Here is a 144,179-nt window from a genome sequence, read left to right on the forward strand (position 1 = left end):
AGTGGTACAGAGATAACAAAACGTTTTGGATAAACAGCTTCTATGTTTTTACAATAGCGACCTTTCGATATGGATTCCTATATCGCTTAGATTCTATATCGATACATCGGTATTGTGAAAATGTAGAAGTTGATCATCCTTAAAGTTTGTCATTTCAAATGTTACATGTCATGAAGCCAATCTATAGGAAGGATAAAATTGTAACGAAACTGAATTGTGGATGCAAGTAGAGTAGCTACTTCAAACAACTGAGAATGTAACTTTGACCCGCCATGCATAGTGAACATGTTCCTACCTGACTACATTATCTGAAGGTGACACGATACTTTACGTCATGCGGCAGTGGGCTATATACACATGCAATACATATACACGTACCTGTGGCGCAGTAGACCTGTCCTATATTTAACTATTTACAAGTCAAGGTGTGTGAAGGGTAAGTTGGATACTTTCTTCCGTGTTATAACTAATCTTTCTTTATTGATGTTTTATGCTTCTCATTTTGATAAAATTTGTTTGAATAACCTGCTTCCAAATTTATGTTTCATGTAAAGAATCAGGACTAAATGCCATCTTATCTGAAGAACACAAAGTGGTATATGTGTAAGATATATCAGTAATGTGGTGTAGTGTAGTGGTTATTGTAGTGTGTAGTGTAGTGTGGTGTAGTGGTATATGTGTAAGATATATCAGTAATGTGGTGTAGTGTAGTGGTTATTGTAGTGTGTAGTGTGGTGTGGTGTAGTGGTATATGTGTAAGATATATCAGTAATGTGGTGTAGTGTAGTGGTTATTGTAGTGTGTAGTGTAGTGTGGTGTAGTGGTATATGTGTAAGATATATCAGTAATGTGGTGTAGTGTAGTGGTTATTGTAGTGTGTAGTGTAGTGTGGTGTAGTGGTATATGTGTAAGATATATCAGTAATGTGATGTAGTGTAGTGGTTATTGTAGTGTGTAGTGTAGTGTGGTGTAGTGGTATATGTGTAAGATATATCAGTAATGTGATGTAGTGTAGTGGTTATTGTAGTGTGTAGTGTAGTCTGGTGTAGTGGTATATGTGTAAGATATATCAGTAATGTGGTGTAGTGTAGTGGTTATTGTAGTGTGTAGTGTAGTGTGGTGTAGTGGTATATGTGTTGGGTAGTGGTATATTTGTAGAGTAGTGAAGTGGCATACATGTAGTATAGTGATATATTTCTAGAGTAGTGAAGTGGCATACATGTAGTATAGTGATATTGTGTAGTGTAGTGTAGTGTAGTGTAGTGTAGTGTAGTGTAGTGTAGTGTAGTGTAGTGTAGTGTAGTGTAGTGTAGTGTAGTGTAGTGGTATATGTTTCTTGTAGAGACGTGTAGTTATATATGTGTAGTGTATTGGTATGTGTGTAGTTTTGCGGTATGTGTGTAGTGTGGTGAAGTGGTATGTTGTGTTTTGTAGTGATACTGATGAGAATATGTTGTGCTAGTGAGGACATGTGAGCTGATGAGAAGGTGAGAGCTGGTGAGAATGTGTGTGCTGGTGAGAAGTTGAGTGCTGGTGAGAATGTGTGTGTTGGTGAGAAGGTGAGTGCTGGTGTGCTGATACCTCTGCTGTCGTGAGACAGCGGGACTGTTCCCAGCAGTTTATTTTAATCGTCGCCACACATATTAGCAAACATCTGTATGCCATATAGCTTTAACAAATGACACTCTACGACAGGATGCAGTGTGAAAGTATTCATGTACGGAAAAAATCGCAGGAAAAACCTGTGAAAACTAAGAAACAATCTTCAAAACGACAATCTGCTGATGTCCGTGCTAATGTCTGTGATGCCTCCGTACATCATTGTAATCGGTTCCTTGTTTTGCCAGTCTCTGTCCCTACCCTTAGAGTGACTGTGTCAATACCCCTAGAGTGACTGTGTCCTTAGCTACACAATTTCAGTTACGTCAAGTGGAATCTACCACTCATTTTTCAGATACATACAGTTTCTGAGGTTTCGTCCAAGGTATACGTACCCATTCCACTATAGCAGATTTACTGGAACGCACACCCTAGATAGTATCGACAATGCTCTAGTGAAAGCTTTAAATAATTATACTCGACAGAAATATATCTAGTTTGACTTGCATTGTGAACTGTGACAGAACTGTACATGATGTATAGTTTGTCATTTTGGGTAGTAGTGGTCGGGGAATCTCGGGAAACTTAGAAGCCAATCACATTAAAGGCTTCAGTTCGTATTGGTGCTGTGAGTAAAGGTATTCTTATCACAGGGTTATTACTAAACAGCGGCGGGATAAACCGATCTCACTCACTCAACCACTTTGCATTTTACTGAAAGCCACCACATTTACGCTTACAATGAGTCACGTTCCGCACAAAGTGACACATGTATACGGGCGATTATGTTTCGTTACTCCAAACCATCAAAGTCAGGGGGAAAACACAACCACAGTGTACACATACACATTTTAGTCGTTCGGTTGTTGGTGGTGACAAACCTCCCTGTGCATGATATCAGCACAAGATATGATCTACACAGATAACAAATGTGAATGTTTATGTACATAGTATACAGTCTGTCTGTGAATATAGCTGCCCAATATTGTGGTATTCAAGAGCTGTGCCTCTGCATATCACGTGATGTGATACTACTTTATATTAATGTAACAATCAGCAGACACATATTAATCACACACAAAAAACAAACAAACCAAAAAGAAACCCAAACTGGACAGGCATGCATACCACCACACATCACAGGAACATACTCACATGTACACACTATACGCACGTACACAATGCTCACATACACACACCACACAACACACACAATCCTCACACTTACACACCACACGCACATACACACAATACTCACATGTACCCACCACACAACACATACACACATTATAGTCACATACACACAACACACGCACATACACACAATACTCACATGTACCCATCACACAACACATACACACACTATAGTCACATACACACAACACACGCACATACACACAATACTCACATGTACCCACCACACAACACATACACACACGATAGTCACGTACACACAACACACGCACATACACACAATACTCACATGTACCCATCACACAACACATACACACACTATAGTCACATACACACAACACACGCACATACACACAATAATCACATGTACTCACTACACAACACATACACACACTATAGTCACATACACACAACACATGCACATACACTCTCTCATACACAGACCATACTCGCACGATACTCACATATACACACGATACTCACATATACACACGATACTCACATATACACATCACAATACACTCGTACACACATCATACGCTATACAAGCATATTCTATTCTATAAAAAATCATCATTTCATGCAGTAACGCCAAATATCACCAAACATTATTATTTAATGTATGATTCTACGCGGAGTAGTAGAAAAGTAAAGCAAAAACCTCCAGTCTCTTCGTCTTATCGAGAAGCATGACTGAGTGAGTTATGTGACTTAATATTTAACGTCACATCGGCAATATCTCAGCCATATCGTGACGAGAACATTCAACATTGAAAAAGAGCATGTATACATTATAAAAACCTGTCAACGAAGGACAGTAAAACTAGAATATCACAATCTCAATTTAAACTAGCATGGAAAGTTAAAACTAATAGCACTATTTAGACAATACAAAATAAAAACAGACTATAGATCGCCAACAACAGAAGGAGATCACCACACTAGGAACTATGGGGACTTACAGTACCTTTGCTACCTACATGGACCCTAGTTGGATTTACACCATCCCTTCAGCTGCTGGCGATTGTACGAAAAGTTACCCAAAATAAAAATAACATGAATACTACGATTAAAATCCCTTGTGATGGAGAATTCAACACAGTCAAGCAGAATATGCTTGACCGTGACTCTCTCATCACAAGGAATACAAAACGGAGGATCCTCACCGCTTAACAGGTGCACATGAGTATACCTAGTATGGCCAATACGACATCGTCTTAAAATAACCTCTTCAAATCTGGACTGACAACCGAAGTAGGTGTAACCATTATACGGTTTTATTTCATGTAATTTATAATTTATACCTACTTGGGTGTCCCACTTCTTCTACATCAGATCACGGATGTAAGTTCTAATGCTAACTTTATAATCAGAGTATCGAATAAGAAGTGGTGTCACGGATTTGTTGAGTGCTGTCTTGGCAGCAGGATCGGCCATTGCGTTACCGGAAATGCTGGGTAATCAACAAAAGACGATGTCGAATTGGCCAGTGACAAGATTATTATACAATTCAACAATTTCAATTAAAAGTGGATGTTTACAAGAGATACTTTTAATAGTCTGAAGGCAAGAAAGAGAGTCGGAGTAGATTATATATTGTTTACGTTTAGGGATTCTTTGAATATATTTAAGAGCTGTTAATATGGCGTTAGCTTCAGCTGTAAAAATAGAACTGTTGTCTGGTAATCTAGAAGATATTGTGTAATCTGGAGCATGACTGATGTTAAGGACACTGATATATGACTTCGTGTAACGCGTGCCCGAAATAAACAACTGGTGGTTGACTTTAACCCTCATGACGCAAGCCCGTACTTTGGTCACACAAAGTCGACTATACTAGTGTCTGTGAAATATATGATTTTCACTCATACTATATTTGTTGCTGACAGAGTATCACATCAGTATGAATATGGTTGTTTAACAACACCTTACCGTTCATTACCAACAGAATAAAATAACAAAACAAATACTACGAATCCATTCTTGATAATGACATGTTTACATTAATTCATTAAATTGTCAGGTGTTCCTGAAATGACTAATGTTAAGTTTTTCTAAATGGCCTCTCAACTAAATGTAGAAACTGAAAAGGCTTCATTAGCTCAATGATACCTAAAAATACTTTACATGTATCATAACTGATAATTCAACGTGTAAAGATAATTGATAATTCATATATAGTGCAGTGAATCGATCAACACTTTTACTCATCTAAAAAGTGTACTGAATGACATAAACAGTACATGCTGTTGTAGTAACTCTGTTGGCACACTAGTTAGGTCAAAGTTTCCCATGAAGGAATACTCCAGTCTTGACAGTGACGTTTTCATGTCGGGAAGCAAACTGCAATTTTTGAACATATACATTTTCTGATAACGCCAGAAGATATACCACCTTACCGACGTGATGACTGTATATGATCTTACGAACAAGTTGGAACCCTTTTCATAGCAATATTTCTCTTGATTTGGAACACGTAGATGTGGGCTAGCTGGGTGGGTGCCTTTTTCAACATTTATGTCACTGTCAACAACAATCGAGGTAAATCTGTCTGAAGACAATCCAGCCAGAATCAGGCAAGGTCGAGGTAAACACATTATAAGCCAAGTCACCCAGCCTGATCTCTCAATCACGTTATGTTGAACGACAAACACTAGCGTGCATGAAACCTTTTCTGACTCGAGAACCAACACTGTGCACATGACACACGATACCTTTCCTGCATGTACAGGTTGCGCGTGGAAAGAAGTACATTTTGAACTTTTCCGTAAGTCATAGGTCTACTGAAATTAATCTACATTACTAAAATGATCATTTTGAGTCATTCTTGGTGTTACAAAATATGCATACTAGAACAGACGTATATCACATGACAATATATCTCCTATGACTGAATTATTTATCTACTCGTGAATTGTGAAAGGAAAGGCGCCCGACTACCGACTTATATAGGCCCAACTTGTGATAAGACTACATATAACAACAGGCTACATATGTGTAACGTCTTCACCGAAAGCGCATAATGCATAGATTTTCTTGCAACGTCTTTTTCTTGTTTGAGATAATGACATGTCAACTCATAATGACGAACTGTTTCTTCCAATTAAGAGCGGCGGTATTTCCTAGTTAGCTGGACATTTTTATAGTTTTATTGTAATTTTTATTTATTATTTGGTCCTCGTTACAAGATGAAGAAAGTGTTTAAGTGAGATTTATTCATAGAAAGATGTTTAATTCCATCAACTCAATTCTGCCACTATCAACTTCAATACTTGTTGATTTTATCATAATAAGTGCGATTTAAGATTCCGATTTCAGGTAAACTCCTCATTCTAAACTAACATACAATAAGTATTTATACATACAGACCCATGAAGGTCTGGGCTAGGCATTCAGCAACCCATGCTTGCCATACTTTTCGTAAGAGGCGACCAATGGGATCAGGTTCGCTGACATGGTTGGCACATGTTATCGGTTCCCTGTTGCGCACATCGATGCTCATGCTGTTGATCACTAGATTGGTCGAGAGTCGATTATTTACAGGCTGCTTGCGGCCTAAAACTAAACCCACTCATACACTTACAGACACATACATACACGCACACACACACACGCACGCACGCACGCACGCATACATACATACATAATACATGCATACATACATACATACATACATACATGCATACACACATACATACATACATACATGCATACATACATACATACATACATACATACATACATACATACATACATACATACATGTATACATACATACATATGGACGCACTTACATAGTCGACCCGCGTGTATGGGTTTCCATGCTTTCTGTAAACCAGTCATTCTGACGTAATATACAACATCCATGAACGTTTAATCTGTATCAAGACTGTATCTGTATGCGGACACGTCTTCCAGGTAAGTGGGAAAATAATTCCAAAGGTGATGTTAGTATTACGTGACATTTATTTAGAAGATCATTTTGGTACTATGTACAGCACGGGTTGACAAGTTGTAGTTCAAAGTGTATTATGTGTTTATATGTACAATATACTAGTACTTCATCTATATTGTGAAAAGTACATTTTAGGTAAAGCAAACCCGAAGTGAAGTAAAGCTGCAAAATTAGCAAACTGAAACAAACTTATATTTACATAAATCATAACATATTCAGAATCATCATACATTCTGAGATTGACCCATTGTGTTGTAACACAGAACGTCGTGTCAGTAAATCCACATGCAATTTCGACGTAACGTCCACCGACAACACTTTCGGGTTGAAATCAAGAGTAAACATGAACAAATGGGAAATCCAAATATTTGGAGTGTTGCTTCATATTCAAAACACTAAATAAAATAGTACACAAATATGTAAAAATCTTATTAATGAAAGCGTTATGTTACATATTAAAACAGTGTCGAAACACACAACGCAAACCTTTCAGATTGTTACGTTGAGTGTCAGCATGTTAAAGCGTCCGAACCTGTAGTACATGTTTACTGCACTAAGCGTCTTTGGCTTTCAAGTAATTACATGCAGTACAATATTTGAGGGGTGTATGGCGCACGAATGCCGACACAACGCGTAAGAGAATAACCACAGGGTGTCAATGTCGACAACAAACAATTTATCAGATACGGACAATGAACAGATATGAACAGCTTAGGTAATACGATGTTTTGATACAGAATCTTGTACCATTGTGAAGCAAGAATATGCCAGATTCTGTAACAAAAACGTCGCACCACCTGAATTAAGCAGTTAGCCTGACTAGTCTGAAGAAAGTCTGACTTTCTGACATCTAAAATGCCACTCACAGAAGTTAAACAATGTATCTATAAGAAGCATGTACAGTTAAGCAGTAAGGTTCAACACCATACAAACTAGATGCGTGAAAGTATAACCTATCGACCACAATGTAAGTCAGAACAAAGGATTGTCATGTACACACATATTCAGATATGTATCTCTGTTGTTAACGCCTATGACTCAGCAGGTTGTTAGCGGTCTCTAGCCCGTGTTTTATACCGTATTGTCCTCTTTAATTACAATATTTTAGCTGTCAATGCTAGTTTTATTTTCATATCTGTGATAACCTAGTATTTTTACTGTCCTTCGATGACACGTTTTTACGTTTTCCATTTATTGATTTTAAATCTGACATGAATTAAATTAAATTGTTCTCGTCACGATATGGCTGTAATATTGCCGATGTGACGATAAATTCTAACTCACTCACTCACTCACTATGACTCGACACACTGAATAATGTCAGTATGGCGTAGAAGAACATAACCTAGTAATTCATTTCACCTTTTAGCGGACTTCTCACCCAATGGTATTGCTTATTCAGACCCTCATAACCAGAAAAAAGACCTGCATCTCCCTGCCCACCACCACTCAACAGTCCCCCACCCCTTCCCCAAAGCCAGTGGGAACATTACTAAAAGTATAACGTGGCTTTCTGAAGATAAGATTCTACAACACGTTTTAATACTTAAATAGTTAAAGGTCTCTGTGGGGTTCCTGACAACATTTGCCTGTGAACCGGAGTTAGATATTTGCCAACTTCATCAGGTTTATTAACAACGACATCGTTCACTAAGTGCGAATATGACACGGAATGTCCACAGTGACTTCCTTGAGATGACTGATCACCGAGCTCCGTGTTTTCTGCTTCGTTGTGCAGGTCAGCCAAGGCGCGAACGGTAATGTTTGCATCTTCCATTTTGTCACTGTGTTGCGGATCCGAAACTGAAGAAGTGACGTTTTCTCGAATTTCACTGTATATATGAAGAGATTCATATAGAGGACAAGGTGTGTCTCTATCAGCCACTGTATCTGCCTTTCGGGTTTTGTTGTGTTGGATATGCCTGTTATAGACAAATTAACGTCACGTTATACAGACAATGGTTAAAAACAATAAACACACTGTGACAGTAAAAGATCTTAAAACTGCGTCAAGCTTGGGTTTAAATTGATGTTGTGTTTATTAGTTGAGCTGGAGATGGCATGAATTACTGTTTCAGGGCATGACCCTAAGTAATATACAGGGTGGGGGTACTGGCTCACAATCGATAGACCCTAAGAGAGACATACATAGTAAATTTTGACACACGAATTCTTATCGCCATATATGTTTCATTGAGAAACTTAAAGATCATCTTATAACTATCCACGGTTACCAAAATCTTTAAACCCCTTTAAAAATACATCGATAATAATGATGATAATAATTCACTTATATAGCGCCTAGTATCCATCTGACTAGTTGCTCACTGGAATCAGAAGCTGACTATCATTACCCCGGATAACCCAAGCTGCCTCTTAGGCACCGGGTACCCATTTTCTGCTGGGTGAACAGATTTGATTAAACTCACTTGCCTAAGGTGAGAACACATGTTTCCCATGTGCTTCGTTGTGGGACAAGACCGAAGTCCAAGAAACTCTCAAGAGTCAAACTGCCAAACACGGTCTCCCATCCAAGGACTTTCCGAGCCAGGCGGTGCTTAAAGGGGCAATTTCCGTGGACTGGTGTAAAATTTCGTTATTGTTTTTCTCCCGTGAATACCCGGACGATATCCCAGAATTCGTGACTGGTTTGTGACCTCTGCCGCGCAGTCCGTATGCGCACTTGATAGTTTAATCATAGACAGATCAACTGAGGTGACGTCATTTTTACTTCTTTACAAATGTATTATGAAAACAAATGAAACACTTTGAAGGTTAATCATCTGCCAGTGGTAGAAATGGTAAAAAACTATTAGGACGGAAAAATAACGAAGCCAATGTACGTCTCTGTATTTTGTCTCATAACTCTAACTAATTTATTGTCATATTTGTATGATTTTGAAAATTAATTAAAGAACACACGATCTGCTTATACTCATGGTAAATTTCTAACATAACAGCAACATTTATACATTGTATAGATTGCCAATGTGGATCCTATTTCACAGACATACGCCATCTAGTGTGTGCTTTCTGTCATATAGATTCTGCTGAATGCTACAACAAATAAATTAAAACAAAATGCAAATAATGAATGTAAAACAGACTAATTTTACAGCAACGATGTCAGGCTACTACCTTGTTCAGGATTGTATCCATCAATATCCACGTAAAATCCCAATATTCCATTCATCTGCAGCTGGTAAATAATCCTTCTTTGTTTCGGGTGTCTTATAACTGTCTCATTTGCGAAAAAAGTAACACATCGTTTCACGTCTTTCGTTGGTGAAAACCTGATAAACCTCTCATTGGTCACCCAAGATAGCACACCTGGCAACTAATCATATGATGTCCACTATTCTAAGTAATTTAGTTAACCAATAATGAGCAATCAATCAATCAACGCAAGGGTGGTTAATTCTTTGAAGGGAGGATGTTGTTTTTACACTCGCACTTTACGACAGGGTGTAGTCATCTACACACACTGCCTTTTGACAAATCCGCTAGAAGATTAAAGTAATTAATCAATCAGTGTGTTTTCGGTTAATCCTTTGATCGATGTTTGTTTTTGTAACTCAGCTGATAAACCTTCTTGCATCACCTACATGCACATATTACATAACATACTATACATTTGCCATTACAGACCTTAATTTATAAAGTTGATTATTTACTCCAGACAGGAGAAATGCCAAATGGGAAGCTTTGTTGAGTAACCGAAGTGGTGTTACTACTAATTATACCTGTTATAAATTCATTAATTGACCATCCAGAGAATGATGACAAATAACATGTGTAGGTTTACACCATCAAACGCGAGTTACAGCAAGGAAGATGTAATCTCTGTGTCGCACGCAGCCTGAAGACACTTCGGGGCCGAAACCGTTTTGAGGATACCAACGGAATTTCGTTACATAAGGAATACATACAGGCATGTATTGGGTAAATAGGTGTATTAAGGGGTTTTTTTTACGTAAGAAAATTTTCAGATTTCTCTACCAAAGGCAAAGCCATCGTTTTTTTGTTTACGAATTCAAATAAATATCATTTTTATTATCATAAATAATAAACCATTGCAGCTACCATAGCTACCACAATTTACGTATGATATTTCCTATCACAGCTGAACCAACACTCATAACTACCTAAATATATAGCTTTGCAATGTTTCGGACTGAAACAAATGGCTTGCTACGTGCCTGTAGACATCATATTTTCATGTAATATGATTAAATATAGAGGTTAAAAACAGAAATAGGATCAAATTGGATCAGTAACTATACCATCCAAGCATCCGAAAAAACCTACACTGCTGGGATATTTTGTTACGATCAGACAAGGAATACCATGGATATTTTTAAATAATGGCATATGATGGGCATCCGGCGTCCTGACTGTTTAGGTGAAGAAATTCTGCTAATATGGACAGGGGCCCAGTCCCTTTGTCCGTCACGGTAGAAGGAGAGGACGCTGACCAATTTGCAGTTTGGTTTCGTAATTAGACCGTTGGCGAGAAACATTATTCGCTCCGCATCAGTGCCTTTAAATTCAACTGATGGTGACCCAAACTCTACGCACAGGACCACTCGCCACCACATCAATTAAGTCATATGAACGGCTTCATAATATGAAATCATAGGTTGTTCAAGGGAATATGAAACACAACATGCAACGTATACATCTACAAAACAAATAAGGAAACTAACCTCTTCTTTCTCATTCTCCTTCGACAGTAGAACAGAGCTGCCAGCATGATACAAGCTGCAAACGTCAGCGCAGAAGCTAGGATTCCCCCCAGGAAGACATTAGTAGATCCTGTAGACGAATGTATTGCAGAATTAATGTCCCCATTCACTTGCATCTATATGTTCAAGGTAGAGTGTTACCTCTGTCAGTGATAAATAATATTTATTTTCATCCGATAACTCGCATTAGCTATCACAAACGTGGAAGAAATTGAGACACAGCTGAACTTTGCTGCCTTTTTTTGTAAATAAAAACAACAAAATAAAAGTTGTGCCACTCCCATCCCATTCCACACCAGCATTCGAAATAATCGCCGGCCAGGAGGTCCAGTTATTATTGCACGAGGTCGCACTTTCAAATACTGCAGGCCCTTGTGTGTTTTTAATAGTGGAATCCTCCCCTTGTTTTCCCCTATCATCCATGATCCATCATGTTGCTATAGTTTCACTTCCTGTTGTTTCAGCACTTTGCGCAGGTGTCAACACTAGTCTTTAACAAATAGATTTCGTTGACTGATTTTGTAGAAACAGTGTGAAACTGTGTATAGTGTAGTCTATTTTGGTTTTACTGGGTTCACTTTATCAAAATAGGCCTGCATATTCCATTGCAGACGTGTAGCTTTTAAAGGCTGCAGGTGACAGCAGGCCCTGATGGCCAACTAAGCAAATTAAAGTATTGCAAACACGTGTATAGTGCACCGATATTTTGTAAGAGAATGTCCTATCTAACATAAGTATACGCTCGTATGCACTACTGGCGTTTGATGACATTTTCTTTCAACTGTGTAGACATCTTCATTGCATCTAACAAAATTCCAAGTATACGCATTACCTTTTTCTAGATGTAATGTTGCTGAGTCTCATCTTATATAAACAGCAAATGCTCAATATACGTTTTGTTGAAGACCAATTAACAAGGGGTAACCTTAACCTCCAGTGTCATTTAATCATGTGTAAACGATATCCCCAATGCTGCTTAACGCTGATTATGCATGAGACAGGTCCTAAACCCTCGAGGCTCTGATGCTCTCAATGCCCAAATGTTGACTGAAATGACACTGAATCACATTTATGAACATTTTTATGTCTGATTATACTGCAAGTCTCTAAGCTATACCTGACATTGGAAACCACAACAGTATTTTGATCGCTTGAAACCACCTTACCTGTTTTGCACACGTTCTTTGTCAGACAGTCTGCTGAGGAACAGTCATTGGCACAGTCATGTTCACATCTGACCCCACCGAAACTGGCCTCGCATCCTTTGGTACACGCACCTGTCCACTGATGACACATGCCATCGAGGCATCTTGGACACGAGTGATTGCAGAACTCTCCGTACGACACATTTGTACACCCACTGATGCATGATCCATCCTTGGCGTTGCAGTGCTGACTGACACAGTTGGCAGGACATGGTACACAGTCTGCTCCATAATATCCAAGTGAACAACCCTCAACACAGGCTCCAGTAGCATCACATTTACCATACAGGCATCTGGGATTGCACTGGAGGGAACAGTTGAACCCATATCTTCCGTTTACACATCCGTGTGTACAGGCACCTGTCAATCTGTTACACTCTCCTATACAAGTGTTGCGCTCCTGTGGCGCTGAACAGTTGCTTGCACTGGTAATCGCATTAGGTTGACAATGAACACTGCACTCCTCATCACAAAATTTGCCATAAAATCCTGGTACACAACCATGTTGACATCCATTGTCACATTCACTGGACTCCAAACAATGGTCGCAAGTGTGTTCACATGTTGGTCCAGCATGAGGCGGATAACACTTCTCACAATGTCCTGTAATCCTGTTGCAGGATTTACATCTACTTGAACAATTCTTGCAATCTGAACCATAATAGGAACCAACGCACCCAGAAATACAAGTTGAATCTGTCTGACAATATCCGCCTTCACACACATGTGGACACTTTGTACATCCTACCCTTGGGTTATCACATTCGTCAGTGCATTTTCGGCCCTGATATCCTGGTATGCATCCCTCCGTGCACACCTGAAGACCTCGCTCGTTCAGTGTACACAGGCTCTTCTTGCAGCCTTTACTGCAGCGCGAACTGCACATAAGATCAAAATATCCATCCTCGCAACGAGTAAGACAATGTCCTATCACATGGTGACAGTCAGAGCAGTGTTGTTGCACTCTGCATGTTGCAGCTGTAATGTGAGCAGATTTCCTCGTATGTTACTGATTTATGTTCATATCTTTTAATGCATGTAACTACTGCAAAGGAGTCTGGTAACGTTTAACACATGCAGCATGTTAATGATGCGTGACATATTAAAGTGTTTGGGCTACATCATGCAAAGAAAACCAGCAGGAACATCAGACACACACTGCTTCTTCTTCACAAAGAAATGATCACCCTCACAATCAGAGGAATCATTTCAATGCCATTAAACTACGCCATTCAACAGGAAAGTAAAGGGAAACCCCAAATAAAGATAGGTAATTGGACTGGACATTCATCTTGTCTCTGGTGCTTGGTCAATGCCTTTCAATCAGAAGTTTTAACACATTTAGCAGGACCAATTATTTCAGTATTAAGCAGACACATCCGTGTATTGCAGGATTCGTATTTTCTATGCGAAAACATTTTTAATACACGACATGTTATAAATACGTTAGAAAGTATTTCAATGTTATAGAAACCTACCTCTTAATGTAACTGGGAAATTTGTAATGACAATTAAAAGCAACAGATCCATCTTTGCCTGAAAAGAGACAGTAACGTGTAAATATATGTTGAATATGCGACCATGGAGCATATAAACTCAGCTAATAGATTTGCTCCACAGCAGTATCATGCAGTTATGGCTCATATACTCACGAGTAAGGTTTTCCCCACAACGTCCCATGTACACCCTCCACAAGCAACTGTGGGTCGGCATATGGTCCAGTAATGATATGATTCACTTGGGTTTACAGTTCAGGTTTTGGTTACAGCTTCCTTCCTGAAACGAGAAATTTACAAATGCGTTTGACTACAATACCGACAAACAGGAAAGAGAGACATCACTGTCACTGCTAACGGCACGGTCAACTAGTCCTGAAACCAGTCTCAACTGTATCATAAGAAGCATGTTAATAATTGACAGACATAATGCTCTGCAGAGACTAATCAACGTTCTTTGAGATGTCCTGAATACCTTCCAATTTATGGCTCTAATTTATGGTGCTAATTAACGAATGTTCTTCTTGAATAAGATATTTACACCATCAATATTTGTATTAATAATCTGTATTAAAACACTTTTCACAATCTCTGTCTTTTCATGCCTTTAATTTTTTGTCTTTGCAGTCTGAAGAAAAGAGATGTGAAAAACAGAAAAATGACGAAACAATGTACTTAGAATATGTGTTTCTTACCGTTATTCTATGTGAGTACTTGTTTTAGTACTTCTTGTGAGTTTTCTTATGGACGAGGAAAGGGTTTTGTCGCTTCTTTTATACATTAACATAAATACAACATAACGGCTTAAATATCCAGATAAAATCGTGGTGTGGGGTGGGGTGAAATGGTGGAATTTGCTGTGGATAGAAATGTCACACCCAGTCAAGGAAGTTTTGATTTAAAAAAGCCATTAATTTTGATTATTACCGTTTGTTCTACTACAATATTTTGGGATGTGCAGGTTACTCTCATCTTCTTCATTTGCAGTATGGCTATAAAACTGCCCCCTCATCTGAAACTATATTGACATTATGTTGCAGGTGTGACTAGTGCTTCTCAGTGTACGTGGGGAAAGTTTGGTGATAACTGTGAACGAAACTGCTCCTGCAATTGTGCCCTTGTGAAAAACAATACGGCAAAACACTGCCGGAAATCAGACGGAGAGTGCTCCGAAGGATGTATTCCTGGATGGTACGGGACAGATTGCGCGAAAAAGTGCAGTGAAAACTGTCTCAATAAGATATGCAATCAACACAATGGACACTGCAGCCAAGGCTGTCCACAAAACTACAAAGGAATTTGGTGTAACATTTCCAAAGGTAAGACATATACCATTTTAAGACATGGTTAATACAGAGGTTCACTGGTATAATTAGCATGTCTATCACTGAGCACTGCGGCAAATTTCATCCTCTTGTATTTGAATGCTTAGCATACCTTCAGACACTTTTCGGAAATTTCTTGACTTCACCTTATGAAACCATTCTCTATATTAAGTATAAGAGACGTTATGTCAAATATCATATACTTGGGTGATGACAACATCTGAGAAAGTCATAAGAGATCTAGACCTATTTCTGAGACTGAGGTCACAACCAAATTGTGTTTGCAATTATTATTAAAATGCATTTTCTCAAGGCCACCGCATAGACAGAGGATGTTGAATCAAGTGAGGGCAATTAATAATGTTAATTAGTGTAGGCCAAAGATCACTTCTTTTGCAACGCTAACCCAAAAGTACGTACTTTAATACACGGGACTATATATCTTTGCCAGGTATATCATGAGCCAGGTATTCTCCAACATGGGGGCATTTGGTTGTGTTTTGTATTGCTATTGGCACATTACATTTACCTAATATTGGTGACCGCGCAGTGTCAATTTCGTTTGGACTTAGCTGGAGGCATGACCTAACTGTGGTGAGTTAGGAGATAAAGGCATTCTGTTTTCATTTTTGCGGTCCTTTAAATGTTTCATTTACCGGTCTTAAACCAACAGATAAAGGACCGCAAAAATGAAAACAGAATGGCTTTAACCCCATTCTAGCACGACTGACACGCGTTTGAAATCCGGACACTTTCGCGCGCAAGAGCGCCGAGTTGTGATGGGGCGTTTTTCCAGGAATCGATATAGAATCGTCCAACTCAAGAACAGGATGTGGAATGATTTATACAAAACATTTGCAAAGTACAAGAACTTTATTTTGGATGCTCAAACAAGTTGTTTGTGTCTCTTACATATGGATACAATGCTGCCAGTTACAAAGTGTAGAACTCCTAAACAATTATATACAATTATATGCAACCAAAAAATCACCTCACCCCTAGAGTACATTACTATAGACTCGCCCATGACCTACAAGTAGGATGACTGTAAAGTGTTGTCGCTTCAAACTTTCAAACTTACTCACGGAAGTAATTATCAATCACCACGCTGCTGTTGTCAATTTACAATAGACCAGACATGCCAGTTTTAATATTGGACACGTTTATAGTAGATGTGGACGGTGCAACTACTGACGCTGCAGGGGGGACCAAAGGCATCAGGTTAGGGATAGGCCGAGTGTTTTCATTGCCGGTGTGATGGATGGCTGAGTAAGGACGTTTCTGTGCTGCCGATGAATCGGTGTTGTAGGATGATAAACTTAGATGGTTTTTGTGACCTGTTATTTTGACATTTTCTCTAGCCTCAACACCTGCATGTGATAAGAGTGTTACAGTGGTGGACCGAACACAATGGTTTGTGTACTGCTTACTAAGATCACATTTAACAGAGATTTGTTTATAATAATAAATTTCATTTTCATTTTAATTCATACTGTCTTGTGCTTTGTTTTGGAGTGGCAACAGTATGCAGTACAGTCTTGTACGACTGTTTTGTAGAGCGGTGTCGGGTATTACCGAACAAGCGGCCGTCACTGAACAAAATTCCATCCCCGCATATATAGATATTGTGAGGTTCGTTTTGTGTATTTATTTGTGTTACGAGTGATGAAACACCGGGAGAATTACTAACTTAGCCGTGATGTGATGTTAGCAGTTATGTAATACCCGGCACCGCTCTATGTGGAATCTAGCGTTAATTCAGTGACACTCAATGTGTGCCGAAATTCTGTTGTTGAAGAAGTTCATTTGTACCGCTTGATTCCAGTAGGTCGTCACCGAACCATTCCGGCTTCAAATTTCTCTTCTCCGAATATCTCATAGAAGGTACCAAGGTGAAAATCACCTATGTCTAATTCAAACGACATGTTTGTTTACAAACAAAAAGGTCAGCGAGTGCTATGTATTCATACGCAGGTGAAGCGGTCGACGTGTAATTAGCGGTCCTTTGATTTAGGTTTAAGGACGGTCACGTGCAGCAGTCAACCAATCAGAATCGAGTATCTCAAAATGTCCTGCTAGAATATGTCTTGCTTTACAATTGCATTACTCTGAACTGATGTCGGCTAGGCTTGGGTGAATGATTGAACGTGAACTTACATTTATCGTAACACTACATGTACCACCTGCTTTCTAACCAGAAGACATATTCCACTAGACGCTCTGCTAGCTTCTTAATACGCATTTTAGTTATTGTCAAAATGGAGTTGGGTCATTCCATACAGGATGGTGGAGTCTCTCTTTATTCAGTGTACTTCATCTTTCTCGTGTATTTAAGTGCCCCAGATATCGTCGTGTTGTCGTAGTGTTGCTGTCATCAGCACAAACATTGGAGAATAAATAGTAAGTCCAGGTTTATGCATTTAACTGAATGTCCAATGAGCTGTAAGGATACCTGCATTGACTATATGTTTAAAGGAAACAATGTTTGATTCACATGAACTGTAATGGTAAGAAACAAATCAAAATACATGGTTTTAACATGCATGGTGTTGAACAATTCACCCCCAGATTTCAGGAATCCAGACACCTGCACCAGGGATTCAGCTCAACCTACCTTGGTCGTGGTCCTTGGAAGCTGTCTTGGTATTTCAGTGCTGGTGAATGCCATTCTTTCTGTGTGAGTATATCTGTCTTATTTCAAACACAATGGACGTCATAGCAATGCGTTTACCGACAATTACTGAAAAGGTTTTGACTCCTCGTTTGTATGCGTCCTTATTCATAGGAATATATATGCCACATGTCATCACCATTTGCCAAACAAGCTTCATAATTTCATACCTATACATGAACCAATCCCCAGACTACATCAAGTGGATTTCCACACCGTAACTGAAAGGCAGGGACCACATGGATAAAATACTTGCTCAGCAGCGGCATTGTTGAACTACGTCTTGTTCATCATCCAGTGCCTTCGCACACTCACAACCCTTTTACTATCTTGAGATGGGATAACCACCCACTCCTACAGTCATTAGATATTTATACTATGTTATACGAAGAAATTATAGGATATTAATATCTCATTTTCATTTTCAAGCAACTATTATTTGCTCAAGACGCTGTTATTTGTTTCCCTCAATCATCAGATGTCCAGCTCAGCGACACCTTGTATTATCAATCTCAACTCCCTAGGGTGTATCCAGCTCTTCCTGCCACTAGGCGCAGGGAGTTTTATTGTGGCTCTCTCATCCTAACGAGGTACCCAATTCACAGCTGGGTAGACTGGGACTACTTTGTCCAAGTTGACTGCACGTTGCTGTACGCGCAACTAGGTGCATGTACGTATTCATGTGACCACCATCTGGTCATATACCAACGGATTCGTGGGTTCTTTTAAGTGCACATGATTGTGTAATGCACAGTAGGGGTTGTGACAAAGAGTCTGCACACAAAGTTGACTCCAAGGTTTTTACACCGTATCACAGGTGGGCTCGATCCCGACACCTCAACCTTACTGGATCACAAGCCTGGCGCTTTAGCCGGCTCGCCCATATTATCACAATTTTCTTAACTGAAATATCTTACACGACCTGAGAAAATGCCATTGTTATGTTTTCAGGGGATTTTCCACGGAATCGTTCAAAAGAAGATTGAACACATGTAAGGAACTATGTCAACATCTGTGTCATAATGTCTAGCGTGGTCTTTTTTGAAAGCGTTACATTGCTGAAGTCCGGTTGACACAATAAACTACTAGTTGCAGACTTCTTTATACAGCAAGTGCAATATTAGTTTTGGTCACATCATAACACATCTATATTACTTAGGAAAATAGAATACTTTTACTGTGGTTTATACCAAGTTAGCACCTGTATTTTGAGACAAGGGCCATGCTTTGTATTTGTTTCTTGAAACTGACAAAGATGTAAGGTCAGGAACTAACTTTGCTGCAAATGCTAACGTTTGGAACAAGGTGGGAACATGAATGTAAGACTTCAGTTTCATCGGTCGAGTTAGTTCGCTGAGAAACCATTCACTTATAATGAATCTGGAGATGTGTATGAAGTTCGTGCCACACATGCCACAACATCATCTCTTTATGCTTAAAGAACTACCATGTATTGCAGGTAAAGGGAGACGGAACCCAAAAAAGAAATCGGAAGATCTGAATCAGGAACATGGTATACCTCTTCAGGTACGTGATACTTTACCAGAAGTGTGCTACGGGTATTCTTCAAAGCTAAAATGATTGAACATTTACGCTTACCAGTCTGTCCTTACCAGTAAGTTAAACATATTTACAGCTAGTTTGCCCTTTACACCGAAGGGAATCAGATTTGATGTAAACCTGAAAGGCAGAGGGCAGAGCATGAGCTACCAATGTTATGTTGAAGATCACGACTGAGCATCATTTATCATCCTTCACTCCAGCCACAGACACAGAAACTGCCAAGATTTTGAAATCATGTCCAGATACATCGTACTCTTCAGATCTCATGTCCAGTAGGGTTCTGAAACAGTTAGCTGATGAAGTTACTTCAGTGTTTACGAAGATTGTCAATATATTGGGAATGTTCCCGGATCTCCCAAGCAAGCACTAACCACCCCGGTGCCAAAGAAAGCAAGCTCGATCCTGATATGATCAAAACCTATCGGTTGCTGTCAAACCTACCATTTCTTTCTGATAAAACATGTTGTGTCATCTCTTCTTCAAGAGCATATGCACGTGAACAAGTGAAACCATGCAATCCACAAATGAATAACGTGTCAGGTTTACTGAGAGTGCAAAATGACCTCCTCATTTATGTCGATTATAAGAGAGGCACTGGTTTCTTAACTGATATATTTAGCTATATTTAAGAATAACTTCCTCGAGGAAAACGACGCATATCAGGTTCCGACAATGTTCCCCAGAATAGTATGGCTGCAGTGACTTGAGAGAGTGCACTGCCGATCTAAGTGACTGTGGGAGTTACCTTCCAATCTACTATATTATACGCAAAACTGCATATTATCAACCGTTGGTGATATCAGACGCTATATTGGAAGCACCAAAGACACTCATACATGCTCTTTGACACCTTGTGCAAATAATTGCAATTCATTGCTGTGGATCAAACAAACAGTGCCAGGACAAATTGCAGAATTCGGTGTCCGGATCGATAATAGGAATGAGCAATTATGAACATGTTACGCCAATCTTACGATATTTACACAGGCTTCCAGTTCAACTTATAACGAGGTATTAGCCTGAGAGAAAGCTGCGGTCCGCTTCCTATTTTTTCCCGAAACCCGAAAAGCATCGTATGCTGACGGGAGTTATGATGAAGCAGACCCAGTCATCTGGAATGACCTTCCAGATGACATAAAACAAACACTCAAGTCTATGACCTGAGTCTGTGACCAGCACCATTCTTACTTTGTATCGCTATTATTTGAATACCATGTACACCACTTTACAGTTTTGAATCTTACACTGCCATGACACCTCTACATCCCTTACATGTCATTACAGTGATTAACTATACATTAAATTACTAATGATTATTTTTCAGGATGTCGCTGGGACGTAACATTTGCTGTATCCTAACAGGTTAGTGTGACAACAAATACGTTAACGTTGCTATGACTGCTAAAGCCCAAGTGCTACTTTGTGTTATCGTTGTGACCCTGAAAGTGCAATATTGTAATTGATATTATTATTAAACTTATTGTGGTTACATTATGTCTGAAATACGTTCCATGTTACTACAAATCTTACCTTACTCAATCACTGAATGTAGTCATGGTATGAATTATTGTTGCGGTGCATTTCCATACGTTCCCGAATTATTTCTGGTGAACAGTTGACTCAATTTAACATATGTTAACACTTGGTGCCACTGGTAGAGCAGGATGCGCCTACCTTTGTTCCATAGTGATTAAGAAACACATGCTTTGTCTCTCACCGCTTGGTGACAATCACTTGTCTGGTCCAGACTCGATTTGTGTACCGACAACATCGTACAGCTGTAATACTACTGAAACAAAAATGCAAATTAAACTAATACAGTCAAAGGTAAGCAAGTCACAATTGTATAATCGACTCTGTTTTGGCTGAGATTTCTTATGAATGTGGAAAGGACATATCGTTTCTGTTTGTGTGATTATATATATTTCTATGTGCTATTTCAGTTGCAGTTCACATTGCTTCAATTCTAGCATCTCCGAATTGCAAAAACTGTCTGTTTGGAAAGTGTGATGAAGAGGGGATATGCACTGATGGGTGTGAACCAGGATTTACTGATATATACTGTCAACATCCATGCCAGGAGACCTGTGTAGGAGGCAGTTGTTTTGTGGACAACCAGACAGGAAAGACGATGTGTAAACATGGATGTGTTGATGGATTTTGTTACCCTGCATGTAAAATACCTTGTCCCGAAGGCTGTCTTCGTTGTGAGCGCAGCCTTTGTGAAAACTGTACACTTTGTGAAGGTCACTTGTATGGTCAGAGTTGTCAACACTCATGTTTTGACAAGTGTAATGGATATGCTTGTAGTATTGAAGGGAACTGCTCAATGGACAAATGTATGGATGGTCGATACGGCAAGTTCTGCAGTAAGTCATGCAAACCGAGGTATGAATCTTGCCATCAAGACACTGGGCAATGTATTAAATGTCGGCAAGGTTTATTCGGAGACGACTGTCAGAATCACTGTTCACACGAGTGTCTATCAATGGAAGAAGACATGATGTACAGGTGCAGGTCGGGGTGCACGCTGTGCCAGTTACCTCCCCATACTGATTGTAAGTATTTCTGTTTTTTCATACCTATTATTTATTTAAAACATATTCCCAGTCTCAATGTAAATACTCTTCATCCACCTTAGTTAATACGAAAGCTAAGTTCTTTAGTAAGATTTCAAAGACGGAATTTATACATACATCAACGAAACCGACGTGATTCTGGGTAAGGAACCCACGTTGACTGTTGCTTGGTAGAAAGCATGTTATCGCATCCCAAGTGCTCTTTCTCAGTCACCACCTGATTAATGCATATTGCACTTTCTCCGATACTTCACGAAATTTTGACACATGCCTTATTTGTACCATTTGATCACATCACGTTTTTCACTTTCTCGTGCTTGTAGTGTTATGTATGAATATGGCTGTAATTGCAATATATGAAATTCTTTTTCAGAAAAGTAATAATTACCCACATTATATTATGCGTATCCTTCTGCAGCTAAAACAAATATGGCATGTACAAGCAATGTTGTTGAGGCGAAAGTAAACGTAAACCTCGGACTAACCATCGGTGTGATTGCGATTGCCGTGACAAGCCTTTGTCTTAACATCAAGTAAGTTGAATGTATCGGAACAGATTTCATTTATGCTGTCATCTTCAGTGGTGTTTTTAGTACAATGTGATTTTGTCAATTTTATCACCCCAGAGAAGTCTACAAATTGCTCCATGGAAGCAATAATGTCATCTATAGGTTTAGATGATTTAAATAATTTTTGTCAAAAAATATCAGGTTTTTGTTTCTCTCCATGTTGCTAGTAACCTATTAAAGTCTTTTGGTCCTTTTCTTGTGTTAACAACCCACAGGGCATTGAAGTTAAGAGAAAATGTAATTCCTAAAACTTCGAATTCATTTATTTGCCATTCTATATTAAAGTCTTCACAAAGTTTGTCTTTGCTTCTTGCTGTTGCACCAGTGCAGAGTGCCTCGGTCTTTTCAATATTTACTCTTAACCCTGACATATTTGGAAAGGATTAATTGTATCATTAGCATGATATAGACCGCGATGTGGTTTTCTATAAAACAAACTCAGCACTCTGACTGATGTATATTCACATTAGTATAGCCCTATAGTGACGACAAAAAAAAACTAACGAAAGGCGTTGCAAATGCAGCCTGTCAACTGGTGAGTTATAATTCAAAGTTGAGTTGGACTTTACGTCACATCGGGATTATTTCAGCCATAAAGTGACGAGATCAATTTCGCATGTATTCCCGTTCTGTGTCCATTTCCAAAACTTTAGTTTGGTTTCAAAAGCATATATTTTGATTTCACTACCATCTGAAAACAGGAAAATGTCATAGCACCATATACAAACGCGAGCAATTTGTTATTCTCTTTACACTACAATTGATGATGCAGGGCAACTTCCTTGAGGTACGATAAGATGCCCGCTCACACGGGAAAACAGATCTTTCAGATTTCTCGGAACACAACGGGAATTCCTTGCAGTCGGAAAGTCCACACATTCAAACAAAATATGCTTGATGGTGAACACTTCATCGCACGAGACACACATAGGAGGTCCATCCCCGTCCATTTTCAACAGACAGTCATGAGTAAAACGGCTGTGGCCAATACGGCATCGTCGTAAAACCACTTAATCACGTCTTGACAGAAAACCTAAGTAGGTACATGTATAACAAGTTGTTGGCTTCAGTTCATGACGTGTATTTCTTCTTCTTTCCCTATGAATTTTCGGTTGTCCAAATGTGTTTTCAGGAGCTCATAATGAATATCATCAGTTTCGGCTGCCGTGTCGTGACCCTGCCTTTGGGCGGTACGTGATTCGTGGAGAGAAAACGTTTCGTTGTAATCCTTCCCATTATCAGAGTTTAAATGTTAAAATTGACAGATATCTTTTCTTGTTGGGTTTGGTATTTCTGGAACTGAGGGTTATCATTTGATGAGGAGGAGTGGTTTGCCAAAGTTTCAGCAAGTTTGTTTGCAATTTCAAATCTATTTGTTAAAAGAGAGTTACCATCTATGAGATGGCGAACAACAGATCCTTTGCCCTTAATCATTTGAATCATGTTCCACACCTTCGACATGGGTGTGCAGGAATTGATTTTGGCACAGTAGGATGGTGTCAGAAATATTTTCCCGCCTTCTTGCAGTTTGTATCAAATCATAGTTTGCATATGTGTGGGTTTGCAGAGGACGTAGCAATGGTCTCTGATGACATTTAGGGCGTCTGAAGATAGATCCATGGGATCTGGAACATTCCTGAAATTGTCAGCTTTAAGGTTTTAAGAACATAAGGTTTGGAATATTGGCCACTTGACCTTAGTAAAATTCCACCTTGTTGAAGGTGGTTCATCCGTGGGGTTGATAGGAGTAAGGATTGTTGGGAAGTGGTTGCTTCCACAAAGGTCATCATGGACTGACCATTCAAACCCGTTTAGAAGATTAGAATCTGAAAGTGATAGATCAACAGAGTAAGTTCCAGTGGCAAGATGGACATAAGTGTTTGAGCCATCGTTGAAGATGCATAAATCATTATTTGAGAAAAATCTTCAAGGACCTATCTTCTGCTGTTAGTGTCAGTACTCCCCCATAGGGTGTTATGACCGTTCATGTTGCCCATGATTGTGCAGTCCTTCGGGAGTTGATCGTACAAGTTTTGAAGATCTGAAAGGCGGACAGTTGAGGATGAGTGAACATAGTGTAAACCCCATATTCAGATGGATGGGGATAGTGATAGTTTGTAGTTATCCCTGTTTGTGTCAGGTGGAGATGGAGTTACTTCCATATCCAGAGTTCAAAAGGCGTTATGGCCCTCGACGGGTTTTGGCAGTTCCTCAGGTTGCCTTAGTTTCTGCAGTTTCTAGTCTTTCCTTCTTGGGCGCACAGTTTCGGGTTCAGGCTTTGAAGTTGGTTCTGCTGTTTGTGATTCAGAGGTTCACAGGTTTTGATTGTTGGCTCTGGGGCTAAATTGGCTGAGATGGACTGTGACCCATGTAAGATCGGTTTGGCACGGTATAGTTACAGTTGTGACAGGAGACAGCAGAAGAGTAGGACATGGTTGAAGGGGTTACAGTAAAACTGGCAACCTTCTTCTTAGCATAATAAAAGGAGATATTTTCTTTATGTTTGATCTTTAGAATCTCTGATTCACGTTGCCACTCTGGACTGACAACCGAACTCAGCATAACCAATATGAAGTTAGTTTTATTGCATGTAATTTATTTACATCCACTTGGGTGTTCCACTTCTTTGGCATCATATCACAAATGTACGTTCTAATGCTCGCTTTGTAATCAGTGTATGGAATAAGAAGTGGTGTCACGGATTTATTTAGTGTTGCCTTGGCAGCAAGATCAGCCATCGCATTCCTAGAAATGCCAATGTGGCTTGCAAACCAACAAAAGACAATGTCGTATTGACCAGTAGCAAGATCATTATATAATTCAATAATTTTAATTAAAAGTGGATGTTTACAAGAACTATTTTAATAGCCTGAAGACAAGAAAGAGAGTCTGAATATATTATATATTGTTCATGTTTAGGGTGTCTTTGAATATGTTTAAAAGATGTTGATATGGCGTTTGTTTCAGCTGTGAAAACAGAGCTGTGATCTGACAATCTAAAAGATATTGTTCTGGATCCAATGACAGTGGTACAAGCTACTGCGTCACTATCCTTTGACCCATCAGTAAATAGTGATTTGTATGCAGTATATTTACTTTTTAATAGATTATATTCTTGTTTATATTGTAAATCATTTGTTTCTAACTTCTTAAATTGCCAAGGTGGCGAAGAAAGAAGACGAGAAGGGGATATCTTTTCCAACTCAATGCCGGCAGCAATAAGGAATGGTTTAATTCTGTGTCAAAGAGGCGGAACAAGAGAAGGTTTCTTGTTATACAGATCTTCATACAGGGATTAATAATGCAGTTATATGGAGGATTTGACTCGTTGGAATATAGTTTTGGTATATACTGTAAAGATATTTTTTTTTTACGGCGTTGTTTAAGAGCTGGCTCATCAGCCTCGACATAGATGCTGTCGAGAGGCGAGGTTCGAAAGGCGCCAGGACAAAGTCGTAGCCTTTGGTGGTTAAAGAATCTAATAGTTTTAGGTTACGATGGAGCCGTAATCAAGGTTTAAACGGACCAATGGTCGATAAAGTTGAAGGAGGGTAGCTTGATCACCTCCCCACTTACAATTAGAAATGACTTTCAACAAATCAAGTATCTACAGGCATTTAGTTTTAAGGGATTTGATATGTGGTAGAAACGTTAAATGTGAGTCAAGACGTGAACCCAAGAACTTGGCCTCCTTTATAACTTTGATGGGAGTGCCATTTAGAAACTGTTCAGGGTCTTTATGCGGTTTATATCGTCTACATGTTTCGGCTACAATAATGTATACAATTAGTTTTCGATTTAGGAAATTTAGAACCGTTCTCAAGACACCACTTATTAATTTTGTTTAAACACCACTGCAGTTGCCTCTCAATAGTATGCATATTTCCTCGACGTCCTAATGTCATCAAAAATATTTCGAAGGTTTTCTAAACAGGATTCTGGTAAGTGCTTCAGAAGTTGATAATATATGTTATCAGCTCCTGTAGCAGTATCGTGGGCCTGGACAAGAGCTGTATGGAGCTCATGAGTCGATAATACCGTCGATATACGTCGATAATACGAGTCGTTATAATCTTCCCCAGTTATCTGGAGTGAAATTAATAGATTTCTTTTCTTACTGTTTTTTTATACGTTTGGAACTGAGGTACATGATTTGTGGAAGAGGAATGTTGTGCCAGTGTTTAGCCATGTTTATTAGCAATATGAGATATATTCGATAATAACTGGTCTCCGTCTTTGAGATGGTGAATGCTAGATCTAGAACCCTTACCTTTGGTTTTCTGGATCCTATTCCATACTCGGCGTACGTGAATTGATTTTAGATACATAGTTGACGTTTATGTTGTTTAAAAGTACGCCGTGATTTAGCGTTTAAGATTTCACATTGGTATGGACCATAGAATGGCGACGGAAATAATGTTCAGCCTTTTTCCGTGCCTTGCGAGCCTGTTTGCATTCAACATTAAACCATGGTTTACGTACGTGACGAATTACAGAGGACCTTGGGATACACTTATCAGCAATGTCGTTCTGTTCATCAGAAAAGAAAACATTTAATAGCATCAGGTACATGAGTTATTAATGAAAAGTTCAGGTTTAAATTTCTCAATGCAGAGAGTTTCATGTAAACTCCATTTGGCATTTTAATAATTCTATCTAGGTGGTGGAGGGACATCGGATGGGTTCACGGGTTTTGAGATTGTTGGGAAATGGTCATTTCCACAAAAGTCATTGTGGACTGACTATTCACACTCACTCAATATGTCAGAATCAGTAATTGACAAATCAAGAGCTGAATAAGTTCCTGTGTCAGGGAGTAAATATGTATTTGAGCAATCATTATGCATAAATCATTGTTTGTAATAAACTCCTCTAGTACTTTCCCCTTAGCGTTAAGAGTGGGTTGTGTCAATTAAAATTTACCATATAGGAATATATAGCGAACAGAGAGTAAAAGTAACATGCAAAGTAAGTCGTACTTCAACGGCATGAAAATTAGTTTTCAGTACAACAGGACTTTGGAGTACATTATGCCTCACCAAGACGGAAGATCCTCCCGTAGCCCTATCACCCGAGGGAGAAATAGAACGATATGCATTGAACTGTCGCAAACTGAAATTATCTGTCTGCTTAAGATGTGTCTTGCAGACAGAATGCTGATGGACTAATGTCCTGGACCAATAGTATTAAGTCGTTAAAGTTGGTCTTCAGTCGTCGACAATTCCACTGTATAATATTGTTTTGGGAAGCTGTCTTTTGTGAGGTATGATTGGGGATCTACCCCGTACCATTTTAGAGGGGGTTATGCGATGCGCCCGTAGCTGGGTGTTTTCAGCCACATCCATTCTTTCAAGAGATCCAAACTTATTAAACAGATGGATCGGATTATCTAACCCTTTGGAAATCCTATCACTTTGATGTCCTTTCGGAGAGAGAGTTCTTGGTTTGTTTTGTTTCACATTTCTTTGAGATATTTGAGGTTTTTGTACTTGAGACTTCTGTGTGAGAGATGATGACTGCCCTTGAGGAAGAGTCTGTATGTCAGAGAGTGAATCAGATGTTTGAGTTGATTGTTTACCTGAGGTGTTTCAGAGTTCAACCATGCCAAGTCTGTCTGGCAGTCAGCAGACAATGTTGTGACTTTGGGTTGTTTTTTTCAGGGGTTGTCTGAAGGACAGACGCATACGTTTCTGTGCCTTCCTCAGATCGAACTAGTTTTTTGTTTCTGGAAATTTGATTTATTTATATTCATCTGGTGTTTCAAGACATCACAGTCTTTTTGATGGGTGACTCCCTGAACAGTTGGTACACTTTTAACATCATTGTCACAGTTTTCCGTTGTATGGGTTTGCTCACCGCAGTGAGCACATGAGACAGGTCTTGTACACGTATTGACGCCATAACCATATCTGTGAAATACCTCAGTGGGTTTGGAATAAGGTATCAACTTTGATATTGCTGTAACCTGCTTTAATCGCAGTATCGGTTGGTTGTGTTTGTGAGTTCTTTCGTGTTGAGAAACGTTAAGGTACATAACGCATTGTTCTCTCATCTCAAACACTATGTCAGCTTCAGTCATATCAGCAAAGAAATGATCTCTGTCTCGAACGATTCCTTTGCTCGTACTGAGTGTATTATGAGCCGTAATTGAAACAGGAATGCCGACAAGGGAAGCTGTTGACATAAGGTTGGCAGCTTACTGTTTCCTGTTGCATTCTATCAGCAAAGAACCTGATCGCAATCGTCTGACGTTTTGGGTTTAGTATTCCAGTTTGTTGGTTATATGGTTCATCATCCGAGCTCCCCACCCACCCCGGAGTATCACTGGTACAATGTTCATTATTATCAGGATCTGTGTCAAGAGGACGTTTTTTTCTTGGTGATGGGGGTTTCGTAGTGTTTTAAGGTTCATCATCCGAGCTCCCCCCCACCACGGAGTATCACAAGGACAATGCTAAATACAAGTGGGTCTCCAGCGTGCAGCACCAAGGATACTCGGATGATATACTCCAGCAGAAACATTACAAAAATTTATAGTTCCACCAGATTGACCCATGAGCCTCCGCAAGACTAGGCAAAGGTAATAATCAAGAACTCAAATTGTGTTATATAAGCAAAGGGTGCCAAGACCAAATTTATACAATTCCAATTTAAATATTTTGTGCAGTTACAAAAAAGCTATGCACAGGGCTTGTCATGATCAGCCGATTGGTTGAACCAAGCCCATTCAACCACCCGTCTAGGTGAAGTCAGGGCCAAAGTGGTGTGTTGAGCAATTGGACCACGGTACCAGGCTCTCAACCACCAGGATCCCTTCCTCCACCGACACAGAGCTGCAACCCACGGTAAACAGGTCGGTGGACCAAATATCCCCCCCGGGGCACAACAGGGTTTTGAACGGCTTTTAGCATTACCCAGTACACACCACGAGGAGGTGGCCGTGATATTGACAAATTCTTGTATTTTTTAGCAGATTTAAGGAGTGTTGTCTCGGAGTACATTCTGTCAGGAGTGAGCCGGATCGGAGCTCTATGGCATTGGGCTCTCTCCGCAGATACCACTGGAGATTGCAAACGAGTTCATTTGCATGGGTTGCTTGTCACAAGCTTCAATGATCAGGAAGCGTGGCCAGTAGTCAGGCCGGGAGGGCGTACTCTCATTAGATGAGTAATTCTCGGAGCCTACGTGTCTTCGTTTTGAACCGGGGTGTTGGGAAGCCATGTCGTTTGGAATATGGTTCAGCACCCCCTCTCCCCACCCACCATGGAGTGTCAACAAGGACGATCGTATATTGCATCGGATCTCCGAGTTGCAAAGACCAGAGATAAGGGGGTGTTATACTCCGGCAATGTTGACACGAAAAGCTGTATCTGTCTACCAGATCAAGGTCATGATGGTTCGGTCCGTGACAATCAATTGGTGACGTACAGTAATCGGAGGTCATCATCATCACACTGGTCTATGAGCCATCGCCTTCTGTGCACGGGTCTGCACAGCTGATTTGGTTTGGCGGAATATGAGTTAACATTTTGAACATGCCACGAGTGCTATGTCATGCCAACTTTTGTATAAACATACCATGAACAGGGCTCGGCGTGACCAGCCGATTGCTAAAATCGGGCCTATTCTACCACCCGCCTAGGCAAAGTTAGGGTCGAAGTGATGTGTTGCATTATTGAACACTGTTCCGGTTCCGTCATCCTCAACCACCAGACTCTCTTCCTCTGCCGACACAGAGACGCAACCCAGGGCAAACAGGTTGCCCAGTTTGGTTGCCTCAGTGGGGTGCTGTAGACCTATTCGACCCCGAGGACACACAGGGGTGAAGAGTCAGTGGCGTTACCCAGTACCCACCACGAGAAGGTTGCTCTTCAGGGGTGCATAATTCAAAACGATAGGCCGTCGGATATACAGTTTGAAAACTGCTTTAAGAAAAGGTCCACTCCATTCCGGTGTGAGAGTAGTTAGCAAAACTGCTGTTGGAGAAAGCTCGTGCAAGTTCAACTCCATGTGTTAACAATAAATATATAGAAAAACAATGCTTTTTCAGATCAATATAACAAAGGTAAATGTCTTATTACACAATGACGTGTTGAAATGTAGTTATAAACACAATATGAAAAGGGTGCAGATAACATTTTAAGTTTGAAGTTACATAAAGTATATGAATCACACGATGACATGATATAATCTGTATCTGTTAAGTCGGATATTCATCGCCGTCTGTTCCTTTGGAACCATAATTGCGAAGAAGCTTGGAATGCCTTTATTTACATTCAAGAATGAGCATACTGTATGAGTATGAGTTCGTGGTCGACGGATTAACACTACAATCTGTGAAAATTCATACTGCAGTTGAATATTTTCTTCCAGAAAAATGGATTGGTCGTGGAAATGTGGACGATGCAATAGTCGTGAAAATACCAGGTATTGCGTATGCTTTGTTAATAACTGAAATTCTATTTTCATCTCCACTTGAGATCACAAATCCTTGTTTTGTAATAGTTTGAGCAGTTGGAATATTTGTCCGTCGTCTGGTATTCTGTTTACACATTATGTACAAACCGTGTACATTGTTTTGTATTGCTATGTATGTGAGATCTTACCATATTGTAGCAGTTGATTCAACATAGTATGCCGGGCTGTTTAAAGGTTTTGTGGGATATCGTCTCTTCAACACTGAAGTCCATCAGTGGGTCCACAACAATTTATTCATAGTGATTTAGATGTCGATAACACAACTTTAACTTTAACTCAGAGAATATACAACCACGTCTATATTCCCTGATAAAACCCATATGCCCCGCCAAAGTGCATACGATAGAAGCTATATGCTAAATCTGTAGACATGATTACCTACATGTAACTCAAACATGCTAATTATAGTTTCCAGAAATCCAGGTCTCAACTAAGGAAACGGTCCAAAGTACAATGCATTGCTACTGAGTCATTTTACTGCTCTGACAAAGATAAGACATTTCAACGATCATCTAAGAGAACTATATATCTGTGTTAAACAATGCACGTTTCTGAAGTTGGTTATACTTTGTATCCTAGGCCAGTGTGAGAAATAGTTTCCAAATTTTGCTAGTCACTCGGGCTTGCTATGTCTGAAAATTACTGGCCAACAATGTTTTTTTCAGAAAGCCATAATCTTACATTACTTAAAAGCGTAACTTAACAAGTCGGAGTGATGTATTTAAACAGTGACTACATGAAAATTCACTTCCAAGTAGGGCCAGTGACTGCGGTGGTTTACTGGCCCGGCTGGATTTTTACTAGCCACGAGCTAACAAGCCAGTGGCTATTTCTCACACTGCCCTTAGAATTGCATGTTCATGTCAGGTGAACTTAATTTTCATGTCAATTGTTTTTACAGTTCCTCCGACAAGAACAGATGTGATCATACAGGTACCATATTGCTTTTTTCGTTATATGACGGGTAGATTTCCTTTCTGATTGACCCACGTGGTCACATGACAACTTTGACGCTAAGATTAGAGCTATTCCAGCTGGGAACTCCGCGCTGTGTGCGTCACGCTAGATAAACAAGCCATAGGCGTCCCTGTGACTACGTTGGTTTCGAGTTACGTCCCATCTGTATATATGGCAGACGACACGACACCATGAAAGATGCTCAGAAAGACCGCAATAACATCGGATGAATTAGAAGCCTGAAGTAATCAACAAAATTTTTACTACATGATGTCCTTACCATCGTAACTGTAGCTTGAAACTATGTAATGACATATTCCTGGATTGAAATAGAAGTCAGCAGGAGTTTGTTCCACTCTAATGATATATTGTGACTTTTGGAACTGTGTAATCATGCACGTTTGCAGAAAGTATTTATCACAATCAGTTCCATTTCATAAACGAGCTCGGTACAATATGTACAAAGTTAACGTTCTGTCGATTTCTCATCTATTGTCTAATTAAACCTGCTCCGAATCAATCCTATCAGAAAGGTTGCGGGATATTAGCTAAACATAAAATGTGTGTGAGAGAGTTTGGTTTTGCGCCGCCTTTAGCAATATTCCAGCAAGATAGCGTCGGGGGACACCAGAAATGTAGGGAATCGAACTCGGGTCTTCGGCGTGACGGGGGAACGCTTTTACCACTAGACTACCCCCGACTATAATGTGTGTTTATTGTATGTTAGCATTTGTTCAACTTGTATTTGTACGGATCTAAACTAAATATTTATTTGTCAAATGAAAATTTTCATATATATTTTCAGTCTCGGGGGATTCTGTCCGCCTGGTCGCCAACAGGAAGTATACAATATTTTGCATCACGTCCTTTCAGTATCATGCGTGCACCTGCATTACAGTAGATACCAATATCACATACGTTTCCACGTAACCTTTGCTTGTCATGAGAGGATGCTTCGTTTTGGTATTTTGCTCAGAGATGTCGGTACTGGGAAAGATAGAACAGTGGAACTCCGGCTTGCCTTGCCAAGTCAATGTCCAGATTGTTGACGGGCCATTTGATAAAGCGTGGCCACAGCTTCCCCAAAAGCAGTCGACAAGGGTAGAACACTTTCCACTTTTCCACACCGACAGCCAGTAGTATCTATAACTACCACAACACGTTTAAACAGTGTTTGTGCTGAAATTTCTACCCCAGTAGCATTAAAGAAATGTTATAAATTAATACTTACCATCAACCAACAACATTTTTATTCTTCTTTAATAGTCTGGCCATGAGTGGTAAGTATTTCTGAAAACTTTTTACCGTTTGTGCTTAAATGCAACAGAAAGGAAAAAAAGACAAGCCGTGTACATGCTACATGTGTGACGAGGTCTGAGCTTGTGGTTAGTTCGGGCTTGGTAAATTTTGCATCTGTACCTTTGCAACAACCCTAACATGCTAAAATATGTTTTTTTATGTTCCTATTGATAAGTAACTAGAACTATTTACTCTTGACGCATTCAGAAAACATATTTTGTATGAACGACTTCAAGAGATTAACGTAAGTGATAGATGCGCGATCTGTGATCGTAATCTGATCACGTTTACATCGCTGATTCCCCAACGATATTGGAAATATCATGCTACCTATTAGGAGTATTGCCATGCTTTCATACACACTTACGCATATGCTTGTGAGCTATAAATGAAAAGGCGAAACAAAATGAATTCTTTTGATCATGTTTAATAGGTTCTATGATAGCACGTGTCCGTGTCTTTTCATTCTGTGACGTTTGCTTAACTAACGTGACAAGATTTGTTTCTTAATTACGTGTAAATTCCAATCGAATAAACCGTACTTAGCCGAAAAGAAACGCAAATTATACATAAAATGTGAATAAGCTGAGACCATCAGAAATGTGTTGATAATGTTATGAAATGGGATTAGGGAAAAGTTTGATAGCAAGTGCGTATTAGTTAATTAGTGAAGCACGTAGCCACCGGTGACATAAAGGATTGTCTAAGGCCCGGAAGACCGAGGGTGGCCTAGTTCGTCTGGCCAGATATAGGCACACATTCAGTACCACAAACAGGCTATGGAGAGTCCAAACCTACAACACTACAATCTGGAGGAAGTGACTGAGAGACAGATTTCCACTTCACAGGCAGGTACAGACAGGGCTGTCTGGTGGTGCTGGCTCTCAGAAAACCGCAACCTGACATTGTGTAGTAGTTATTTGTCGAAAGACCACTATCTATCGCTCTCTTATACACTTTACCGACGGTCACCGTTCCGCAATGCGTATTGAGACGACGTAACGGAGCATATTATTATTTTTATTATTGGATATTAATATAGTGCACATATCCACGCACTAGTGAATGTTCAGGCGCTGGTACTTTTTCCTCGATTACTGGATGTCAATCTCAAAAGCACATAGTATTTCAATCTCAACTCCGTGGGAAGTATACAACTCTTGCTGCCACTTGCAACCCCGACCTCTCATCCTAACGAGGTACCCATTTCAATCTGACATTCAATCACATTCAATCTCATAAGACCTAATATGATCACGAGATCCATTCAGCTGTGTCCTTCAGTTGATGTTGTGAGCTTTGTTGGTTGACTGCATTCTGGATCTCATTGCACCACACGGTTAAGGTTATCAACAGGAAGTACTGAGTACTACGATCATGTCACATTTTGATAAACGCCAGCTGTCCTACATTCATATGCATGGAAGCCACGATGGCCGAGTAGGTTAGGTGGCTGGTGGAGAACTCTTGGTGAAATCTGTTTTACTCGCACTCCCACGGCCAAAGGTAAATGTTCTTTGTCAGGAAGGTACTTAAAGTCCCTGAACCAGTCTATCACTAACCCGATTTTAATATATATGGAAGCTGCTGTGGCTTGAGTGATTCAGACGGTTGACTTTGTGTGCAGGTGATTAGGTGCCTGACTCCGAGAGGGTATGTTAAAATCCCGGATGGGACTCAAGCAAACAAGAATATTAGAATCCGTACTTTCCTGAAAAAGTGTAATCCCAAATATATCAATGCATTTCTCTTTACAGTTGTATGTTTTTTTCACAATTTTAAACTTCTGTACATTCCACGAAAAATCCCTATTCCACTTGACTTGCGTTTCTTTGAGGCTACTTTCTCTTGATTTCGGAGCAAAGATCGACGTAAGATGATATCTCACAATTAACTTATTTTACATACATCGTGTGACTGTATTTGCCACATGCTATGATAAGTCCAAACGGCAAGATCCAGAAACCGAACATTCCCAATAGCATCGTTTAGTCCTAGTTACTCAAAACGTATCATGCATTATCACGATATTATTTCTGAGGCATGGTTATGTTAATCTGTAAACATTCTAACAGGCCTTGTTAGGATTCTCGCCCCTATTGCTTCTGCTGTTTCTCCTCGCTTTCGTTATCTGGTGAATTTAGATGAAGTAAATTTTGTTTGCAAATCATTCGTAGTATTTATGAGAACTTAGTTCTTTTCTCCTATATATATACTACTAAAAATTTGATAAGGATCACTAGGTGACATGTGTGTAATTTACCACTACCATAACAAAAGACATAAATTTGACTCAGAAACATGCTTACTCAGGTTATGAATGAAAATTCATGAACGGCATGAACTTTTATCAATACGGAATGCTTGAAATCTGATAACAACACCAAAGGGCATTTCATTACACAATGTTAACAGCAAACCAGAAAGAATTACACAGTTTTGGGGGATAGTCCATCATTACACTTAGTCGATGAAGTGTCAGTACCTGGTATGGCCTCCCCTTGCATCATTGACGGCTTGACAACGTCGAGTCATGCTGTCAATAAGCACCCGGATGTTTCCAATGGGAAGGTTGTTCCACTCTTCCACGAGGGCGTTTCTGAGCTCTGCCAAAGTCGTGGGTTGTGCTCTACGGCGTGAAAGGGCAACCTGCAGCATGTTCCAGACATGCTCAATCGGGTTCAAGTCCGGCGAGCGCCCTGGCCAGTCCATGCGGACAATTGTCTCCTGCTGAAGGTACTGCTCCACCACCCTGGCGCGATGAGGACGGGCGTTATCATCCATCAGGATGAACTCAGGGCCAACAGCACCAGCGTAGGGTCTGACGTAAACATCGAGGATCTCATCCCGGTACAGCACCCCGAGTTTGAAATTTTAGAAAGAATCAGACCCCAATGCCTGAGTGAAAATCGTGCAATGGTAGCAAAAGCATAAACTGTGATGACAAACGCATTTCCCATGGCATGAAATGCACTTGCAAGTTTGTTGAAGACGTTTTTTATTTTACTTGAACACAATATTTTCAGTGATGCAGTTATTAATTTTTTAAAAAGAAAAATATCTATGATCCTTATCACATTTTGAGTATTATATAGTACCAGATGATAGTTTTGCATTTGTACTTTTAAATGAATAAATTGTTAAGAACATATGTGTCAAATACGGTTTTGCTCATTGTATTCACGTTCAGTATTATATAAATGTGATTAATGATCAGCTGAAAAAGCGGATAAAAACGATGGAATGATGCCATGACTTAAGTTTGTTCATGTTTCTGATGTGTCGTTCAGATGATCCTGCTCTGGACGATGCCTCAAAGATGACACTGTTACCTTTGCAGACTCAAGGTGAGTGAGTCAGTGGGAGTAAGTGAGTTAATATCTAAAGTCACATCGCCAATATTTCAGCCATCTAGTGACTAAAACAAGTTTTAAATTCACCATAAATACATGTAAATTATAAAACCTGTCAACGAAGGACAGTAAAACCAATTAGAATATCACAGCAATTTAGAAGTAAAACTAGCATTTGTCTCTAAAATTCAATTTCAAATGCTGAAAAGACTGTATAAAAAGGGCTTTAGATCGCCAACAACGATACTAAGGACCATCTGGACTTGCAGTACATTTGCTTCCTGCGTTGGCCATAGCTTGATTTGCACCATCCCTTCAGCAATAAAGACACATCTAGCCAAAAATTTAATAGACACATGTGCCACGATTAAAATCAATGGAAAGTTTTAATGCAACGGTGCCTTGACTATTTTGGGACTTACGTACCCCAGACTCGAGGTAGTATGAGCATATTCACATTGCTGGCAGTTAACTCTTAAACTTAAGGCATTGATACATCACTGCTAATCACGTTTTATGTAAAGAATGCTCACAGTGGCGAGTGAAACTTATAACCATGATTTGGAATTATTTATACTGTGATATAAAGACCTACCTTCAATTAATTCATTCAAGGTCTCAACAGTGGACAGATTCCGGATTATTACAGTGTATGTTTTTGACTTACATATCACAGTAAAGATCTTCATAAAGAGGATTTTCCTCGCTGCTTCATGCAGGTTTTAACTCGTTCGAGAATCAACACACCGGGATGATGTATTGCAAAGACAACTGTAGAAAAGATGGCTCAGTAAAATCAACAGAAAACTTTCAGTGTGAAAACGTTGAGAAAGATCCACGACAGAGTCTTAGAAATTTATAGTGGACAGAATGAAAACGTTTCAGGCTACGTTGCAAAATCCGTACACTGAACCACAAAAGAAATGTCGCTTTTCTAAGCCAAATGTGAGTCTATTGCAGTGTGAGAGTATGGTGAAGGCGTAGGGAACTTTTTTCCCGATGAGTGCATTGTTGAAAGGGGTGCAGTCGATCTGGACCAGACAGCTGGCACAGTGGTGTTCCAGTATCTTGGTTCAGGATGAGAACATGACATGACACCTGCTCGCTATATTGACAAAGTAATAAGACCCCACGCTGTACCATATTTTGGACGTACAGAAAACATGTCTTCCAACAAGACAACGCTCGTGCCCACACTGACATTGGGCTTTTTAACACAACATGACATACAAGCCCGACATTAGTCACACTCAGTCTTGATTTGAGATCAACAGTACACCTTTGTGAAGACGTTCAAAGAATCCTATGGTCGAAAAATGCAGCATATCACAGGGTATGGACCCAGGTGCCTATGACCTTCATCAACCGGCTAATTCGTCCCATGTATTGAAGATGCAACACTTTCATCGATGCCGATGGAGGCCACAGACAATAGTGACATTAGAACTACCGTTTTTGCTGATTTTGTTAGTGTGAACTCTAAATACGATTCTCAAAAATGTGTCAACCATAATTGTTAAGTTTTGATTGTTATTGGAATGAATTAAAGTGCGTTCTTTAAGAAACCGCTACCAGCCTGATATGTATTTTGTGGTTTAGTGTAGATAATGGAGCCATACCTAAGTTTTGAACGGATTAGTGATCAGTCTGTCTGAGGGAAGGTTGACTGTTGTCCACCACGCTTGGAACAAAAACAGTTTCCAGTAGATACAGTGCCTTTACTTTAATATGTGGTAAGAAAGTTTGAAGATGATCTAATATATAATGTTCCATATATTGACTGTTCAAGTTATCAGTGTTCTGACTGTCAGTTAAAATAGTAATAATAATGGTCACGCGCCACTCCATGATTAGTATCTTGGTAAATTCGTCAATTTCAGTCAATCAGAGAGCACGATTTCAGTAATTGGAATCCAGTAATACAATCATAATAACGAAACAATGGACCCCCCACAAATTTGAAAGAACAAATCATCTCACATTACTTAACGGCCAAGTTTATTTTTTTTAGCAATTTACGGAAATCATGAACAGACAAAATTGTGTGTTCATTTCTGCACCACTAATCGCTTGCAAGAACTACAAACCTGGAACTATTGCTACATTGTATTGCTAAAAAATATACCCCGCCTCCCCCCACCCTCCAAAATAAACCAATAAAAAGAAGAAAAGGAGACAAAAGGAAACAAAAACAACAGACGGCAGCGTGATTGTCTACTTAAAATCTCCTACGACATTATATCTCCTGCGTCGGGCGTATCTCTTACGCAGGAGTTAATAATATCTCTTACGTAACACTTTCTTTTTCCTACGTAGGACATCTCCTTAACATGTCCTACGTAGGAAAATAATATGTATAATGTTATGGTCAGCTTATACAATGGTATCCTATTTTCGATCAGTCTTTATCTTTCGGTATAATCATTATTCATTCTCGGTTGATTACAACATTTTCGTTTCTGTGTCAAAGGACTACTATCTATCAGTTGTTTCATTTGTGTTCACCGGGCTTACGTTCCGTGTTATTGGTCCGCGCCATTTTGAGTTATGACGTCATCACTATGTGTGTTCCTTCGAATATATTTTATGTTATGTGTAACCCAAACTCTTGAGCTGATTGTTTATCGTGTAACGTTTCATTTGTCCTGTCATTCTTGGTTGTTATACTCAATGATTCTCGATTGTAAGGTATATAATGATCTGTTGTTGTAAACATTGTAGACATCACAAGAGTGAGACGTGAGTTTACGATGACTCCATTATATCCAGTGTTTAGGTAATATATATAATATGTCACAATTTAATTCTGAACTCACAAAAGTCCAGAAACTCTCAGCACTGTGGCCACTCTCTCACAAGTGTTTAGGTAGTGTGTGTGTGTGTGTGTGTGTGTGTGTGTGTGTGTGTGTGTGTGTGTGTGTGTGTGTGTGTGTGTGTATTACAAGAAATTTGGTTTGATCATAAACGTTATTCCGTGTGTATATATAATCCTCGTGATATCCGCATTGTAAAGCCTAGAGCATACTCAACTGATGACATTGACTCCGACCCTGTTGTACAATACCAATTATTTTCGGCAAAGAGACCCCTTGGCTGGTCAGAATCGGATAGTCCATTCTTTCTTGCTGTGAATACCAACTACCAACAAGGTACACTTTGGTACCAGGTACTGTGGATGAAAATGTTAAAGTATATAGATTATATGCAATGTGAAATTATGGTGGTAACTTGATAACTAAAATAACTAAAATAAATAGCTGAAATAAATACTATTATAAATATCAACCATAAGCATGGTATCATGTATTGTGTAGCACTGTAAAATATCCATAGTATATTTAGAATTTGTCATTATTTACATGTCTGGAACATATCTGATTCTGATTAATAGCCGTAATAAAAAAAAAGAATTCAACCATTTTCAACAATAAACAAACTATTTTCTTGTGAATGGCTAGGATTATTTTCACTTTCAGGGCACCGGAATGTCAACTCAATAAACGGCACCCGTGGCGAGCCACCTCCTCGTGGTGGGTGCTGGGTGCTGGGTGCTGGGTAACGCCAAGAGCTCGCCAACACCCCCGTAGTGGACCCGGGGGCATATTTGGTCCACCAACCCGTTTGCCGTGGGTTGCGGCCCTGTGTCGGCGGAGGAGGGGATCCTGGTGGTTTAGGGCAATAGGGGCATGAGTAGTATAGGGAATGATAGTTCTGGCTCACTTTCACAAAAAGTCTCTACAACGCCTTATTTACTAAATAAGACGTTGGTGGGCCCCTTAGCTCTTGCTACTATTACCCCTACTACAAAAAAGTTGGCGGTAATTACTGTGCCTTGGTAGGAGGTAACACTGTGCCGTACGGTACGATCAATAATTCTTCTCTTACAAAACCCCTACCCGGCCCATCCCTCAAGTAGTACAAGTTAGGTTCGTCGGCTTTCATATCCACTTTATCTATGTTGTAAGTTTTGACTGACCATATAGGATCGGTGGCCCGCTTACGGCTATCGCCCTCGTGTTCCCCCGGCTGGTATAGATACCTCACTTTGGCGACCTATGTCACGTTTATATCGATGAAACAGTTTAACGTGAACCGCCTACGATCTCTTTGGTGTTCATAATAAAGGCTTGCTGGGCTTTTTGTATCCCCTGTTCTATGTACTTTTTTTTCTCGTCCTCGCTGATAGCAGACTTACGAGACTTGGATCGAATATCTTGTTTCATTCCGTTATATTTTTTGAGTTCAGAGAGGATTGAACGAAACTCCTCTTCTGAGATCTTACTATCAGAGAGTGCCGTGGAAATACGCTCACTCACTGTGTTCAGCTTTGCTTCGGCCAGAACCCTGATCTCGTCGTGTTTCAATGCCTTACGATTAAGTCTGCGTGATACTAACTTAAGCGCCAACCCTAACACCCCCGCTATCCCAGCTGTTATTTCAATACCTAGCACTATAGGTGCAGCCACGATTGTAGCTAACAACCCAACGCCTGCCGCCCCTAGTCCCATGCTGGTTGCCATAAGGGTAGTGTCAGCCCCGTCCACAATATTGAAAGCTCTATGGTACTTCTTACATAGTGCTTTCCGCGTGTCACGGTCTTGTTCTAGTTGGCGTTTCACATCACATAACTGCCTCAAGCGAAACCCATCTACGGTTTCCAACGTCTTCGCTACTTCCTCTACGACTGGGTACAGACCCATCCTATAATATATATTATGAAAGATATTTTAATTGGGTTTCAGTTAATAGTTCACGAATGAATTTGAAGCCTACAAGTTCTAGATTACCCAGGGTAATAGGTGAGAGGCTAATAGACTTTCCTGTTGTAATAAAAACCCCACTGAGGTTTATTAAGCGGTTTATAGGGCCCGTGGAGGTATCCTGTTGTATAACAATACGACAATATTGGTCTTGGTGTTCGTCAAACCAGTGTATTGACACCCCGGGTAAAAATTGGTGTACTCTTGAGGTGTTTTCATAAAAGAAGACTTCTATGATGAGTGTGTAGGGGGAGAATATTTTATCAAGATCCCACTGGGGGATAAACTTACTGTTAAATGTTAATTTATTTTTTATTCCAGAACTTAACCTATTTTTCCCTTTACGAAGACTTATCAAGGATGTTGCTTTATCCTCAAAAATGAAATCCCCGGGCCAGATACCGTTATTCCTAATATTAGAGATGGCCCCCCACTCGTCTTTTAATGTGATATAAGGTGAGGTGAGTGTTAAGTTGATCAGCCATTTGGGCTCTTTAAGATGTGATAACGACATCCGTCTGTACACGTTGTCTTTGAATTGCAGGATGTATAATTCATCTTCCTCACCAGGCTGATCGAAGCCCTCCGTATCTCCTAAGTCGTTAAGTGTAGTGTTGGGATGATGACTGGTCATTATTATACTATTACGATATAATTTCCAACTGGTTTTCTGATAATAATTCAGGGGTGAACTTCATACCCATGAAGTGTATGTTGTCAGGCAGGAAGATATTGATTAGTGATATCTTGTTTTCCACGATCACATTGACCCCCTGCAGACTGGTGTTGGAGCCGACACCCACCCGCACGTAAACGTTGCAAACTTGATACTGGTGTTGTTTCACCCACCCGAGTTTGATCCCCTTCACGATCTCGACATCATTCCCCGATGGTTCCCCTAGGTAGACTTTGATGACCAGTGTTGAGTTTGCCGGTAGATCCTCTAGTATAGTGACCACACCTTCGAATTCAGACACCAACTGCAATTTCACGTTTTGTATGGCTGGTTTACTCGATAGCATGTGGGCTGCTATAGTGTTGACTGGGCTGACGACTACGCTACGTCTCTGAGTTGGGACGTAAGCCACGAGCAGGGTTCCATTGTTCACGACTTTGTTTAGGTGGTTGTCTTTGTTATCCGTGAACACGTAAGGGGAGACGAGTTTAATATTGAGAAACCAGTCGTTATCGGGTAACAACACCCACTTGTCATCTTCGGTGAAGACGAGCATATATGGCTTGTTTCGGGCAACGGTAGTGCTCTCAACGTCGTCTAAGTCGAACAGTTTACCCCCGAACGATGGGTATATTATCCAATTATTATTACCGGTGTTGACAAGGGTGTACTTAGTGTTGACTGTTGCTCTTGTGGTATCTACTATATCACTTAAGGTTCCACCGGAGGGGATTTCAACGCGTTTGTAAATGTTGTTTTTCAGTTGCAAGGCATACGATTTACCATCTACTCCGGGAGCGTCGAAACCGTGCGTGTCTCCGAGGTCGGAGATCCCGATATTGACGCATTTTTTAACTCCGGGCCCTTGTGCGCTGGTCATTTTACATGAAGCGTTAAGCTGAGGTATCCTATATTTACAGGATTATGATTTATATCTAACACCGATATTGTCAGCTCAGGTATGTTGTTAATCTCTTATACTGCCTGGGTTAATCTCTTATACTGCCGTGGTGAAAACGACTCGGTTCTACCGTCGTTGTATTTCTCAGTTTTCACCGGCACTGCTCTCAGTATAGTGGAAGGGTGACCTCCTTGAATGTTGTACGTTGTGCTCACCTGACCGAGATGAATGTACAGCTCTCGGTATGGTACTAGGTCGGGTAACTTCGTGCCTGTGACGGTTGTTGTTGGTTTTATCTCGTCAGGAGATATACCGAGCATCCTTGCTAATGGTCGGCCGAGCCTCAAAGGGTTTCTTCCATTGTTGATTAACACCACTGTACCGTTTGAGTCGTTCATCTTGAGTTCGGCTCCCAGGGGTTTGAAGACCTCGTCGTTGAGAGAGCACACGCTGTAGTAGCCGTCAGTTATCTGGCTGCGAGTTCCACTGACGAACAGCTTATTGTTGCTGATATTGATGTTAGTCCATTGCGGTAGGTAGGTGATATCGCAGAGTGCGACTTCGAGTTGACCTGACGTGTTATCGATCGCGTGCGTCAGCTGAACGGCCTCACCGCTCGTTATTCCTGGAAGTGTTATGTACATATTATAATATATGAATTATATATTATAATATGGATTTAGCACACTTGAAAATCGTGGTGAATGCAGATGGTACGGGGTTTAAAACAACCTTTATTGATATCTTTGAAAAATATATCGTGTCCGTTAATAACGCGCAGGCGGTGGTAAACTGGAATCAAAACCCAATGCAGTTTTGGCAGAACCAACTCAACTTTGCTGTGTGGTGTGCGACGACAGGGTCGGGTGTGACACCAGACTACGGTATAGACAAACTGAGTAAGTCGGTTATTTTGTTTCATATTTATTATCAAACGAGACGAATATTGAAGGAAATAAGTGCTCCTCTTCCCCAAGATAAAGCGTGGAGTATGACGAATAACCCCTATGATAGACGCGCTTATGAACGTGTTTGTGGGGAGTTTGAGATTCCAACGAATAAAGACTTTCGCCTTCCTGGTGTGAACCATGGTCTCGGTATAGTTCTCGTGTACTTCTACAGGTCCGGAACATATTATGCCGGTTCTAAAGATGGTTCATACAACCCAAACCGTCATACATTTACAGGCCCCACAACAAATGAAAAGATCCATGTCAGCTGTATAAAGCAAACCAATCCTGATGCAGCCACAGCCTGGACTAAAATGATCTCAAAAACATCGAAAGAATTCACTCGTGCTGGTACAATACGCTTGAACGACTCGATTCGAACGTACGTGTGGGCGCTGTTGGGTGCGCAGTCGATGACGCGTTCCAACATCCTCGGTAAGGGAACTGCTTACGACGCTCAGAAACAGTTCGTTTCCAACGTTGATGATGCTATCAATTCTCCAGTTGATCTCCCGAGGGCCATCGACCGTTACCAAAACGTGTTAGAATACGCCAGATCGAAAGTCAATTACGTGTTCGGCGTGGGGTTGTACATGGCTCCGAGTGATATGCAACTGAGAATAAAAAAAGTGGTGGGTTATAACAACAAAATAGTCATAGCCACGGCGGACCAAAAGTTGGGTATCAACCCCGATATTAACACCCCCTATATCCCACACATCCCACCACGTGAAAAGGGTATAGTGGCGCCACCCCCGGAGTCTAAAGTTCATGTACCCCCCACACACCCCCATATGCATGTGGGGGTACCCCCCTATCAGCAGCATATTGATAATAAAACGGCCCTGGTGGTTGGTGGGGTAACTTTGGGACTTATTTGGTTAAAGATTTCTTAGCCGCTACGTACACCAGACCTGCCACGGCGACGATGGCTGCCCACAGGTTTTGACTGAGCCACATGGCAGTTTTAGACAGAGCGCCCAACAACCACGAGACGATGCTACCCAGGATGCCGGGAAGGGCTTCGGCGGCTTTACCAGCCAGTTTAGCTAGGCCTTCCCCGAGTTTTTTTATCCAGTCTTTAACACCGCCACTTGGAGTTCCCCCGCCGGCAGGTGTGGGGGTTCCCCCTGTCAGTGACACCACCAGGGTTGATATGATGAAACCCAATGCAGTCAGAATACTGGCGATGGTGATCCCTTGCTCCCGGAACAATATCCGAATCCTGTTGGCTAAAGTTGTATCCTCATTCAGTATTCTATCGATTGTTTCCCGAATGCGACTGATCTGGGATCGAAGCTGTTCACGATTCGAGGAAGCGGCTTCCAATCGTGTACGTCTCTCGTCTTCTAAATCACGTAGTCGTTCATTGATACGACGCTTCATATCATCGTTTTCAGTTTCGTTGAGTTTGGTTTTTTCCTTAGCGATGTGCTCGTCGATTTCGTTCAGTTTCCCCATGTTGTTCACGAGTTCTCCACGCACGCGTTTCACGGCTTCGTCTAAGCCGTGCAGTTCCCTTACCGGAAAGTCAAACCCCGGTAACGGTTTGTCCCAGTAGGTGCTCAACAGTTTTTCTATGCTGTCCGAGGCTTCTGTAGCACGCTGTGGTGTCATTTCATCTCTAGTGGTGAGGTGGGATCTGGTAGCTTGCAGATCTTCTTTAACGACCTTAGGTATTGCACCACCGTAATCATTCATGTTTAGATGTTCACGGATAAATTCGACACCATGGCGGCTGGCTAGAGTTGACAAGGCCAGTGGTTTTTTATTGCTCTTGTTAAAGAGGTCAACCCCTGGGTCAGACTTAAGGCGTAGAACACCCTTTGTATCAATAAAAAAATTCTTATGGTATCGACCCTGTGGTTCAACATAGTTTTTATCTCTTCTTAAACTTTCGTAATAATCATTTACCGTTGTTTCCAAGAGTTCTTGGTTCAATGGTGAACTAGTAAATGAGGTCTCTTGCACATCGGATGCCTGGGCACTAGCGCCCGGCATCTCCGTCATATCTATGTCTTCATCCATTAGTATTAAAAATATATTTCTTTTATATAACAATGTATGGCAGAAAATTAGATCCTTTCAGAAGATTGAGAGAGCCATTAGGAGCCAGAGCCGTGCGCCAGTCGGTGACCATCACCAACAATCCCAGCAAGATAGACCAGAATCAAACTCTGCTGGTTAGATTTCCAAACCTTGGTGAGAATGACCTCATTGTACCAGGCACTGTTCGACTGGCGTTCAATATCACGTTGACCTCCGACAACGACAAACGCGAGCTAGTGCGGAACGTGGGGCGAGCTATCATCAAGAAAACGACCGTCAAGATCAGCGGTAACGAGGTGCTGAGCATCGATGACAGCGACGTGTTTCACTGCTACAGGGATCTCTGGAAAAGCGATGGAGAACGAGTAAATGATGTGTACCAGGGTATCAGCAAATCAACCCGGGCGCGCATAGGATACGTCTTCACGCAAGACCAGCAAGACAAGCTATCGGCCGGTGAAAAGGCCATCGCTCTAGCATACGGGAATCGATTCTGCGTGCCGCTCGACTTCGAGTTGCTCACGGGACACGCGCCGTTTTACCAGGCCGCGCTGGGTGATAGGCTCGAATACGAGCTCACGTTTAACGACTATAGCAAAGTAGTGCGTACGCCGAACGGTGATGAGGCTAGTTATGCTATAGACAACATCTCTCTGGAGTTCGACATGGTCACTAGCCCGGAGCTGGCCAGGCAGGTTCGAAGTCAGTACTCTGGGAAGATGGCTATACTATACGATCGCGTACTGAGGCATAGATCAGTCGTGCGAGATAAGAGCAACAATGTGTGGAATATCAACCTGAACGTGCCGGCGCGATCGATGAAAGGTATCCTGGTCGTCCCCGTGGAGGATTACGAGCCATTCCAGAGGGACAGCGAGAAGTTTTTCAACCCCGAGATTGAAAAGGTGGAAGTGACCATCGAGGGCGTGCCCAACCAGCTGTTCAGTCATGGTATGAGACCACACCAGCAGTGGGATGAGATAAAAAAGCTACCAGTGGGGGATTACATAACAAAGGACCTGGACCTAAGCTCCGTGCAGATCGGTGAATACCTGACCACCAAGTACGCCCTATGGTTGGACATGCGATCCACGGATGATGATAAACTGCACGGTAGCGGGCGCCGTATAGATAACGGCAGCGAAGGGATAACCATCCAGATTACTAAGAAGGCTCAAACCGCTGGTAAGTTGAAATTATATCTGTACGTAATTATGGACGCGCAACTTAATATAGACAATGGGAGATTCGTGCAAGCCATCTACTGATGGGGGTACCCCCTGGGGTTACCCACTGACCCACACTGCGCTATCATATGCGGGCAGACTGGCTGTGGGAAGACCGTTTTCGTGTTGGATATGTTAGAGGGTTATTACAAGGATGTTTTCGATAACATCGTTATCATGTGCCCTACTCTGAGCATGAATAAAACGTACGCGCGACCTTGGGTGATGACGGACCCGGACGTACACAAAATCGACCCTGGAACACGCCTGCAGGACTGGTTGAAAGCTCTTCACGAGAAATTTAAAGGGGAACCGACGCTGTTCATACTGGACGACGTGAGATAACAAAAAAGAGAGACATGCTATCGTACCTGGCCTTCTCCGGCCGGCATGCAAATCACAGCGTCTGGGTGCTAACGCAGAAGTTCAACTCGGTGTTGAAAGACCTCAGGGAGCAGACGCGATGGGTGGCCTTATTTCACTGCAAGGATAGGGATTCGTTCGAGGAGTGTTTGAGAGAGAACGATGTGATGAGTAAATTAGAACGGGAACGGGTGAAGAAACAGCTCGCTGAAACTAAACACGCTAAGCTCGTTCTAAAAACCGACCAACCAGTAGCATATATAGTATGCTAAGCAAAGCTAAGCAAAGCTAAGCAAAGCTAAGCAAAGCTAAGCAAAGCTATAATATTTGAAGTATTTGTCGTGTGCAACTTAACCTTCATTTCTCTGTGTTTTGTCTGCATCGGGTATTATATAGTTAAAACTAAATCTTACTTGTTATATTATAAGATGGAGTGTGAGGAATTGCTCGAACAGTTGGGGGTCTCCCCAACGCCGCCGGCAGGCCCCACTGTGGGGGATTCCCCCAAGCGAGAGAAACTGGTGGCGTTGGCTGTTGGTGGCAAAGCCAAACATTACTTTGGAGACTACACTCCGGATAAAATTCACAAAATGTCAGCCGAAGAAATCGATAAGCTGTACGCTAGATACGAGTCCCGGCTCGGAGCAGAAATGACAAAGACAATAGGATCGGCTATGACCCAGATATACACCGGTATTGTGTCACATTTCCTTCCCATTCCACCAGAGCGCCGACTTTACCTGTGGGAGGACCTAGATAAAGACCCTTTTATCGAACACGCCGTGAGCTCTATCAGCTGCGGGCTGTACCACAAATATGGCATGTTGTTGGCTCCAGTGACGGCGGCGATTATCACAGCAAAACATTGTCAATTTGAGAGAAAAAATAATAATAATAGTATAGATGGATGCTGCACAGGAAACCCCAGTGGAGGTACCCCCAACAGTGACCCCTTCACAGGAACCAGTGACGGTGGAGACCACTTCAACAGTAACCAGACAGAAGAATCCTAAGAGAGTAGCTGCCGGTAAAAAACGGTGGTGTAACCAACATAAAGTAACCAACCCAACCCGACTGTTGTTGGCTGTAGGTGTAACTGCTGCCGTGGTTATAACATGGTTATATACACGTGAGGGAACTGAGGGAAACTCTGGGGGTACCCCCACGCCGCCGGCAGGCCCCACTATTGACCCGCATATCATGTTATAATTTTAATATTTTATATCATATACATAATGTCTGAGGGGAAAACGTTCGTCAACGACGCATACCACGCCACAGTGGTAGCCAGTCTAGCCGTAGGGTACGCTCGGTTGACTAAAATGGTGCTTAAACAACCAACTATCAAGCTAGATTTCAACCTGCAGGATATGGGTATGCTCATAATGAACCTTGGTATGGCGATGGCCACAAAAGACATCCTAGTAAAACAAGGAATAATACCTGATAATATAATGAAATAAATATAGGGATGGCCACGATAGCTATGATGGTCGGTGGGGCGTTAGTGAATGCCCTGGCATTTTCCGGGAGTAATTTCCTCTTCTCTAAACTACGAGATGATCACGCGGCTGAAATACAGGAAGAAAGGAAGCGACACGATCTCGCTACTGAGAAATTACAAAGGGCACAGGACGAGTATGTTAAAAAACGCCTCCAGAGGATCGATTTTATTAACGAACAACTCAAGCGTGAAAACCATGCCATTAAAACATTCTACGATGTCGATGAAGCAATGAAAGAATACTACCTACTAACTGGTAAACAATTGGAACCGCTCAATAAACCCACACTCGCTCAGTACTACACACCATCCAAGGGACAAATGAATCGTGAACTGGGCTTCATAGTGTTGGGTATAGCAGCTACTGCGTTGGTTGCGAAGCAATTAAATTAAAATACCTATATAAGTAAACATGAGACCCGCTCCATACCGATGCGAATACATACTTATGGGGAAGACCGAGGCCTGTGGTAGGAAATGCAGGAATCAGGGGTTCTGTTGTTTCCATATGGGAAGTCCTAACTACACGTGTTCTGTGTGTGGTATCGGGGTTAAAGGGCATTACTGTCTATGTAAAGCTCACGGAGCGAACGTAGTCAGACATCAACTCATCTACGAGAATAAAAAAGGCTACATAAAAGAACGTAGGCGACTGCTCAAGATAGCCACTTAAGGGTTACCTCCCCTTACTGTGAACCAATTAGACATTGGTTCTCTTAGGTGTAAACACGATGTCTACTGTAAGCGAGCTCAAATGGGTCGCAAAACAGAGAGGTGTGATCGGGTATTCTCGAATGCGGAAGTCAGCATTGTTGAGATTACTAGGTTTAGAAGCCCCTCCTACGGTAAAATAATTAAAAGCTCAAGCAAAACAGCTTGGATACACGGGTTATTCAAACCTGGGGAGAGCCTGGTTAACCGCATTGTTATCACATGCCCCCGTTCCCACTGTAAAACAACTGAAAGCCGAGGCACACGATTTGGGTTTAGGTGGGTATTCTCGTATGAGAAAACCACAGCTTGTAGAATTATTACGACAGAATAGAGCTATTGACCTACAGTTCGTGCGCACTGAGCACGCCGTAGGCAACTATTTGAGAGGTTGGCGCATGCGCGTTGATAGAAACATAGACATTACAGATATCAAGCCTCTGATAGCTGATAAGATCAACCAGGAACTAAATAACCTAGGAAGTATCAAGTTTCAGATCACAGTGAAAATGTCGCTCGATAAGCAGGATGAGTATGTTCAGCCTTACTTCCGAGGTAAACAAGAGGTCGTCACACATGCAGAGACCATTGACGCATCAATCGATAACAGTTTTCAGCAGATACGAGAATACCTAGAACGCTACACACACTTAGGGTCCGGGTGGGCTGTAGATAAAATCGATAATGTCTATCTAGACATAGCTAACTACGTGCCGTTCAGAGGCGGGTCATACCTAGCCTTGCCTCCCTACTATAGGAACAAACATGCCATAGTAAACGTTAAGAATAGAGGAAACGATTGCCTGAGGTTAGCTATCAGGTCAGCCTTATTTCCAGCTGGCAAGAATTCAGATAGGCTTTCTAGCTATCCCCAAGACGATGGGCTTAATTGGGATGGTATAGATGAACCCACCCCAATATCCCAGATCACTAAAGTAGAAAAACAGAATAATCTGGCTATAAATGTCTTTGGGCACGAAGGTAACACAACAATAGTACACAGGGTCAGCCCGGTGAAGGATCGCCAAGTTATCAATATATTCATGATCCAGCGAGGTGAAAAGTATCACTACACGTGGATAAAACATCTCAGCCGGTTGTTGCACGACCAGTCGAAACACGTTGGGGAAAAACACTTTTGTGTACGATGCCTACACGGTTTCAGTCGAGCTGATTTATTAGAATCCCACCGGGATGATTGTCAAGGTGTGGGGCAGACGGCCATACGAGTCGACATGCCTAAGGAAGGTGAAAATATCCTAAAATTCAGTAACCACAAGAACCAAATGTCTGTACCTTATATTATATACGCCGACTTCGAAGCCTTAGTTGTGGGGGAATCCCCCACACACCCCAGTGCTGCCGCCGGCGAGGCTCCCAGTGGTAGCTTCACCCACAAGACACAAGAGCATAAAGCCTGTTCGTTTGGATACATTGTCGTCCGTTGTGACGGGGAAACGAAAGCTCCGGTAGTGTATAGGGGCCCTGACGCGGCTGAAAGGTTTCTAAAGTGTTTGCAGGAGGAAGAAAAAATTATTAGGAATGCATTGTATAGAATCGCTCCCATGCGTATGACCCGAGTCGACAGGCTAGCCCACGCTAGTAGCACTAACTGTCACGTGTGTGAATCACCACTTAACGGTGATTCGGTGAGAGATCACTGTCACATAACTGGTAAGTATATAGGCGCCGCTCACAACGCGTGCAACCTCAAGCTTAAAATCAACCCTAAGACAATAAACATCCCCGTTGTCTTTCACAACTTGAGAGGGTACGACTCACACTTGATCATGCAGGCCATCGCGAAAATCGATGGTAATATAACGTGCATCCCCAACAACATGGAGAGATACATCTCCTTCAGCTTAAACGGACTTAGGTTCATTGACTCGTTTCAGTTCCTCCTGTCGTCACTCGACAGTCTGGTCAAGGCCAACAATACCTTCCCTATCACCGATCGATACACAGACGCCGAGACTAGACCCCTGCTTATGAGGAAGGGTGTGTACCCCTATGAGTACATGGATAGTTGGGCCAAGTTCACCGAGACCAGACTACCCCCTATTGACTGCTTTTATAGCAAGCTGAATGAGGCGTCCGTCTCACGAGATGATTACTCGCACGCGACTAACGTAGGTTACGATCCTAACAAACCAACCAATCACATTCTCTACCTCGATGCAAACAACCTGTACGGCTGGGCCATGAGCCAGTATCTACCTACAGGGGGATTCGAATGGGTACCCCACGTTGATGTTATGGAGGTTGCACCAGATTCGAACAAAGGGTATATCCTCGAAGTTGACTTAGAGTATCCCAAGGAATTACACACATCGCACAACAGCTATCCCCTTGCACCCGAACGTATGAGGGTTAACCCAGACTGGATGTCTGAGTACCAACATAACTTGTCAGGTGGGCGTGTGGCAGACGTTGAAAAACTCGTGCCTAACTTAATGAATAAGACCAAGTACATCGTTCACTATCGCAACCTACAGCTGTACCTGTCGTTGGGTATGAGGCTGACCAAAATACACAGGGTGCTCATGTTCGACCAGAGCCCATGGATGGAGCCCTACATCAGAATGAACACAGACCTACGAAAAAAAGCCACCAGTGATTTTGAGAAAAATCTCTACAAGCTCATGAATAACTCGGTGTTTGGTAAGACTATGGAGAACCTGAGGAAACGCGTGACCGTGAAGCTGGTTAGATCTAGTGAGGAAGACAAGCTCAGGAAATTGATAGCCAGTCCGGCATTCAACCGTAATAAAATATTTACAGACAACCTGGTTGCCCTACACATGAAGAAAAGCCACATAAAATTCAACCGGCCTGTTTACGTGGGGATGAGCATCCTCGATTTATCCAAACACCTGATGTACGACTTTTACTACAACGAGCTCAAGAAACAGTACGGCGACAGGTGTGAAGTGCTGTACACTGACACGGATTCCCTGCTGATGGAGATTCGAACCGAGGACGTGTACGAGGACATGAAAAAACACCTCGATTTATACGACACCAGCGACTACCCTAAGACCCATACCCTACACAGCACGGTAAATAAAAAGGTCCTAGGTAAGATGAAGGACGAGTGTGCTGGCACGCCCATAGCCGAGTACATAGGTTTGAGACCTAAGATGTACTCCATACTGAAAGCCGACAATAGTGAGATCCGGAAGGCTAAGGGGGTTAAGAAGTATGTGGTGAAACAACACATCAAACACGCCAGATTCAAGGAAGCCCTGTTCAAGACCCGTACGTTTAGACATAAAATGAACACACTTAGAAGTGATGGGCATAAGATATACGGACTGACTATAAACAAGACGTCCCTGTCGCCTATGGACACGAAACGTTGGATAGCTATTGATGGGATAAACACATACGCGTATGGACATGAAAAAATTTGAGGCTATTTACTACAGCCCGCGTGGGTACTGGAAAGGAGCTAACGCAGTAGATAAGCTAGCTAAACTAGCGCGAGTACCCCCGGAGGAAGCTAAAGCGTGGCTTGAAAAACAAGCCCTGTGGCAGATCTATTTACCGGCACCACGCTACGTGCCTAGAAGGAGGTTCGGTATTAACATACCTAATAGCATTCACCAGGCAGACCTACTGTTCCTACCCCACGATAAGAGGTACAAGTATGCCTTAACCGTAGTGGATGTAGCCAGTCGTTACAAGGAAGCCGAACCCTTGACCACGAAAGATTCGGCCCAGGTAGCCAGAGGATTTGAACGCATATACAAACGCAGCCCACTGACGTGGCCAACAGAGCTGCAAGTTGACCGCGGACGGGAGTTCATGGGTGCCGTGTCACAACTGCTAGCCAAACACGATACAAAGGTCAGGCGTGGCATGGCCGGAGCCCATCGCAGCCAAGCCATAGTTGAGAGATTTAATAGGACTTTGGCTGAGCGCTTGTTCGGCTATCAGTATGCTAGGGAGATGACCACCCCTGGAAAACGATCGACTGAATGGGTCATGAGGTTACCCAAGGTGGTGTCTGCAATCAACCATGAAGTCACCCGTCTCACCGGTAAGACGCTATCAAACTAAAATCAATAGTTGCAGAGTCGGCCGCTCCATTGCGTGGGAAGGAGAAACAGATACCAGATAGGGCCCTAGTGAGGTATCTATACCAGCGGGGGAACACGAGGGTGATAGCCGTAAGCGGGCCACCGATCCTATATGGTCAGTCAAAACTTACAACATAGATAAAGTGGATATGAAAGCCGACGAACCTAACTTGTACTACTTGAGGGATGGGCCGGGTAGGGGTTTTGTAAGAGAAGAATTATTGATCGTACCGTACGGCACAGTGTTACCTCCTACCAAGGCACAGTAATTACCGCCAACTTTTTTGTAGTAGGGGTAATAGTAGCAAGAGCTAAGGGGCCCACCAACGTCTTATTTAGTAAATAAGGCGTTGTAGAGACTTTTTGTGAAAGTGAGCCAGAACTATCATTCCCTATACTACTGCATGCAATCGTGCTCCTGTTGCTCAATACACCACTTTGGCCATGACTTCGCCTAGACGGGTGGTCGAATGGGCCCAGTTCGACCAATCGGCTGGTCATGCCAAGACCTGTGCATGGAGTATTGTTATATTTTTCAATGCACACATATCATTTAGAATTGTTATAACTTTGGACTTGGTTATATTATCTAAAACATTTTTGATTTTGACATATGTTGTTCTGAAATTTGCCTAGAGTCCTATGCCAGAAGGCGGTGGCTCATAGGCCAATCTGGTGGAACTATTAATCTTCTAATTTTTCTGCTGGAGTATATCATCCGTGTATCCTTGGTGCTGCAAGCTGGAGATCCGCTTGTTTTTAGCATTGTCCTTGTGATACTCCGCGGTGGGTGGGGAGTTTGGATGATGAAATCTCAACCCTAAATATGGCTTATGAAATCCCCACAAAAAAACCCAAACGTCCTCTTGAAAATGATGTTGATGATGACCTTCGACCGTCCAGATCAATTGAGTTTTGGCCACGCTTTCTTGTGATCGAATCTGCTGATAAAACGCCTCTAAAATTGAACCCGTTCGCAGTTGCCAAAGGTATTCAAGGTATTGCCGGGGAAGTTAAGAACATTAAACGGTTACGTTCAGGTGCACTGCAGGTTGAGTGTGGGAAACGGCAGCAGTGAGTCAATTTGATGAGCATAGAATCGCTTGTTGGAATTCCTGTTACTGTATCTGCTCACAAGACGTTAAACACGAGCACAGGAATCATCAGAGACCGTGATTGGTTGTTTTCTGACATGACAGAACTTATCTGTTCTCCTTTTCATATCCGACTGCTCCAAAATCATTGAAGGCTGGTTACTGCAACATCAAGGTTGACGTGTACATTCCGCACCCGCTCAGGTGTTTTAAATGTCAGAAGTACGGCCATGGTGTAAATACTTGTACATTGTCCGTTGTGTGTGCCCACTGTGGTGAGAAGACACACACAACAGAAGATTGTACCAGTGATTTTAAAAAATGCACCAACTGCTCAGGCGACCATTCCTCATTTTCTAAACAATGTCCTGTTTGGAAAGAACAAATGGAAATAAATAGAATCAAATTCACTCAAAATATCTCTTTTTCTGAGGCCAAATATATAGTAAAAAGATCTGATCTTCCAGAAAGTTATGCTGCAGTAGCGAAAACAACATTGGAGTCACGCTCTAAAATAACAAAATCATCCACAGGCTGCCAAACTACCTTGACTTGGGTAAATTGCGATTCTCCACAGCTTTTGTACCCTGCTATATCATCACAGACTGAGGAACCACGCCCTAGTAGCTCAAAGTCGTCTTCTGATCACAAATCATCATCATCTCAGTCACATTCAAGGTCTCAATCAACATCTGATAGTCAACAAACGGTGAAAAGTAAACCGAAGTCAAAGCCTGATGCTTTAAAACAACACAGTAGCAGAGCTCCTAAGGGGTCACAAAATAAAATTCAATTGTACAATAAATATGGGTCTCTTGAAGACATGGACGTTTCTGAAAACGTCCATTCTAGGGCACATAGCTTGTCGCCCTCCAAAAGAGTGCGGGGTAGATCCCCAATAAATCCCCCCAAAAGATAGTTTATTCCAATAATATTGTACAGTGGAACTGCAGAGGATTGATTACAAATTTACATGAATTACAGCTATTAGTCCAAGATTTCACACCTTCAGCGTTATGTCTCCAAGAGACATATTTAAAACAAACAGATACATTTGACCTTCGTCATTTTAATGCATATCATTGTTTTTCACCTCCACTGGCGGATCATCCATTCTAGTCAAACAAAACGTTATTCAAAGCCCTGTTTCACTTAATACTAATATGCAGGCTGTTGCAGTGAGAATTACTTTACATGTAGCGTTTACGCTATGCTCTCTTTATATTTCACCATCTTCGGCTTTTGCCAAAACCGATCTTCAAGCTCTATATGAGCAGCTCCCGAAGCCCTGTATTATAATGGGAGATTTAAATGGGCACAACCCATTCTGGGGTAGTGTAAATACAAACACTAGAGGTAAATTGTTGGAGGACTTTTGTTCTGACAATGACTTATGTATTTATAATGATGGTGCCAACACATATTTACACCCTGGGACAGGGACTTATTCTGCTCTCGATTTGTCATTGACAAATTCCGAACTATTAAATGAATTCGAATGGTCAGTCCACAATGACCTGTGTGGAAGTGACCATTTTCCTACTATATTAAAAGCTGTAACTCCATCTGATGTTCCTCCATCATCAAGGCGGAATTTTAAAAAGGCTAACTGGGCTTTATATGAAACACTGTGTGCTGAAAAACTTAAACCCGAACGTTTTATTGACGTTCCTGATGCTATTAAATCTTTTTGTGATGAATTGAATTCCATAGCCTATGCGTGTATACCAAATTCCTCTGTAGTTCCACACATAAGAAAACCATGGTTCAACGATGAGTGCAAACAAGCTAGGAAGGCAAGGAAAAAAGCAGAACATTATTTCCGTCGCCATCCTGTGGTGCATAATTTAAATAAATTTAAAATTTTAAATGCTAAAGCACGACGTACTCTTAAACAAAACAAACGCCAATCTTGGCAAAATTATGTGTCCAAAATAAATTCTCGGACACCCATGTCCAAGGTATGGAACATGGTCCAGAAAATCAAAGGTAAAGGTACTAAATCTACTGTCCATCATCTTAAACATGGAGATCAATTGCTTACTGATAAATCAGATATTGCTAATAAACTAGGTGAAACCCTTGCTAAACACTCTTCCTCTTCAAATTATGTACCAAAAGTCCAACAATATCAAAAACAACAAGAAAAGAAAACTATTAATTTCAATTCTGATAATGGGGAAGATTATAATGAAACGTTTTCTATTCATGAACTCCATACTGCTCTTGATCAAGCTCATGACACTGCTACTGGAGCTGATAACATACATTATCAACTCCTGAAGCACTTACCAGAATCCTGCCTAGAAAGTCTTCTCAATATTTTTGATGATATTTGGACATCGGGTAATTTTCCTCCGTCGTGGCGTGACGCCATAGTAGTACCAATACCTAAACCTGGACGTGATCATACGGATCCGTCCAATTATCGACCTATTTCACTAACTAGCTGTGTTTGCAAGACCATGGAACGCATGATAAATAATCGACTTGTTTGGTACTTGGAAACAAAAAATCTTATCACAGATATACAGTGTGGTTTCCGTAAAAACAGAAGTACTGTCGATCACTTAGTGCGACTGGAATCATTTGTTAAAAATGCACTAATTAATAAACAACATGCTGTGTCTATCTTTTTTGATCTTGAAAAAGCATATGACACAACCTGGAAACATGGTATTTTAAGAGACTTAAATGACTTCGGCTTGCGGGGTCGTTTGTCTCAATTTATTGCCAACTTTTTAAATGACAGACAATTCCAGGTCCGTGTGGGTTCTACCCTGTCTGATCATTACAATCAGGATCAGGGTGTTCCACAAGGCAGTATTTTATCTGTCACTCTTTTTAGCATCATGATCAACAGTTTCTCAAAAGTTTTAAACGATTCAATTGATGGATCGCTTTTCGTGGATGATTTTAATATTTCTTGCCGAGGTAAAAATATGCATACTATTGAACGGCAACTGCAGTTGTGTTTAAACAAAATAAATAAATGGTGTCTTGAAAACGGCTTCAAATTTTCGAAGTCCAAAACTAATTGTATACATTTTTGCAGAACATATAAGCCACATAAGGACCCAGAACTATCTCTAGATGGCACTCCCATCAAAGTTGTAAAGGAGGCCAAGTTCTTGGGATTAATTTTTGACTCACATTTAACGTTTCTACCACATATCAAATCCCTCAAAACTAAATGCATGAAGGCACTTGACTTGTTGAAAGTCGTTTCAAATTCTAAATGGGGAGGGGACCAAGCTACCCTCCTGCAACTTTATCGATCACTGATCCGGTCAAAACTTGATTATGGCTCCATTGTCTATGGTGGAGCCTGTAAAAGCAACCTGAAACTTTTAGATTCTGTTCACCATCAAGGTCTAAGACTTTGCCTTGACTCCTTTCGAACTTCACCTGTTGACAGCCTGTACGTTGAGGCCGATGAGCCATCTCTTGAGCAGCGACGTATCAAATTAGCTTTACAGTATGTAACAAAATTATATTCCAGTGAGTCAAACCCTGCATATAACTGTGTTTTCAGTCCTCTGTGTGAGGACTTATACAATATGAAATCTTCGCTTGTACCGCCTCTTGGTTTAAGAATTAAACCATTTCTTGCTGCTGCCGGCATTGAGCTGGAAAATATAGCTCCTTCCCGTCTTCTTTCTTCTTCTCCTTGGCAGTTGGTTAGGCCCCAAGTGGACCTAACACTGACCACATTTAAAAAATCAGAAACTAATGAATTACAGTATAAACAAGAATATAATGAATTGAAACATAAATATAGCAGTTGTAAATCCTTATTTACAGATGGGTCCAAGGACGGTGGCGCAGTAGCTTGTGCCACTGTTACTGGATCCAGAACAATATCTTCTAGATTACCAGACAACAGTTCTATTTTTACCGCTGAGGCTGACGCCATATTAACAGCTCTTAAATATATTCAAAGACGCCATAAACATAAACAATATATAATCTATTCCGACTCTCTTTCTTGCCTTCAGGCGATTAAAAATCTTTCTTGTAAACATCCACTTTTCATAGAAATTATTGAATTATATAATGATCTTGATACTGGCCAGTACGACATCGTCTTCTGTTGGTTACCCAGCCACGTTGGCATTTCCGGTAACGCAATGGCCGATCTTTCTGCTAAGGCAGCACTCAACAAATCTGTGACACCACTTCGTTTTCCTTATTCTGACTACAAAGCTAGCATTAGAGCTTACACTCGTGATCTGATGCAGAAGAAGTGGGACACCCAAGTAGGTATAAATAAACTACATGAAATAAAACCCTACATTGGTTATACATACTTGGGTTGTCAGTCCAGATTTGAAGAAGTCATTTTGCGACGATGTCGTATTGGCCATACAAGATACACTCATGCATACCTTTTAAAAGGTGAGGATCCTCCGTTTTGTATCCCTTGTGATGAGAGAGTCACGGTCAAGCATATCCTGCTTGACTGTGTTGAATTCTCCATCATAAGGGATAACACATTGGCTGACCTTGCTGCTAAAGCAGCACTCAACAAATCTGTGACACCACTTCTTATTCCTTACAGTGATTACAAACCCACCATTAGATCTTATATCCGTGATCTGATGCAAAAGAAGTGGGACACCCAGGTTGGTATCAATAAATTACATGAGATAAAACCCTACATTGGTTATACCCACTTGGGTTGTCATTCCAGATTTGAAGAGGTCATTTTGCGACGATGTCGTATTGGCCATACAAGATACACTCATACATATCTTTTAAAAGTTGAGGATCCTCCGTTTTGTATCCCTTGTGATGAGAGAGTCACGGTCAAGCATATCCTGCTTGACTGTGTTGAATTCTCCATCATAAGGGATAAGTATTTTTCTGTAAAAACTGTTAAGGATCTTTTTAACACAGTCAGCGCTCATTTAATTATTGGTTTTTTAAAGGAAATTGATTTCTTGGTTGAATTTTGAGTAATATGTTCTGTATATAAATGTATTTTAATGATTGGTAGTTTAGGTTAGGAACTAGAATTGTTAGTGGCTGTACCCTCAAAGGGGGTTGAAGTATTGTAAAATTATTGTCCTCCTGAGAGGGTACGTAAGTCCACAAACATTCCATGTAAATTTAAATCTACCAGGTTTTTAATCCTAGTATTCTTGTTGTTTTAATTTTGGCTAGCATATTGTACACTCGCCAGCAGCAGAAGGGATGATGTAAATCCAACTAGGGTCCATGCAGGTAGCAAAGGTACTGTAAGTCCCCATGGTCCCTAGTTTGGTGATCTACCTTCAGTTGTTGGCGATCTATAGCCTGATTTTATAGTGTATTGTCCTAATGGTGATGTTGTTTTTAACTTTCCATGCTAGTTTTAATTCCATTTGTGATATTCTAGTTGTTTTACTGTCCTTCGTTGACAGGTTTTATAGCAGACATATAATTAATTTTGATATTAGATGTTCTCGTCACGAAATGTCTGAGATATTGCCGATGTGACGTTAAAGTTTAACTCACTCACTCACTCACTCACTCAACTCAATAAACAACTACTCAAAGTTAAATCCTGATCAGTAAAAATCTATATCTCATCTCCTGTCCAAGAAATCTTAAACTGCTACTTGTGCAACTGCCATATCAGCTGACAGGAGTGACGTGATCGTCCCACCCGTCCAGTCCGGTATCTGTCAAAAACAGCCAGGGCTCCAAACGCCGCCTGTCCTCGCTACGTTTTCCTCCGAAACGCGGTCACGACACCACTTGCCAACCTTTTCCAGTATATTCTCTGGAAATAACATTTATGGCAACATTATCATCAGTGCAGATATGCTCCGGCCATCGGCTACACAATCAGCTGTTGCAGTATCCCTCTCGCAGTCGACAGTGCGTGTTGGGCTGGAGGCCGTTGCATCCAGTGAGGACAATATGACATCAGACAAAAGTGACATGTTTCAACAAACATGATGAACATACCTAGGTGGAAAATTGCCTGAATTCCATATGCTACGTTCACTGTTCGTTACTTCAACGTTGTTATTTTGATGCTTTTCTCGGACTGATTCCTCGCTTCGTGTTCAATCAAACAATGGCGGCACTGCAACTTTCTGTATATTAATACGCGCACTGATTGCATCTCCAGAGAAATACTGACGTGTATGTTTTATTAAAGTTATACATTTACTGTTTATGTGACTTTGTTTTTCACAAAGTATGACTACAAAAAGGAGAAACATAGCATTAATTATTCTATCATAATGTTTGTCAGCGAACTAATTGGTGTGGGTGCAACATTTCTCAAGGACTAGACTGTAGTTAGGTTGCGTAACAAAATGCAGACTTACTTGATGTCTCGATCATTTAAAAACAATGATGAAAATATAATAAATAGAATATTTTGTTAATGTTGTCAAATAACATCTATATTTCATCTGGTGGTCTAAGCTGCTATGTTGTTTGACAAAATTAACACAATATATTTGCGTATACGTGTGTGTGTGTGTGTGTACACACGACTAATGTTCCGTGATTCCGTATTTTGAAACTTAACCACTCTTCTTCCATTTTTCTAATAACACATTTGATGTATACTTAGTAATAGCTAGTAGGTATTGACATGTGCGGGGACTTCGACCATTTCAAACTGCTGTATATTAATGTACAACACTCATCTACGTATGGGATATTAAGTACTACAGGGGAGGTGGTATGCAATATGTAGGACTTAATAACTCCTACGTAGGAGGTAGTAAGTTCTACGTAGGAAATATGAAGTCCTACGTAGGAGATATTACTTTCTTAGTCCTACGCTGGAGATATCATATCCAACGCTGGAGATCATGAGACCGTAAAGGGTAGTTATGAGAAGGGCAGTTACCCCGGATTCCAATAGAATCTTGCTGTTTTTAATGGAACTATTGCGTTGTAAATTTTGCAATAGCAGTAAGAACTATATCATATATATCAGGGCAGTGTGAAGTGCATCCTGACCAGTGCTTTGAGGGTCGGTTTAATGTAACCTTGCGATACAATTGGATATATTGCGACGAACTAATGCTGACTCCTAGATTCACTTGAATTGAGTTCCTGTTTCTTATAACTATACATCGATGTGTTTTGTTTTCAACAGACACGGCGTGCTGAAGAGGAACCGTCAATCTACAACTGCCTCCACTAGTAATTTAATCTGAGCAAACAATAGTCAGCTGAAGTTAACCTGCCTGACTGACTATTCGTCTGTCTGTTGTCGGTATGAAGTAGTCTTCCTGGAGCCCAATGATAGTAACAGGCTTTCTCAAATTAGGTATAGTTATCAGACGTGACGACCTCAGAAATTCCTGTCTTAGTGGGTTTGTGGGATATGTATTTGACAAGTAAGCAGATAACTGCCGCATGTGACTATATTTTATGAAGAAACTACATAGCTCAAAGTCGATTAAAATCATAATGACAGGATCATCGAGAGCTTATATTACGACTTCAACAGATACGTCTGATGGCTGGTCAAACAGTTGAACACAAAGATTCAGTTTAGTACCTGTGTGCATTTCTAAATATGAACTGTATTTCAGGTAACGAATCAATCACAAAATGCTTTTTCAAAGTGGTGTTTTAACAATAATTAAACAGAATTATTTATGGATTATGAAGCAAATTGGAATACTAACCAACATAACATAGTGAAGACAGTTCTAAAGAGCGGTGAAATTTGATAAGAAGGAGTTAGATGGCCACAATTCAGACTCCTATCCCCTACAGCGATTCGTTGAACTGTTTTGGATTCGTAGGCATTGATTCTTTTAAATATACATCAACAAAGGCACTAGAAACCTAACAAAACCCCAAAACATGTGTCTTTGATAGTCATGTCAAACTTTCTTGGTCATTACACAGACTTAGACCTTCATTAACGCAATAACGTGGTTTGACGATGCATATTTTTAGTTTTCAGATCTGTTATTTGTGATATTTCAGCCTCATTGTTTTATTGTTTCTTTATGCTTTCAAATAATATTTACCACCTGGTTTTGTGTTTGCTTTCAATTATTCAACTTACGGGCTATTCAAGATCGAAAAAATAAGAAAGTCCTTCACTGTAAGGTCAAGGAAAGGTACTTAAATACTTAAATCGAAAACTTATCCTTATGATCATCGTATTATTGTCAAAGTGGAATTTGCAGTCTTGTACACTACAACTTAAGCTGAAACTCCATTCCTTGTTTCGTTGTCTCTAGAACTAGTGAACAGAGTTACAACTCCATGTTCACATGTAGGATAATTTGTAGAAATAGAATAAGATGCATATGGATGACAACTTCTTTAATACTGAAACACGACGATTCGATACAGGTTCTTGTATCGTTTTCAAAGTGTAAATAATTTGGTCGGTGAAAATTCTTTGTAGTGAAGCAGCATTCACATGTATTTAGAAACATGGACGTATGATGTAGACGAAAGAAAGCATATGAATGTTCTCATGGTTAATTGTTATTTACGCGAATAAGGATAGCTTTTCGATTTAAGTATTTAATATAAGTATGTGGATGTTCTCAAGATTGCTTGTTATTTACACGACGCCTTGGTGTAGATTATTACACCAGTTTTAAGCTAAAAGCAAAAACAGAAACGTTGTAATATACAAAAATTATGCCTCATGCTATTTAAAATAGTTGAAGTTATAGCACGGGTATGAACATTTCGTTTGTTGTTTTGCCACTGTAGTTATTTTGTGTAGTATAAAACAATAGTTTCAATTATTTAGTTGTTTTTCTTTTCACAAAGAATCAGGGAATCTAAGCTTCACGAAAAAACCCTTTGAATTCATCGAAATTCGCCACACCTTTTGCACAAGAGATACTAAGGGAACTACATACCATCAGCCTACGAATAAGACTATTGACTCACTCACTGTATTCCCCGTGTTTCCCCTCTGTCTATTGCGCAACAACCACTCTTATGTGGCACTACGGGATAAGAAAAGTGTCAAGAAAGTGTGAACGTAGGGGCCAGTGTGGGACATGTTAGTTTTAAAAGAACGTTTTAATCTTCTACTTCACCTTAGAAGAACGGGAAAAAAGTATTAAAAGAACTTAAAAGTAGCAAAGCAGGATCATATCAAATCGAAAATGACTTCATCATTAATTCAGTAAATATAGCAGGCCCTTATCCCCAAGCATTATCCCCTAGCAGTGGTTAATTGGGATTATCAAATCAATCTATACACATGAGCATTAATTCAGCACCACCCATTTTCATGCTGTAAGATTGTGTTTAACACAACACACTGGTCATTCATGATATTGTCATAGACTAAAGGATGGTGGACAAGAGACAGGGAGGACATGAGTCGGTGTTAGAGATGAAGACAGCAGCTGCCATGTTTTATTACTGTTTGGTTGAATGATGGTCGAAATGGTACATACAGTGGTAAACATGTGACAGAACGCACATCGGGACTGAATGGCCAATGATCCCGATGTGGAGACCCGCTCTGTCACTTACACACATTCAGAAGTCCGACGGCGATTCTTCATCGTCGACGTAGTCGTAGGTGGGGCGACGGCCTTGGCCGACACCCCGACTAGACGCACAATCCGTCCACTTCTGTCGATGATCTAGTCTCCATGGTTGGTCTTGCTGGTTGGTCTCGCTGGATGGTCCCGCCGGTTGGTCTCGCTGGATGGTCTCGCTGGATGGTCTGTCGACTGACCATATCAGCCAGGTTTTTATACACAGGGCCATTACGCCACATTGTGCAAGGTCACTGGCCCATGCACATGTACACACGTAAGATTAGGCGACTTAAGGAGGTGTTAATTGACATGTATTGATAACGTTTGAGAATTAAGGGTCCTGCCCGGAGGGGGGTTTATGATAAGAGGGGATACACCAAATGTTTGCCGAATACATTACATAGACAAAGGGGATAGAATTTCGGTGCACTTTGGACTTATATTGAAACAAATAGATTATTTGAATAAATGAAGTTTTAAGGAAACCTATTGAAATGATTTAGTCTATGACAATATGGAAACCACACACATGGTTATAATTGCGTTAACTGAACCATCTAAAGTGTCAATCCGCCAACTACCAACACTGCTCCTACTTTCGCCTGTAATTTATTGACGGTCATATGGGGGACACACAGACAATGTCAAAGTACTCAAAAACGTTCACTGTTCGATCCTGAGCCAACAGTAATGGTGACATCAGTATTTGGTGTATCTTTCCCTCGCACGGATAACAGCTGCAACCCTCCTCCTCATGCTGGAAATCAAACGCCGAATGCGAATCATTGGAATCCTCTGCCATTCGTCGTGAAGAGCCTGGGTTAATTCCTGTAGATTTTTGAACAGGTGGATCCCTTACTTGAACTTGACGCCCCAGATGGTCCCATAGATGCTCAATTGGGTTGAGATCAGGGTTTCTCGCAGGCCAAGGTAATCTGTCAACTGCGTTGTTGTGCAAGTATGCGGTAACAGCCTAGCATTATCGTCCATCGCCGACTAGTGAGGGGTTGTTATCTCTGACCATTGAGTGTACCTTGAATAGTGATGAGATTCAGCTTACAGTCATAGGCGATACACCCCCACACCATTACAGACCACCGCCAAAGGGGTTCAGCTGCATGGATCATCCGCTGTTGATAAGCCTCATTACTCCACCAAACTCGCCAACGGCCATCAGTAACACGAAGAAGAAAACGGCTTTCATCGGATCAGTGGATCCTGCGCCATGTCCTCAGATTGTGGTTTTGCCGTTGATTACTGATTTAAGCCTTGTGTCTATCAGTGAGTAAGGAACGTCTGATTGGACGACGTGCACGGGGTAAAGCGGACCTGAGCTTCCTGATGGTGCTGGTTGAGAGACGAACACTCACTCTCCATTGTTCTTTGAGATCTTTGGCATTGGTCATGGACCTGCGTCTCACCAGGCGAACTATAGCACAGTCATCACAGGGAATGGTCTTTCTCGGCCTTCCTGATCGTGGACTATCCTTGACGTAACCAGGGGCCGTATGTTTCGTTACACGTCGACTAATGACAGTGTGATTGATATTCAATCTGGACGCAATGCTGCGACAGGACAAACCAGCTTCATGCATACCAGTAATCTGTCATCTGGTATTTTCAGAAAGCTTACACCTTGGCATGTCCAAAAAAGTTCAGTTTCATCACTGTTCACTTATTGATGCGTCGATAAGAAAAAAGTGTGAATACTTCATTTCACATTTTTGTACCACTCAGTCGCTTGTACCATGACAGAACTTTAACATGAAAGGCATACATTTCAGTCAGCACGTGAATTTCATGCTATCTGCATGTGTATATAAATATAACTGGTTGATTTCTCTGTTTTGATCCCTTTTTGTTACAATCGACAATTATTTTTGGTGGTGCTTAATTAATGCTCATGTATATATAAAGGTGAAGGCACGAAAACACACTCAAATTCATATCGTCCTGTAACCATCCTGAGCTACCTGAGCTCGCCGAATATCTAGAGACCAGTCTAAGGAAACTTAGTCTCAGTGTATTTCGTTACACTCCACCACTGAGTCTAACAAAACCTAGTAGAAGGTCGCGTCAGGTAACCTTTGAGCGACCAATGACCGTCCAGTCAAACGCGAGACGGTTAAATAGATTTAACCAATCAGGCGACAGCTACTATTTTGGGATCGGGGGGTCTTTCAAAATATTCAGGTCACTGACACAGATCTCTCCACAAACAAAAATCCGCAATTAACACAGTTATTTGACCTGCAGTACATATACTTTGGAGTTTCTGTTGAAATGGTTACCATTAGCTAATATTATATAATATTTATTAGATGACATCCTTGAATATTGCCCAAAACACTATTTTCAGCGACTGTTTACTCACCGTTGTCATGGTTACGTATGCCGTGTGCATCACCCGGAAGCGAGCGTACGCTAAATAGCATTCGGAATCGTTTGGGTACGAACCTTTTCGAGATAAAAAGTTCAAAAGGTATGTGTGAATGTCCACTTTCGTGATTTGGTAAGCTGTGTTCTGATTGATCAATCTCAAAGGTTAACTGACGCGACCTCCCATAAGTTTTGTAGTGGAGTGTAACGAAACGTACCGAGGATAAGTTTACTTAGACTGATCTAGAGACTAACGCAGTTTTGTCAAAGTGTCAGGCGGGTTTTAGAGCAGGATACTCGACAATTGATAATATGTACATAATGACATTTGCAAAAACAGATATACTGAAACATAGTTAACAGAAACTTAACTTTGCTTTCATAGATTGTTTCCAAAGCATTCGATGATGTCTGGTAAGTTGGACTCTGGTCCAAGCTATTACAGAATTAGCGGGAAGTTCCTCACCTACCATGCACCAGAATATCAAATCATGTGTGCAACTTAATAATAATACATCAGATTATTTTCTTAGTCACTCAAGGGTGAGACAAGGTGATAATCTTACCCCATTATTATTTTCTATGTACTTAATGACTTTGAAAAGTGGTTGACAAATGAGAAGTGCGAGGGAGTGACTGTCTCCAGTTTGACTGACAATGCTTTGATATATCTATAATTGTTGTAATTACTCTATGCTGACGATACCGTCTTGTTTGCTTCTGGTAGTAAATCCTTGCAACACTCACTGAACCCTTTCAAACAATACCTGACAAATCAAAACTTGACATTAATAACGTTAAGACTAAAATGGTCATATTTGGAAGTGCGAAATGAAGAGTTAATAAGCTATAATTTTTTTCATTGGCACGCTACTGGTGTATCATCTACACACTCCCAGTGTATCATCTACATGCTCCTGGTGTGTTATTTACACGCTCCTCATGTGTCATCTACATGCTCCTGGTGCGTCATCTACACGCTCCTGGTGTATTATCTACACGCTCCCGATGTGTCATCTTCACGCTTCTGGTGTGTCATCTACATGCTCCCAGTGTGTCAACTTCATGCGCCCGGTGTATCATCTTCACACTCTTGGTGTGTGATCTGCATGCTCCTGGTGTGTCATCTTCACGCTCCTGGTGTGTCATATTTCATAATCGGTAGAATAAATTAGCAAATAAATTAGTGGCTGTATCCTCAAAGGGGGTTAATACTGCAAAATGAATTCCCTCCCGAGAGTGAGTGAGTCAGTCAGTATTTAACGTCACATCGGCAATATTTCAGCCACATTGTGACGAGAACATTAGTAGTATAGGGAATGACAGTTCTGGACCACTTTCAAGAAATGTCTCTACAAAGCCTTATTTAGTAAATAAGGCTTTGGTTGGACCCTTAGCTCTTGCTACTATTACCCCTACTACAAAAAAGTTGGCGGTAATTACTATGCCTACTTTGTATTGGTTGGAGGTAACACTGTGCCGTACGGTACGATCAATAATTCTTCTCTTACAAACCCCCTACCCGGCCCATCCCTCAAGTAGTACAAGTTAGGTTCGTCGGCTTTCATATCCACTTTATCTATGTTGTAAGTTTTGACTGACCATATAGGATCGGTGGCCCGCTTACGGCTATCACCCTCGTGTTCTCCCGGCTGGTATAGATACCTCACTAGGGCCCTATCTGGTATCTGTTTCTCCTTCCCACGCAATGGAGCGGCCGACTCTGCAACTATTGATTTTGATTTGATAGCGTCTGCCGGTTTCTTACCGGTGAGACGGGTGACTTCATGGTTGATTGACGACACCACCTTGGGTAACCTCGTGACCCATTCAGTCGATCGTTTTCCAGGGGTGGCCATCTCCCTAGCATACTGATAGCCGAACAAGCGCTCAGCCAAAGTCCTATTAAATCTCTCAACTATGGCTTGGCTGTGATGGGCTCCGGCCGTGCCACGCCTGACCTTTGTATCGTGTTTGGCTAGCAGTTGTGGCACGGCACCCATGAACTCCCGTCCGGGGTCAACTTGCAGCTCTGTTGGCCACGTCAGCGGGCTGCGTTTGTATATGTGTTCGAATCCTCTGGCTACCTGGGCCGAATCTTTCGTGGTCAAGGGTTCGGCTTCCTTGTAACGACTGGCTACGTCCACTACGGTTAAGGCATACTTGTACCTCTTGTCGTGGGGTAGGAACAGTAGGTCTGCCTGGTGAACGCTATTAGGTATGTTAATACCGAACCTCCTTCTAGGCACGTAGCGTGGTGCCGGCAAATAGATCTGCCACAGGGCTTGTTTTTCAAGCCACGCTTTGGCTTCCTCCGGGGGTACTCGCGCTATTTTAGCTAGTTTATCTACTGCGCTACGTCCTTTCCAGTACCCACGCGGGCTGTAGTAAATAGCCTCAAATTTTTTCATGTCCATACGCGTATGTGTTTATCCCATCAATAGCTATCCAACGTTTCGTGTCCATAGGCGACAGGGACGTCTTGTTTATAGTCAGTCCGTATATCTTATGCCCATCACTTCTAAGTGTGTTCATTTTATGTCTAAAGGTACGGGTCTTGAACAGGGCTTCCTTGAATCTGGCGTGTTTGATGTGTTGTTTCACCACATACTTCTTAACCCCCTTAGCCTTCCGGATCTCACTATTGTCGGCTTTCAGTATGGAGTACATCTTAGGTCTCAAACCTATGTACTCGGCTATGGGCGTGCCAACACACTCGTCCTTCATCTTACCTAGGACCTTTTTATTTACCGTACTGTGTATGGCATGGGTCTTAGGGTAGTCGCTGGTGTCGTATAAATCGAGGTGTTTTTTCATGTCCTCGTACACGTCCTCGGTTCGAATCTCCATCAGCAGGGAATCCGTGTCAGTGTACAGCACTTCACACCTGTCACCGTACTGTTTCTTTAGCTCGTTGTAGTAAAAGTCGTACATCAGGTGTTTGGATAAATCGAGGATGCTCATCCCCACGTAAACAGGCCGGTTGAATTTTATGTGGCTTTTCTTCATGTGTAGGGCAACCAGGTTGTCTGTGAATATCTTACTACGATTGAATGCCGGACTGGCTATCAATCTCCTGAGCTTGTCTTCCTCACTCGACCGAACCAGCTTCACGGTCACGCGTTTCCTCAGGTTCTCCATAGTCTTACCAAACACCGAGTTGTTCATGAGCTTGTAGAGATTTTTCTCAAAATCACTGGTGGCTTTTTTTCGTAGGTCTGTGTTCATTCTGATGTAGGGCTCCATCCATGGGCTCTGGTCGAACATGAGCACCCTATGTATTTTGGTCAGCCTCATACCCAACGACAGGTACAGCTGTAGGTTGCGATAGTGAACGATGTACTTGGTCTTATTCATTAAGTTAGGCACGAGTTTTTCAACGTCTGTCACACGACCACCTGACAAGTTATGTTGGTACTCAGACATCCAGTCTGGGTTAACCCTCATACGTTCGGGGGCCAGGGGGTAGCTGTTGTGTGATGTGTGTAATTCCTTGGTATACTCTAAGTCAACCTCGAGGATATACCCTTTGTTTGAATCTGGTGCAACCCCCATAACATCAACGTGGGGTACCCATTCGAATCCCCCTGTAGGTAGATACTGGCTCATGGCCCAGCCGTACAGGTTGTTTGCGTCGAGGTAGAGAATGTGATTGGTTGGTTTGTTAGGATCGTAACCTTTCACGTATTGATTATTTGCTTTCGCGTATCGTTTGGATACCATAGAAATCCCACCTCGCAAGCCTTTCTCAATGAATAGGTGCATGTCGTAATCTGTGAGCAATTCCAAATGAACTCCGGTCTTTTTAAGCAAGGCGTCCCACGACAGACCTGGGCTGGTGTAATACCATGCGGGGTCGAGTTTATACTGCTTTAAACACGTCCGCCTAAACGTTTCAAACACGTCGGCTAACAGCAGTACATCTGTCCTCAAGTACAGGTCGTGATAATCACCCAGGTTCTTACAACCCAGTTTATTCCATACGTTAGTCGCGTGTGAGTAATCATCTCGTGAGACGGACGCCTCATTCAGCTTGCTATAAAAGCAGTCAATAGGGGGTAGTCTGGTCTCGGTGAACTTAGCCCAACTATCCATGTACTCATAGGGGTACACACCCTTCCTCATAAGCAGGGGTCTAGTCTCGGCGTCTGTGTATCGATCGGTGATAGGGAAGGTATTGTTGGCCTTGACCAGACTGTCGAGTGACGACAGGAGGAACTGAAACGAGTCAATGAACCTAAGTCCGTTTAAGCTGAAGGAGATGTATCTCTCCATGTTGTTGGGGATGCACGTTATATTACCATCGATTTTCGCGATGGCCTGCATGATCAAGTGTGAGTCGTACCCTCTCAAGTTGTGAAAGACAACGGGGATGTTTATTGTCTTAGGGTTGATTTTAAGCTTGAGGTTGCACGCGTTGTGAGCGGCGCCTATATACTTACCAGTTATGTGACAGTGATCTCTCACCGAATCACCGTTAAGTGGTGATTCACACACGTGACAGTTAGTGCTACTAGCGTGGGCTAGCCTGTCGACTCGGGTCAGACGCATGGGAGCGATTTTATACAATGCATTCCTAATAATTTTTTCTTCCTCCTGCTCCTTCCTTCCCCTCTTCCTCGTTTCCCCGTCACAACGGACGACAATGTATCCAAACGAACAGGCTTTATGCTCTTGTGTTTTGTGGGTGAAGGGAGCCTCGCCGGCGGCACCACTGGGGGTATCCCCCACAACTAAGGCTTCGAAGTCGGCGTATATAATATAAGGCACAGACATTTGATTCTTGTGGTTACTGAATTTTAGGATATTGTCACCTTCCTTAGGCATGTCGACTCGTATGGCCGTCTGCCCCACACCTTGACAATCATCCCGGTGGGATTCTAATAAATCAGCTCGGGTGAAGCCATGTAGGCATCGTACACAAAAGTGTTTTTCCCCATCGTGTTTCGACTGGTCGTGCAACAACCGGCTGAGATGTTTTATCCACGTGTAGTGATACTTTTCACCTAGTTGGATCATGAATATATTGATAACTTGGCGATCCTTCACCGGGCTGACCCTGTGTACTATTGTTGTGTTACCTTCGTGCCCAAAGACATTTATAGCCAGATTATTCTGTTTTTCTACTTTAGTGATCTGGGATATGGGGGTGGGTTCATCTATACCATCCCAGTTGAGCCCATCGTCTTGGGGATAGCTAGAAAGCCTATCTGAATTCTTGCCAGCTGGAAATAAGGCTGACCTGATAGCTAACCTCAGGCAATCGTTTCCTCTATTCTTAACGTTTACTATGGCATGTTTGTTCCTATAGTAGGGAGGCAAGGCTAGGTATGACCCGCCTCTGAACGGCACGTAGTTAGCTATGTCTAGATAGATATTATCGATTTTATCTACAACCCACCCGGACCCCAAGTGTGTGTAGCGTTCTAGGTATTCTCGTATCTGCTGAAAACTGGTATCGATTGATGTATCAATGGTCTCTGTATGTGTGGCGACCTCTTGTTGACCTCGGAAGTAAGGCTGAACATATTCAGTGGCCCCTGTGGGGCCCCCAACCTGCTTATCGAGCGACATTTTCACTGTGATCTGAAACTTGATACTTCCTAGGTTACTTAGTTCCTGGTTGACCTTATCAGCTATCAGAGGCTTGATATCTGTAATGTCTATGTTTCTATCAACGTGCATGCGCCAACCTCTCAAATAGTTGCCTACAGCGCGCTCAGTGCGCACGAACTGTAGGTCAATAGCTCTATTCTGTCGTAATAATTCTACAAGCTGTGGTTTTCTCATACGGGAATACCCGCCTAAACCCAAATCGTGTGCCTCGACTTTCAGTTGTTTTACAGTGGGACGTGCTACGGGGGCATGTGATAACAATGCGGTTAACCCGGCTCTCCCCAGGTTTGAATAACCCGTGTATCCAAGCTGTTTTGCTTGAGCTTTTAATTGTTTTACTGTAGGAGGGGCTTCTAAACCTAGTAATCTCAACAATGCTGACTTCCGCATTCTAGAATACCCGATCACACCTCTCTGTTTTGCGACCCGCTTGAGCTCGCTTACAGTAGACATCGTGTTTACACCTAAGAGAACCAATGTCTAATTGGTTCACAGTAAGGGGAGGTAACCCTTTCACACACTGGAGTCTATCTTGAGCAGTCGCCTACGTTCTTTTATGTAGCCTTTTTTATTCTCGTAGATGAGTTGATGTCTGACTACGTTCGCTCCGTGAGCTTTACATAGACAGTAGTGCCCTTTAACCCCGATACCACACACAGAACACGTGTAGTTAGGACTTCCCATATGGAAACAACAGAACCCCTGATTCCTGCATTTCCTACCACAGGCCTCGGTCTTCCCCATAAGTATGTATTCGCATCGGTATGGAGCGGGTCTCATGTTTACTTATATAGGTTCGCAACCAACGCAGTAGCTGCTATACCCAACACTATGAAGCCCAGTTCACGATTCATTTGTCCCTTGGATGGTGTGTAGTACTGAGCGAGTGTGGGTTTATTGAGCGGTTCCAATTGTTTACCAGTTAGTAGATAGTATTCTTTCATTGCTTCATCGACATCGTTGAATGTTTTAATGGCATGGTTTTCACGCTTGAGTTGTTCGTTAATAAAATCGATCCTCTGGAGGCGTTTTTTAACGTACTCGTCCTGTGCTCTTTGTAATTTCTCAGTAGCGAGATCGTGTCGCTTCCTTTCTTCCTGTATTTCAGCCGCGTGATCATCTCGTAGTTTCGAGAAGAGGAAATTACTCCCGGAAAATGCCAGGGCATTCACTAACGCCCCACCGACCATCATAGCTATCGTGGCCATCCCTATATTTATTTCATTACATTATCAGGTATTATTCCTTGTTTTACTAGGATGTCTTTTGTGGCCATCGCCATACCAAGGTTCATTATGAGCATACCCATATCCTGCAGGTTGAAATCTAGCTTGATAGTTGGTTGTTTAAGCACCATTTTAGTCAACCGAGCGTACCCTACGGCTAGACTGGCGACCACTGTGGCGTGGTATGCGTCGTTGACGAACGTTTTCCCCTCAGACATTATGTATATGATATAAAATATTAAAATTATAACATGATATGCGGGTCAATAGTGGGGGATACCCCCACACCCCCACTGTTGGGGGTTACCTCACTGTTGGGTGGTGGCTCACTGTGGGAGGGTACCCCCACGTATAACCATGTTATAACCACGGCAGCAGTTACGCCTACAGCCAACAACAGTCGGGGGTTGATCACTTTATGTTGGTTACACCACCGTTTTTTACCGGCAGCTACTCTCTTAGGATTCTTCTGCCTGGTTACTGTGGGGGTCACTTCCCTCACTGGTTCCTGTGAAGGGGTCTCTTCCACTGTTGGGGGTACCTCCACTGGTTCCTGTGCAGCATCCATCTATACTATTATTATTATTCTTTCTCTCAAATTGACAATGTTTTGCCGTGATAATCGCCGCCGTCACTGGAGCCAACAACATACCATATTTGTGGTACAGCCCGCAGCTGATAGAGCTCACGGCGTGTTCGATAAAAGGGTCTTTCTCGAGGTCTTCCCACAGGTAAAGTCGGCGCTCTGGTGGAATGGGAAAGAAGTATGATACAATACCGGTGTATATCTGGATCATAGCCGATCCTATTGTCTTTGTCATTTCTGCTCCGAGCCGGGACTCGTATCTAGCGTACAGCTTATCGATTTCTTCGGCTGACATTTTGTGAATTTTATCCGGAGTGTAGTCTCCAAAGTAATGTTTGGCTTTGCCGCCAACAGCCAACGCCACCAGTTTCTCTCGCTTGGGGGAATCCCCCACAGTGGGGGTACCCTCCACAGACAATTGTTCGAGCAATTCCTCACACTCCATCTTATAATATAACAAGTAAGATTTAGTTTTAACTATATAATACCCGATACAGACAAAACACAGAGAAATGAAGGTTAAGTTGCACACGACAAATACTTCAAATATCATAGCTATATGCTTAGCTTTAGCTTAGCTTTGCTTAGCTTTGCTTAGCCTTAGGACACTCTATATGCTACTGGTTGGTCGGTTTTTAGAACGAGCTTAGCGTGTTTAGTTTCAGCGAGCTGTTTCTTCACCCGTTCCCGTTCTAATTTACTCATCACATCGTTCTCTCTCAAACACTCCTCGAACGAATCCCTGTCCTTGCAGTGAAATAAGGCCACCCATCGCGTCTGCTCCCTGAGGTCTTTCAACACCGAGTTGAACTTCTGCGTTAGCACCCAGACGCTGTGATTTGCATGCCGGCCGGAGAAGGCCAGGTACGATAGCATGTCTCTCTTTTTTGTTATCTCGCAATTAGCACTGCAGTCGTCCAGTATGAACAGCGTCGGTTCCCCTTTAAATTTCTCGTGAAGAGCTTTCAACCAGTCCTGCAGGCGTGTTCCAGGGTCGATTTTGTGTACGTCCGGGTCCGTCATCACCCAAGGTCGCGCGTACGTTTTATTCATGCTCAGAGTAGGGCACATGATAACGATGTTATCGAACACATCCTTGTAGTAACCCTCCAACATATCCAACACGAAAACGGTCTTCCCACAGCCAGTCTGCCCGCACACTATGGCGCAGGGTGGGTCAATGGGCAGTTGTGGGTACCCCTGGGGGGTGTGGGGGTCTCCCCCACTAGTAGATGGCTTGCACGAATCTCCCATTGTCTATATTAAGTTGCGCGTCCATAATAACGTACAGATATAATTTCAACTTACCAGCGGTTTGAGCCTTCTTAGTAATCTGGATGGTTATCCCTTCGCTGCCGTTATCTATACGACGCCCGCTACCATGCAGTTTATCATCATCCGTGGATCGCATGTCCAACCATAGGGCGTACTTGGTGGTCAGGTATTCACCGATCTGCACGGAGCCGAGGTCCAGGTCCTTTGTTATGTAGTCCCCCACTGGTAGCTTTTTTATCTCATCCCACTGCTGGTGTGGTCTCATACCATGACTGAACAGCTGGTTGGGCACGCCCTCGATGGTCACTTCCACCTTTTCAATCTCGGGGTTGAAAAACTTCTCGCTGTCCCTCCGGAATGGATCGTAATCCTCCACGGGGACGACCAGGATACCTTTCATCGATCGCGCCGGCACGTTCAGGTTGATATTCCACACAGTGTCGCTCTTATCTCGCACGACTGATCTATGCCTCAGTACGCGATCGTATAGTATAGCCATCTTCCCAGAGTACTGGCTTCGAACCTGCCTGGCCAGCTCCGGGCTAGTGACCATGTCGAACTCAAGAGAGATGTTGTCTATGGCATAACTGGCCTCATCACCGTTCGGCGTACGCACTACTTTGCTATAGTCGTTAAACGTGAGCTCGTATTCGAGCCTATCACCCAGCGCGGCCTGGTAAAACGGCGCGTGTCCCGTGAGCAACTCGAAGTCGAGCGGCACGCAGAATCGATTCCCGTATGCTCGAGCGATGGCCTTTTCACCGTCCGATAGCTTGTCTTGCTGGTCTTGCGTGAAGACATACCCTATGCGCGCCCGGGTTGATTTACTGATGCCCTGGTACACATCATTGACTCGTTCTCTCTCGCTTTTCCAGAGATCCTTGTAGCAGTGAAACACGTCGCTGTCGTCGATGCTCAGCACCTCGTTACCGCTGATCTTGACGGTCGTTTTCTTGATGATAGCTCGACCCACGTTCCGCACTAGCTCGCGTTTGTCGTTGTCGGAGGTCAATGTGATATTGAACGCCAGTCGAACAGTGCCTGGTACAATGAGGTCATTCTCACCAAGGTTTGGAAATCTAACCAGCAGAGTTTGATTCTGGTCTATCTTGCTGGGATTGTTGGTGATGGTCACCGACTGGCGCACGGCTCTGGCTCCTAACGGCTCTCTCAATCTTCTGAAAGGATCTAATTTTCTGCCGTACATTGTTATATAAAAGAAATATATTTTTAATACTAATGGATGAAGACATAGATATGACGGAGATGCCGGGCGCTAGTGCCCAGGCATTCGATGATGAGCAGGAGACCTCATTTACTAGTTCACCATTGAACCAAGAACTCTTGGAAACAACGGTAAATGATTATTACGAAAGTTTAAGAAGAGATAAAAACTACGTTGAACCACAGGGTCGATACCATAAGAATTTTTTTATTGATACAAAGGGTGTTCTACGCCTTAAGTCTGACCCAGGGGTTGACCTCTTTAACAAGAGCAATAAAAAACCACTGGCCTTGTCAACTCTAGCCAGCCGCCATGGTGTCGAATTTATCCGTGAACATCTAAACATGAATGATTACGGTGGTGCAATACCTAAGGCCGTTAAAGAAGATCTGCAAGCTACCAGATCCCACCTCACCACTAGAGATGAAATGACACCACAGCGTGCTACAGAAGCCTCGGACAGCATAGAAAAACTGTTGAGCACCTACTGGGACAAACCGTTACCGGGGTTTGACTTTCCGGTAAGGGAACTGCACGGCTTAGACGAAGCCGTGAAACGCGTGCGTGGAGAACTCGTGAACAACATGGGGAAACTGAACGAAATCAACGAGCACATCGCTAAGGAAAAAACCAAACTCAACGAAACTGAAAACGATGATATGAAGCGTCGTATCAATGAACGACTACGTGATTTAGAAGACGAGAGACGTACACGATTGGAAGCCGCTTCCTCGAATCGTGAACAGCTTCGATCCCAGATCAGTCGCATTCGGGAAACAATCGATAGAATACTGAACGAGGATACAACTTTAGCCAACAGGATTCGGATATTGTTCCGGGAGCAAGGGATCACCATCGCCAGCATTCTGACTGCATTGGGTTTCATTATATCAACCCTGGTGGTGTCACTGGTGGGAGGAACCCCTGTGGGGCCTGCCAGTGGGGGAGTTCCCCCCACACCCCCCGGTGGGGGTATTAAAGACTGAATAAAAAAACTCGGGGAAGGCCTAGCTAAACTGGCTGGTAAAGCCGCCGAAGCCCTTCCCGGCATCCTGGGTAGCATCGTCTCGTGGTTGTTGAGCGCTCTGTCTAAAACTGCCATGTGGCTCAGTCAAAACCTGTGGGCAGCCATCGTCGCCGTGGCGGGTCTGGTGTACGTAGCGGCTAAGAAATCTTTAACCAAATAAGTCCCACAGTTACCCCACCAACCACTAAGGCTGTTTTATTATCAATATGCTGCTGATAGGGGGGTACCCCCACATGCATATGGGGGTGTGGTGTTGGTTGAACTTTAGGCTCCGGGGGCGGCGCAACTATACCCGTTTCACGTGGTGGGATGTGTGGGATATAGGGGGTGTTAATATCGGGGTTGATACCCAATTTTTGGTCCGCCGTGGCTATGACTATTTTGTTGTTATAACCCACCACTTTTTTTATTCTCAGTTGCATATCACTCGGAGCCATGTACAACCCCACGCCGAACACGTAATTGACTTTCGATCTGGTGTATTCTAACACGTTTTGGTAACGGTCGATGGCCCTCGGGAGATCAACTGGAGAATTGATAGCATCATCAACGTTGGAAACGAACTGTTTCTGAGCGTCGTAAGCAGTTCCCTTACCGAGGATGTTGGAACGCGTCATCGACTGCGCACCCAACAGCGCCCACACGTACGTTCGAATCGAGTCGTTCAAGCGTATTGTACCAGCACGAGTGAATTCTTTCGATGTTTTTGAGATCATTTTAGTCCAGGCTGTGGCTGCATCAGGATTGGTTTGCTTTATACAGCTGACATGGATCTTTTCATTCGTTGTGGGGCCTGTAAATGTATGCCGGTTTGGGTTGTATGAACCATCTTTAGAACCGGCATAATATGTTCCGGACCTGTAGAAGTACACGAGAACTATACCGAGACCATGGTTCACACCAGGAAGGCGAAAGTCTTTATTCGTTGGAATCTCAAACTCCCCACAAACACGTTCATAAGCGCGCCTATCATAGGGGTTATTCGTCATACTCCACGCTTTATCTTGGGGAAGAGGAGCACTTATTTCCTTCAATATTCGTCTCGTTTGATAATAAATATGAAATAAAATAACCGCCTTACTCAGTTCGTCTATACCGTAGTCTGGTGTCACACCCGACCCTGTCGTCGCACACCACACAGCAAAGTTGAGTTGGTTCTGCCAAAACTGCATTGGGTTTTGATTCCAGTTTGTCACCGCCTGCGCGTTATTAACGGACACGATATAGTTTTCAAAGATATCAATAAAGGTTGTTTTAAACCCCGTACCATCTGCATTCACCACGATTTTCAAGTGTGCTAAATCCATATTATAATATATAATTCATATATTATAATATGTACATAACACTTCCAGGAATAACGAGCGGTGAGGCCGTTCAGCTGACGCACGCGATCGATAACACGTCAGGCCAACTCGAAGTCGCACTCTGCGATATCACCTACCTACCGCAATGGACTAACATCAATATCAGCAACAATAAGCTGTTCGTTAGTGGAACTCGCAGCCAGATAACTGACGGCTACTACAGCGTGTGCTCTCTAAACGACGAGGTCTTCAAACCCCTGGGAGCCGAACTCAAGATGAACGACTCAAACGGCACAGTGGTGTTAATCAACAACGGAAGAACCTCCTTGAGGCTCGGCCGACCATTAGCGAGGATACTCGGTATGTCTCCTGACGAGATAAAACCAACAACAACCGTCACAGGCACGAAGTTACCCGATCTAGTACCGTACCGAGAGCTGTACATTCATCTCGGTCAGGTGAGCACAACGTACAACATTCAAGGAGGTCACCCTTCCACTATACTGAGAGCAGTGCCGGTGAAAACTGAGAAATTCAACGACGGTAGAACCGAGTCATTTTCACCACGGCAGTATAAGAGATTAACCCAGGGCAACATACCTGAGCTGACAATATCGGTGTTAGATATAAATCATAATCCTGTAAATATAGGATACCTCAGCTTAACGCTTCATGTAAAATGACCAGCGCACAAGGGCCCGGAGTGAAAAAATGCGTCAATATCGGGATCTCCGACCTCGGAGACACGCGCGGTTTCGACGCTCCCGGAGTAGATGGTAAATCGTACGCCTTGCAACTGAAAAACAACATTTACAAACGCGTTGAAATCCCCTCCGGTGGAACCCTAAGTGATATGATAGATACCACAAGAGCAACAGTCAACACTAAGTACGCCCTTGTCAACACCGGTGATAATAATTGGATAATATACCCATCGTTCGGTGGTAAACTGTTCGACTTAGACGATGTTGAGAGCACTACCGTCGTCCAAAACAAACCATATATGCTCGTCTTCACCGAAGATAACAAGTGGGTGTTGTTACCCGATAACGACGACTGGTTTCTCAATATTAGACTCGTCTCCCCTTACGTGTTTACGGATAACAAAGACAACCACCTAAACAAAGTCGTGAACAATGGAACCCTGCTCGTGGCTTATGTCCCAACTCATAAGCACATTGCAGTTGGTGTCTGAATTCGAAGGCGTGGTCAAGATACTAGAGAGTCTACCGGCAAACTCAACACTGATCATCAAAGTCTACCTAGGGGAACCATCGGGGAATGATGTCGAGATCGTGAAGGGAATCAAACTCGGGTGGGTGAAACGACACCAGTATCAAGTTTGCAACGTTTACGTGCGGGTGGGTGTTGGAGCCGACACCAGTATGGAGGGGGTCAACGTGATCGTGGAAAACAAGATATCACTAACCAAGATCTTCCTGCCTGACAACATACACTTCATGGGTATGAAGTTAACCCCTGAATTATTATCAGAAAACCAGTTGGAAATTATATCGTAATAGTATAATAATGACCAGTCATCGTCCCAACACTACGCTTAACGACCTAGGAGACACGGAGGGCTTCGATCAGCCTGGTGAGGAAGATGAATTATACATCCTGCACTTCAAAGACAACGTGTACAGACGGGTGTCGTTATCAGATTTAAAAGAGCCTAAATGGCTGCTCAACTTAACAATCACCTCACCTTATATCACATTAAAAGAAGAAAAGTGGGGGTACATCTCTAAGATTAGGAATAACGGTATCTGGCCCGGGGATTTCATTACGGAAAATAAAGCAACAGTCTCGATAGATTCTCGTATTGGAGAAAAAAGTGGGTTAAGTTCTGACACAGAAAGTAAATTAACATTTAGCAGTAAGTTTTTTTTACCCAAGGAGCATCTTGATCAAATAAACTACCTCTACACAATCATCATAGAAGTCGTCTTTACGTATTTTAACCAGGAAAACTCCTCGAAAAGACGCCAAATTTTACCCGGGTTGACAATACACTGGTATAACGAACACGTAGGTCAATATTGCCGTATTGTTATACAACGGAATAACCCGGGGGGTCCTATAAACCGCTTCATAAGCCTCCCTGGGGTTTTTATTACAACAGAAAAGTCTATTGGCTTCACACCTATTATCATTAATTATGATCTATCCCTTGTAGGCTTCAAATTCATTCGTGAAATATTAACTGAAACCCAATTAAAATATTTTTCAAAATATATATTATAGATGGGTCTGTACCCAGTCGTAGAGGATGTAGCGAAGACGCTGGAAACCGTAGATGGGTTCCGCTTGAGGCAGTTATGTGATGTGAAACGTCAACTAGAACAAGACCGTGACACGCGGAAAGCACTATGTAAAAAATATAATAGAGCTTTCAATATCGTGGACGGGGCTGACACTACCCTTATGGCAACCAGCATGGGACTAGGGGCGGCAGGCGTTGGGTTGTTAGCTACCATCGTGGCCGCACCTATAGTGCTAGGTATTGAAATAACAGCTGGGGTGGCAGGGTTGGCAGGGTTGGCGCTTAAGTTAGTATCACGCAGACTTAATCGTAAGGCATTGAAACATGACGAGATCAGGGTTCTGGCCGAAGCAAAGCTGAACACAGTGAGTGAGCGAATTTCCACGGCACTCTCTGACAGTAAGATCTCAGAAGAGGAGTTTCGTTCAATCCTCTCTGAACTCAAAAAATATAACGGAATGAAACAAGATATTCGATCCAAGTCTCGTAAGTCTGCTATCAGCGAGGACGAGAAAAAAAAGTACATAGAACAGGGGATACAAAAAGCCCAGCAAGCCTTTATTATGAACACCAAAGAGATCGTAGGCGGTTCACGTTAAACTGTTTCATCGATATAAACATAACATAGGGGAACACGAGGGCGATAGCCGTAAGCGGGCCACCGATCCTATATGGTCAGTCAAAACTTACAACATAGATAAAGTGGATATGAAAGCCGACGAACCTAACTTGTACTACTTGAGGGATGGGCCGGGTAGGGGGTTTGTAAGAGAGGAATTATTGATCGTACCGTACGGCACAGTGTTACCTCCTACCAACACAAAGTAGGCATAGTAATTACCGCCAACTTTTTTGTAGTAGGGGTAATAGTAGCAAGAGCTAAGGACCCAACCAAAGCCTTATTTAGTAAATAAGGCTTTGTAGAGACATTTCTTGAAAGTGGTCCAGAACTGTCATTCCCTATACTACTACATTTAATACTGAAATGCAATATACACATATTATACAAACCTGTCGACGATGGACAGTACAAATACTAGAATATCACAGATATAAACATAAAACTAGCATGAAAAACTAAAACGTTGTAATTAAAGAAGACTATACAGTATAAAACACGGGCTATAAATCGCCAACAACTGAAGGTAGATCACTATACTAGGGACCATGGGGACTTACAGGACGTTTGCTACCTGCATGGACCTTAGTTGGATTTACACCATCCATTCAGCCGCTGGCGAGTGTAGGAAATGCTAGCCAAAATTAATATAACAAGAATACTACGATTAAAAACTCAGTAGACTTAACTTTACATCGAAATCGAATGTTTTTGGGACTTACGTACCCTTACAGAAGGGCATTAATTTTACAATACTTGAATACCCTTTGAGCCCTCCAGAGAGGGTACTTAAGACCCAACACCAAGGTGAATTCAGCTCTACATAAATTTTATTATGGCAAAATATCAGTACAATCACCAATAGCTGAAGGGATGATATAAATCCAGCAAAGGGTACATGTAGGTAGCCAAAGTACTGTAAGTCACCACTATGGTGATCTACCTTCAGTCTTTGGCAATCCTCAACCTTTTTCATATTGTTTTGTGGTAATTTGAAATCCTATTTTAGAGATGTACGGGGGGATATAAAAAAGTTTTGAGCCTTGCATATTTATACTTGACAAATAGTCACCTAACGTATATTAGTGTCCTAGCTACATATTCCCGGTAGGATCACATAGCTTGATGCATTTCTTCAATGACAGTACTAGTGCCTTGTAGAAGAGGTATGCCCACTAGTGAATGTGAAAAATGGACAAGGTTGAATATAGAGCAATGATAAAGTTTCTTGTCCTGGAGGGCAACACGGCCAAGCAGGTTGAAGAGCGACTCACTGCTGTCTACAAGGAGTCTTCCCCTTCCGCTGCAACCATCAAACTTTGGGTGAAAGAGTTTCAGCGAGGAAGAGTAAAGCTTAGATGATGTCCCCCGTCCAGCACGACCCTCAACCAGTACCACGCAAGCAAACGTTGACACTGTGCATCAACTGGTGATGGGAAATCGTTGTATCACCTTGAACGAGTTAGAAGATGCAACCTGACTCCCATATGGATCCATTCACAGGATACTCCATGACAATCTCCACATGTCCAAGGTGTGTGCATGATGGGTCCCAAGAATGCTTTCTGATGACATGAAGCTTTCTCGTGTCAACATGAGTGGCGCGATGTTACCTTGTTACCATGCCAACCCAGAAGATTTTCACTTTAGAATTGTAACCTGTGATGAAACCTGGCTTCATCATTACGGCCCTGAGAGCAAGCAAGAGTCAATGGAATGGAAACATGTCACCTATCCAAGGACAAAGAAGTCGACCAGGGCCAAAAGAAGGTTATGGCAACTCTATGTTGGGACAGTAAAGGTGTTATCCACATCGACTACTTGCCTCATGGTACGACAATGAATGGAGGGTACTATGCTAACCTTCTGAAGCAGGTAAACCAGCCCATTAAAGAGAAGCGGCAAGGAAAGATCCGGCGAGGGATTCTTCTTCACCAGGACAATGCGCCAGTCCACACCAGTCGAGCTGCAATGGAATCTGCGAACGGGTGCGGGTACAAAATTTTACCGCACCCTCCCTGTTCACCAGACCTAGCCCCTGGCGACTTCCACCTCTTTCCTCGACTGAAAAACACATCCGGGGCCAGAAATTTCAGGATGATGATGAGCTTATCGCTGCTGTGGAACATTTTTAGGGGACCAAGATGTTGAGTTCTTCGGATCAAGAGCCGTTCAAACCCACGTGTGGACCCGGGTCAACTAGGTCCATAACATCCCATTGCTGGTCGTAAGGAGCGACCGAATTGGGCAACCTGTTTGCCGTGGGTTGCGTCTCGTGTCGGTGGAGGACGGTAGTCTGGTGGTTGAGGGCAGTAGGAGCCTGAACCATGTTCCTGTTGCTCAACTCACAACTTCGGTCCTTACTTCACCTAGACGGGTGGTAGAATAGTCCCCTGTGTATGGACCTGTATGTCTGGACTGGACTGAGACTTAAGTTTCCACTTAGAATCCAGTGAGTTTCCGTTCGCTTACACTGAGTTTCCGCAATAGCGGAAACTTACAATAACCCACTTTCTAAGGGTTTCCGCACGGTATCCGTTACCCACTTTCCAACAGGTTTCCGTTGAGTTTCAGTTAACTTAGAGAATCCATCAGGTTTCCGTTGAGTTTCAGTTACCAAAATTCCGTTAGGTTTCCGCAGAGTTTCAGTTACAAACTGACTTACATAGTTTCCGCAGAGTTTCTGTTGCCAGAAAACTTTCACAGCATTTCATTTACTCGGGTTCACAAGAGACAATTGTGTGTCATTGTATGTAACATGCTTGTTACTCCTGGTTGGCAAAAAACGATAAAAGGAGTTTGTGTACAATCATAACGTATACATAAAGAAAAACAAAAGATAGAATAAGCTTCACTGTTTATTTTCAGACAAATAGAGATCAAACATATAATAAAGAGATATAGCACTAATTAACAGATCAACATTTATAAAAACATGCGATAGCTAACATTCACTTGCACCACTTGACCGTCATCCTGACACTGATAGAGACAAACACACACCAAGTCAGTCATTACTATTACTAACCATATAATAACACACACCTTTCAATACAATACAATAAGAAAATGTAAAAAAGAACTTTGAAAAGAAATAAAACGTATTTAAAATAAATATAGGTCTATTTGAAAATAAACAAAAATTAAGATTGAATAAAATTGAAATAAAATTAGAATATTTTTCAAAGATCAAACCTATTACAGTTTTACAATGGTAATAAATCAAATTTAATTGAACATGGAAAAAATTACGTTCATGTGATCAATTAGCTGTTGAATAGCCCACTCAGGGGCATCGTTGGGCGGATATCCCTGGTCTTCACGATGGCCTTAGCTCGGGTGGTGGCGTTGTAAATTGTGGATGAGACTTTACTGGATTCCCAGGTAAATGGGATCGAGAGCAATAAATTGAGTCTTCTTCATCACTCACATCTGGTGAAGTCATTTCCAAGGTGAGTATAGTTGAAACCTTTTCCTTTCGTCGATGTGGCCCATCAATCTTTTCGGGCTTTTCATGCGCTGTGCACGTTTCTGAAAATGTATATTACACAAAAATCAATCAACACATAACCCTTAATGCCAAGAAGGATTGCAAATTATTAAAAGGAAGTTGTGATCAATTTATTACTTGAATAATCACCACCAACTCAAATTATGCAGTTCAAACTTATCATATTTTCTTATGGACACACAATCTGTTGCTTGGAAGTGACATGTAGTTACTGAAGTGTAGTAACATGTTTATATATTATCATTAACCGACTTTTCTACTAATTATGGTTCACATTATTATTGTTGGCACAATCATCTTCATCTAATTGTGTGTTTAGAGACTGTAGGGATTATGCAATAACGATGATTCTTATGTTACGATTTATGAAATAATCATCTGAATCATGCGTTACATATCTTAAGAATGTAAAAAGCACAAATCCATAGATGTTTAAATGTATCTTTTTGGAACTTAGTATCTGTCATCAGACATTGTGATGAAAAAGAATTGTTACATGTTATTCGAATAGACATACTTACGGATTTTATTCTTTCGTTGGCTTTTGCTGCTGTTCCGTGTGACGCCTTCTTTCCAGTTTCTTGTCTCTTGACACGCCTGTTCGCCACACTCTCCAAAATGCGTCTGTAAATAAATGTTTTAAATAAATGTTTAAGTACTATACAACATGTTTCACACCTATTAATTCATTAGTTAAGCAAAGGTATTCATATAATCCATGCTGACTTGGTTACTAAACGTCGTTTTCGTCTAAATCTGCCCATATTTACACTATTAATTAAATCATTAACAATTCATAATGACAGGCAGGTGAGTAAAAATTACCTTTACATGTTCCTACTGACCATCCGTGATCGTGATTTAGTGTCCTTGTTCCTTTGACTACTATATTCATAGAGTCCTCGTCATCATCTTTCCTGAAATAAAAATAAATGTCATTTTCCTTGCACTTCTTTCAACACAACTTCTAATTGAAAGAAATTTAAAAGATCGCCAATGAAAATTATACATACAAGCAAACTACAGTACCATTCTCAATACATGCATTGTTTACCATTTTGTAGTTAAATGACTTCCAAACAGACTAACCATCCTTTATGTTATTTCATGCCATGGTATGTACATCTTGTTTGCCAAAAATACGCAACCGGTAAGAGAACAGCCTGACATAAAGATCCTGATAAATGAAGTTTAGTTACGTCACGTGACATAACCTTGCAGCAATTACGCATTGTAAAATCAAGGGGTCAGTTTGGCTGCAATTTCACACAGGTGTAAGTCAAATACGTTAAATAAAATCAGTTATATTACATATTTATGTTCCACACATATGTATTACATTATTGAAAAAATACAAACAATTTCAAACGTATCCTACGCATAGCTAACTGTTTCTGATATGAATGTAATGTTTGCCTCAAATAGTTGAGATATACATCTGACCTCTCTGTGCGAATTTGGGGATGAACAGTTTCATTTCATCCATGATCCAGAATTGAATTGAACAATTTACAAAGAAGACTTGTCTTTGTAAAAGCCCATATTTTTTTTATCATTCTTTAAAATATTTTGAATTCCTGAAATATGTCTTGTAAACCCATGAGCGAACATTACCATTACATATGGATCTTTGTGATTCAGATCGTAATTCATCCCCCTTGTGTTCAAGTGTTTACCGAGTTGCAAAGTTAAAAGGTCTGCCCCTTTAAGCATAAGATACATACTTGTGAGTAGTACTGAGAGATTTAGTTACAAATACTGGTTTTCCGTATTCTATACCATAACCTTTGAAAATAATACGAGCAAAAATATACATTCGCGAGATAAGTTTGATAATCTATCTGGATTTCTGTCATTAGCGTAATAATTCTTTACACGTTATTTGACAACAAAAATCGTTGGTCTTACATGACACGGCCAAGGTACTCCGAGTTTCTTGCATCCATTCGCTTTTTCTTCTCCAAGTCGCGAATTCTTTCGTCGAGTGCTTTCAGGGAAAGTGAGGTGGTCATGGGAAAGTTTATAGGAAATATAACACGACATAGCCATCTTATGCTTTTGACGTTTTCAAAATAATCGCTAGGAAAACAAACTTGTCGCAAACTTTGTTCCTACCGCCCAAACAAGATGGCGCCTCGCCAACACTCACAGGAAATACACAGTTTTGTTATTGTATTTTTTAAAATATAAATCTAATATGACCACCTGACAGTAGATTTCCGCGTTATGCAACAAAAGAGGACGGTACACCAATTTGTGAGTTGTTTTTGTAACAATTTAGAGTGTCTCACGTGGACGTGATCCTGTCGTCATTTCTTTATTTGTTTACATTGCCGACATCAAAGGGGAGTGTGAAAAGTGGAATTCAGCGGATTGAATGTAAATACTCAAAGTGACAACAGTGGGCAGTTATGGTCTTAGTGGTTTTTTCATCGCATTAGAGTCACTGATTGCTTTTTCTCAGTGTCATGCATCAATATGTAGGCCTTACGATAATTAACAGTGATTCATTGTGAAAACATGTTCACCTTACTTTAACACCATAATAACAGGCCCAAGCGTCATGAGTCCTACTCATTTAGCACTAACGAGAAACCTGCGTTTGTGGCAAATAAGTTATTTTCTAAATTAAACCCTGTCAGGAGAAAGCAATATTCGGAAATATTTCTGCTGGACTGAACCCTCCATGATGTAAGTAATTTTTTTTACGCATAGTGTTCAAAACATGCAAGTGGATTAGAAATACTAATGTGTTTGTTCTTTTCACCCAAATTTACTATCCCCATCAACCTTTTAACTGAGTGGATAACCAAAAATATTGTTATTATTATTACTAATATATTTTTGTGACGTGTCACAATATCTTTGAAACCTTAATTCATTTGTCAATGTGAATGAAGAAAGAAGCACAAATGACAATTGTACTGACCTCTCGCTATGCTTTGTACATGCAAGCATTCATAATTTCTGTAGATTATTCGTGCCACTTTCTGCTGCAGGGACAAGTAATTGTCAAGAAAGACAGAATACAGTCACAAGGGAAAAGTTCGGAAACATGGTTGGTTTCTTCAATATTCTTTTCACATGGGTACCCAGAAATATTCCGTATATCTATTCATACAATCTGTACTCCAGAAATATTTCAACCAAGTCACATCATAAATTCACAAGACTATCCAACTATATAGTATCTTATGTTTTGTGTCAGTTCTGTTTATTCAGTTATACCAGTTAATCAATTTGATTATTTAATATTTATTGTAAACCAAAAGTCACTGTGTTCTGTAATCTGATTGGTTGAAAAACATGATCAAATGGTATTAGATTCCCGGCAACTGCAAGACTATTCACTGCGTATTGACCTCGCAAACAATTGTCTTGTTGAGTCATCAACAGTGGTGACGTCATTCAAATCATATTGTGACGTAAAGTCAGAATGACGTCACAAATGAGCAACTCCAGACGCTACCATGGGAACAAGCTGAAACGGCCTGCTGATGACACTTCACTGCTGTACCCGTACTCGATGTAAACGAGTGCAGACAGTAAAACCCTTTGGTTTACGTTTGTGTTTACAATGTCGATAAACATCACGTCTTGGCCAATTTCCGGCTGACACCGTCGGTTCCAAATGCATTCCCGTGCTTCAAATACTCAATAACACCCGGAAATTGGCCAACACATGATGTTTATCTCCTAATTTTTCAACTATTAAAACCATGTTCATCATTACATGTTGCATGTGTTAGCCCTACAATACATTGACGTTATCATCACACTTCACGTCTCATATTTCTGAAAGAATCATTGTGTCAATTATTTGATTTACAGATATGGATTGTGGACCAACAAACTTGGAGAATGACAAGAGGACTTCATTGGTATTTATAATTTACGCTATATTATCTTTTTTATAACAATAGTATTCATATAACCTTTACAATGAAACTCACTCAAAATGTAACTGTACATGGATTCAAGCGTAATATATATTCATATATTTTACAATTCCGGCTTTTCTGTCCTCTCTGCCAGACGTTTGTTTCAAGGAAAACACATTATCTCCATCTCTGTAACGACAAGATGTTTATCAGTCTGCAAAGAGGTTTCGGATGGATGAGTTTGCACTGTCACTTTGCTATCCATGTTTAAAATATTTAATGTATGTATCATACATGTAACTGTAACTGAAAGTGAGAAAGTTGTAAAATGTATTTGATATTTTTAAATACATATTGTCTACGTTATCATTTTATATTGCTGTGAATTATGTTTCCTTATGGAAATATTAGATTTTACAAGCTTTTTTCAGTGACTTTTTTTCTCAGTTGAGTTGACGATTCAAATTGAATGGCCTTTTCTTATCCAGACACTGATCAAGATATAAGCAGTGCATTCAAGGTTTGCGAGCTAACACCACCACAACGTGTGACTTAGAGCCTGATTGATTCGGATTCAGATATTTCGCCAGATATCAACCAGGACTCGCATACACCAACAAACATCTATAGAAGAACAAAGCACTTTGTGCAGTGTCTCGCTGCAAAGTCTTCATTCAGTATGCCTACCTATTGAGCAATGCTTGTATGGAGAGAATTCTGTTTCAGAATGCCTCAGAATTGTGTACTACTGCAGTTGCCCTGTTGCATTAAAATGTGAACTATTCTAAGAAATGAAACAGTTGAATCATAACCATAATCATTTCCAGAGTCCAGTAATAAATATAACCCTCATTGTCACTGTCATAGCCTCTGTACAGAAACCTAGCGGAAACCTACATTATCCAGGATCCACAAGGTTTCCGCAAGACCATAAACTTACTTATTCTAGCTATAAAGGTTTCAGTGAACAGAAACTAAGTGGAAACTCCCAACTACAGTTTCAGTTGACGGAAACATCACGGAAACCAAAACTTGTTAGTTTCAGTTCTGGAAACTATGCGGAAACTCTCATTGTTCGTTTCCTGAAACGGAAACCTAACGGAAACCTACATTACCCAGTATCCATCAGGTTTTTGCAAAAACGGAAACGAAGTTATTTTTGCTATGAATTTAATTTGAAAAAGGTTTACTTTTGGACTTGGCACATTTGTTTATATGAAATGTTAACGATTTTTCAATATGATGTTTAGAACTTTGTCTAGAGTCTTATGCCCAGAAGGCGGTGACTCATGGGCCAATCTGGTGGATGTGTTATTTATAACTCTTCTGCTGGAGTATATCATCCGAGTATCCTTGGTGCTGCAAGTTGGAGACCCACTTGTTATTAGCATTATCCTTGTGATACTCCGTGGTGGGTGGGGAGCTCGGATGATGAGTGAGTGAGTGAGTGAGTTAACATTTAACGTCACATCGGCAATATTGCAGCCATATCGTGACGAGAACAATATAAGTTATAGTAATGTTAGGATGAGAAAAGAGAAAAAGTAAAACCTGTCAGCGAAGGACAGTAAAAACACTAGAGTATCACAGAACATAAAACTAGCATTGAAAGTTAAAACATTGGAATTAAAGAAGACAATACAACATAAAACCGGGGCTATAGATCGCCAACAACTGAAGGTAGATCACCATACTAAGGTCCATGGGGACTTACATTACTTCTGCTACCTGCATGAACCCTAGCAGGATTTACACCATCCCCTCAGCTATTGGCGATTATCCTAAAATTTAGCCATTACTTAAAACAACAAATATTCTACGATTAAAAACTTGTAGTAGATTTAAATTGACTATGAGTGTATTGGACTTACGTACTCTCTCAGTAGGACAATAATTTTACAATACTTCAACCCCCTTTGAGGGTACAGCCACTAACAATCTAAGTTACTAATTTAAACTACCAATCATTAAAATACAACTATCTACAGAACATATCAATTACAATTCAATCAGAAAATCAATTTCTTTTAAAAATCCAAGAATGAAATGAGTACTAACTGTGCTAAATAGATCCTTCATTGTTTTGACATTGAAATAGTTATCCCTTATGATGGAAAATTCAACACAGTCAAGCAGGATATGCTTGACCGTGGTTCTCTCATCACAAGGGATACAAAACGGAGGATCATCGCCTTTCAGTAAATAACTGTGGGTGTAACGCGTATGGCCAATGCGACATCGTCGCATAAATGACCTCTTCAAATCTGGACTGACAACCCAAGTAAGTGTAACCAATATAAGGTTGTATGGCATGTAACTTATTTATTCCCACTTGGGTGTCCCACTTCTTTTGCATCAGATCACGAATGTAAGTTCTAATGCTAGCTTTATAGTCACTGTATGGAATAAGAAGTGGTGTCACAGATTTGTTGAGTGCAGCCTTAGCAGCACGATCGGCCATTGCATTCCCAGAAATACCTACATGGCTGGGTAACCAACAAAAGACGATGTCGCACTGGCCAGTTGCAAGATCATTATACAATTCAATTATGTCAATTAAAAGTGGATGTTTACAAGACAAACTTTTAATAGCCTGAAGGCAAGAAAGAGAGTCAGAAAAAATTATATACTGTACATGATTAGGATGTCTTTGAATATATTGAAGAGCCGTTAATATTGCGTTTGCTTCTGCAGTGAAAATGGAGCTGTTATCAGGTAATCGAGAAGATATTGTTCTGGATCCAATGACAGTGGCACAAGCAACTGTGCCACCATCCTTGGACCCATCTGTAAATAAGGATTTGTATGTACTATAATTATTTTTTAATTGCATAAACTCTTGTTTATATTGTAATTCGTTTGTGTCTGATTTTTTTAACTTTGTTAATGTGAGGTCAACCTGTGGCCTCACTAATTGCCAAGGAGGAGAAGAAAGAAGACGAGAAGGCGCTATACTTTTCAGCTCAATGCCGGCAGCAGAAATGAATGGTTTAATTCTGTGCCCAAGAGGCGGAACAAGGGAAGGCATTTTGTTGTATAAATGCTCATAAAAAGGATCGAAAACACAGTTAAAAGCAGGGTTGGATTCGTTAGAGTATAGTTTTGTAATATATTGTAAAGCTAATTTGATACGGCGCTGTGTAAGAGATGGTTTGTCGGCTTCGACATAGAGACTGTCAATAGGAGAAGTTCGGAACGACCCAAGACAAAGTCTCAGACCTTGGTGGTGGATAGAATCAAGGAGTTTTAGATTGCTGTTACAGGCTCCACCATAAATGATGAAGCCATAATCAAGCTTCGAACCGACAAGTGAACGGTATAGGTGCCGGAGAGTAGCTTGATCCCCTCCCCATTTTGAGTTTGACACAACTTTCAATAGATCAAGTGCCTTCAGACATTTACTTTTCAAGGATTTGATATGCGGAAGAAAAGTTAAATGAGAGTCGAAAATCGAATTGGTGTTACTGCTACCCCAAAGTGGGTTATGACCATTTAAGTCCCCCATGATAATACAAGGTTTTGGGAGTTGGTCATAAAGGATCTGAAGATCGGATTGCTGCAGAGTCGATGATGGCGGAATATACAATGAACACAAGGTAATAACAATATGCAGAGTAACCGCAACTGCCTGAAGAGGGGTAGTGAGAGGAACAAGACTGTGGATAGTTCCCTGCTTCACCCAGATAGAAGATCCCCCTGTAGCTTTATTACCGGGAGGTGAGAAACAGTGGTATGAATCATATTGTCTGATATCAAAGTTATCCGTGGGTTTTAGATATGTTTCTTGCAAACATAATGCTGCTGGCTTGAAGTCTTGAATTAATAGTTGCAAATCATTGAAATTGTTTTTAAGGCCTCTACAGTTCCACTGAAGGATGTCGAAAGAACAGCTCATGGAGGCTGAACTGGAGATCGTGATCTCGAGGAAGATCCTCTCCGCTGAGTTGTCGGAGAAGGAGTGACTTCCATGTCTAGAGGTTCAAAGTTGTTATGAACCTCTACAGGGGATGTTAATGGGGAAGGGACCTCTACATGTTTGAGAGTCCTAGATCCTTTCTTCTTTGATTGTTTCTTTTCCTTGTTAGTAAGTTTTACACTATTTTGTGAGTTTTCCACTGTTTCGGGCTCTCGAGCAAGCTGAGGTCCAGATTGAATAACAGTCTGTGAAGCTGATGTTGATGACTTGTTGCCTTCAGGAGTCACTGATTGCTTATCAGTGACCCAGCAGATGTCTGTCTGACATGCTCTGTCAACTTTGCTCTGTGAAGAGGTAACAACAGCAGAGTAAGAGTGAGAAGCTGACTGAATTGGATGAGTCTGAGTTGTCAGTAATTTTATTGCCTCTAAAAAAAAAATATTATTTGTATACTTCAGTTTGATAATCTGGGATTGCTTTTGAAAGAATGGACAGGATTTTGAAGAAGAGAAGTGGTCACCGTTGCAGTTAGAACACTTGATATCGTCTGTACAGGTATCCATACCTTCATGAGTTTTGCTGCAGCGACAGCATGTTGGAGATTTAGTGCAGGACCTGGCCCCGTGTCCAAACTTCTGACAGTTATAACAACGGAGTGGAGTCGGTATGTACACATCGACTTCAATGTTGAAATAACCAGCCTTAATTGATGATGGTACTTTTGGTAAGGCAAATGTAAGGAGATATGTTGTCGTTTGAACAATCCTGTCTTGCTCCTTCCTAGTAAATCTCTTCACAGATGTTACTCCTTGAGACTTCAGCTCTATCGCTATCTCATCCTCGGACATGTCAGACAGACATCTAGCGCGATCACGGATTACACCTCTACAAGAATTTAGAGATTTGTGTACCGAGACAGAAATTTCAGTGGTTCCAAAATGGTTTGCTTTGAGTAAATTGATAGACTGTTGAACATTCAACCAGCAGGGATCAATTTCGTAAACGTGATACGTTCTTAACGTCTCCACAAATCCCTTCAACAGCCTTAGAAACAACAAAAGGATTAATCTTAAAGGGTGTATCATTAATTCCATTGACCACCAGAAACCGCGGCCATGAGTCAGCATTATCCTGTGAGACACTGTCATCATCAGATGAAATGATTTCTGTATCTAGATGCCTTCTTTTACTTTTCGATCGTGAACCAGTGTATTGTAAGGTTGCCATGATAAGGAAAAAGATTCAACATCCCTGCTCCCCACCCACCATGGAGTGTCAACAAGGACGGTGTCGAAGTGGAAGCCAACTACAAGCACCAGGGTTACAGGGATGCTATACTCCAGCAAAAGAGACACAGGTAGCTACAATAGTCAAACAGAGTGAAAGTAAGGCTGGTTCCGCCCTAGACATTTACCTGATGACAAGTAGAACCCGGAGGTCAATAATGCCAGATTGGCCCATGAGCCACCGCCTTCTGGCATAGGACTCTAGGCAAATTTATGTTACAATCATTTCTGTACTAGAAATCAAGATGACCAATACCCAATAAGATAAATGTGCAAAACAGAATTGCTATGCACAGGGCATGGCGTGACCAGCCGATTGATAGAATCGGGCCGCTTCTACCACCCGTCTAGGTGAAGTAAGGGCCAAAGTGGTGTGTTGAGCAACAGGAACACGGCTCCAGGCTCCTACTGCCCTCAACCACCAGACTACCATCCTCCACCGACACGGGACGCAACCCACGGCAAACAGGTTGCCCAATTCGGTCGCTCCTTGCGACCAGCAATGGGGTGCTATGGACCTATTTGACCCGGGTCCACACGGGGGTTTGAACAGCTCTTAGCGTTACCCAGCACCTACCACGAGGAGGTGGCTGTTCACGGGTGCCTCGGATGATGAACCTTAAAACACTACGAAACCCCTAACACCAAGAAAAAAAACGTCCTCTTGACACAGATCCTGATAATAATGAACTAAGACCGTCCACATCTATTGACTATTGGCCACGTTTTATAGTACTTGAAACCGTTGACAAGACACCCTTGAAGTTGAACCCTTTTGCAGTTTCAAAAGGCATACACGGCATAGCAGGAGATGTTAAAAACGTTAGACATTTGCGTTCAGGTCCTCTTCTTATCGAATGCAGTAAGAAACAACAGGCACCTAACCTCCTGTCAACTAAATCTTTTGTCGACATTCCTGTATCAGTATCTGCCCACCGAACGCTTAACACCAGCAAAGGCATAGTGAGAGACCGAGACCGCCTTTTTGCTGATTGGCTGGACATTGATATTGCCTCTAGATCTGAAATGAGGGAACAAGGTGTGCTATATGTAAAACGTTTCACTACCCGGAAACACAATGAGATCCAACAAACAAACACCTATTTGTTTTCTTTCTCTACTCCGACTGCTCCTAAATCGATAAAGGCTGGTTACTGTCATATCAAAGTGGAAGCGTATATTCCAAATCCACTGAGATGTTTCAAGTGCCAAAAGTATGGGCATGCCGTAAATACTTGCACATTGTCTGTTGTGTGTGCTCACTGTGGTGAGAAGACATACAAAACAGAAGATTGTGACAGTAGTTATAAGAAATGTACTAACTGTTCAGGAGATCATTCTTCTTTTTCTAAAGAATGTCCAATATGGAAGCAGCAGATGGAGATAAACAAACTCAAATTCACCCAAAATATTAGTTTTTCTGAAGCAAAACAACTTGTCCAGAGATCTGAATTAACAGAAAGGTATGCTTCAAAAGCTAAGAAAATATCTGAGGCGACGAATACAACAACCTCATCAATTTCAGGCTGTCAAACAGATTTGATGTGGGTGAACACTGATTCCCCACAGACTTTTGCGCCTGCAATATCTACACAAACTGCCGAGATACTTCCTGGCACGTCTCAAAGTCAACCTGAGTCAGATGGTGATCATAATGCATCATCTCAGTCTACCACAAGGTCTCAGTTGTGTAACATACAACATATTACCTAAGGCAAAAGTAAACCTAAGTCTGATTTTTTCCCAAAAACAAAGTGGCAGAGCCTCAAAAGGGTCTGAAAATAAGATTAAACTTTACAACACATATGGATCACTTGAGGACATGGACGTGTCCAAAAATTCTAGAGCACACAGCTTGTCGCCCACCAAAAAAGTGCGGGGTAGGTCCCCAATAAGTCCCCCTGAAAGATAGTTTACTCCCACAATATTGTACAGTGGAATTGCAAAGGACTAAGGCATAATTATAATGAGTTACAGTTAGTGATCCTAGAATGTGCGCCGTCAGCTGTCTGTCTGCAGGAGACTTATTTAAAGCAGACAGATCCTTTTGAGCTACTTCATTTCAATGCTTATCATTGTTTCTCACCTCCGGGTGACAGAGTCACTGGAGGATCTTCAATACTTGTCAAACAGAATGTTATCCATTGCCCAATTACACTCACTTCTAATCTTCAAGCAGTTGCTGTCCGACTCACTTTACATGTTGCGCTCAGATTATGGTCTTTGTATGTCTCACCGTCTGCAGCTCTTCAGAAGACTGACCTTCAAACCCTACACGATCAACTCCCCAAACCGTGTATTATTATGGGAGACTTGAACGGCCACAACCCACTCTGGGGTGATACAATTACTAATACTAAAGGTAAAGTTTTGGAAGAGTTCTGTTCAGATAACGATTTATGCTCTATCACATATTTACATACTGGTTCGGGAACATATTCAGCTCTTGATCTATCAATTACAGACCCTGAACTATTGGATGAATTTGAATGGTCAGTCCATTATGACCTTTGTAGGAGTGACCATTTTCCAACGGTCCTAACACCTGTAAATCCATCTGATACTACCCCATCTTCGAGATGGAACTTTAAAAAAGCTAACTGGAACTCATATCGAACTTTGTGTTCTAAAAGACTAAAATCTGAACTTTTTACAGATGTTCCTTATGCCATGAAGAATTTCTCTCATGAACTCAACAATATAGCTGGCGAGTGTATCCTTAAAACTTCTGCAGTTCCACACATACGAAAAGCATGGTTTACCGATGAGTGCTAACAGGCTAGGAAGGCACAGAAGACAGCTGAACGTTATTTCGGTCACCATCCCATGGTCCATTACTTGAATAATTTCAAGATTTTAATCGCTAAGGCATGGCATACTTTCATGTACAGTAAGCGCCAATCTTGGCGCAGTTATGTGTCAAAAATAAACTCCCGAACACCGATATCAAAGGTATGGAATATGATCCAGAAAATAAAAGGTAAGGGCTCTCAAACTAGCATTAAACATATCAGAGCCGGAGTCGAATTATGAACTAGTAAATCTGATATTGCACATAAACTTGGAGAAACTTTAGCCAAACACTCTTCCTCATCGAATTATGTACCTCAATTCCAAATATATTTAATGAAATATTTTCTATTCATGAGCTTCATACTGCTCTGGAACAAGCTCATGATACTGCTACAGGAGCTGATAACGTACATTATCAGCTTCTGAAACACTTACCAGAGTCATGTTTAGAGACGCTCTTAAACGTTGCTGATGATATTTGGACCTCTGGAAACTTTCCTTCTTCATGCTATCGTTGTCCTGGACGTGATCATACCAATCATTCGACCTATCGACCTATTTCCATTACCATGGAGCGCACGATCAATAATCGACTTGTTTGGTACTTGGAAACCAATAACCTAATTACAGATATTCAATGTGGTTTCCGTCAAAACAGAAGTACCGTTGATCACTTAGTGCGTTTAGAATCATTTGTTAAAAACGCTCTAATTAATAAACAACATGCAGTGTCTATCTTTTTTGATCTGGGTGGGTTCTACCCTGCCTGATCATTACAATCAGGATCAGGGTGTTCCACAGGGCAGTATTTTGTCAGTCACGCTTTTTAGCATAAAGATAAATAGTTTATCAAAAGTTTTAAACGATTCAATTGATGGATCGTTATTTGTGGATGATTTTGATATTTCTTGTCGTGCTTCAAATTTTCTAAATCAAAAACCAGTTGTATACACTTCTGTCGTAAATACAAACCCCATAAAGACCCAGAGCTATTTCTAAGTGGCACCCCTATCAAAGTGGTCAAGGAGGCTAAGTTCTTGGGACTTATTTTTCATTCACATTTGACCTTTTTGCCCCATATTAAATCCCTAAAAGCCAAATGCTTGAAGGCACTCGATGTATTAAAGGTTGTTTCTAATTCAAAGTGGGGAGGGGATCAGACTACCCTCCTTCACTTATATAGATCACTCGTCCGCTCAAAACTTGATTATGGCTCCATCATATATTGGATTCTGTCCATCACCAAGACCTAAGACTTTGTCTTGGGTCCTTCAGAATTTCACCTATCGACAGTGTCCACGTTGAGGACGATGAACCATCTCTTACACAACGTCGTATTAAATTTTCTTTACAATACATTACTAAATTACACTGTAATGAATCTAACCCTGCATATAACTGTATGTTCAATAAACTGAGGATTTATACGACAAGAAGTCATCTCTTGTTCCACCTCTAGGACACCCTTTCTTTCTTCAGCCGGCATTGAGCTGGAAAACATAGCTCCCTCCCGTCTTCTTTCTTCTCCTCCTTGGCAGGTGGTTAGGCCTCAAGTTGACCTAACATTAACTTCATTTCAAAAATCAGAAACGAATGAATTACAGCATAAACAAGAACATAATCAATTGAAACATAAATATAGCAATTATAAATCCTTATTTACAGATGGGTCCAAGGATGGTGGCGCAGTGGCTACCAGCCTTCAGGCTATAAAAATCTTTCTTGCAAACATCCACTTTTAATTGAAATCATTGAATTGTATAATGATCCTGCCACTGGTCAATACGACATCGTCTTTTGTTGGTTAGCAAGCCACGTAGGCATTTCTGGTAACATGATGGCTGATCTTACTGCCAAGGCAGCACTCAACAAATCTGTGACACCACTTCTTATTCCATACTCTGATTACAAAGCGAGCATTAGAACCTACATCCGTGATCTGATGCAGAAGAAGTTGGACACCCAAGTAGGTATAAATAAATTACATGAAATAAAACCTTATATTGGTTACACCTACTTGGACTGTCAGTCCAGATTTGAAGAGGTTATTTTACGACGATGTCGTTTCGGCTATATATGCTCATCCATACCTGTTAAAAGGTGAGGATCGTCCCTTTTGTATCCCCTGTGATGAGAGAGTCACGGTCAAGCATATACTGCTTGATTGTGTTGAATTCTGCATTACAAGGGATAAGTGTTTTACAGTTAAAACAATTAAAGATCTTTTTACCAGCGTTAGTTCTCATTTAATGATTGTTTCTGTTTTAAAGAAATTGATTTTTTTGGTTGAATTTTGAGTAATATGTTCTGTAAATAGATGTATTTTGATTATTGGTAGTTTGGATTAGCAACTTAAATTAATAGTGGCTGTACCCTCAAAGGGGCACTGTAAAATTATTGTCCTCCTGAGAGGGTATGTAAGTCCAAAAATATTCACAATAAATTTAAACTTTCCACTGCTCTCAGCGGTAGCATATGTGTATTTTTAATTTTTGGCTAGATGTGTCTAAATTGCTAACAGCTGAGGGGATGATGTAAATCCAGCTAGGGTCCATGCAGGTAGCAAAGGTACTGTCAGTCCCCATGGTCCCTAGTATGGTGATCAACCTCCTGTTGTTGGCAATCTATAGCCTGATTTTATATTGTATTGTCCGAATGGTGATATTACTTTCACCTTTACATGTTAGTTTTAATTCCATTTTTGATATTCTAGTTGTTTACTGTCCTTCGTTGACAGGTTTTTATAGTAGACATATATTTCATGTCAGTATTAAATGTTCTCGTCACGATATGACTGAGATATTGCCGATGTGACGTAAAATATTAACTCACTCACTCACTCTTCAGATCAGGAATAAGCAATTGGCAAATCAGATGGGAGAAGTGTGTGAAGTTGGAAGGGGGCTATGTTGAAAAATAAAGCAATATGAATTCCAGAATCTTGCATTTTCAGGGCGAGGCTCAAAACGTTTTGACATCCCTTCGTATGCTTCGTTTATTTTTGTTACTGTGATATACTTATTGGTTTTACTGTCCTTCGTCGCCATTTTTGAAAGAATTGCACAATTAATTTGCATAAACTTAAATTACTGAATAAAATGCCTGTCTGTAAAATGGATGATCCTCACCTTTCCGTAACTATTCATGTACCTGCTGTGGCCAATGCTACATTCTCGCATTATGACCTCTGGAAATGTCGACAGATAGCCCAGATAATGTAAACGATAGCTGGCTTCATTTCATGTTATTTATTGATAATCTGGGGGCACCCGTGGCGAGCCACCTCCTCGTGGTGGGTGCTGGGTAACGCCAAGAGCTCGCCGACACCCCCGTAGTGGACCCGGGGGGATATTTGGTCCACCAACCCGTTTGCCGTGGGTTGCGGCCCTGTGTCGGTGGAGGAAGGGATCCTGGTGGTTGAGAGCATGGGAGCAGGACCATTGCTCCTATTGCTCAACACACCAGTTTGGCTCTGACTTCACCTAGACGGGTGGTTGAATGGGCCCGGTTCAACCAATCGGCTGGTCATGCTAAGCCCTGTACATGTAAATGTTGTTTCACAAATTTGAGAAAATATTTAATTTTTTGTCTTGGCTTCATGATGATTCATTTGTATTTCGATTGTACAATTCAAATTTCGTAACTTGCCTAGAGTCCTATGTCCAGAAGGCAGTGGCTCATGGGCCAATCAAGTGGAATAATTACTTTTGTATTATTCTGCTTGAGTATATCATCTGGGTATCCTTTGTGGTGCAGGCAGGAAACCCGCCTACTTTTAGCATTGTCCTTGTGATACTCCGTGGCGGGTGGGGAGCTCGGATGATGAAACAATATAAACTTACCATGGCTTATGAAACTCCCCTAAAAAAAACAAAACGTCCTCTTGATACTACTGTCCTGATGTTGAAGACCAAGGACTGTCCACATCCATTGACTACTGGCCACGGTTTATTGTGATTGAGACCACTGACAACACTCCGTTAAAGCTTAACCCTTTTGCAGTATCAAAAGGCATACAGGGCATTGCAGGTGATGTTAGAAACGTTAGACGTTTACGAACAGGTTCTTTGCTTGTTGAGTGCAATAGGAGGCAACAGGCAACCAATCTCCTTTCAACAAAATCATTTGTAGGCATTCCAGTGTCAGTCTCTCCTCACCGTACTCTTAACACTAGTAAGGGTATTGTGAAAGACTGTGATAGACTATTTGCTGATATGCTGGAAATTGACATTGCTGCAGAGATGAAGGACCAAGGTGAGAAGACCCACACAACAGAAGATTGTGACAGTAATTACAAGAAATGCACCAATTGTTCAGGAGACCATTCGTCTTTCTCAAAAGAGTGTCCGATTTGGAAGTACCAGATGGAAATAAACAAACTAAAATTTACTCAAAATATAAGCTTTGCCGAAGCGAAACAACTTGTTCAAAGATGCGATCCGCAAGAAACATATGCTTCTAAAACAAAACCATCATCTGAACCATCCTCTAAGGCTTCTAAGCCTTCTTCAGCTGCTCAAACAAACTTGACTTGGGTGCACACTTATTCCCCAGAGGTTTTTTCACCAGCTATTTCCACTCAGACCGCTGAGCTACTTCCTCGCATGTCGCAAAGTCAATCAGGGCCAGCTTCGGATCATGATTCATCATCACAGCCACCTGCAAGGTCTCAATCTTTGTCAAATGTCCAAAAAATTCCTAAAGGAAAAACTAAACCTATGCCTGATTCTTCCAAAAAGCAAAGTGGCAGAGCCCCAAAGGGGTCTGAAAACAGAATTAAGCTTTATAACAAATATGGATCACTTGAGGACATGGACGTGTCCGAAAACGTCCAATCAAGGGCGCACAGCTTGTCGCCCTAAAAACAAGCACGGGGTAGATCCCCAATCAACCCGCCCAAACGATAATCCATTCCAAAAATATTGTACAGTGGAACTGTAGAGGCCTAAGGACCAATTTCAACGAGTTACAGCTACTTGTCCAGGATTTTGCACCATCCGCTTTCTGTCTCCAGGAAACCTATCTGAAGGAGACAGACACTTTTGATATACGTCAGTTCACTCCATATAATTGTTTTTCACCCCCAGGTGATAGGGCCACTGGAGGGTCTTCAATTCTTGTAAAGCAGGATGTTATCCATAGTCCTGTAACACTCACAACTAGTCTCCAAGCTTTTGCAGTGAGACTAACTCTTCACGTTACCTTTACACTATGCTCTTTATATATTTCACCTTCTTCAGCACTCCAGCAGTCTGATCTTCAAGCTCTCTATGACCAGCTTCCTAAACCTTGTATTTTAATGGGTGATCTCAATGGACATAACCCGATTTGGGGTGGTACAAATACAAACTCTACAGGTAAAATACTGGAAGATTTTATAGCCAATAATGACTTGTGTATATACAATGATGATTCAAGCACTTATCTGCACCCTGCAACTGGCACCTGCTCTTCTCTGGATCTGTCTCTTGCAGACCCTTCTCTACTAAATGAATTTGAGTGGTCAGTCCACAATGACCTCTGTGGAAGTGACCACTTTCCAACTATCTTAACAGCAATTAATCCATCTGATTCTCCATCTTATACAAGATGGAATTTTGCCAAGGCAGACTGGTCGTTATTTAAAACGTTATGCACATCTAAACTACGGCCGCAGTGTTTCAGTGAAGTAACTGGTCCTATTCGGCTTTTTTCTGACACTTTAAATGAAATAGCTGATGAGTGTATACCAAGGTCTTCTACTGCTCCACATGTACGGAAACCATGGTTCAATTTCGATTGTAGGCAAGCCAGAAAAGCGAGGAAAAAGGCGGAAAATTATTTCCGCTATCATCCAACTGCCCACAACTCGAATAAGTTTAAAATCCTCAATGCGAAAGCCCGTCGTACCTTCAAACAAAACAAACGGCAATCTTGGAGGAACTACGTTTCCAGGATTAATTCGCGCACGCCAATGTCCAAGGTATGGAACATGGTTCAAAGAATTAAAGGTAAAGGTTCTAAATCTTCAGTTCACCATCTCAAAGATGGTGATAATTTAATTACTGACAAGTCTCATAATGCAAATAAAATTTGCGAAACACTTGCCAAAAATTCTTCATCGGTAAATTATGTCCCTGAGTTTCAGAGATATCAGAAACAACAGGAAAAGAAAAAAACTTAATTTCGAATCAAATAATTGTGAAGATTATAATGAAGTTTTCTCATTACATGAGTTGTATACAGCTCTTGACCAAGCTCTTGACACTGCAGCAGGTGATGACAATATTCATTATCAGCTACTGAAACATTTGCCTGAACCATGTCTGGTCACACTTTTAGATATATTTGACAAAATATGGACGTCTGGAGCATTTCCTCCTTCGTGGCGTAATGCCATTGTAGTCCCAATACCAAAACCTGGCAGGGATCATACAGATCCGTCGAATTACAGACCGATATCTCTCACTAGCTGTGTCTGTAAAACCATGGAACGTATGGTGAATAATAGATTAGTTTGGTATCTTGAAACCAATAATCTTATTACAAATATTCAGTGTAGTTTCAGGAAAATTCGCAGTACCATTGATCATTTGGTACGCTTAGAATCCTACGTGAAAAATGCAATAGTAAATAAACAACATGCTGTATCAATTTTCTTTGATCTTGAGAAAGCTTATGATACGATCTGGAAGCATGGTATTTTGAGGGATTTACATGAATTTGGATTGAGAGGTTTGCGTCTTTTTATATCAGAGTTTTTAAAAGACAGGCCATTTCAAGTCCGAGTAGGTTCTACCCTGTCTGATCATTACAATCAGGATCAGGGTGTCGCCCAAGGTAGTATTTTGTCTGTCACTTTGTTTAGTATTAAGATCAACAGTTTATCCAAGGTTTTAAATGATTCAATTGATGGATCATTTATTGTGGATGATTTTAATATTTCTTGTCGTGGTAAAAATATGCACACTATTGAAAGACAACTGCAGTTATGTTTGAACAAAATAAATAAATGGTGGCTTGAAAATGGCTTCAAATTTTCTAAATCCAAAACTAATTGCATACATTTTTGTAGAAAATATAAGCCGCATAAGGACCCTGAACTATCTTTAAATGGCACTCCCATCAAGGTTGTAAAGGAGGCCAAGTTCCTGGGTTTAATTTTCGATTCTCATTTAACCTTCTTGCCACACATCAAATCCCTTAAAGCTAAATGTCTGAAGGCACTAGATTTGTTAAAGGTTGTTTCAAATTCAAAGTGGGGAGGGGATCAAGTTACCCTCCTTCACTTATACAGATCATTGGTACGATCTAAACTTGATTATGGCTCCATTGTGTATGGTGGAGCCTGTAAAAGCAGCCTCAAACTATTAGATTCTGTCCATCACCAAGGTCTAAGACTTTGTCTTGGATCTTTTAGAACCATACCTGTTGCCAGTCTCTATGTTGAGGCTGATGAATCATCTCTTTCACAACGCCGTATAAAATTGTCTTTACAATACATTACTAAACTATATTCTAATAAATCTAACCCAGCCTATGACTGTGTCTTCAATCCGCTTTATGAAAATTTGTACGACAATAGGTCTTCTCTTGTTCCACCTCTAGGACACAGAATTAAACCCTTTCTTTCTTCCTCCGGCATTGAGCTGGAAAACATAGCTCCCTCCCGTCTCCTTTCTTCTCCTCCTTGGCAGTTGGTTAGGCCACAAGTTGACCTAACATTAACTTCATTTAAGAAATCAGTAACTAATGAATTACAATATAAACAAGAATATAATCAATTAAAAACTAAATATAGCAGTTATAAATCCTTATTTACAGATGGTTCCAAGGAAGGTGGTGCAGTAGCTTGTGCCACTGTCATTGGATCGAGAACAATATCTTCTAGACTTCCCGATAACAGCTCTATTTTTACTACAGAAGCAAACGCCATATTAACCTGCTCTTCAATATATTCAAAGACACCCTAGGCATAAACAGTATGTAATCTATTCAGACTCTCTCTCTTGCCTTCAGGCTATTAAAAATAGTTCTTGTAAACATCTACTTTTAATAGAAATTGAATTGTACAATAATCTTGCTAATGGCCAGTGCGACATTGTTCTTTGTTGGTTACCTAGTCACGTAGGCATTTCTGGTAACACAATGGCCGATCTTGCTGCTAAGGCAGCACTCAACAAATCTGTGACACCACTTCTTATTCCATACTCAGATTATAAAGCTGCAATAAGATCTTATATCCGTGGTCTGATGCAGAAAAAGTGGGACACCCAAGTGGGTATAAATAAATTACATGAAATAAAACCTTATATCGGTTATACTTACTTGGGTTGTCAGTCCAGATTTGAGGAGGTCATTATGCGACGATGTCGAATTGGCCATACAAGGTATCAAGGTATACTCACGAGTTTTTATTAAAAGGTGAAGATCCTCCGTTTTGTATCCCTTGTGATGAAAGAATCACAGTCAAACATGTCCTGCTTGACTGTGTTGAATATTGCATCACAAGGGATAAATATTTTAATTCACGAACTTTGAAGGATCTTTTTAATTCTGTTAGCTCTCATTTAATTATTGCATTTTTAAAAGAATTAGATTTGCTAAATGAATTGTAAATAGATAAATATTTTATGCTTGCAAGTTTGAATTAGTAACTTAGAGTGTTAGTGGCTGTATCCTCGAGGGGGTTAAAGCACTGTAAAATTATTGTCCTCCTGAGAGGGTACATAAGTCCCAAAACGTTTGAAGTCAAATTTGATCTTCCATTTTGTCTTAGCCGTAGAATATGTGTCATTTTAATTTGTGACTAATGTTGCTTACAATCACCAGCAGCTGAGGGGATGATGTAAATCCAGCTAGGGACCATGCAGGTAGCAGAAGTACTGTCAGTCCCCATGGTCCCTAGTATGGTGATCTACCTTCAGTTGTTGGTGATCTATATAGCCTGTTTTTTATATTGTATTGTCTGAATACGAATATTAGTTTTAACTTTTCACGCTGGTTTTATTTCTTATTGTGATATTCTAGTTGTTTTACTGTCCGTCGTCGACAGGTGTTTATCATATACATAGATTCCTTTTTTAAGAATGCTCTCGTCACGATATGGCTGCAATACAGCCGATGTGACGTTAAATGTTAACTCACTCACTCACTATTGATAATCTGGGTGTCCCACTTCTACTGTATCAGATCGCGAATGTAAGATCTAATGATAGCTTTATAATCAGAGAATGGGATCAGAAGTCACGAATTTGTTGCGTGTTGCCTTAGCAACAAAATCGGCCATTGTGTTACCAGAAATTCCAACACTGCTGAGTAACGAACAGAGGACGACATAGTATTGGCCAGCAGCAAGACCTTTATACGATTCAATTATTTTAATTAAAAGTGGATGTTTACATGATAAACGTTTAATAGCCACAAGGCACGAAAGATAGTCCGAAAAGATGACATATTGTTTATATTTAGGGTGTTTATTAACATATTTTGAGTTAATATGGCGTTTGCTTCTGCTGTAAACATGGAATTGTTATCCTCTATTGTTGAAGATATTGTTCTGGATCCAATGACTGTGGCAGAAGCCCAGAAGCCACTGCGCCACCATCCTTTGACACATCTGTAGATAAGGATTGTATGCATGATTATGAATTTTAATACACGACCGTGGAAGATACTCTAGTGTAATATTTTTTATGGCAGTATTACACTAGTGTAATACCATCTGACGTCAAAATGGTTCAAAGTTGTGACGTCAGAATGCTAATGTCAATGTCGCAATTTTAATAGCCCTTACTTGACTCGCGGAGAGCAGAGAGTCCTCACACTGTAGGCAATTTCGCCGCAGTTTCTGTCATTTATGTTTGCGAGAATAGTCTATACGATGGGGGTTTTGGATCACAAATAAGGCTTTTGTCAGGCCTTAGGTCTCGCCTAATTGTGTTTTACTTAATTTTTTATCAATGTATTTTGAGACTTAAGGTTTTATAGTATTGCCTAGGGAAATAGGTGTGAGTTTAATTGGTAAATCTACACCAACAATAATCCCGAGATGTTTACTTCCATCGACGGTTGGATGCCTGACAGTTGTATGATGATACGGTGTTGTATGAAGTTTTCGGCCTTCCAAGTGTATATCATAACCCCAGGTAAACGTTGTTGGAGCTTAAACTCATCAGTGAATGTTGTATAGAACCATAGGCGAATTGTTAAAATTCTTATTTGGAATGCAAGACACGATTAAGTAACCACTGTTTTTAATTTCAGCGACAAGTTCATTTTCGTCAAAAGAGAGGTAAGGTGTGGTGAGGACCATGTTGACCGCCCAATTAGGTTCTTTATTATCTCTTAGGCGCACCCGCTTAAACACCCCATCTTGATAATGTAGAACATACAAGGTGTCTTCCTCAGGTTGATCAACCACCTCCACACCTCCTAGGTCGTTAAGCGTCAAGCTGGGACGATGATTGGTCATTGTTATATGTTATTACAAGATAGTTTCCAATTGTTTTCTTGATAACCTCTCAGGGGTGCACTTTAACTACATGAGGTTTATGTTGTTGGGTAGGAAGATCTTGGTGAGTGATATCGTGTCTTCCACGGCCACGGTGACCAGTGAACACTGGTACGAGAGTCGGCACCCACCCTCACGTAAACAGTGCAAATGTTAAACAGTTCAAATGTCGTTTTGGCCACCGGAGTTTGATTCCCTTCATGACCTTGACTTCGTCCTGTGATGGCTTCCCTTGGTATACTTGGATGACCAGCATGGAATTCGCGGGTAACTCTTCCAGGATTTTGATCACATCGGCGAATTCAGACACTGCAATGCCACGTCGTCCTTACCAGGTTTACTCGATAGCATGGGTGCCGCCATGCTAGAGACTTGGCTGATGATTACACTACGCTTCTGCACTGGTACGTAAGCCAGTAGCAGGGTTCCATTGTTTGCAGTTTTGTTCAGTAGTTGTCTTTGTTCTCCTTGAACACGTATGGGGAACTGAGACTAACGTGGAGAAACCAATCAACTTGAGCGGGCAACAACACCCACTTGTTGCTATCGGTGAAGACGCGGGAATGTGGCTTATTTTTGGTGATGACCGCTTTGGTGATGCTCGCAAGATCTTCTAAGGTGAGCAGTTTGCCCTCGAACGACGGGTGTACAGTCCATCTATAATCGCTGATGCGGACAAGGTCGAACCTAGTGTTGAGAGCAGCTCCTGAGGTATCGGCTATATCACTTAGATTTCAACCCCACCACAAATGAGGGGGACTTCCACGCGTTTGTAAACGTTGTTTTTAAACTGCAAGGTGTACAATTTACCATCTACTCCGGGGTCGTCGAATCCGCGAGTGTCCTCGAGGTCGGAGATTCCCACATTGAAGCATTTTCCGGGGCCTTGTCCGCAGGTAATTTTATGCGCAGTGTTATGCTGAGGTATCCTATATCCACAGGACTGTTTTATATCTAAAATATTACTAACTCAGGGATGGAGACCCGAGTTAACTTCCTGTACTGCCACGGTGAAAACGACTCGGTTTTGCCGTCGTTGTACTTCTCCGTTTTCACAGGCACGGCTCTCAGTATCGTCGAAGGGTAGTCACCTTGAATGTTGTCCGTCGTGCTCAGCTGACTAAGATGAATGCACAGCTCTCGGTACGGCCCTAGGCTAGGCAACTTCATGCCAGTGATGGTACTTGTCGGTTTTATCTCATCCGGCGGCAAACCCCAGCAACCTCGCCAATGGACGGCCGAGTCTCAAGGGGTTTAATCCGTTGTTGGTTTACACCACTGTACCATTTGAGTTGGGTTTTTTTGAGTTCGGCTCCCGGGGGTTTGAAGACCTGCTCCCTTAGCGAACACACGCTGTACTAGCCCTCGGTCATCTGATTGTGGGTGCCACTGACGAACAGCATGTTGTTGTTGTCTTTGATGTTGGTCCATCCCGGGACGTAGGTGATATTGCAGAGTGCGACTTCGAGTTGACTCACCGGTCGTTATTCCCGTCAGCGTCACGCACATATTGTTAGTACATATAACCATTATGTAACACTTTAAAAATGCACAACTCTGATTTTACGGACATGAAGATCGTGGTGAGTGTGGTCCTTTACTGATATATTCAAGAACTATATCGTGACCATGACCGTCAATGACCGCCTGGATGAAGATGATCTCAAAAACATCGAAAGGATTCACTCGTGCCGGTACCATCTGCTTGAATGACTCTATTCGAAAGTACGTGTTGGGCGTAGAAGATGCAGACGCAGATGCAGTATATAAGAAAAACTGGATAAGAAAACATCTCAGATCCCTCGGGGAGGCCCTGGCTAAACTCGCGGGGAAGGCCGCTGGAGCCCTGCCCGGCATCCTGGGTAGCATCCTATCGTGGCTGCTAAGCACGCTGGGTAAAACTGTCACGTGGGTGGGTCAAAATCTGTGGGCATTCGTCGTTGGGCTGGTGTACGTGGCCGCTAAGGAATTTGTAACCAAACGAGTGAGTGAGTGAGTTAATATTTAACGTTACATCGGCAATATCTCAGTCATATCGTGACGAGAACATTTAATACTGAAATGAAATATATAGCTATTATAAAACCTGTCAACGAAGGACAGTAAAACAACTAGAATATCACAGATGAGAATATAAAACTAGTAACTATACCTAAAACAATTTTTCTATAGAGGACAATACAAAATAAAAATGGGCTATAGATTGCAAACAACTGAAGGTAGATCACCATACTAGGGACCATGGGGACTTACAGTACCTTTGCTACCTGCATGGGCCCTAGCTGGATTTACATCATCCCTTCAACCGTCAGCAATTTGGGAAATATAGCAATGCAAATAAAAAGACACTTATGCTACGATTAAAAACGTGGAAAGTTTGAATTTACTTTGAATGTTTGTGGACTTACGTACCCTCTCAGGAAGACAATAGTTTTACAGTACTTCAACCCCCTTTGAGGATACAGCCACTAACAAGCACAGTTATGAATTTAAACTTCCAATAATAAAATATTTATCTATTTACAATTCAGTCAATAAATCTAATTCTTTTAAAAATGCAATGATTAAATGAGAGCTTGTGTTATTAAAAAGATCCTTCAGAGTTCGTGAATTAAAATACTGATCCCTTGTGATGGAATACTCAACACAGTCAAGCAGGATATGCTTGACTGTGATTCTTCCATCACAAGGGATACAAAACGGAGGATCCTCACCTTTAAGCAAATATTTATGTGTATGTCTTGTGTGGCCAATACGACATCGTCGCATGATGACCTCCTCAAATCTGGACTGACAATCCAAGTAGGTGTATCCAATATACGGTTTTATTTCATGTAATTTATTGATACCTACTTGGGTGTCCCACTTCTTCTGCATCAGATCACGGATATACGTTCTAATGCAAGCTTTGTAATCTGAATATGGAAGAAGAAGTGGTGTCACAGATTTGTTGAGTGCTGCCTTGGCAGCAAGATCGGTCATCACATTCCCAGAAATACCTACGTGACTGGGTAACCAACAAAATATGATGTCGTATTGGCCAGTAACAAGGGTATTATACAGTTCAATAATTTCTATTAAAAGTGGATGTTTTTTACAAGAAATATTTTAATAACCTGGAGGCAAGAAAGAGAATCGGAATATATTATATACTGTTTACGTTTAGGGTGTCTTTGAATATATTTAAGAGCTGTTAATATGGCGTTAGCTTCAGCTGTAAAAATAGAACTATTGTCTGGTAATCTAGAAGATATTGTCCTGGATCCAATGAGAGTAGCACAAGCAACTGCGCCACCGTCCTTGGACCCATCTGTAAATAAGGATTTGTAATTGTTATATGTACGAGGGTTGGCTGAAACGTTCTAAGCCTGAGTGGTTGTTCCCCACCAGGTAGAGACAGGTGTTTGCCACCAATGAGGACAATCATTTAGTGAATCATAGACACAAGAACTACAAACGTACTAATAGTTTTACCTCAACTACAGCTCTTTTGGTACACCTACCCTCTGAAATCATCAGGAATGGACAAAACTGAATACAGGGCAGTCATCAAGTACTTGCAAAGAAAGCTATGTCCCCAACACAGATACATGCTGACATGGTCTCCACTCTAGGGGATGATGCTCCTTCATTTTTCACAGTAAAGAAGTGTGCTGCAGAATTTAAGCGTGGCAGACAAAGCCTTGATGATGACCCGCGCTCAGGAAGGCCTTCAACAGCAACCACTCCAGAAAACATCACGCGAGTGCTCGATATGTTGATGGATGATCGACGATTGACTACTCGACATATTGCTAGTGTAGTGGGCATCTCTCATGAGAGGGTTGAGCATATTATCACCAACGAATTAGGAATGACTAAAGTTTCTGCAAGATGGGTGCCAAAGCTCTTGACAGCAGAACAGAAACGTGTCAGGTTCCAGACGTCCCTTGACAATTTGCGTCGTTTTGAAGCAGATCCCGATGATTTTGTGGCACGATTTGTAACCATGGATGAGACCTGGATACATCACTTTCAGCCAGAAACAAAACTACAGTCACAACAGTGGAAGCATCCTGATTCACCAGCTCCGAAGAAAGCCAAGTCTGTTCCTTCAGCTGGAAAGGTGATGGCATCAGTCTTTTGGGATTCCAGGGGTATTCTGCTCATTGATTATCTTGAAAAAGGTCAAACTGTCAACGGCAGATACTATGCTGATCTACTGCACCAGTTACGAGAAGCAATCAAAGCCAAACGACGAGGGATGTACGCTAAAGGTGTCCTCTTCCACCAAGACAATGCGCCTGTTCATAAATCGGTGGTGGCCATGTCAACAATCCGCGATTGTGGCTTTGAACTCATTGACCATCCTCCTTATTCACCTGATTTGGCTCCTTCTGACTTCCACCTGTTCCTCAAAATGAAGAAGGAACTCGCCGGGCCCCATTTTGCAAGTAATGATGACGTCATTTCCGCTGTGACTGACTTTTTTTAGGGTAGCTGAAGAAGATTTCTTCCTGACCGGGATTCGGGCCTTGCAGCATCGCTGGCAAAAGTGTGTGAACTAGGAAGGGGACTATGTTGAAAAATAAATTACAAACATAGACTTTGTAACTTTTTTTCACAGTGAGGCTTAGAACTTTTCAGCCAACCCTCGTATGTTTCAATTGATTATATTCTTGTTTATACTGTAATTTATTCGTTTCTGATTTTTTTAATGTAGTTAATGTTAGGTCAACTTGTGGTCTAACCAACTACCAAGGGGGAGAGGAAAGAAGCACGAAAGGAGCTATATTGTCCAGCTCAATACCAGCAGCAGCAATAAACGGCTTTGTTCTGAGCCCAAGAAGTGGAACAAGAGAAGACATTTTGCTGTATAAATCCTCATAAAGAGGATTGAAGACACAGTTATTTGCAGGGTGAGATTCATTAGAGCATAGTTTTGTGATATATTGTAAAGATAATTTGATACGGCGTTGTGCAAGAGATGGTTCATCGGCCTCCACGTAAAGACTGTCAATAGGTGAAGTTCTGAAGGACCCAAGACAAAGTCTTAGACCTTGGTGATGGACAGGATCAAGAAGTTTAAGACTGCTTTTGCAGGCTCCACCATAGAGTGAGTGAGTGAGTGAGTTAGTTAATATTTTACGTCACATCGGCAATATCTCAGCCATATCGTGACGAGAACAACTAATATCAAAATCAATTATATGTCTACTATAAAACCTGTCAACGAAGGACAGTAAAACAACTAGAATATCACAAATGGAATTAAAACTAGCATGGAAAGTTAAAAACAACATCACCATTTGGACAATACACTATAAAATCAGGCTATAAATCGCCAACAACAGAAGGTAGATCACCATACTAGGGACCATGGGGACTTACAGTACCTTTGCTACCTACATGGACCCTAGTTGGATTTGCACCATCCCTTCAGCTGCTGGAGAGTGTACAATATGCTAGCCAAAATTAAAACAACAAGAATACTACGATTAAAAACCCTGGTAGAATTAAATTTACTATCAATGTTTTTGGACTTACGTACCCTCTCAGGAGGACAATAATTTTACAATACTTCAACCCCCTTTGAGGGTACAGCCACTAACAATTCTAGTTACGAATCCAAACTACCAATTATTGAAATACATCTTTTTACAGAAACATATTGCTCAAAATTCAATCAACAAATCAATTTCTTTTAAAAAACCAAGAATTAAATGAAAACTAACGCTGTTAAGAAGATCCTTCATTGTTTTAACTGTAAAATACATATCCCTTGTGATGGAGAATTCAACACAGTCAAGCAGGATATGCTTGACCGTAACTCTCTCATCACAAGGGATACAAAATGGAGGATCCTCACCTTTTAACAGCTACGCATGAGTATATCTAGTGTGGCCAATACGACATCGTCGTAGAATAACCTCTTCAAATCTGGACTGACAACCCAAGTGGGTATAACCAATGTAAGGTTTTATCTCATGTAATTTATTTATACCTATTTGGGTGTCCCACTTCTTCTGCATCAGGTCACGGATATATCACCTAATGGTGGCTTTGTAATCACTGTAAGGAATAGGCAGTGGTGTCACAGATTTGTTGAGTGCTGCTTTAGCCGCTAGGTCAGCCAATGTGTTACCAGAGATCCCTACATGGCTGGGTAACCAACAGAAGACGATGTCGTATTGGCCAGTAGCAAGATCATTACACAATTCAATACTTTCTATTAAAAGTGGATGTTTACAAGAAATATTTTTAATAGCCTGAAGGCAAGAAAGAGAGTCGGAATATACTATATACTGTTTACGTATCGGGTGTCTTTGAATATATTTAAGGGCTGTTAATATGGCGTTAGCTTCAGCTGTAAAAAGAGAACTATTGTCTGGTAATCTAGAAGATATTGTTCTGGATCCAATGAGAGTAGCACAAGCAACTGCGCCACCGTCCTTGGACCCATCTGTAAATAAAGATTTATAATTGTTTTATTTATGTTTCAATTGACTGTATTCTTGTTTATACTGTAATTCATTGGTTTCCGATTTTTTAAATGTAGTTAATGTTAGGTCAACTTGTGGCCTAACCAACTGCCAAGGAGGAGAAGAAAGAAGACGGGAGGGAGCTATATTGTCCAGCTCAATGCTAGAAGCAGCAAGAAATGGCTTAATTCTGAGCCCAAAAGGCGGAAGAAGGGAAGATGTTTTGTTATACAAATCCTCATAGAGAGGATTAAAGACACAATTAAATGCGGGATTAGACTCATTAGAAGCTAATTTTGTAATGTATTGTAAAGATAGTTTGACACGACGTAAGTTGAGAGAAGGCTCATCAGCTTCGACGTATAGACTGTCAATAGGAGATGTTCTAAAAGAACCGAGACAAAGTCTTAGGCCTTGGTGGTGAACAGGATCAAGTAGTTTTAGGTTGATTTGACAAGCTCCACCATATACGATGGAGCCGTAATCAAGTTTCGATCGCACGAGTGATCTATATAAGTGAAGGAGGGTAGTTTGATCCCCTCCCCATTTGAAACAACCTTTAATAAATCGAGTGCCTTCAGGCATTTGGCTTTATGGATTTAATACGCGGCAAAAAAGTCAAATGTGAGTCGAAAATAAGTCCCAAGAACTTGGCCTCCTTGACCACTTTGATTGGGGTACCATTTAGATATAGTTCTGGGTCTTTATGGGGTTGGTATTTACGACAGAAGTGTATACAATTGGTTTTTGATTTAGAAAATTTGAAGCCGTTTTCAAGACACCATTTATCTATTTTGTTTAAACACAGCTGCAGTTGCTGTTCAATAGTATGCATATTTTTACCACGACAAGAAATATTAAAATCATCCACAAATAAAGATCCATCTATTAAATCGTTTAAAACTTTAGATAGACTGTTGATCTTGATGCTAAAAAGAGTGACAGACAAAATACTGCCTTGTGGAGCACCCTGATCCTGATTGTTATGATCAGACAGGGTAGAACCCACACGGACTTGAAATTGCCTGTTATTTAAAAAGTTGGCTATGAATTCAGGGAAACGACCTCGCAAACCGAAATCATGAAAATCTGCCATATTTCCAGGTTGTGTCATATGCTTTTTCGAGATCAAAAAAGATAGACACAGCATGTTGTTTATTAATCAGCGCATTTTTAACAAATGATTCTAAACGCACTAAGTGATCGACTGTACTTCTGTTTTTACGGAAACCACATTGTATGTCTGTGATAAGGTTATTGGTTTCCAAGTACCAAACAAGTCGATTATTTATCATGCGTTCCATGGTCTTGCAAACACAGCTAGTTAGTGAAATAGGTCGATAATTGGACGGATCCGTATGATCACGTCCAGGTTTAGGTATTGGTACTACTATGGCGTCACGCCATGAGGGAGGAAAGTTACCCGATGTCCAAATATCATCAAAAATATTGAGAAGAGTTTCTAGGCAGGATTCCGGTAAGTGCTTCAGGAGTTGATAATGTATGTTATCAGCTCCAGTAACAGTGTTATGAGCTTGATCAAGAGCAGTATGGAGTTCATGAATAGAAAAAGTTTCATTATAATCTTCCCCATTATCTGAGTTGAAATTAATAGTTTTCTTTTCTTCTTGTTTTTGATACTGCTGGAATGTAGGTAAATAATTAGAAGAGGAAGAGTGTTTAGCGAGGGTTTCGCCCAGTTTATTTGCAATATCTGATTTATCAGTAAGTAACTTTCAGATGATGGACTGTAGATTTAGTACCTTTGCCTTTAATTTTTTGGACCATGTTCCATATCTTGGACATGGGTGTCCGATAATTTATTTTAGATACATAATTTTGCCAAGATTGACGTTTGTTCTGTTGAAAAGTACGCCGTGCTTTAGCATTTAAAATTTTAAATTTATTTAAATTATGCACCATAGGATGGCGACGGAAATAATGTTCTGCTTTTTTCCTTGCCTTCCTAGCTTGTTTGCAGTCATCGTTGAACCATGGTTTTTTTATGTGTGGAACTGCAGAGGACTTTGGTATACACTCATCAGCTATGGAATTCAGTTCATCAGAAAAGCATTTTATAGCATCGGGAACGTCAACAAAAAGTTCAGGTTTAAGTTTTTCAGCACACAGTGTTTCATATAAAGCCCAGTTAGCCTTTTTAAAATTTGTCTTGATGATGGAGGAACATCAGATGGAGTTACAGCTTTTAATACAGTAGGAAAATGGTCACTTCCACAGAGATCATCGTGGACTGACCATTCGAATTCATCTAGTAGTTATGAATTTGTGAATGACAAGTCGAGAGCAGAATAGGTCCCTGTCCCAGGGTGTAAATATGTGCTGGAACCATCATTATAAATACATAAATCATTGTCAGAACAAAAGTCCTCCAACAACTTACCTTTAGTGTTTGTAGTTACACTACCCCAGAGTGGGTTATGCCCATTTAAATCTCCCATTATAATACAGTACTTCGGGAGTTGGTCATACAGGGCTTGAAGATCAGTTTTGGCAAATGTCGAAGACGGCGAAATATAGAGTGAGCATAGCGTAAACGCTACATGTAAAGTAATTCTCACTGCAACAGCCTGCATATTAGTATTTAGTGAAACAGGGCTTTGAATAACGTTTTGTCTGACTAGAACGGATGACACGCCAGTGGCCCTATCACCCGGAGGTGAAAAACAATGATATGCATTGAAATGACGAAGGTCAAATGTATCTGTTTCCTTTACATATGTCTCTTGGAGACATATCGCTGAAGTTGTGAAATCTTGGACTAATAGCTGTAATTTATGTAAATTAATCCTTTATCCTCTGCAGTTCCACTGTACAATATTATTGGAATAAACTATCTTTTGGGGGGATTTATTGGGGATCTACCCTGCACTCTTTTGGAGGGCGACAAGCTATGTGCCCTAGAATGGACGTTTTCAAAAATGTCCATGTCTTCAAGAGATCCATATTTATTAAACAGTTGAATTTTGTTCTGTGACCCTTTAGGAGCTCTGTCACTTTGTTGTTTTAAAGCATCAGGCTTTGGCTTAGGTTTACTTTTCATAATTTGTTGACTATCAGCTGTCGATTGAGACTTTGAGTATGACTGAGATGATGATGATTTGTGGTCAGAAGAAGACTTTGATGTAGTAGGAAGTGATTCCTCAGTCTGAGATGATATGGCAGGGTACAAAAGCTGAGGAGAATCACAATTTACCCAAGTGAAGGTAGTCTGGCAGCCTGTGGACGATTGTGTTATTTTAGGGGTAGACCCCAGTGATGTTTTTGCTACTGTAGCATACCTTTCTGGAAAATCAGACCTCTTTACCATTTTTCTTGCTTTAGAAAAGGAGATATTTTGAGTAAACTTTATTCTGTTTATCTCCATTTGCTCTTTCCAAACAGGACACTGTTTTGAAAATGAGGAGTGGTCGCCTGAGCAGTTGGTGCATTTTTTGACGTTACTGTCACAATCTTCTGTTGTGTGTGTCTTTTCACTGCATTGAGCACACACAACAGACAATGTACAAGTACTGACACCGTGGCCGAACTTTTGGCATTTGAAACACCGAAGGGGATTCGGAATGTACTTTTCCACACTGATATTACAGTATCCAGCTTTAAGTGATGGTGGAACAGTGGGTGATGAGAACGAAAACAGATAGGTATTAGTTTGAATAGTTGTGTTGTTTTTACGGGTTGTGAAACGTTTGACATATAATACACCCTGATCTTTCATTTCGGAAGCGATATCATGTTCAGACATGTCTGCCAGTAAGCGATCTCAATCACGTGCGATTCCCTTACTCGTGTTCAGTGTTTTGTGGGCCGTGACAGTTATCGGAAACAACGAAAGTGTCAGTGTTCAGAAGGTTCGTTGACTGTTGCCTATTGGCACACTCGATCAACAGTGCACCAGAACGTAATTTCCTAATGTTCTTTACATCACCGGCAATGCCTTGGGTACCCTTAGACACCGCAAAAGGGTTTAACTTTAAAGGTGCATTATCTTTGGTCTCAATGACAGTACAACGTGGCACCCGTGAACGGCCACCTCCTCGTGGTGGGTGCTGGGTCATGCCAAGAGCCGTTCACCCCCCGTAGTGGACCCGGGGGGATATTTGGTCCACCAACCCGTTTGCCGTGGGTTGCGGCCCTGTGTCGGTGGAGGAGGGGATCCTGGTGGTTGAGGGCATGGGAGCATGACCAGTGTTCCTATTGCTCAACACACCACTTCGGCCCTGACTTCACCTAGACGGGTGGTAGAATTGGCCCGATTCTATCAATCGGCTGGTCACGCCATACCCTGTGCATGGACAACATTTTTTATGCAGTTATTGTACATGTTTGTACATTTTTGACACTGAATGTTTGTGTTTGAAATTCTATCATATATGTCTGCCTAGAGTCCTATGCCAGAAGGCGGTGGCTCATGGGCCAATCTGGAGATGATGACCTCCAAATAATGCATGTCTTTAATTTCTTGGCTTGGGCCTAACCAGTCGGTCATGAAATTTGTAGGCAAATGCAGCTGTTTGTGTCGTTTTCTCTGGAGTATAACATCCCTGTATCCCTAGTGTTGGCATCTTGAATATCCGGTGCTATTTGACACTGTTCTTGTTGACACTCCGTGGTGGGTGGGGAGCAGGGGTGCTGAATATTGTTCCTTTCATCATGGCACTTACACCTTCTGGTTCTTCTAGAATCGAAAAAAAGAGACGCTTGGAGGATTTAGATCTCTCTACTGGAAATGTATGTTCTAACAGTGATTCATGGTTTGGATTTGTTGTTATTGAGTCTTCAGACTTCCTTCCAATTAAACTTGATCCCTTTTCAATCTCGAAGGCCATCTCAGGAATTTGTGGAGAAGTTAAAAATGTTACTCGTCTTCGCAGTGGCTCACTCCTTGTCGAGTGTGCACGGAGACAGCAATCTCTAAATCTTTTATCAATCAAGACATTTGCAAATATAGAGGTTGTTGTATCTGTGCATAGAACCCTTAATTCTTGTTGTGGCATTATCCGTGACAGAGCACGCTGTCTCGCTGATATGTCAGAGGAGGAAATTGCTTCAGAGTTGGCAGATCAAGGTATATCTTCAGTGAAACGTTTTACGATCAAGAAAGAAGGACTGATCGTGAAAACAAATACCTATTTACTGACTTTTGACCGTTCATCTTTTCCAAAGTCTGTCAAAGCTGGTTATTTTAACATCGGAGTGGATGTGTATGTCTCCAGTCCTCTCCGTTGTTATAACTGTCAACATTTCGGGCATGGATTGCAATCATGTCGAAACCAATCAGTATGCCACCGCTGTGGTGATCGACATGAGGGTTCCGACTGTGAGCGAGAATATAAGTGTGCAAACTGTAATGGTCCCCATTCTGCTTCATCAAGGTCCTGCCCCATGTATCAGCGGGAATCTCAGATAATGAAACTCAAATGCCTAAACAATATTTCATACCTCGAGGCCAAGAAATTGTTGACTCCATCAACTCTAACTCCATCAAACCTGAACTACTCGGCTGCAGTCTCTCGCTCTGTAGCAACTTCCTCCGTTTCATGTCAGACTGACGTGACATGGGTAACATCCACTAAACCCATTCCTTCAACTTCAGCCCTTCAGAGTACTCCGCAAGTCACACATTCTACGTCTGCTTCTCAAACAGAAAATCACCATGAGCAACAATCTGAAACGTCTGTTTCTAAACCAGTCAATGACAGTTCAAAACAGAAGAAAGGAAAGAGATTAAACAGAGACAAACAATCTACTGTCCCTTCCTCTCATAACGTTTTAACACCGAATACATTTGCACCTCTAGATATTTAGGTTACTCTATCCTCACAGGACACACGGAGGAATAATCCCTCCTCACATTCACGTGGCCTGACTCCAATTAAGCCACCATGAATCACTTGACAAATCTAATTCAGTGGAATTGCAGAGGACTGAGGAGTAACTTAAGTGAAATACAATTACTCATACACGATCTTAAACCGTCAGCATTGTGTCTACAAGAGACATATCTAAAAAACACCGATAACTTTAACTTAAGGCGGTATAGTGATTATCACTCTTTTGCCCCTCCAGGTGATAAGGCTACTGGGTGTGCTTCTATTTTGGTACATCAGAGTGTCATCCATAGCCCTGTTACTCTAACTACGGATCTTCAAGCTGTTGCTGTTCGTCTGACCTTGCTCATTGCATTGACATTGTGCAGCTTGTATTTACCTCCTTCTTCTAATATTCAACAATCGGATCTTCAAAATCTGTATGATCAACTTCCGAAGCCTTGTGTCATCATGGGCGATCTTAACGGACACAACCCGCTTTGGGGTAGTCCTCACACAAATACTAAAGGAAAACTACTTGAAGAATTCATTTCAGATAACAATTTGTGTATTTTCAATGACGACTCTACCACTTACCTACATCCAGCTACGGGATCATATTCTTCCCTGGATTTATCACTAACCGATTCCAACTTATATAATGAATTTGAATGGCATGTCCATGATGATCTATCAGGGAGTGATCACTTCCCTACCATTCTCAAAACAATCGACCCTGGTGATGATCCACCTTTATCTGGAAGGAATTTTGCCAAGGCTGATTGGTCATTATATACAACATTATGTACTGATCTTTTAAAACATGATGTTTTTGCGAACAGCGATGATCCAATACAATTATTTTCTGATTTGTTGAATGATATTGCTGACCGAACTATACCCCAGGCCTCTGCAGTTCCACATATTCGTAAGCCATGGTTCAATAACGAATGTAAACAGGCCAGAAAGTGTAGGAAAAAAGCAGAAAAGTATTTTCGCCGACACCCTACCGTACATAATCTAGACAGAGTTAAAATTTCCAATGCCAAAGCTAGACGCACTTTTAAGCAAAATAAGCGGCAGTCTTGGCGACATTATGTTGCTAAAATCAATTCACGCACACCTGTCTCAAAGGTATGGAACATGATTCAAAGAATAAAGGGCAAAGGTTCTAAATCAACAGTTCACCATCTAAAGGATGATATCCACTATCAGCTCCTGAAGCATTTGCCCGAATCGTGTTTGGAAACACTCCTAAATATATTTGATATGATATGGACTACAGGGAGTTTCCCACCTTCGTGGCGTAATGCCATTGTAGTCCCTATACCAAAACCTGGCCGGGATCATACTGATCCGTCTAACTACAGACCAATCTCTTTAACGAGTTGTGTCTGTAAAACCATGGAACGTATGGTGAATAATAGATTAGTTTGGTATCTTGAAACCAATAACCTAATAACAAATATTCAATGTGGTTTCAGGAAAAATCGCAGTACCATTGATCATTTGGTACGTTTGGAATCCTTCGTCAAAAATGCTATAGTCAATAAACAACATGCTGTATCAATTTTCTTTGATCTTGAGAAAGCTTATGATACGACCTGGAAGCATGGCATTTTAAAGGATTTACATGAGTTTGGTTTGAGAGGCCGTTTGCCTCTTTTTATATCAGAGTATTTAAAAGACAGGCAATTTCAAGTCCGAGTGGGATCAACCCTGTCTGACCATTATAATCAGGATCAGGGTGTTCCACAAGGCAGTATTTTGTCTGTAACACTCTTTAGTATCAAGATAAACAGTTTATCCAAGGTTTTAAATGATTCAATCGATGGATCACTTTTCGTGGATGATTTTAATATTTCTTGTCGTGGAAAAAATATGCATACTATTGAACGGCAACTGCAGTTGTGTTTAAACAAAATTAACAAATGGTGTCTAGAAAACGGCTTTAAATTTTCTAAAACGAAAACCAATTGTATACATTTCTGTAGGAAATACAAACCGCATAAAGATCCAGAATTGTTTCTAAATAGTACTCCCATCAAAGTTGTTGAGGAGGCCAAGTTCTTGATTTTCGACTCACATTAAACTCACATTTAACGTTTCTCCCCCATATCAAGTCCCTAAAAAATAAATGCCTGAAGGCGCTGGATTTATTAAAGGTCGTTGCTAATTCAAAGTGGGGATTTGATCAAGCTACCCTCCTTCACTTATATAGATCATTGATACGGTCTAAACTTGATTATGGCTCCATCGTTTATGGTGGAGCCTGTAAAAGCAACCTAAAACTTTTAGATTCTGTCCACCACCAAGGTCTAAGACTTTGTCTTGGATCTTTAAGAACTTCACCTGTTGACAGCCTTTATGTCGAGGCTGATGAGCCATCTCTTGAGCAGCGACGTATAAAATTAGCTTTACAGTATATCACAAAACTATGTTCCCATGAGTCAAACCCTGCATATGACTGTGTCTTCAATGCTCTCTACGAGGATTTATACAATAAGAAATCTTCCCTTGTTCCGCCTCTTGGTTTAAGAATAAAAAATTTAAAAAATCAGAAACAAATGAATTACAATATAAACAAGAATAAAATAAATTGAAACATAGATATAGCAATTATAAATCCTTATTTACAGATGGGTCCAAGGATGGTGGCGCAGTGGCCTGTGCCACTGTCATTGGATCCAGAACAATATCTTCTAGATTACCAGATAATAGTTCTATTTTTACAGCTGAAGCTAACGCCATATTGACAGCTCTTAAATATATTCAAAGACACCCTAAACATAAACAGTATATAATCTATTCCGACTCTCTTTCTTGTCTTCAGGCTATTAAAAATATTTCTTGTCAACATCCACTTTTAATTGATATTATTGAATTGTATAATAATCTTGCTACTGGCCAATACGACATCGTCTTTTGTTGGTTACCCAGCCACGTAGGCATTTCTGGTAATACAATGGCAGACCTTGCTGCTAAAGCAGCACTCAACAAATCTGTGACACCACTTCTTATTCCATACACTGACTATAAAGCTATCATTAGGTCTTACATCCGTGATCTGATGCAGAAGAAGTGGGACACTCAAGTAGGTATCAACAAATTACATGAAATAAAACCCTACATTGGTTACACCTACTTGGGTTGTCAGTCCAGATTTGAGGAGGTCATCATGCGACGATGTCGTATTGGCCACACACGATATACACATGAATATTTGCTTAAAGGTGAAGATCCTCCGTTTTGTATCCCTTGTGATGAAAGAATCACAGTCAAGCATGTCTTGCTTGACTGTGTTGAATATTCCATCACAAGGGATAACTTTTTTAAATCAAGAACTATGAATGATCGTTTTAGTAATGTTAGTTATCGTTTAATCATTGCGTTTTTAAAGGAATTAGACCTGTTGCATGACTTGTAAATAGATAAATGTTTTATGATTGGAAGTTAAATTAGCAACTAAGATTGTTAGTGGCTGTATCCTCGAAGGAGGTTGAAGTACCGTAAAATTATTGTCCTCCTGAGAGGGTACGTAAGTCCAGAAAAACAGTTGAAGTCAGATTTAATCTTCCACTTTTTTAGTCGTAGAATATGTGTAATTTTAAATTGTGGCTAATCTTGCATACAGTCGCCAGCAGCTGAGGGGATGGTGTAAATCCAGCTAGGGACCATGCAGGTAGCAGAGGCACTGTTGGTTAGCAAGCCACGTAGGCATTTCTGGTAACATGATGGCTGATCTTACTGCCAAGGCAGCACTCAACAAATCTGTGACACCACTTCTTATTCCATACTCTGATTACAAAGCGAGCATTAGAACCTACATCCGTGATCTGATGCAGAAGAAGTTGGACACCCAAGTAGGTATAAATAAATAACATGAAATAAAACCTTATATTGGTTACACCTACTTGGACTGTCAGTCCAGATTTGAAGAGGTTATTTTACGACGATGTCGTTTTGGCTATATATGCTCATGCATACCTGTTAAAAGGTGAGGATCGTCCCTTTTGTATCCCCTGTGATGAGAGAGTCACGGTCAAGCATATGCTGCTTGATTGTGTTGAATTCTGCATCACAAGGGATAAGTGTTTTACAGTTAAAACAATTAAAGATCTTTTTACCAGCGTTAGTTCTCATTTAATGATTGTTTCTGTTTTAAAGAAATTGATTTTTTTGGTTGAATTTTGAGTAATATGTTCTGTAAATAGATGTATTTTGATTATTGGTAGTTTGGATTAGCAACTTAAATTAATAGTGGCTGTACCCTCAAAGGGGGTTGAAGCACTGTAAAATTATTGTCCTCCTGAGAGGGTATGTAAGTCCAAACATATTCACAATAAATTTAAACTTTCCACTGTTCTCAGCGGTAGCATATGTGTATTTTTAATTTTTGGCTAGATGTGTCTAAATTGCTAACAGCTGAGGGGATGATGTAAATCCAACTAGGGTCCATGCAGGTAGCAAAGGTACTGTAAGTCCCCATGGTCCCTAGTATGGTGATTTACCTTCGGTTGTTGGCGATCTATGGCCTGTTTTTATAATGTACTGTCCAAATAGTGATAATATTAGCTTTTAAGTTTCTACGCTAGTTTTAAATACTAACTGTGATAGTCTAGTTGTTTTACTGTCCTTCGTTGACAGGTTCTTCATAATATGCCTATATATTCCTTTTTATGTCACGTATATTCTCGTCACAATATGGCTGCAATATTGCCGACGTGACGTTAAATGATAACTCACTCACCCACTCACTCAGTACAACGTAGCCAGTAGTCAGTGTGTTTAGACGGTCTGATGTCATCAACAGGGTCATTTTCAAGAGGACGTTTGCTCTTTTTAGTAGGGGTTTCGTAAGCCATGGTGAGTTATTTAGGTTTCATCATCCGAGCTCCCCACCCACCACGGAGTATCACAAGGACAATGCTAAAGCGAGCGGGCCTCCAGCCTGCAGCACCAAGGATACCCGGATGATATACTCCAGCAGAAGAATTATGAATAATTGATCCACCAGATTGGCCCATGAGCCATCGCCTTCTGGGCATAAGACTCTAGGCAAAGTTTTAAACGTCAGAATTCAAATCAAACATGTTTATAAAAATAAAACCAAGACCAAAATTACATCAATTTCAAATTATACTTGTGCAATGATAAATATATATAGATTTCATGCACAGGGCTTGGCATGACCAGTCGATTGGTCGAACCGGGCCCATTCGACCACCCGTCTAGGCGAAGTCAGGGCCAAAGTGGTGTATTGAGCAACAGGAACACGGTTGCAAGCTCCTATTGCCCTAAACCACCAGGATCCCTTCCTCCACCGACACGGGCCGCAACCCACGGCAAACGGGTTGGTGGACCAAATATCCCCCCGGGTCCACTACGGGGTTGTCGGCGAGCTCTTAGCGTGACCCAGCACCCACCACGAAGAGGTCGCTCGCTACGGGTGCCCTCCACTATAGACAATGGAGCCATAATCAAGTTTAGAACGAACGAGTGATCGATATAGATGGAGAAGGGTAGCTTGATCCCCTCCCCATTTTGAATTTGAAACAACTTTCAACAAGTCAAGTGTTTTCAGGCATTTAGTTTTAAGTGATTTAATATGTGGTAAAAACGTTGAATGTGAATCAAAGATTAGACTCAAGAATTTGGATTCCTTCACAACTTTAATGGGCGTGGCATCTAGAGACAGTTCAGGGCCTTTATGTGGTTTGTATTTACGACAAAAATGTATGCAGTTAGGTTTCGATTTAGAAAATTAAAACCGTTTTCAAGACACCATTTATTAATCTTGTTTAAACACAATTGTATTTGCCGTTCAATGGTATGCATGTTTTTACCACAACAAGAATGTTAAAATCATCCACAAACAACGATCCATCAATTGAATCGTTTAAAACTTTAGATAAACTGTTGATCTTGATGCTAAAAAGAGTGACTGTTTATCTTTTGTACAAAAAAGTGTGACTGACAAAATACTGCCTTGTGGAACACCCTGATCCTGATTGTAATGATCAGACAGGGTAGAACCCACACGGACCTGGAATTGTCTGTGATTCAAAAAGTTGGCTATAAATTCAGGCAAACGACCTCGCAAGCCAAAGTCATGTAAATGTCTTAAAATGTTGTATTTCCAGGTTGTGTCATATGCTTTTTCGAGATCAAAAAAGGTAGACACAGCATGGTGTTTATTAATTAGTGCGATTTAACAAATGATTCCAGTCGCACTAAGTGGTCAACAGTACTTCTGTTTTTACGGAGACCTCACTGTATATCTGTTATGAGATTATTTGTTTCCAAATACCAAACAAGTCGATTATTTATCATGCGTTCCATGCTCTTGCAAACACAGCTAGTTCATGAAATCGGACGATAATGGGATGGATGTGTATGATCACGTTCAGGTTTAGGTATTGGTAGTAGTATGGCGTCACGCCATGAGGGAGGAAAGTTACCCGATGTCCATATATCATCAAAAATATTTATGAGAGTTTCCAGACAGGATTCTGGTAAATGTTTCAGGAGTTGATAATGTATATTATCAGCTCCAGTAGCAGTGTCATGATCTTGATCAAAAGCAGTATGGAGTTCATGAATAGAAAAAGTTTCATTATAATCTTCCCCATTATCTGCGTTGAAATTAATATTTTTCTTTTCTTGTTGTTTTTGATATTGCTGGAATTTTGGTACATAATTTGAAGAGGAAGAATGTTTAGCGAGGGTTTCACCCAGTTTATTAGCAATATCTGATTTATCAGTAAGCTACTGATCTCCATGTTTCAGATGATGGACAGTAGATTTAGTACCTTTACCTTACATTTTATGGAACATGTTCCATACCGAGAATTTATTTTGGATAGATAATTTTGCCAAGATTGGGGTTTGTTCTGTTTAAAAGTACGCCGTGCTTTAGCATCTTAAATTCATTTAAATTATGCATCATGGGATCATCTTATGCCTGGAACTACAGAGGACTTTAGTATACACTCATCAGCTATGGAATTCAGTTCATCAGAAAAACATTTAATAGCATCAGGAACGTCAATAAAACGTTCAGGTTTAAGTTTTTCAGCAGTTAGCCTTTTTAAAATTTCGTCTTGATAATGGAGGAACATCAGATGGAGTTACAGCTTTTAATACAGTAGGAAAATGGTCACTTCCACAGAGGTCATCGTGGACTGACCATTCACATTCATTTAGTAGTTCTGAATTTGTGAATGACAAGTCAAGAGCAGAATAGGTCCCTGTCCCAGGGTGTAAATATGTGTTGGAGCCTTCATTATAAATACATAAATCATTGTCTGAACATAAGTCCGCCAACAATTTACCTTTAGCGTTTGTAGTTACACTACCCCAGAGTGGGTTGTGCGCATTTAAATCTCCCATTATAATACAGGGCTTCGGGAGTTGGTCATATAGAGCCTGAAGATCAGTTTTGGCAAACGTCGAAGACGGCGAAATATAGAGTGGGCATAGCGTAAACGCTACATGTAAAGTAATTCTCACAGCAACAGCCTGCATATTAGTAATAAGTGAAACAGGGCTTTGAATAACGTTTTGTCTGACTAGAATGGAGGATCCTCCAGTGGCCCTATCACCCGGAGGTGAAAAACAATGATATGCATTAAAATGACGAAGGTCAAATGTATCTGTTTGTTTTGAATATGTCTCTTGAAGACATAACGCTGAAGGTGTAAAATCTTGAACTAATAGCTGTAATTTATGTAAATTAGTCCTTTATCCTCTGCAGTTCCACTGTACAATATTATTGGAATAAACTATCTTTTGGGGGGATTTATTGGGGATCTACCCCGCACTCTTTTGGAGGGCGACAAGCTATGTGCCCTAGAATGGACGTTTTCAGAAACGTCTATGTCTTGAAGAGACCAATATTTATTGAACAATTGAATTTTGTTCTGTGACCCTTTAGGAGCTCTGTCACTTTGTTGTTTTCAAGCATCAGGCTTAGGCTTTGGTTTACCTTTAACAGGTGGCTGACTATCAGCTGTCGATTGAGACTTTGAGTGTGACTGAGATGGTGATGATGATGATTTGTGATCGGAAGAAGACGTTGATGAAGGAGATACGGTCTTTTGTGTAGACTGAGCAGTATCTGTCTGAGTGGACTGTTCCGAGGTAGACTGTGGAAGATCAGGAGAGATAGACTGAGGAATATCTGAATTTACCCATGTCAGGTCAGTCTCACATGAGCTTGACGAAGTTAGTACTGGCGTAGTTGTTCCTTTTGATAAGGTTTCAGATGTTTTTGTGACACAGGCGTAAATTTCAGTGTGCTCAGTAGATTGTACAATCTTTCTTGCTTCAGCAAAACTGACGTTCCTGGAAAATTTGATTTTGTTAATTTCCATTTGCCTTTTCCAAATGGGACATTCTTTCGAAAAGGATGAATGATTTCCTGAACAGTTTGCACATTTTTTGTGAATACTGTACCAATATTCGGTTACATGTGTATTCTCAGCACGGGGAGCACATATAACAGACAATGTGCAAGTATTAACACCATGGATTTGGAATATATAAGTCAACATTCAGATTGCAGTAACCTGCTTTGATTGACGTGGGAGGTGTTGGAGCTGAAAATGGAAACAGATATGTGTTGGTTTGGACAGTCTCATTATTTTTCCGTGTTGTGAAACGTTTGTCAAAAGATACTCCTTGATCTTTCATCTCGGACATTATATCAAGCTCAGTCATGTCTGCTAGAAGACGCTCGCGGTCTCGAACTATACCTTTGCTTGTATGCAGTGTTCTGTGGGCAGAAACTAATACCGGGACTCCGACAAACACATCAGTTGATAACAGGTTGGTAGCTTGTTGTTTTCTTCTACATTCAATTAGCAGTGAACCTGATCGCAAGCGTTTGATATCTTTTACCTCACCTGCAATGCAAGAGATACCTTTTGAAATTGCAAAGGGATTTAATTTCAAAGGAGTCTTGTCAAGGGTCTCAATAATCAAAAAACGTGGCCAGTGATCAATTTGTATAGAGGGTCGATGTTGATCATCATTTTCCAGTTGACGTTTGTTTGTTTTTTTGTTAGGGGTTTGGTAATCCATGATTATTGGTATATTGGTTCGTCATCCGAGCTCCCCACTCACCCCGGGGTATCACAAGGACAATGCTAAAGCAAGCGGACCTCCAGCTTACAGCACCAAGGATACTCGGATGATATACTCCAGCAGAAACATTAAAAATATTAACAGTTCCTCCAGATTGGCCCATGAGCCACCGCCTTCTGGGCATAAGACTCCAGGCAAAGTTCATGTAATAAAAAATCAAGCCAAATAATATTCTATGAACAAAGGGAGCCAAGACTAAAATGTAAACAATTCCAAATCAAATTCTGTGCAATGACATAAAATCCATGTACAGGGCTTGTCATGACCAGTCGATTGGTTGAACCGGGCCCAATCAACCACCTGTCTAGGTGAAGTCAGAGCCAAAGTGGTTTGTTGAGCAATAGGAACACTGGTTCTGCTCACATTGCCCTCAACCACCAGGATCCACCTCCTCCACCGACACAGGGCCGCAATCCACGGCAAACGGGTTGGTGGACCAAATATCCCCCCGGGTCCACTACGGGGTTGTCGGTGAGCTCTTGGCGTTACCTAGCACCCACCACGAGGAGGTGGCTCGCCACGGGTGCCTGTAACCAAACGAGACACAGGTCAACTGACCAGTGATGGTCCCGGAGAAGAATAGGCCTTCAGCAACCCATACTTGCCATGAAAAGCGGCTATGCTCGTCGTAAGAGCGACTAATGGGATCGGGTGGTCAGGCTCGCTGACTTGGTTGACACATGTCATCGTTCCCAGTTGTGCAGATCGATGCTCATGTTGTTGAGCACTGGATTGTCTGGTCCAGACTCGATTATTTAGAGACCGCCGCCATTTGGCTGGAATATTGCTGAGTGCGGCGTATAACTAAACTCACTCACTCACTCATTCATTGTTTGTCAATTCATTTCTAACTGAATAAAATATGTTAAAAAAATGTGTCAAAGCTGAAAGACTGACCCTGGTTAAAATTGTTTGTAAAACTATTTTCTAGGAAGCTTCATCCACCCTAATTGATTCATGCAACGCTGGAACATTTGAGAAAACTTAATTTTATTACATCAGAAGTTCAATACTAAGCTTCGTAAATTTGTATACAAAAGAATACATATCATGTCGAACCTCATCTTCATTCATCAGTAATGCATTATACAATACAAGCAAAGTTTTTTGTAACAAATTACACAGGTAAAACATAGGCCTTTTCACGAAAACCATCACGTATACATCTATCCAACGGCAACAAAAACATCACATCTTTCTTTTGACAGTTTCCGACTATCTTAAGTTTTCTCGTAATTCGATGAATCGACATGAACGCTGAGGACCATTGCCTAAAAACATTGATTGTTTACTGGTTTATCACAGTGAAACTTTAAGTTATCTGAGAGTTGTCGGTAGTATCTCGCTTCAGCAAGGAGATGTGGACTCCCCCTTCCGTCCTCCTCTTCCTCATCACTTAATTTTATCATCGGCCTCAGGCACCAGCTTATGTCGACGGGGTAGATGGGATCCATCACAAATATATTAATATGTACCAAATGAGGACTATATCACGGTATTAAAGAATGAAAATGACGGTGTTAACACCTACCTTAATTTGGGGAAAAAAAACATGGAGAAAAACTCAACATAGAGCTGAGGTTAGGAATAGAAAGTGAAAACGAAATGATTTGAGAATTAAAGGTGAAGAGTTAGTAAATATTTAGGAAGGTTGCGGGGCACTCGCAAAGTTAAAGACATACTCCACCAGTCTGATATTGAATACGTTCAGGTGATCGTATCACTGCACAGTATTAAACCTTTGTCGCCCAGCGCAGACCTCGATTTGTTATTCTGAGAAATAAAAATAATCTCTGGTGAATGACTTGAAGGTGCAATATGTGTATTGGACAGTTGGCAATGGGTCAGTTTAGTTTGATGCTACAATATGGAGGTGTAGAGGGACGTCATGATGGTTCAGCTGTGTCTGTGTGTTTCTCATGGCCCCGAAGTTCAAATATAAAGTGAGTAAGTGAGTTGGATTGTACGCCGCTTTTAGCAATATTCCAGCAATATCAAGGGATACAGCTCCTCAAACATGAAGCTTTATGGGAAATGACTGCAGATATAAAAATGGGTAGCACTTGGCACAATGGACATTGAATCAGCTGCATGCTACATTCATCTATTGATTACAATGCAAATTGAATAGCGAGAAGCATGCACCATTCATGTCTGTTACACAAAATGTTGTTGATAGCAAATGTCACCATACATTAGACTTGCACGTCTTTTGTGTCCTGAATGCATTGAATTAATCATGTGTGAAAGGAATACTGAATTAATTTCCTTTTTTTATTTTCCTTATAAATAGTCATGTACACTCATAACAGCTCCACCTTAGTGATATCTTTGAACGCGAGTGTTTGTTATGGTTTCTTGTCAGTGTGTTCTTAACATACACACGGCAGACATTTATGACACGACATAAACAGATGCACAGAATTCTGTATTAATACAGGAGTTCATTCTGTTTGTTATGACACTCTGGCATATTAATTGTCTCTAAAATTTACAGAAACCATTTCAATGTAGAGGTCAAGACAAGAATGAACGTTCGGTAAAAAATTCAACACTGCGTCGTCATCTACATTGAAAGACCGTGAACGGTATTGTTACAAAGTTTGTGATCACCAAAGAACAGGCTGATTCGTAAACGATTAACATATCATCCGTAAAAACCTGTCGACAATGTCACGCATGTAAATTTCTTCCAGAGAACAGTTTGTATTAGTCATGTCTGTCGTAGTGGGGCGGGTAACTACACGATACCTACTGCACAGTACACTGCATTATGTTGTAAGCTTTAAAATATCAGACCACATCACTTAATGGCGGATGTACACACCACATGATCACTGACTGTGATAATATATCCCAGTACAAAGTTCGCACCATGTCGTGAATAGGGTCCAAATTCATCAACGCAGTTCAACACATTGCCACAACACATGTCCGTGTTGTGAAATTTACATTTGAACCAGTTTAAATAATTCAGTGGAAAATATATGCAAGTCTTAGACTATGAGATATGAAAGTGTTTTCTAGTTTCAGTATTGCTAATTCATAATTAGATGTAAACCTATTCTGGAATGTCAGTCATGTTCCTCCATTTCAGGAAAATGAAAATGAACCCGAAATGCTTTGTAACTTAATACATTTTTATGGTGGGTTTGTTGTTTATCGCCGCACTAAAAATATTCCAGGTACACACCTGCGGTCTGTAAATATTCGAACCTGTACCTGGGAATACACTGATCAACAGCATGAGCATCTGTACAATTGGCATACGAAGACATGTGTCAATCAAGTTCGCGAGTCTGACCATCCAAAACCTATCACGACATGGGTTGCAGTAGACCAATTCTGGGCCGGACCTTCATGCACTTTTATTTTGCTGAATAAAATCGTGATCATTTGATAATTGAAAACTGCTCCTTCAGTAGTAGTAAGTTTGATTTAGTTATCCGAAATAAGGCGTTATACGGTTTATCTCTGGTGCGTGACACGTTGGATCTATTGACATTGTGCCAGGGAATATCTGCTACTTGGCTTGGGGCATAACTCTCTGAAAGCTCTATATCACGACAAAATCATGAGTGACTGAGTGAGTTTGGCTTAGTGCCGCTTTTAGCAATATTGCAGCAATTTCATTGCTGAAAAGTCCAGAAATGGCTTCACTAGTTTTACCCTGTATGGAATAGAACCCAGGTTTTCTGAGGTACGAGCGAACGCTGTAACCACTAGGCTATCCCACCGGCCGACAATGTCAGGAGTATATATTTGTATACATGTGTTGCAGTAACTCCATGCTCGTTCATATAATCATATAATGTGTGGTAATGTCACTGCTTGACAACGCATACCATGCAGAGAAAAGGATATACTTTGTTGCACTCCACACTATCTCACGCCCTCTCAATGCCAGATATTACAACCTTTAGTTGACGTGAACCTGCATGTGCGTTACAGATGAATACGATCCACGCACGTGGGCTATTTGGGCTCATACTCTCACTGGCCCTTCCGAGGTGAAAAAACCTCTGCATTGAAATTACGAAAGGGAGAGCAGAAATAAACTGAATTGTTACCAAGCCAAAACAATTTCAAAAAGAAGAATGTATTGCAGTTGAGCTGAGTGTAGCCACAGACACGGTGAACGCCTACTATTATAACTGCTGGCAAGTTTCTTTTCTGAAAAAGAAACAACAATAAATCATCATTGAATTTAAATCTGCCTTCTCGAGAATTGTGACTGCAACGAAGCTCGTATGCAGGTATCAGCCTGTCATGTAGACATTGAATGACAGGCATACCTTTCCATATATGCAGTTAAACTGATATCACAACCATAAACGGAAACGTTCCTCGCTCAACCAGCGACATGGGATGACCCCTGCACATTGCACAATACTATGATTTTAAGTATGTACTGATCTCGCTGGTTTCAAATATGACTGACTGACTGGCTGGCTTTGGTTTTAAGCCGCTTAACAGTATATCAGCAACATCACGGCGGGGAGCGCCAACGCTTTAACCACCAGGCTACCCCAACTCCCCTTTCAAATATGACTGCAGTCAAGGGGTATACACAATACTTTACAAATTAATGAATTGTAACAGATATCAGGGTGCTGCCATGAAATTGGACTTGGCCCCCAAGAAGATTAAAGAATAAAAACTAGTTCATCTTCATTTGACTTTTGATCCTGAAACTGAAACTGTCAAAACAAATGTAAATGCACTATCAAATCACAAAAAATGTGTCCTTGTTTCGTGGAGATAAAAATGAATTTACGATCACCATCAGCGTAATACATGGTAAAGTTAATACTGGAACGTTTGAAAGATGTTCCGCTCTGCTGAACCTTTAATGAGGAGAAAGCATTAGCTTTTTGGAATGAATGAAATGGTTATGAAATAATAATGATAAAAAAATACCTTTCAAGGATCCTTAGTGACAGGGAACATGATTTACACTTTAATAGAACGAGCTTCTTTTGCATGTATTGTAGTGGCGTCATAAAATGAGTGAGTTTACTTTTACTCCTGTTTTAGTAATATTCCAGCTATATCACCAGAAATGGGCTTCACACATTGCATCCATGGATCTTCAGCGTGACTGGCTAATCTTAACCTTTAGACTACCCCACCGCTCCTGCAGTCTTAAATAGCGACAAAGCCCTTTCTACTTACATAAGAAATATCTGCTAAAACAGAGTTGATTGTACAATATTATGAGTATATAAAGGACTAAGTGACGAGGTAAGGTGTTTTCATCATGAACCATACATACACCACCAACATTCAACGTGTGATCTGCAGTGGTACATGTACAGGGTCACACCTTGACAGCCAGAGGCAATTAGATGTACATAACAACGGATTCTTGAACTCGATTATCACTCCCCTGTCTTTTGATCCTGGGCCGTCTTCATAAGTGAGTGAGGCACCCGTGGCGAGCCACCTCCTCGTGGTGGGTGCTGGGTAATGCTAAGAGCTCGCCGACACCCCCGTAGTGGACCCGGGAGGATATTTGGTCCACCAACCCGTTTGCCGTGGGTTGCGTCCCTGTGTCGGCGGAGGAGGGGATCCTGGTGGTTGAGGGCAATAGGGACCTGTAACCGTGTTCCTGTTGCTCAATACACCACTTTGGCCCTGACTTCGCCTAGACGGGTGGTCGAATGGGCCCGGTTCGACCAATCGGCTGGTCATGCCAAGCCCTGTGCATGAAGTACTTTTTATATTTATCAATGCACACATGTCATTTGGAATTGTTGTATCTTTGGACTTTGGTTTTTTTATCTAGAACATTTTTGATTTTGAAATATGTTGTTCTGTAATTTGCCTAGAGTCCTATGCCAGAAGGCGGTGGCTCATGGGCCAATCTGGTGGAATTATTAATCTTTTAATTCTTCTGCTGGAGTATATCATCCGGGTATCCTTGGTGCTGCAAGCTGGAGGCCCGCTTGTTTTTAGCATTGTCCTTGTGATACTCCGTGGTGGGTGGGGAGCTCGGATGATGAACCAAAATAAACTAACCATGGCTTATGAAAATCCAACAAAAAAACAAAACGTCCACTTGATATTGACCCTGTTGATAGTGACCATAGACCGTCTGCATCGATTGAGTATTGGCCGCGTTTCATCGTGATTGAGACTCCAGACAAGACACCGTTGAAGTTGAACCCCTTTGCTGTATCCAAGGGTATTCAGGGTATTGCAGGGGACGTGAAGAACATAAGACGCTTACGTTCAGGTGGCCTACTAGTAGAGTGCGGGAAAAAGCAACAAGCAACTAATTTGCTTAACATCAAATCTTTCGTGGGCATTCCGGTCACGGTCTCTGCACACAAAACCTTGAACTCCAGCAAAGGTATCGTTAGAGATCGCGACCGATTGTTTGATGATATGTCGGAACTTGATATAGGATCTGAAATGAAGGATCAAGGTGTACTCTACGTCAAGCGCTTTTCAACTCGCAGAAACAACGAAACCATCAAAACGAACACGTATCTGTTTACCTTTTCATGTCCTAATGCTCCCAAATCAGTGAAGGCAGGCTACTGTAATATTCCAGTTGATACCTACATCCCCAACCCGTTAAGATGTTTTAAATGTCAGAAATATGGACACGGTGTGAATACTTGCACATTGTCTGTTGTGTGTGCTCACTGTGGTGAGAAGACACACACAACAGAAATTTGTGACAGTGATTATAAAAAATGCACCAATTGCTCAGGCGATCATTCTTCATTTTCTAAACAGTGTCCAATTTGGAAAGAACAAATGGAGATCAATTAAATAAAATTCACACACAATAACTCTTTTTCTGAAGCCAAAAAACTGGTAAAGAGATCTGATCTTCCAGAAAGTTATGCTACAATAGCAAAAATATCATCGGGTTCTAGCTCTAAAACAACATCAACCACAGGCTGCCAAACTACCTTGACTTGGGTAAACTGTGATTCTCCACAGCCTTTGTACCCTGCTATATCATCACAGACTGAGGAATCACTTCCTAGTACATCAATGTCGTTTTCTGATCACAAATCATCATCATCTCAGTCACATTCAAAGTCTCAATCAACAGCTGATACTCAACAAACGGTGAAAAGTAAACCGAAGCCAAAGCCTGATGCTTCAAAACAACAAAGTGGCAGACCTCCTAAAGGGTCACAAAATAAAGTTCAATTGTTTAATAAGTATGGGTCTCTTGAAGACATGGACGTTTCTGAAAACGTCCATTCTAGGGCACATAGCTTGTAGCCCTCCAAAAGAGTGCGGGGTAGATCCCCAATAAATCCCCCCAAAAGATAGTTTATTCCAATAATATGGTACAGTGGAACTGCAGAGGATTAAGGACTAATGTACATGAATTACAGCTATAAGTCCAAGATTTCACACCTTCAGCGATATGTCTTCAAGAGACATATTTAAAACAAACAGATACATTTGACCTTCGTCATTTTAATGCATATCATTGTTTTTCACCTCCAGGTGATAGGGCCACTGGCGGATCATCCATTCTAGTCAGACAAAACGTTATTCAAAGCCCTGTTCCACTTAATACTAATATGCAGGCTGTTGCTGTGAGAATTACTTTACATGTAGCGTTTACACTATGCTCGCTTTATATTTCACCGTCTTCCGTGTTTGCCAAAACCGATCTTCAAGCTCTATATGACCAACTCCCGAAGCCTTGTATTATAATGGGAGATTTAAATGGACACAACCCACTTTGGGGTAGTGTAACTACAAACACGAAAGGTAAGTTGTTGGAGGACTTTTGTTCTGACAATGATTTATGTATTTATAATGATGGTTCCAACACATATTTACACCCTGGGACAGGGACCTATTCTGCTCTTGACTTGTCATTCACAAATGCAGAACTACTAAATGAATTTGAATGGTCAGTCCACGATGACCTCTGTGGAAGTGATCATTTTCCTACTATATTAAAAGCTGTAACTCCATCTGATGTTCCTCCATCATCAAGACGAAATTTTAAAAAGGCTAACTGGGCTTTATATGAAACACTGTGTTCTGAAAAACTTAAGCCTGAACGTTTTATTGACGTTCCTGATGCTATTAAATGCTTTTCTGATGAACTGAATTCCATAGCTGATGAGCGTATACCAAAGTCCTCTGTAGTTCCACACATAAGAAAACCATGGTTCAACGATGACTGCAAACAAGCTAGGAAGGCAAGGAAAAAAGCAGAACATTATTTCCGTCGCCATCCTATGGTGCATAATTTAAATAAATTTAAGATTTTAAATGCTAAAGCACGGCGTACTTTTAAACAGAACAAACGCCAATCTTGGCAACATTATGTATCCAAAATAAATTCTCGGACACCCATGTCCAAGGTGTGGAACATGGTCCAGAAAATAAAAGGTAAAGGTACTAAATCTACGGTCCATCATCTTAAACATGGAGATCAATTACTTGCTGATAAATCAGATATTGCGAATAAACTGGGCGAAACTCTTGCTAAACATTCTTCCTCTTCTAATTATATACCTAAATTTCAGCAATATCAAAAACAACAAGAAAAGAAAACTATTAATTTCAATTCTGATAATGGGGAAGATTATAATGAAACGTTTTCTATTCATGAACTCCATACTGCTCTTGATCAAGCTCATGATACTGCTACTGGAGCTGAAAACATACATTATCAACTCCTGAAGCACTTACCAGAATCCTGTTTAGAGACGCTCTTATCAATTTTTTGATAATATTTGGACTTCCGGGAAATTTCCTTCTTCATGGCGTGATGCCATAGTAGTACCCATACCTAAACCTGGACGTGATCATACGGATCCATCCAATTATCGTCCGATTTCATTAACTAGCTGTGTTTGCAAGACCATGGAACGTATGATAAATAATCGACTTGTTTGGTACTTGGAAACTAATAATCTTATCACAGATATACAATGTGGTTTCCGGAAAAACAGAAGTACTGTCGATCACTTAGTGCGTTTAGAATCATTTGTGAAAAACGCACTGATTAATAAACCACATACTGTGTCTATCTTTTTTGATCTTGAGAAGGCATATGACAAACTGGAAATATGGCATACTGAGAGATTTACATGATTTCGGTTTGCGAGGTCGTTTGCTTGAATTCATTGCTAAATTTTTAAATAACAGGCAATTTCAAGTCTGATCATTATAATCAGGATCAGGGTGTTCCACAAGGCAGTATTTTGTCTGTCACTCTTTTTAGCGTCAAGATCAACAGTTTATCTAAAGTTTTAAACGATTTAATCGATGGATATTTATTTGTGGATGATTTTAATATTTCTTGCCGCGGTAAGAATATGTATACCATTGAACGGCAACTGCAGCTGTGTTTAAACAAAATTGATAAATGGTGTCTTGAAAACGGCTTTAAATTTTCTAAATCAAAAACTAATTGTATACACTTCTGTCGTAAATACAAACCCCATAAAGAACCAGAACTATTTCTCAGTGGTACCCCAATCAAAGTTGTCAAGGAGGCCAAGTTCTTGGGACTCACATTTGACCTTTTTGCCGCATATTAAATCCCTTAAAGCCAAATGCCTGAAGGCACTCGATTTATTAAAGGTAGTTTCAAATTCAAAATGGGGAGGGGATCAATCTACCCTTCTCCACTTATATAGATCACTGATCCGATCTAAACTTGATTACGGCTCCATCGTCTATGGTGGCGCTTGTCAAAGCAACCTAAAACTACTTGATCCTGTGCACCACCAAGGCCTAAGACTTTGTCTTGGTTCTTTTAGAACCTCTCCTATCGACAGTATATATGTCGAAGCTGATGAGCCTTCTCTCAACTTACGTCGTATTAAACTATCTTTACAATACATTACAAAAATAGCTTCTAATGAGTCTAACCCCGCATTTAATTGTGTTTTTAATCCTCCCTATGAAGATTTGTATAACAAAAAGTCTTCCCTTCTTCCGCCTCTTGGGGTCAGAATTAAGCCATTTCTTGCTGCTTCTAGCATTGAGCTGGACCATATAGCTCCTTCCCGTCTTCTGTCTTCTCCTCCTTGGCAGTTGGTTAGGCCACAAGTTGACCTAACATTAACATCACTTAAAAAATCAGAAACGAATGAATTACAGTATAAACAAGAATATAATCAACTGAAACATAAATATAGCAATTATAAATCCTTATTTACAGATGGGTCCAAGGACGGTGGCTCAGTAGCTTGTGGCACTGTCATTGGATCCAGAACAATATCTTCTAGATTACCCGATAATAGTTCTATTTTTACAGCTGAAGCTAACGCCATATTAACAGCTCTTAAATATATCCAAAGACACCCTAAACGTAAACAATATATAATCTATTCTGATTCTCTTTCTTGCCTCCACGCTATTAAAAATTTGTCATGTAAACATCCACTTTTAATTGATATTATTGAATTGTATAATAGTCTTGCTACTGGCCAGTACGACATTGTCTTCTGTTGGTTACCAAGCCACGTTGGCATTTCCGGTAACGCAATGGCCGATCTTGCTGCTAAGGCAGCACTCAACAAATCTGTGACACCACTTCGTATTCCTTATACTGACTACAAAGCTAGCATTAGAGCTTACACTCGTGATCTGATGCAGAAGAAGTGGGACACCCAAGTAGGTATAAATAAACTACATGAAATAAAACCCTACATTGGTTATACATACTTGGGTTGTCAGTCCAGATTTGAAGAAGTCATTTTGCGACGATGTCGTATTGGCCATACAAGATACACTCATGCATACCTTTTAAAAGGTGAGGATCCTCCGTTTTGTATCCCTTGTGATGAGAGAGTCACGGTCAAGCATATTCTGCTTGACTGTGTTGAATTCTCCATCACAAGGGATAAATTTTTCAATGTCAAAACTATCAAGGAGCTTTTTAGCACTGTTAGTTGTCATTTAATCATTGGTTTTTTAAAAGAAATTGATTTTTTGGTGGAATTTTGAAAATTATGTTGTGTAAATAGATGCATTTTAATGATTGGTAGTTTGAATTAGTAACTTGAATTGTTGGTGGCTGTACCCTCAAAGGGGGTTGAAGTATTGTAAAAGTATTGTCCTCCTGAGAGGGTACGTAAATCCACAAACATTCACAGTAAATTTAAGTCTACCAGGATTTTAATCGTAGCATTCATGTTCTTTTATTTTCGGCTAAATTTTCATACAATCGCCAGCAGCTGAAGGGATGGTGTAAATCCAACTAGGGACCATGCAGGTAGCAAAGGTACTGTAAGTCCCCATGGTTCCTAGTGTGGTGATCTACCTTCTGTTGTTGGCGATCTATAGTCTGTTTTTATATTGTATTGTCTAAATAGTGCTATTAGTTTTAACTTTCCATGCTAGTTTTAATTGAAATTGTGATATTCTAGTTGTTTTACTGTCCTTCGTTGACGGGTTTTTATGATTTATATATGGTCTTTTTCATTGTTGAATGTTCTCGTCACGATATGGCTGAGATATTGCTGATGTGACGTTAAGTATTAACTCACTCACTCACTCATAAGTGAGTGAGTGAGTGAGTGAGTGAGTTAATATTTAACGTCACATCGGCAATATTTCAGCCATATCGTGACGTGAACATAACACTTAAATGGAATATATGTGTAATATAAAAACCTGTCGACAAAGGACAGTAAAAACACTAGAATATCACATACATGAATATAAAACCAGCATGAAAAACTAAAACATTGTAATTAGAGAAGACAATACATTATAAAACACGGGCTATAGAAGGTAGATCACCATACTAGGGACCATAGGGACATACAGTACCTTTGCTACCTGTGTAGACCCTAGCTGGATTTACACCATCCCTTCAGCTGCTGGCGAGTGTACGAAATGCTACCCAAATTTAAAATGACAAGAATACTACGATTAAAAACCTGGTAAACTTGAATTTACATCAGATGTTTTGGGACTTACGTAGCCTCTCAGGAGGATAATAATTTTACAATACTTCAACCCCCTTTGAGGGTACAGCCACTAACAATCTTAGTTACTAATCTAAACTTCCAATAATAAAAAATATCTATTTACAATTCATTCAACAAACCCAATTCTTTTAAAAATGCAATAATTAAATGAGAACTGATATTAGTAAAAAGGTCCTTCATATTACGTGATTTAAAATAGGTATTCCTTGTGATGGAATACTCAACGCAATCGAGTAAGACATGCTTGACGGTGATTCTTCCATCACAAGGGATACAAAATGGAGGATCCTCACCTTTCAATAGGTATTTATGCGTATATCTGGTGTGACCAATACGACATCGTCTCATAATGACCTCTTCAAATCTGGATTCCTACAACCCAAGTAGGAATAACCAAGATAGGGCTTTATTTCATGTAATTTATTGATGCCTACCTGGGTGTCCCACTTCTTCTGCATCAGACCACGGATATAAGATCTAATGTTAGCTTTATAATCAGTGTATGGAATAAGAAGTGGTGTCACAGATTTGTTGACTGCTGCCTTTGCAGGAAGATCGGCCATTGCGTTACCGGAAATGCCAACGTGGCTTGGTAACCAACAGAAGTCGTATTGGCCAGTAGCAAGATTATTATACAATTCAATAATTTCAATTAAAAGTGGATGTTTACAAGAAATATTTTTAATAGCCTGAAGGCAAGAAAGAGAGTCTGAATAGATGATATACTGTTTATGTTTAGGGTGTCTTTGAATATATTAAAGAGCCGTTAGTATTGAATTAGCTTCAGCCGTAAAAATAGAGTGAGTGAGTGAGTTAATATTTAACGTCACATCGGCAATCTTGCAGCCATATCGTGACGAGAACAGTCTTGAAAAGAGGAATTTATATATATAGTAAACAACCTGTCAACGAAGGACAGTAATACCGCTAGAGTATCACAATAATAAATAAAACTAGCTTGGAAAGTTAAAACTAATATCACTATTCAGACAATACCATAAAAACAGGCTCTATAGATCGCCAACAACAGAAGGTAGATCACCATACTAGAGGCCATGGGGACTTACATTACTTTTGCTACCTACATAGACCCTAGCTGGATTTACACCATCCCCTCAGCTGCTGGAGATTGTATGCAAGATTAGCCACAAACTAAAATGACAGAAATGCTACAGCTACAAAAAGATGGAAGATTAAATTTGACCTCAAATGTTTTGGGACTTACGTACCCTTTCAGGAGGACAATTATTTTACGGTACTTCAACCCCCTTCGTGGATACAACCACTGACGATCTCAGTTACTAACTTCCAATCATAAAATGTTTATATATTTACAAGTCAGATAACAAATCTAATTATTTTAAAAATGCAAAAATTAAATCAGAACTTACGTTACTAAAAAGGTCCATCATAGTTCTTGATTTGAAATAATTGTCCCTTGTGATGGAATATTCAACACAGTCAAGCAAGACATGCTTGACCGTGATTATTTCATCACAAGGGATGCAGAACGGAGGATCCTCGCCTTTCAAAAGATATTCATGCGTATACCTGGTGTGGCCAATACGATATCGTCGTATAATGACCTCTTGATATCTGGACTGACAACCCAAGTAGGTGTAACCGACATATGGTTTTATTGCATGTAATTTATTAATACCTCCCAGCGTGTCCCACTTCTTCTGCATCGGGTCACGGATGTAAGATCTAATGGTAGCTTTATAATCTGAATATGGAATGAATAGTGGTGTCACAGATTTGTTGAGTGCTTCCTTGGCAGCAAGATCAGCCATTGTGTTCCCAGAAATGCCAACATGGCTAGGTAACCAACAAAAGACGATGTGGCCGGTAGCAAGATTATTAAACAGTTCAATAATTTCTATTAAAAGTGGATGTTTGGAAGAAAGATTTTTAATAGCCTGAAGGCAAGAAAGAGAGTCTGAGTAGATTACATACTGTTTATGTTTGGGGTGTCTTTCAATATATTCAAGAGCTGTTAATATAGCGTTTGCTTCCGCTGTGAAAATAGAGCTGTGATCCGGTAATCTGGAAGAGATTGTTTTGGACCCAATGACTGTGGCACAAGCCACTGCACCATCACCCTTGGATCCATCTGTGAATAAGGATTTATATGTATTGTATTTACTTTTTAATTGATTAAATTCTTGTTTATATTGTAATTCATTAGTCTCTGATTTTCTAAATGATGTCAGTGTAAGGTCAACTTGTGGTCTCACCAATTGCCAAGGAGGAGAAGAAAGTAAACTGGAAGGAGCTATTTTTTCTAGCTGAATGCCAGCAGCAGAAAGGAAAGGTTTCACTCTTATTCCAAGAGGTGGAACAAGAGAAGACTGCTTGTTATACAAATCCTCATACAAAGGATTAAAGACACAGTTATAGGCAGGGTTTAATTTGTTGGAACACAATTTTGTTACATACTGTAAAGTTAATTTTATACGGCGTTGATTAAGACATGGTTCATCAGCCTCGACATAGAGGCTGTCAACAGGTGATGACAAAGTCTGAGACCTTGATGGTGAACAGAATCTAAAAGTTTTAGGTTGCTTTTGCAGGCTCCACCATATATAATGGAACCAT

The 144,179-nt window shown here is 40.9% G+C and overlaps 2 protein-coding genes and 1 long non-coding RNA gene across 5 annotated transcripts; 2 read left to right on the forward strand and 1 right to left on the reverse strand.

Annotated features, from left to right (window-relative positions):
* The first annotated feature begins 346 nt into the window (after positions 1-346).
* LOC137281289 (platelet endothelial aggregation receptor 1-like) lies at positions 347-33,307 on the forward strand. 3 transcript variants are annotated; one of them, XM_067812453.1, is made up of 13 exons: positions 347-436; positions 14,822-14,900; positions 15,235-15,513; positions 16,881-16,932; positions 18,088-18,196; positions 19,142-19,182; positions 19,650-19,717; positions 21,078-21,115; positions 21,697-22,311; positions 22,751-22,865; positions 31,275-31,328; positions 32,281-32,312; positions 33,142-33,307. In XM_067812453.1, the coding sequence occupies exons 7-13, from the start codon at positions 19,701-19,703 to the stop codon at positions 33,264-33,266; spliced, it is 996 nt and encodes a 331-aa protein (XP_067668554.1). In that variant the 5' UTR covers positions 347-436; positions 14,822-14,900; positions 15,235-15,513; positions 16,881-16,932; positions 18,088-18,196; positions 19,142-19,182; positions 19,650-19,700; the 3' UTR covers positions 33,267-33,307. The 3 variants fall into 3 exon arrangements, with proteins under 3 accessions (XP_067668554.1, XP_067668553.1, XP_067668555.1); XM_067812452.1 differs by lacking the exon at positions 16,881-16,932; XM_067812454.1 differs by lacking the exons at positions 16,881-16,932; positions 31,275-31,328.
* On the reverse strand, positions 6,742-14,393 carry LOC137281288 (multiple epidermal growth factor-like domains protein 10). Its single transcript, XM_067812451.1, has 5 exons — positions 14,351-14,393; positions 14,177-14,234; positions 12,660-13,676; positions 11,455-11,563; positions 6,742-8,670 (listed from the first exon to the last, which is right to left on the reverse strand). Exons 2-5 carry the CDS (start codon positions 14,226-14,228, stop codon positions 8,295-8,297), a joined length of 1,554 nt encoding a protein of 517 aa, XP_067668552.1. The 5' UTR covers positions 14,229-14,234; positions 14,351-14,393; the 3' UTR covers positions 6,742-8,294.
* A 225-nt stretch (positions 33,308-33,532) lies between the features above and the next one.
* On the forward strand, positions 33,533-62,487 carry LOC137281291 (uncharacterized). Its single transcript, XR_010956722.1, has 3 exons — positions 33,533-33,616; positions 36,926-36,982; positions 62,416-62,487. It is a non-coding gene; the product is annotated as an uncharacterized lncRNA (long non-coding RNA).
* Positions 62,488-144,179: the final 81,692 nt, after the last annotated feature.

This window comes from Haliotis asinina, chromosome 4 (genome assembly GCF_037392515.1).
Source record: "Haliotis asinina isolate JCU_RB_2024 chromosome 4, JCU_Hal_asi_v2, whole genome shotgun sequence".
Lineage (NCBI taxonomy): Eukaryota > Metazoa > Mollusca > Gastropoda > Lepetellida > Haliotidae > Haliotis > Haliotis asinina.

Coding starts and splice junctions, on each gene's coding strand:
- LOC137281288 (XM_067812451.1), bottom strand. CDS start 14,228: ATGGATCTGTTGCTTTTAATTGTCATTACAAATTTCCCAGTTACATTA. Junction 11,564..12,659: donor AAAGAACGTGTGCAAAACAG/GTAAGGTGGTTT, acceptor ATTCGTCTACAG/GATCTACTAATGTCTTCCTG. Junction 8,671..11,454: donor AGGAGAATGAGAAAGAAGAG/GTTAGTTTCCTT, acceptor TGTCTATAACAG/GCATATCCAACACAACAAAA.
- LOC137281289 (XM_067812453.1), top strand. Junction 21,116..21,696: donor CATTTGCTGTATCCTAACAG/GTTAGTGTGACA, acceptor GTGCTATTTCAG/TTGCAGTTCACATTGCTTCA. Junction 22,312..22,750: donor GTTACCTCCCCATACTGATT/GTAAGTATTTCT, acceptor ATCCTTCTGCAG/CTAAAACAAATATGGCATGT.